The 122917-nt window shown below is 45.6% G+C and overlaps 3 protein-coding genes and 1 long non-coding RNA gene across 16 annotated transcripts; 3 read left to right on the top strand and 1 right to left on the bottom strand.

The window, feature by feature from the left end:
• Positions 1–5061: 5061 nt before the first annotated feature.
• LOC121058244 (somatostatin-2-like) lies at positions 5062–8442 on the top strand. Its single transcript, XM_040533547.1, has 2 exons — positions 5062–5427; positions 8119–8442. Exons 1-2 carry the CDS (start codon positions 5326–5328, stop codon positions 8320–8322), a joined length of 306 nt encoding a protein of 101 aa, XP_040389481.1. The 5' UTR covers positions 5062–5325; the 3' UTR covers positions 8323–8442.
• A 123-nt stretch (positions 8443–8565) lies between these two features.
• MASP2 (MBL associated serine protease 2) lies at positions 8566–40800 on the top strand. Of its 10 annotated transcripts, none has more exons than XR_005814123.1 (14): positions 8566–8650; positions 10420–10583; positions 18689–18785; positions 23312–25656; positions 25926–26145; positions 28018–28195; positions 28445–28576; positions 34515–34711; positions 35274–35421; positions 35978–36096; positions 37210–37260; positions 37941–38078; positions 38553–38627; positions 39887–39927. XR_005814123.1 is itself a non-coding variant. In XM_040533505.1 (14 exons), the coding sequence occupies exons 4-14, from the start codon at positions 25580–25582 to the stop codon at positions 40660–40662; spliced, it is 2139 nt and encodes a 712-aa protein (XP_040389439.1). In that variant the 5' UTR covers positions 8566–8650; positions 10420–10583; positions 18689–18785; positions 23803–25579; the 3' UTR covers positions 40663–40800. The 10 variants fall into 10 exon arrangements, 7 of the variants coding, with proteins under 7 accessions (XP_040389439.1, XP_040389438.1, XP_040389442.1 ...); XM_040533505.1 differs by having other exon boundaries at positions 23803–25656; positions 37182–37260; positions 39887–40800; XM_040533504.1 differs by having other exon boundaries at positions 37182–37260; positions 39887–40800.
• Positions 40801–42995: 2195 nt separating this feature from the next.
• Positions 42996–53126, bottom strand: LOC121058229 (TAR DNA binding protein). Of its 4 annotated transcripts, none has more exons than XR_005814126.1 (7): positions 48933–49053; positions 48355–48607; positions 47446–47609; positions 46142–46282; positions 45289–45459; positions 44333–44920; positions 42996–43838 (listed from the first exon to the last, which is right to left on the bottom strand). XR_005814126.1 is itself a non-coding variant. In XM_040533513.1 (7 exons), exons 3-7 carry the CDS (start codon positions 48590–48592, stop codon positions 44390–44392), a joined length of 1245 nt encoding a protein of 414 aa, XP_040389447.1. In that variant the 5' UTR covers positions 48593–48607; positions 50483–50569; positions 53036–53126; the 3' UTR covers positions 42996–44389. The 4 variants fall into 4 exon arrangements, 3 of the variants coding, with proteins under 3 accessions (XP_040389447.1, XP_040389448.1, XP_040389446.1); XM_040533513.1 differs by lacking the exon at positions 48933–49053 and adding exons at positions 50483–50569; positions 53036–53126 and having other exon boundaries at positions 42996–44920; XM_040533514.1 differs by lacking the exon at positions 48933–49053 and adding exons at positions 50508–50569; positions 53036–53126 and having other exon boundaries at positions 42996–44920.
• LOC121058230 lies at positions 49289–122630 on the top strand. Its single transcript, XR_005814127.1, has 4 exons — positions 49289–49558; positions 54382–54521; positions 88978–89055; positions 122481–122630. It is a non-coding gene; the product is annotated as an uncharacterized LOC121058230 (long non-coding RNA).
• Positions 122631–122917: the final 287 nt, after the last annotated feature.

Genomic DNA, 122917 nt, shown 5'->3' with positions numbered 1-122917 from the left:
GAGAAATCTCTTGCCTATATCTCTTGAGCCCTTTCAGCTAGTTAATTGGCATGAGCATCTTATTCATCTAGAGCTAATGTTATTGAGGCATGGCTGAATTATTGATGGAGCTTGGCTGGAGCAAGAGAGACTGCTGAGGTAGGAATGACAATTCATCTTTCATCAGAGAGCAGCAGCTTCAATAAGCAAACAGTCAAAAGAAGTAATAACAACTGCCACCAAGTTCAGGGAGAGGCCAGTTCCTCTGATAAAATGGTGGGGGAATAAGAGGCAAAAGCGTGGACAAAAGCATGAAACAGCAGCTCAGTCTAGACAAAGTCAGATGAAATGTCACTAAAAAGTAAGATGAGAATTTTAACTAAGTTAAATGCTGAGAAGTCTCGGTGAAGCTCTTTCGTGGCCGTGTATAGGATGGAATTAAATGCTTTTAGAACATGCAGAAGGTGGGGAATTAGAGCCAGGGGAATCTCAATTATAGCACAGCAAAGTGTGAAGCAGATGAAGGCAGGGGGTTCATTAGGAATGTTAGGCATCTTGGTGGCAGCCTCTCAAGGACACCAGCTCAGTGGTGGGGTGGGACCTGTGGGAGAGGGCTGCCCTCTCCTTGGTACTGAACGGCTGCTGCAGCCCACGGCCGGGCATGGCCAAGAGGGAATTTGCTTCAGAAGGCTAATTCTGCAAGCCAGGAACAAGGGCAAGATGATGTATACGATGACCTTGCATGCGCTTCAGCTGCAGGAGAGGAATAACCAGAACCTCACCCTAGAGCGTGCGTGAATTCTCGTGTAAAGCTCTCCCTGCCAAGCAGTCCCTTCTGGGTGCTGGCAGCCTCCCAGTCCCGCGTGTTAACGTCAGTGGCCTGCTCTTTGTGATCGAATTCCCATGAGGTACAGAGCATGTGCAATCCTCCAGGAATCCCTTGCCACCGATGGGATGAGTCTGGTGTAACAGAGGTCAGTTCGTGTGTCATTAGGCAGTAACCCTGAGCATCCTCAGCCTGCTTAGCAGCCTGAAATGCCTCCTACTTGGAGCCACGCAAAACGTTCTCAGTGGAAAACAGAGGTATTTTGAAATAGGTGTCTCATAGCAAGTAGTTGCTTTTTTGAGGAGGATTTTTTTTAGTGGAAAAACTGAAATGTTTAACTTTGCATTGCGTATTGAAATAAAAGGTTCTGAGCCTACCACTGAAGCATTGTGCTCGCCCTCCCTTCTTCATCCTGCAGTCCCCTTGAGGCTGACGGACAGAGAAGGCAGCACAACTTCCCCAGCTCTGTTTCCCCAGAGAGCCATAACATACTTGTAGTCGTGTGTTCTCTGACAGCAGCATCCCTGCGGTATTCCCCTCCTCCTCCCTGCACCTGCTCTGCAGCTCTTATCAGAGATGAGTGGGAGCTGTGGGCTCCAGCCCACGCTCAGGCAGTCTCTTCCTTGGGTTTGTTAGATTAGAGCCGATGAAAGCCATGGCTGGAACAGCCACCTGAATGCTTCTCCGAGTCCTCTGGGGAGTGCGATGCAAGGGAATACTGCAGGCCCGGCCTGATAAATGAGCTGTGATTTCAGGCCCATGAACAAATTGGTTTCCCCTTCTAGGATGGCTTGCCACTGTCAGCTGCCTATTGCTTTATTTATTGCATTGCCCTTTGCAACTAGGGACTCTTGAGGGCAGACAGGAAGGCTTCCAGTGACAGAAAAGCAGAAGTATTTCAGCCCTTCTTGAGCTGCAATTGAGTGCCTCACCTTTGGGAACCAGACATTGTTCTGGGAGCCTGATGCAATTCTACTACGTGCTTCACAAAGACCTGATGGTCTGAATTCAGACCAGGCAACAAACGGGCAGAAGACAGCAAATATCTGAGCCACAGAGGAAAGCAATTGAGAAATTATCTCATTCCTTAATGTGGCATTTGGTGCCATACCTGGTGTTTGCTTTTGTGTTCCAGCAATGCCCAGTCTTCACTGCTGTACAGACACACTGATGAGAGGGCAAGGACCTCCTTCCTCAAAGACAAAACCTCTTCTATTGCATATCACTTGTTCACCCTTTATCACAAGAAGATGGTTGTTGTCTTACATGATGGCGTAAGCTTACTCTGCTATGCTCCTGAACCCACTCTGCATTACTGCTGAAGCCACCCTTACTGTGAGCCAAGGTCCTTGGTGTCCACCCAGGCCTTTTCAAGTTAGTCTGTGCTGAGCTTCCATCTGGAGCATCCCCACCTACCAGCCTCCCTTGGACATGTTCACAGGCATGCTGACTTCAGATAGATCTGCCCTCGTTGTAAAGTGGTAGAAACACACTGAAACCATATGCAACTCCAAACAGAAGAGAGCATCGAGGAAGACGACTTCTGAAGGGGTGAGTCAGATAACTGAGATAGATAAAGTGTTAAGAGGAAATTAAGGGAGGACCTTAAATTTCCCTGTACAGTTATAAGCATTTATGGGTTGGAAAAGACAAATTTGGGCCACCTGAAAGGTCCGCCAGCCAGTGTGGTAGGGAATAGGAAACAGAATAAAGAGAAATCCTGGTGCTATGTGTTGATGTGTTTCCAGTTACTAAAAATCAAGTTGTATCGCTAGGGAGTTATTCTGCTTCCTTTGGAAAGGAGGTGGTGCTATAGGCTGCGACCGGGATATGGGCAGCAGTGAAAGTAATGGAACCAGCAGGGTCTCCGCAAAGGGGCCAGAGGACCAGAGCTTGAGGAGGACTGACTGAGGGGAAGCAGCAGAGGAGATGTGAGGAAAGGGAAGGACACTAGGGAAAATGGAGGAATCTGTAAAAAAGGAAAAGAAGTATCTTTCCTGAAAGACGCTATAGCAGAGCAGCTGAGAAAACTTTTCTGGATTTAGAGATCCAGTCCCACTTGTGGACACTGAGGTCTGAGTACTCTGATGTGCCTATCCCCCTGCTCCCAGCTGGGACGAGACCCCAGCCTTGCCTAGGCTAGAAGTGCAGGCTTTGGTTGCACTGTGCGGGTCAGCAGAGCCACAGGTTTGGTGCTGGTGTGTCTGGGCAGAAACTCACTCCAAGCCACCCCCATCAAGAGACAGCAATTATTTTATTATTGCCCTTTAATCGCAGGGCAGACTTGCTGCAGGCTGGTCGCTGTTTACATCTCTGCGGACCTTCCCAGAAGCGGATCTGCTCTGGCCCAGCACATCATCCCTTTTTTAGAAGAACATTGTCATACTTGTGACCCCATTCGCTCAATGAAGCATTGCAGAAAACAGCCCATTCTGAAGGCAAAGCTGCACACAAAACCATATTTATTAGAACAAGCAGTTTGGTTAGACCAGATGGCCCCCAGCATGGAGACCTGGTTGCGCTGTTTCTGCTGTCTGTCCAGCTTTTGGGCTAATCAGCCCGTGAGGTTTAGTCCTACCTTGTAAGCAACGGTACAGAATTCACCTTCTGCCTGCCTGTCAGCCCAGGCACATCTCACACAGGTACATGCCCTTTGTTCCTCTTGAGCAACCAAGTGTGCTTTCTCCATTTGCTATTCTCCTGCTTTTACCTCTCCTGGAGCAAATCGGCTGTGGGTCATTTAGCAAGTCCCTGTGATTTGCTTACTTGCTGGAGCCTGCTATTTCGCTGCTCCCTGTCTCGAGCCCCAGACAGGCTGGGAAGCGTTTGACAGAATCCATTATGAAGGGGTAATACAGCAATTCTGATAAACTAGCAAGATCAGTTTAAAAAGAAATGGGTAATGTTCCATCTGAAACTGACGCATGGAAGTTTGCTCTCACAAGGAGGGATGAGAAGCAATGGGGTTACAAAGTTCTCAGAAAAATTCATTTCTGGATTCAGTTCAATTGCTGGATTGTCACTTTTCCCCACAAGTCTGCATTACTTTGAATTTTTTTTCTTCATAACTTTCAGTGAGGGAATCCAGGATTCCTTTGCAGAAATGTATGGAAGAGATGGCATCTTTTCTCTCAAGAGCATCCAGAGTGGTGTAACTGGCATTAGGAGCTGGATTTGCAGGCAGAGATTTATCATGCTGCTTCCAGGATCTGTGGCACTGGTAAGAAGTGGAAGTGGGGACCAGGTTGTTCATGCCTTCTGTTCTTAGTTCTACCACGGCATCCCTTTGGCCGAGTCACCTCGCTGTATTTTTTTATGTGCTAAATTAGTAAAACCATTTACCTTTAGACTGTTGGGGTTAGTTGTTAAGGTCAGAAAGGGGACTTGCCACAAGGTGAGTGCTTCTGGAGAAAGGGTTAGCTGGGAGTTGAGATCCTTAGCTCTGTCTGCATATCACAGAAAGGAGACAGCAGATGCCATCTCCACATGACAGGGGCAATGGAAAGCAGGCAGCAGTGCTTAAAAGTACCTTCTGTGGGCTCACAAACCAGTCTCACAGGTGCGATAGCATTTTGTGCTAAGGGAGAGACATTCTTAAGTCCTGCTAACCAGAGACCAGAAGTGGCTGGAACACATACCAAGCAGCCTGCAGTCAGTGTCAGCACATCACAAGCTTTTTTCTAAAATCTCATTGAACAGAGCAGCTTCAGCTTTGACCAGCCTTTCAGTACTTTCTTTTCCCTATAATACATTTAAATCCAGCATCTCCAACTTGGGATTCGCTGTGTTGACCTATACTTTTGGGATTGGTTCAAGACACATTGAAACAATACTAGAAACAAAAAAACAATAACCACAAACTGGCTTCCAGGTAGCCTGAAATACATTTGCAAGATATTAATATAACTGCATAGCTGCAACCTGTGTCCCCATGTCACCAATAAAGGGGAAGCCAGGCATACCGGTGTTCCACTGTGAGATGTGTCGCTGGATGCAGAGATCTAGGTCCAAAAACCCCTCGAGTCCAGAGCTGTTTGGACATCAAGGGCTGAGGGTCCAAGTCTGTATCTATACTGGTGGCCAGAAGTTTTGCCTCTTCCCTCTGAATCATCCAGTGTTGGCCAGAGGTTTGTGCAAGCTGGTGGCCTATTCTAGCCAACATTATGTTCCCAAGCAGAATCCAGCTAACTAGGGGAGGCATAGATAGTGCCTACAATTTGTGGGGGTGAAGAAACAGCATGTTACTGGAGAGTCCCAAACCTTTGCTTCCTCAGTGTCTACAGGTCTGGCACATGGAAAGCCCAGAGGCACTGAAGTATCCCACTCAAGCAGCCAAGTGTTAACAACCTCTCCAAAGTCTAATTTGCCTTTGATATAGACTTAATTGTTTGCGTCACCCACTGGGCTAGGGGGAGGGCTATAAAAGGGGCTGCAGCCATTGTCTGAGGCAGAAGAGAGCCCAGAAACAGCTCCCTCTCCCAGTCTTCCTAATTCAGCACGGTAGTCACAGCCTGTACATCATGCAGCTGGTGGCCAGCCTGGTGTCCGTTCTGCTGCTGGTGTGGAGCGTGAGAGCCACTGCACTGCCCGGAGAAGAGAGACTCGCATTACAGAACAGTAGGGTGAGTATAATGCACCCTGTGCAGGAGGATGGGTGGGATGGGAGCATGCTGAAGCCAGGGGAGGGGTAAAAAGGGCAGTTGGGCTTTACCTGATGTAAACACTTCTACCTTTCTGTGTTTCAAGGCACTACAGCTTCATGCACTGCTGAAGCAGGGGTTATTACTACAGCTTGCTAGCCAGTTTATTTAGTAAAGGTACCAGGGCGGACTCCAGAGATCTGTAAAAGTGAAGTCTGAACTAAGGAAAAACTGGCAAAGAGAACAGAGCAGAAAAGAGATGGAGAAGGAGAAAATAAGATTGCTGAAAGATCATGAGAGAATGAAGCAGAGTACTAGGGAGGGAGAGAAAAGATACATAATTGGTAAAATGATCAAGGGAGATGATATTTTAAATAGGACTCATGGGAAGGACAAATGTTTAAAAGATGGGTTCAGTAGGAAAGTAACAGAGGAATAATAAATGAAGTAATTATATCAGAATAAAATTGCTTTTTCCAGAGTAGTATTCACAAGGGGAGTTATACCGACATAGTTCTGCTAGAATAATTACACTCTGAACCAGCACAGCTCTATGCAGTGGCAGAACTTATTATAGCAATATAATTATCCTACCAACTGGCAAAACTCTAATGTTATAATAGCTACAGCACTATAATAACTTTGTTTTGCTGGACTATTTCCCTAAGAGGCCAAAGGGGTAGGAGACAATAGCATAACGTTATCACAAGCAAGTGCTCAGCGCTGCTTGCCCTTGCCCCGCAGTTTTCTCACCTGCTTGTTCCTTGCCATCCCTGAGGTTCCTCTGAGCTGTGTTCAGTAACACTCTGCCACTTCAGTTCACAGCTGTATCTGTAATACTGCTGTTATTTTTGTCCTCGATAGGAGCTACCCTGACAAGTGAAGGATCCCAACGTTGGTTTCAAAGGCACTAACTTCTCCTTTGTGCATAACCATATCATTCTTTCTGTCTTAGTGCTGGCTCCAGCTCATGCATCAGTGTCTTGCTGCTTTAGGAGTGGTTTCACATCCCATTAACAACAAAACTGGCTGTAAGAAAGAAACATAGAGTGTGAGGTGCTAGGGATAGCTTTCTGTTAGAGATCAGGGCTTCTGCAGCTGGCTGGGATTAACCCTTCTGGGGATAACTGTAAACTTTCAGCCATACATTCTTAAAGTAATGAATCCAGTGCTTAAAAAGTGAACTCTATCTGGAGGAAATGCTAGCTGCCAGGAAAAAAAGAAACAAGTTATACAGAACAAATCAGTAAGCAAGGCTCTGCTAAAAATGTATTCAAGTGTAATGACTCTCAGTCTTCTACAAGGTTTCTTACAAAATAATGACTTCAGTATCTATCAAAATAGACATAATGATTCACTTTAGAGCATTCTACAAACTGAAAAAAAATGTTAAACACCGTTGAACCAATGTCTACAGTCACCACTGTAGACTGTAACTCAGACAAATGGTTTAAGTATGAAGAATAACAGGATTCTATGTATAAACTACCATGAAATGCATAACAATGCAAAAGGAAGATCTGTACATTCTGATGTGCTGGTGGAAGCAGTACAGGGAACTGAGCACCTACCCAAAGGTGTGCCATAACCCATCAGTGCTAAGGTCTCTAGCTGCTTCCAAAGAGTCTTCGTCTCACACAACTCAGGAACAGCAAAAAACAGAAAGGATGTTAGCAATGGATTGGTGCAGGGAAGAGCTGTCTCATTTCACTAACAGCCACAGCTGATCATGCATAAGGAATATCCTCTAACAGCTGTCAGATCTCTGCCACCCCTGAGTCTGAAGCAGCTAGTTCATCTCCTGAGAGTTTTAGTATAGCTACTTCATTTCTCTTCACTAAGGAGCTGAATCTTTAGCAGATGGCTTTTAACGTCACAGGGCTCGTCTGTGGCTCTACTTGGAGCAGGTTATTTCAAAATATAGCACTTACAGCTAGGAAAGCAGCTTATGAGGAAGACATGACCCAGGAGACACATTTAGCTGAGTTCCCAAGTCCCAGCCCATCCTCCCCAGCCCATCCAGTGTTCAAGACACTTCTGTACTTTCAGCGCAGGACTAGGAATCCAGGATGGGCACAGACTGGCTTTTATCTTTTCTTCTGCTACAAACATGGCATCTAATTTCTCTTTGTGTGGAAACAAGTTTTGTAATTAGTGCTAAGAAAATGCTTCAAAAATATCTGTAAACATTCTGTGAAGGAAACTCAATACAATTGCCACTGCCTGTGTTTGTCCACCTTTTGAGCTCACCAAATGGTCCTTAGCAAATGCTGGTGCCAACAGAGACAGTGGATGGATACAATCCAACCGTCTCCTGTGTTACACTGAATTCTCAGCATTTTGTGGTGGGTTGTGGCCCCCAGTGTGCTCAATTTAACATTGTTCAGTATTCTCTGCCTCTTCCCTGACCTTCCCAAAATGGATGCTGGACAGTCAGGACAGTGAAGGGAGCCTGGGCTTACTAGGAGAGAAGGCAGCTTGGCATTCACTGAAATTTAATTAGCACAAGCAGCGAGGGACTTTACAGCTAATTTGTACCTATTTGTTAGCAGCTCCTTTCCAGTTACAACAATGTACATACGCCTTCCCTGGCTGAGCTCTGCAAATTATCTGGGGGGGGTGTCTGCACGAGGGCTGGGACCTCTGTCACCTTCCCCTGCTCTCCACCCACAGGAGCAGACCAAACTCCGGAAAGATGCCATACTGAAGATGCTGGCGGGGCTGCTGGAGAGCGTGGACGTGGCCTCCCCGGACCTTGAAGAAGAGGGCAAGCTGGAGGAGGAGCGGGCGACGCTGGGGCGACTGGCCCAGCTCTCGCAGCGGGACCGCAAGGCCCCCTGTAAAAACTTCTTCTGGAAAACCTTCACCTCCTGCTAGTGACACCCTGCCTGGCCCCACTGGGCTCCTTGCCTGCCCGCCTGTGAACGCCCGTCCCGTCCCCCGAGCTCCCTTCCTTTACTCCTGCACCCTTAAGAATAAAGCATGGCGCCTCGGGGACTCGTGTCTGCCTCTCTGCACCCTGCTGGGCCGGGTCACCAGGGGCTGGGGGGCGCCATTGGAGGTAGCCGCCATCTTGGGAAGTGGCCATTTTGAAAGAGGGCTTCGCAGCCATGAGGGGGCTCAGGGTGGGTGGTGGGGCTGAGGCTCTTTCTCTCCCCAGTCCTTAAGGCCCCCACAGCTGCTTCCTCATCCTCTGAGGGACCAGGTGCCTGTGTGCAGCCCTGCTGTGGTGGGGTAAGGCCCAGGAACTGGCTTTGCCCTGGCTGTGCTTGGGCAGCAACAGTTTGGGACATGATAGAGCCCTTTGGGGGAGTCCCCAGTCAGGAAAAGGTGTCACAAGCACTTAGAGGGGATGTTTTGAGCCTGGGTATGTAGGAGAGCAGCCCCCTTTGCCCTTTTTCTTTACTGGCTGTGGTTCGGGGGGGGATGCTCCTGTCTCCATCCCAGCCTCAGGGTGCAGGGATGTGGCGGAGGGGTGGCTGGGGCTGTGGGAGGAGGGCCTGGCCCTGGTCTGCCTTTGGTGTGACACCAGGTTGTCTTGAGAGCAGCTCTGTGGTGCCATTTGGCTGTAAGTATGCCTGAAATGTTGGGCTCTGCATCGGAACTGGGCTGGAGTAATCCCATGATCCAGGCTCGACTCTGGTTCTCTCACGGTTTCTTGGAGTCCTGTCACCTTGTTTTACTCACAGAACTACACATTTCTGCTGCTCCTCTTCTTGGGTGCCCTTTGCTGTCTCCACAGCAGTAAGGACTGTGGCTATATTTCTTTTGGCTCACTGAGGAACTTGTTGAAGCTCCATTTTGGAATTGTATAGATTTTATAGGTAGACATGTTTGAGGTATTTGTAGGAGGCAGCTGGGGTCCTGTTCTTGCATATTTAGGTCTGATTTGCAGGAATACCTTGGGGGGGGGAGACATATTATATTCAGTTGCTCCATTTTGCTTAAATTCTTAGTAGCAACAGTTTGTGTTGGGGTGCTGTGTTGTATTTCTGGAAACAGTCACACAAAGAAGACAAGTTACTGAGCCTGCCTGCATAGCCTGACTGGCCACTGGTGAGAACTAGAAGGAAATTATTTGTAGTGGCTTGGTTTTGAGCCTTTACATTCTGTTTTTGGAGGCTGGTGACCATGAGGTATCTCATCTCCAAGCAGCCTTTTGGATTAATCAGCAGCCAGCCTGTTTTCTTACAGTTGAAGTAACGCTTCAGACTCCCCCGCTCTCCCTGAATAATGAGTGATACAACCACTCCGGCACCCAGACGGCTGGCTTGCCTCTGCCACTTTGCTCTGTGTCAGGCTGCATTTTCACTGCCTCGTTTGCCATAGAAATTTCTGGCTGTGTCTCTCTGGCTTGCAGGAGGAGTTAGAGCCCTGTGGCTTGTTTTATTTTTCACTCCATAATGAAAAATAAGATCCTTGCTGGGGGAACTCAATGACTCAGTATATGGGTAATGGGATATGGAGCTTTCCAGCTGTGTTGCCTGGAGCACCCAGCTGGGATGCAGGAGACCTGGTTTTATGCCTTGCTTTGCTGCTGGCATCCACATTTTATCATTACTCCCCTTTTAATACCTCAGTTTCCCTGTCTTTATAATGGGGCGGTGATTCTTGTCTCTCTGTATTATTTTTCTAAAGGTAGATGGATGACAAGTTCCACCTAAGAGCCGTTATTGTTAAGACCTGTGTTGCAGCATGAGACCAACCAAGATACTAGTATCTTGGAAGTATTCTAGTAGGAGTTGCCTTATTGTCTACTGCTAAATCTCGCCTGAGATAATAATGCTGAAGACTATGTGTGATGAAAAGGAGACACCCCACAACCCATGGAGATAGGGATTACCCCTACCAGAAACTGCTAGTTCAGCAAACTGCACATTGTATTATTTAGTGGTTCCTGGAGGAGAGAGTAGTGAGGCTATTCTCGAGGTTGGAAGTCAAGCTGGAAGTTGAACTCTTCTTTCATCCCTGCAGATGGTTCCTGCTAATGCAGGCAGAGGAGCACTGGCTGAGCACCAAACAGGAAGTCTGCACCACCAGTGCACGTGCTGTGGATAGGGGCCAACACAGTTGAGCCAGCTTTTTTCATCAGTGCTGAAATCAGTGCTTGAGTTGGATATGATTCTGCAGTTTCCTTGGTAAGTCGGTGTGCTGAGGCTGAAGTGATGCTAGAGCCTGCCTAATGACAGCATTTAAAAGTAGTGACTATAGCATGGTAAATCATATTCAATGGGGGGGGCATAACTGAAGAGTTATAAATGGTGTCATATATGGGTGTTTTATTATTTAAATGTTTCACTAAATAATTGTGGGTCTTATAATAGTATATGTCAAGTAGAAGGGACAGGGTGTTTTGTTTTGATGCAATAGCCAACGCATTTTAAAATCACAGCTCAGAATACTTGTGCGTGTGCACATGTATGAATGAGCAAATGAATAACGTCTATGCGTTGTCTCCAGATTAAGAAAACAGGGAGCAAGTGAAAAAGACATGCATTATTTTACTAGGAGACAAGCTTTAAAAGTCAGTTGTATGCGTTGATCACCTAATTCAGTGTATGGTACGGTGGTAATCACTATATGCGTACATATACACACACTCCCCTCAAGCTATCTCTTGCTTATGCATAAAGCTTCAGGCAAGTGAAGAAATTATTGCAGGGACAAGCTGAGCTGTGAAACTACAGTATATTCAGCAGCTAGACGTAACTCTGCATATTCTACCCTGTGATAAATATGAAGGAGCCCAAGGTAGCTTATTCCATGTTGAAAACAGAGTAAATCTCATGTACTCTGAGATCAAAACATGTGTATGTGGATGGATACCATGGAGGAACTAGTCAGGTATTAATTTGATATTTAGTAGCTTCCCTGGTGACTTGTTTGTATGTGCTTTTAATAGTGAAAATCACATTTTAATGTATACTGTCAGGTAAGCTAGTGGGGAATCAATACTTCACTGTGTTAATTTTCAGCCTGGGAAAAGGGAGGAAGTTTCAATCTGACCAGACTTCACTAAAGTTCTGGCTGTCATCAGATAGCTTGCAAGCGGAGTTAAATTTAGTGGGAACAGAAGTGTACTGCATAGTCCGGTGGTTTTGTATCTGTCGTTTTCAAACAATGCGTGGCCTGTGAGGAGCCTTTAGTATTGATAATAGTTACTGAAAGCTGAAGTTAAACCCAAGACTGCAGCAAGAATGAAGTATATGGCTGGCCAAGGTGTCTTACGTTATCTTCTTTGGCTCTGCTTAGAGACATTAAACATGGATTTGAAAGGTAGTGAGTCCATATATTTTAAAAAAATAAAAAATAAATATCTGTTTTGTAGCTGATGGAATATAAAGAGTCAGATACAAGCACTGGGCAAACTGGGAAAAGATCAGTTGGGTTTGTACTAAAGGGGTGTCCTTTCACCACTAAGGTGAGTGAATTCTGATGCTGCTCTTGGCCATAGAGAGTAATACAGTGGCTAACAGACTGTGTTCTGACAAGATACTTGTTTTTGACAATCTCCATCCGATAAGTTGATTTTTTAGATAGCAACAAACTTGACAATATTTCTGTGACACAGAAGCACTGCTGTTCTTGTCTTTCTTGGCACTCTGGGCTAGATTTGCCTCATGCCTTGGGTTTGGTGGTGGGAAATAATGATCCAAGAGATGCTCCACCATGCTCTCTGCCGTGTTCCAGCCATGATGCCACATGTAGCTCTGCTTGTGGCTCTGCTGACTGTCCTGCCACAACTCAACTTGTGTTGAGTGGAAGTGTAACACAGGTCAAATAAGGCATTTGTTCACCGTCTATTTGTTAGTGCCTGTAAATAGTTTGTTCAGTGACCTTGTTCTCTAAGCTCTGAAAGCCTCTCTTACTTGTGAAGTGGGCTTTGAAGATTTAGCTTCTGTTACTTCTCTGAGCTCCTGTATTCACACAAACCCTCAGCAGCAGCAGGCTGTAAATGCATTTTATATTCCACAAAGACTGTTCAGAGATAGAAGCTATTACCTTGACCGTTCAGAGTGCATGGAAGCTTTATGTAAGACATGCAACATAGGAAATCCTGAGTACAAATTACCTCTCCTACCTTGGGAGAATGTCTTACACAATGGATTTTTCCTGTCTAGGCAGAGTTTGAGAGGGGGGGGTGTCAGGGAGCGGGTGGGAGTTGCCAGAGCGCTGTAGTATTTGTAGAATAGGTCAGAATAACAGGCAGTGTTAATGTATTGTGTGTTTTGGTGAAGCTGTAGTGTGAAGGTCTGAATGTTGCAAACACCAGAGATTGGGGATTGGAAGGTGCTCTCTGCTGTTCCAACAGAGGTTGAAGAGAGACAGTTTTTCTTCAGAGATTCATAAGGAGTTACAGTCAAAGTAAGCACTAAGACAGTGGTTGTTTTATAGGGTGTTCTGCATATGGAGATGAAGAAGTACAGGCACGTAAAAATCAGTCACCCAGAGACACACGCCAAACTGGGACTTGTCAGCACGGGGGGGATGCTTCAGAATGAAGATTCTGACAGATCATTACTGCAGAATAGCTGTTCCGGTTAAAGATGTGTTCTTTATCTCATAATAATTACTAAATTCTTAAAGCAGGAAATATTTAGGAGTCAAAGGGCCTGTGTCATGTAAGTGAGACAGGAACTGATGGAGAACACCTTGAGTACTTGGGTGCAGTTTGGGGCACCAAAATATAAGAAAGACATAAAACTGTTAGATTTCCAAAGGAGGGCTACACAGATCGTATGGGTTTAGAGGGCAACACATATGAGGAGGGTCTGAGTCCCTTGGTTTGCTCAGCCCAGAGCAGGGCAGGCTGAGGGGAGGCTCATGGCGGCCTGCAGCTCCCTCACGAGGGGAGCGGAGGGGCAGGCGCTGAGCTCTGCTCCCTGGGGACAGCGACAGGACCCGAGGGAACGGCATGGAGCTGGGACAGGGGAGGCTCAGGCTGGGGGCTAGGGAAAGGTTCTGCACCGAGAGGTGGTCGGGCAATGGGACAGGCTGCCCAGGAACGTGGTCACAGCCCCAAGCCTGCCAGAGTTCAAGAAACGTTTGGACAAAGCTCTCAGACATCGGGTCTGATTTTTGGGTGGTCCTGCGTGGAGCCAGGAGTTGGATTCAGTGATCCTTGTGGCTCCCTTCCAACTCAGGATATTCTGTGAACAGCACGCTGCTGTTAATCAGCTTGGGTGAATAAGCCTTTACATTAGGCTGGGAACACAACCAAAGACTCTAGAAGCTATCAGCCTGTAACCCAGCCTGCTGAGGAGCATTTGTGTGTCACACGAAGGGAGATCAGTTTAACTACCTGTCCTGAGCCTGTGAGCCCTCTTGTAGCAGGCATGTCTGATCTGCGTATTTCTCTTTGCTGACTCCAGCACCTTTGGAGCTGACTGAGCTCTCATCCTTAGATTTGTATCTCATTTTGCAGCCTTGAGAGGCTAATGAAAATAAGCCAATATTTCAGTCTCTTAAGATAGGAGCTTTGGAGAGAGTTGTTTGAATATAGATTCAAACCTTCCAGCATGTCTGCTTCTCACTTGTTAAAATTATGTAGGGCTTGTATAAAGTCTCAGAGGAAGTATTTTGGAGGTGAAGGAAGCCCTTCAATTCAAAACAGTTTGAATCCATGTCTTCTGCCTCCCCAGAGAATGTCTCAGTCTTATGTGATATGCTGGGCCAGGTAAGGGATTTTGTCTAGCAGGACTGCAGTGCACAAGGAAATCAGTAACTGTGCCAGGAAAGAGCATAATGTCTCTGTGGGCTCAGGGCATTCAGCTGGGAATGAGGAATTATCTGTTCTAGCAGTACCTCGGGGGCCTGGAGGACTCTTGTTTTAAACTAATTAACATGTAATGTAAAAAATTATAAGTGATCTTATAGCTGGGACCTTGCTGAATCTGGCTTGAGGTTAAGCCTCCTTCTATCATGAGATTGTTTCCTGGCTAGGTAAGTCTGCTGCTAAAAATGCCCTCTGTCTCACCAGATTGTGCTTGGCAGGTCTGCGTTAGTTTCCTCTTGACAGAGGGGAAGAAGCCAAGGATTCATGGCAGTGGAAAGCTGCCTGTTCTGGCTTGTGCATTGCAGAAATTGTCCAGGAGGCCCTTGGTCCCCTAGATGATGGTTTTAGAGCCCATCATTGTAGACACATCTGTAGCTTTGGTCACTGTTGCGTGGAAGGAAAAGAGTCTGCAAATCTAGCTGATTTAGTTGTGCCTTTTTTATGTATTTGAAAACGAGCTGGTCATCTAGATGGCAGTGGGTGTATTGGTCTGCATGAATTGGTGAGCTTAGCACAGGCAGCAGCTTAATTAATAGAGAAAGGGGAGGGAGAGTATTTCTAAGGTGATATTTTAAACAGTGCTTTTAACTCTTCTAGCTGGGACAAGACCGCATGGTGAGTCCCCTGCTGCAGAGCAAAGCCCTGAGGTCAGGGCACATCCCCACGCAAGCCTTTGCCGTGAGAGCTCTGCCTCTCCTCTTGGCCTTGTGCTGCTAATCTAGTCAGATGTAAATCAGTCCCGTGGTGAGAGGTCCCCTGCCAGAAGCTTAGGTGCAGGTGTACAGACAGGGAGCTGCAGCTGCTTAAAAAGCCATGGATGTTCCCTTTTGGAGCCCAAAACCATGGGGAGCAAACAGCAGTCTTTTTGCTCTTAAATACTGGCTTGCAAGCAATGCTCATCTTCGTCTGTGAACTGATGAATTTACCCACTGCTGGGAGCCAGCAGGCTGGAAAGTGCCTTGTGATTGCTCTTCCGAAAAGGCTAACTGAACCAGTTCGGTGCCTGGAGGCAGCTCGTCGTGCCGTGGAATAGAGTGGGCTAGAAGCAGAGTAACTGAGAAGAAATGCCACTGGTGACCTTTCACTGCATTCCGGAGTAAAAATGGGCATGTCTCCATATTGCAGAGAGGTCTCGATAGTGTGTGACTCACACTGCTGTGAGAGGGTTCATAAACCCAGGAGAGTGAGGTAAGGGAATGTCCTCTCTCACTTCACCATGTTGCATTTTGACAATATTCTTGTTATTACTGTGGCGTCCTATTAAAATATGAAACTACTGAGTGTGTACAGAAAAAATGCCATTTCATATGTGTATTTGTATTCTTCTTTTTGGATAAGTTGTAGCTTCCATTTTTAGCAGCTTTCAAGAAGGAGTCTTCGCGAGATGATCCACCTTTGCCAGGATTCTTGTGCATCAAACAAGACTGATCGTTCCTGTTTAACAGGAGGCAAAGTTCCAGCTGGTGTATCAGAGATCCTGGAGGAAGCAAGCAGGAGTGTGGGGATCACAGTGTAGGAAGTCTCTTTCTTGGGGTGCGAGATACGGCTACATCCATATCACTGCACCTGGGGAGTCTTCACGCGGTTCAGGGTATGTCCACCTCTGAACAGTCCCAGCCCCAAGGAATGCTCTGCGTGGAAGTCATGTGCCAAGAACACCCGTCTTTGTCAGCTCCTATATCAGTTGTGGGATCTAGGCAGGCAGAGAGACAGGTTATTGTGTCTCCTGTTCCTTTAAGTCCTGGTCTGACAGCTGGGCAGTTCTGGCTGCAGGCCTTCATGGCCTCTGAATGGCAGGCCATAAATCAGAGCTGGCACTTAAAAGAAGAACTGTAATGAAGGCCGAAAGATTCAGGGAGAATTGTTTTCCTGCGTCCCATCCCATTTTCGCACGTGCACTCACAGACACTCGCCCTGTCTCTCAGAACGTGTAAGCAGGCTTCACCTCTCTGGGAAGATAGACTGCCTGGTAAATGAGATGTCATGGGCCAACTGCCCTAGCATTAAGGAGATTATTTCCAAATTATTTGAAAAGACTTAGCACGAGGGCAGAAACCATAAATAACAGGGAGCACTTTGGAAAGTCAGAGACAGCCTCACGAGCTCCTGGGAACTTCTCAGTGCGAGTTACAAGCCCAGAATGCGAGGGAACTCTGTCTCCTTGAGGGTGCACCACAGAACACGTGGGTAAGAGCAGCCAGCAAAGGTGAATTCGTTCCACATGGCCCCCCAGGTGAGTGTGACAACACAGGCTGTGACCGAGTCCTGTCCACTCCTCGTGCAATTCAGTATCTGATGCCCCAGGCTGGCCACCAAGAGCAAGTTAGCCTTAGAGGCGTGTGAAATGCTGTTTGCAAAACACCTCTTGGCTACAGGTTTTCAGTGGCACCTTACAGCACAGGACATTTGGCCCAAGACACTGATTGTGCCCGCCTTGCAGCGGATGTTTGCCTATTGCATGCCTTAACTATGCACGTCTGTTGTTGAGTGAATGGTACCACACTGGTATCCTTTAAAAGACAAGCCTTGTTATCCCACAAATCACGTGGAGGTGTTTTGACTCCTCTCTGGCATTTGGACTGTGCTTGGGCCCTTTTGTTCTTGGAATTCAAGCACTATTAGCAGCAAGAATAACTTGAGGAACGAGGAGTCCTGCTGGGAGATGACCCTTGACTGGCATACCCACTGTGCAGCCCCCTCAGTGATGTGTTCCCATGTGTGGCTCCGCAGTCTCCTTTTGCTGTGGCTGCACGAGGCGTTCATCGTGGCAAACCAGTTGTTTAACTGACCGCTGTCCGTACTGCAGGGCAGTCCTTCAGCTGAGGCTGGTTCAGCTGTGTGCCAGGCCTTCCGTCAGCAGGTCTGCCCCCAAAATGCTGCTCCTCACGCTAAAGAGCTTTCAATGTGTGTAGAAGAGGTGAGATAAAAGAAGGGGAAAGCGAGAGAGCACGCAAGTGACTGTCCAAGCCCTTAGCAGAACAGCAGTGCCAGAACAGGTCTGCAGATATCCACATGCAGTTAAAGTGTGCAGCGTTGAATTCCTGACCTGCCTGAAAAACATGGGGGGGGGAGGGGGCTTACAGTGGTACATGAATAAAAACCTCACCATCTTTTGAGACTTTCTTAAACGAAAATATGTTTCCAAGTGGAAAACTGTTTGGTCCATCTGTGTCCCATTACTCAGCTGGGCTTGTCATCCATTTTCATTAGGCAGGGCCCGAGCGTGTGGGTGGGGACGGAGGCCCAGGCAGCTGCCCTGGATGCCAGGCTAAAAAGCAGCATATGGAAAAGCCTAATGTATGTTAACAGGCATCAGAGACCAAAATTGAAAGAGTAATGGCCCATCCACACGCGGTAACCTCAATGAGACAAACTCTCAGCACCAATCTGTCAGCTGCAATTTGGGGTCATTACAGCGCTGCTAAGCAGAGGCTAACAGACAAGTCAGAGAGATCTGACTTCAGCAAGAACAATTCTTCTAGCCGTGCAGGCGCTCTGGCTCAGTTTTCTCCTCGCTAACATGCATCAAACAAAATATCTTCCTTTCCTCCCCCCCCAGGGATTCTTCCTACCAGGCCTCCGGGAATCCCAGCCAAACATTTCAATTACATGCAATGATCTTTTAATTTGCCGGCTCCTTGGTGACTCTGCATCGCTCTTGCCCCTTCAGATAAACTCCTGTAGAGCAAGAGCAAGTTCACTAAATACAGCAAACCGTTTCCCTTTTGCCATCCCCACAGAGGTGCACCTGAAGTGTTTTCATGGTGACCCCTCTGAGTTTCTAGCCTGCTGTTGTTAGCCAGGGAGGCTCAGTTCTCTGTGCTGGGAGTGCCTTGGCATTCAGGGTAGTACCAGGTTAGATCCAATATCCTGGAACCAAGTTAATTCTGCGTTTGGCCAAATGCTTTTGTTTACCTCAGGGCTCAGCTTTGCCATAGCACAATAATCTCCTGAAACTGTCTGGTGGCTAGCGGAAGCCACTGGCAGGTAATATAACCGGGGGAATTGAGGATATAATTTCACAGAATCCGTGCTTAATTTTAAATCAGAAGGCTCTAGCATCTACCAAGCCTCTCTTTGCTTGCCAGCAGGCCCAATGTCTCTAGGGTATGTCAATTTCTGTTTTTTTTTTTTCTGTATAGAGCTTTGAGACCCAGCAAGTTGTGGGCCTGCTGTTAGTAGGTAAGAACAGGTGTCATTATGTCCAGCAGGTCTGACAAATTCACGTGTAATCACTTATGTTCAGCAGTCCAGTAACTTTTTAATCCAGGGAGTATTTAAGTAGCAACGCCTGAAAACATGTTTTTGTGCGGTCAGGTTATAGCCTCGCCTATCTCCAAAATGCAGATTTTTCTGAGACAGGACACGTTGCTGTGCTGGCATGAGCTCACTCCCCCTTTGTAATGCTTCTGTTTAAGTTGTGCTTTGGGAAAACTGTATGCTGATGCTTTTATTTTCTATTTGCAGACTCCCTCTGTTGTTCAAGTTTTACTCATGATTCCTGCGAAACTTCAGTGTTGAGAATTTCACTGATCCTGCTGAAAAGCGACGAGAAGGAAGCCAGGTAACTGTCCCACTCATTTGACAGAAAAAGTTACATTTCTCTGTTAGACAATAGCAATTTCACCTCAAATCCAAGCATTTGTCACTACCCAAAACAAAAGCACACAAGAGCAAAGGATGTTTTGCTGGCTATTGCTTTATGGAGATTTCTGTGAGAAAAGTAAAAATGAGCAAAGAAGCTGAGGAATAAAGTGTCCATGCAGGACAAAACTCTTGCCCTGCATTTGTTGTTGTTGTTGGTTTATTTCTCCTTATAGCAAGAATAAAGAGCTTTAGGGTGAAATTTAGGCAATTTCATTCCAGATCTGGCATGAAAGATGCTGTCCAGTTTCAATGCTTACAGTTCTTTGGGGCAGAAACAAATTTGTCATTCCTGCCTGAAAAGTAAGACACATAAGGCCAGTATTATGTAGATAGTATACATCTAGAAGGGAGCACACTTATCCCTGATTTTTTCTCCAAAGAGAGGAGAATAACCAGGAATCCCAGACTTTCTCCAAAGAGGGGCTGATTTGAAGTAATTGGGAAAAGTACATTGCTCCACGGAGGTGGCAAGCAGAAGTTTATCGCAGCTGGTTGCTTAGTAGGTAGTTTTGTTGTTGGTGGTTGTTTTTTTCCTGGAGTGCTACAGGCATTTTAATATAAGGGTTCTGATTGATGCGACTGTTGGCTCTGACATGGCCTTCAATCTATTTTCTTCAGGGCAGGAATGAGGCGGTGTGCATTCAGTGAGGGATTTAGCTGGAGGGAAGATCTGTCCATTTCAATGTATCATACTAGCTCTTCAGTGTCTGAGCAATAGCTCTTATTTTGGGAGTGCTTTGGACTGGCTTTACCGTTTATCTAGATCAGTGGGTAATAGCCTCTGTGTTAGAAAAAATTGAGGTTATGGGCAATTGCAGAGGAAGAGAAATCGTGAAAAATATTTCTGAGTTGACCAGGGGTAAGTAGAAAATGCATTTGGATGTATAGATTGACAAGAAGCCTGTGGGTTTAATGAATTTGTGAGTCCTAATGCCATCGACACCTTTTTCTGCCATGCGTTTCTAAGCTTCTCCTCGTGCTTGTAGGGGGAGGGAAACTCAGGAATTCACTGTCTCCTGCAGTCTCAGCTGGTTTAGGAGGAGAATACAGTTCTCTGCAGTGTTAATTACTGCATGTAGTGGAATAGCAGTCATGAAAGAAGAAGGAAGGAATCGAAGATTGAAATGGAGAAAAGCAGCCAAATTTTGACTTCCAAAGGCAGACCTTGTGCTTGCAGCTGAGAGTGATGTTGCTGTGTTTTTGGTGTGGAAGATGAATGAAGTCTGGGTGCCCCTGCTTTGAAAATAGGGATTTCCACCAAGGATTTCCTCCCAGATGTAGAGCCAAAGTGGTGGTAGCTGGAATCACCAGTCTGGGTCTGCAGGCTGGCAAGGGTTTACGTTTCTTTCAAGAAAAGATAAGATGGTGTGACTTACATGGAAACTCTAGAAGGAGATGGATGTGGTTGTTCTGCTAAGCTTGCATTTCTCTGCTCCCTTGACAAAGGGTTCTTTGGAAAAGGCTGTTGCTCAAGCGGATCTTCTTGGAGGCTGTGCGCTGGAGGACAGGGCTCATACTGATAACCTGGTTCAAGCTGACAAGTGACTTTCCAGGCCTTCCAGTCGTGGTGTGTAACCTTGTGGCAGGTGTGTAACCCCCAACTGCACCTTCTAAATGAAATTCAGTAATTCCTGGGTGCTGTTTTGGGAGCCAGAAGGTCTCCTAATTGCTTTGCAGGACCAGGCTGCTTGCTGAATCGGACTATGATAGGTTCAGAGAAGGCTTTTGATTAACTTCACTCAGTTCACAGCAGGGAGTTCCTGAGGAGATCAGTTTTGGTTGGTCTTTGTGTCATCTAGTGCAGAGATTTGTTGTATTCTTTGTGGTTTTCTGTGCAGTAGCCCTCAGTCTACCTTCCCTGCTTTGAGACTCCGTGTTAGACAAGAGGTTCATGTTAGACGTGTGTTACTCACTCGTCCCCTTTGTTCCTCTCAGCTGTTTGGAGGCAGGCTTACCCCAGTAAAATGTGTTGCTCGCGCCTGTAACATGCATAGCATCTTTGCTTGGATGGAAGACAGCAGTGTATTTTACAGCTTTGGCTCTAGCTGCATCTGAATTGTAACCAAATTCTCTTCCCAGCACAAACAGCTGCTCCAGTGAAGTCACAGGCTTGGAGCTGGCCCAGCAGACATATTGCAGCTACCAAGGGTGTGGGCGGGAGTCAGACGGTAGCTTTGGGAGCTAGTTCAGTGTTTGAGAACCAAGACTGGGGAGACAGGGAAATGGGCAGTGGGAGAAGATTTTGACCTATGCAATTCTTGCGTCGTTGTCTTCGCGGCAGAATGGGAGCTTTTCCAGGAGAAGGCAGAAGGATGTGACCAGCATTTCTTACCTGTGTGCTGTCATTTTGTTCCCCCAAGGGAGTAAGCGTGTGCAGCGTAGGGCTCTGCTCTGGAATGTGTATAGTTGTGTGTGTAAATACGTACACATACACCAAGGCAGTGGCTGAAATGGGCTGGCATACATGAAAACCACGTGCTGTTGGATTCTGCAGCTGGGTAATATTGCACAGAGGTTTTACAGGTATGCACACTGTCATTTTGATTGTGTGCACATACGTAATGTGTAAAGTGTGCACACATTCACTTCCTTACACGTGCATGGGCACATGTACACACACACACAGACATGCACATGTTCAGAGGCATTTGCTTTGCCCCTCTGAGCTTTGTGGTGCTCCCGGAGAGCGGAGAAGTTGTGCTTCGTAGCCTGACACCAGCCCCATGCTGATGACAATTATCCAATTCTTTTATGTAGCTCTATTGATGGCAGAGGAGAAAAGCTTTAAACCAGTATTTCTAACCTGTTGTCTTCATAGACACTTTCAGCTCAGGTCCCAGAGTGCTTTCAAATGAGGCCCTAGAATTGCCTTGGCTGTCCCTTGGAAATCAGTGCGTACAGGGCAGAGGAGGCAAGCCCAGTGATTTTTCAGCGCTGGAGAAATGTGCCTTGGCACTCTGCAGCAGCTGGAGTCTGTCTTTGCAAAAAGAAGATAAAACAACCAGGTAGCAGTGGAGAGTGTGGGCAGGAGGTGGGAAGGAGGAAAACCATACCCTAATTGAAGGGAGAAAGTATCTTGCTTCATTGCTTGAGCTTTCTCTGCCTGCTGTTTCTACCTTGACAAGATGTTTTTTTTTCCTATTTCACAGCAGTTAGTCTCTTCCCCCTACCCCACTCCATCTTCTGCTTGCTCCGTCTGTGTGCTTGTCTTTTGATGTCAGTCACGCTGTTTGATTTGCGACAAGGAAACAACGCCTTTCCTCTGCTGCATCCTCCCCCCCAGTCCTCTGAACCCCTCAATGCAGAAGGATCAGATTTAGGCACGGAACAGCAAGCATCAAAGCAATCTCTTAGGGCTCTGCAGAGACAGCTGGCACTTGAGAACTAAGGGGCAATGGGGAGCAACGTCTGTGGGGACCACAACAAGCAGCATTACGCTCATTTGTTCTCCAGGTTTGTGGCACGAGGATAGTCACTGCACCGTCTCATCGTAGAAGATGGAAAGACCCTTGCAGGCTTTTCCTCCATCGATTAACCAGCCTCCCTCTTTGGCACTGTCCCTGTGTCTCGGATGTGGAGGCGTGTTAGATGGTCACCGTCCTGTTTGGTGCGCCTGAAGCATCTGGTCCTGTCTGTGGTCAGTCATCACAGGGCTTTTGGTGGAGGTGCTGTCAGAACGCAGGAGCTGCCTTTCAGAAGCCCAGAGGTGGTTTTCTCCATGGGCAGTTAATGGCCAAGTCAGGGTTTCCTGAGACACTGTGAGGTTTTGCATGGTCCATTTGAGAATGGAGCTGTCTGGGACTTTTCTGATGAAGTGGGTTTGGGGCTGTATTGACTTCACTGCTAGACGATCTCAGAATTTGTCCCAGCTGAAACTGTTCCCATAGGAACATGGCTTTGGCAGAATTTATATGAAGCAGCATTTTTCCACTTTGAAAACTTCTTGTCTGATGAAATAGCTACCCCAGGACTTAACCTGGACCCCCCAGTTTTGATGGAGACCCTGGCTGTGCAGATGGTTTCCAGCTTTTTCCTCTTCTCGGTTGCTTCCTGCTGCTGTCTGGTTTTGCAGGGAAAACAGAGATCAGGACCACAGCGGTGCCACCCTGAAGGGCACAGCGTTGGCTGAGCAGCTCTCCTCTTGCTGATTTATTCATGTGCCTGGCTCAGCTGTCTGCACTTGCTGTTGCCACAGGAGGGATTTGAAACCTCTCCTGGATAGACCTGAGTGGTAACAGTAGTAAAAGCGTATTCTGAGTCACAGTACAGGGGCTGAAGGAGAATATGGGTGCACACAGGGTCACTTGAGTATCTTTCTTATTCTGCATTCCTCCGTTCCACAGAAGAGTTTTTCTTCAAGGAAAAGACCTCTCTCTGATCCTTGGCTTTCACAAGTGCTGGTGGTTCTCCTGAAAATGATGCCTTGTGTTTGCACTACCCCAGTCCCTAGGCACGGAAGGAGACGGGCATAAGAAGACAGCTGGGCAGACTTCACGAGAGGCATCTGTCATTTCAGATAACACCCAAGCTTCCTAAAGTGGGTCAGCAACTTGGCAAGTCACAGACATCTGGAAACTGCAGTGACATGGATAAAGTCCACTCATCCTTCAGGCTAGCTTAAGCCTGTGCAGACAAAAGGGAAATTGTTGGCAAGAGGAGCATCTGTGGGGCCTGAGGTTGGCCATCTCAGTGCTCAAGGTACTGCTCTACCTGGCTAGCAGATGCCCAGCAGGCTTTTGGAGCTGGAAGAGTTCTGGGCACAGAAACAGGACAATGTTTTGGGCATTGTTTATGTCAGGTGTTGAGGACTAAAATCACTGCAGCCTCATCTTTCCAAAGACCACACCAGAGGAAAGCCAATATGTGCACTGCACCAAGCATTCCCAGTTTCTCAGACTCCAGGATTATGATTTAAGTCAGATTTCTTGTGTCAGTGCTAGGCAACCACCAGCTTCAGAGGCCTCGTCAAATTCTGGGGCTGTGGGAAACTTCCCAGACCTGAGATCAGAACTGATCCACGCCTCTGCTGCTAACCTGTGCAGGAAGCCTGACGTGAGACACTTCTGGAAGTATTTCGCTGTAGGAATCGGGTACCAGCTCAGTTAGGCAGGTATTGATTTTTTGCAAATTTTCCTTTCTCTTTCCCAGACAGTATAAAGTCCACATTTGCATGTGTTGATAGAATCACTTTAGCAACCAGTGGGCCTCGGGAAAACCTCGTCCCCTCTGGGTTCTTGTCCATTAACCATGCTTGTGGCAACTGCTATTACTCAATTGATTACTGCTACTGGTTGCTCCTTCACTTTTATTAAATGGCATTTTCTGATTGCAGTCTGCTAGATGGTTTGTTGGCTTTAGTTTTTTTCATGTAATAACTCCTGCTTTCCTGCCAGCACCAAATTCACTGCCCGGGGTAATGCTTTTCGGCTGTTTGAAAGTGGATATGAAAAGGTGTCCATTTAATTACGTGATACCTCAGTATAAATTGCCTGTATGCATAGCGTGGGAGTCTGTTCCCTGCTGCAAATCAGCTTTCCTGTTCTCTCTCTGCTTTTGTTGGGGAGAGGTGGGACCTAGGTTCTGCACTAAAGCCAGATACGGGCTTTTCACCCTCATTTATTATGCCTATCCATAGAAGTTCTTTAGGAAACCTAAATTCTGATTTTGGAAGAAGCAGTCTGTGAGCAGTGGCATTAATAAAGCTTGATGTCCTACAGCATTGGCTCTACCAGTTGAATTCCGTGGGGTCTGTCAGGGTTCTTTGTTTGGATATTTGTAACGGTGTGAAATCCCTGGGTGGACTCCCAAATACTTGAAAGGAATTTGAGTTCATTTTGCAGTCTTCTCCTCAGAGGTTCCCTAGTAATAGGAACTCATTTTTCTTTTTATCCATCTGCCTGTTTCCAATACATTAACATCCTTGAATCTGCCAGATTGGGTAGAAACCGACCATGGAGCTTTTAGAGTTACTATGCTAGGGTGCACAGGCAGATGTGAGCACAGAACGTTTGCTCATTTCTCTAGCAAGCCAGGTTCAAAAGACTTAATTTTTCACGTCTACCTTTTTACCTTATTGGTGTTCCAGGGTGGATAGGCTAAAAAGGCGTCCACACATAGAAACAAGGCACGGAGCAGGCTGCAGTCAACACAGACTCGCACTGGGTTCAGATGAGCAGCATCTCTTAAACTTGTGTCTGCTTGCTGCAGTGTAACACCTGTCCCGCTAAGCAGAGCTGCCTAACTGGGCCTGCTCACTACTCTGAAATCCTGTAATGTGCCCCGCTGCACCGTTTTCAACACCTTCCTGCCCGGTCAGTGGAAGGAATTGTGCTTCCAGGAACATGCTCTTTGCATTGGCAGTGATCATAGAGCTGTTGGTGAGAGGGAAAGAGCATCACCCAGCTCCCCTCACTCCTCCGTGCACACATACTCTGGAGCCACCCAGTGTACCTCCTCCCATCACATTCCTGCAGAGCTCTGATACTGCTGCTCCCTCCAGGAGCCTGCAGCACTCCTAATCCTGCCGTTCCTCTGCTGGCTGCCTCTGCCTGTCATTGACGGCGGCCTCATGCACTGAAATAAGCCTGGTTTTCAGCAATTGCTGTTCTCAGAACTCAGCAGGCTGGAGGGGGGTGGAAGGGAGATAAACATCAGAGTTCAACATCCAGACAAACACAGCAGAGCACACACAATAAATACATCCTCCCCCAAATGCAAATACATCAGAAGAGGTTCCTGCCCCAGGGCTCGGAGCAGAGCAGGCTCGGGCAGGAGAGCAACAGGATGAGGTGAGTGCAGTCGCAGGGACCTTCCCAGCTCCTCTGGCCACCTGGCTCTGTGCAGGCCTTGCAAGGCAAGAGCGTGATTGTGATCTGCAGGGTGACCTCCTGATTCCTTCCACTGTCAAGTGAGAGGGGTGTCTGCCATGAACGTTTCAGCTAGCGCTGGGATATCTATGATCTGGTACCAAGATCAGCAGCTTGGATGTGTGGCAGTCGGGGTGTGAGCTGAGCTGACACTCACTCTTTCTCCATTTATTTCTGTTCCTTTGAGGCAGGCTGCTTCTCTTGCTAGCTGTGCTTTATGGTGGAGTAACCAGCAGCATCGTGCTGCAGAAAATGTACGGGAGGATCACATCTCCTGACTTTCCAAATACCTACCCCAATCACAAGGAGAGAATCTGGAATATTACTGTCCCCAAGGGATATTCCATCCGCATCTACTTCACCCACTTCAACCTGGAGCTGTCCTACCTGTGTGAATACGATTATGTGAAGGTATGTGTAGGCCACATACATTCTTTTAAACTGTCTGTGTGTGATCCTGGGCATATGCAGAACCAATATAACTGTTGTAAGCAGTTGGTTCTAGTATGCTAGTGAAGTTCAGGCTCAGCTGATTTGTAAATGATGTATTTACTGAGGCCCATGGGACCAGGAAGTAGGACTGATTGTCATATTAGAACATGTGAAACTTAATTTTTTTGTGCTCAGAAAACTCTGATGTTTCCCTTTTTTGAAGCAAAAAGTTTGAGATGTTGCCCAGAACAACATTTTAGCTTCATTTTCCAAAGCTACAGTGTATGTTTTACGTTAACATGTAGTACTCTACACAGCGTATAATGGGAGACGTAGAAGTGTAAGTGATAGTCTAAACAAGATACTGTCAGCTTGTCCAAACATGCACTTGCAACACTCACTATTGTGCTTTAGCTAGCTAATGTGAGAAACAATCTCGGGTAGAGAAACAGAGATACTGGCTTCGGGAAGTGTTTGGGTGATGAGCAGTGTCCCTGAAAGGTTTGTACTCCATGTGCTAGCATGTGCTGCAGTTAGGCAACCCAGCTGCTCATTTAAGGCCATCCTACTGCTGCCCCATTTTGTTGTTTGGATAGACCTGATATGCATCAGAGAGGGAGCTATATGCACAGGGAGCGTGCAAAACCTGTGCACTGACAGCGCTTCAGAATCTGATGGAACCAGATCAGGCAGCCTTCTTACTGTTTAAGAGGATCTCATTTCTATGGTTTTATATTCCTCATGTCCAAAGAAGGGCAACAAAGCTGGTGAGAGGTCTAGAGAACAAGTCTTAGGAGGAGCGGCTGAGGGAGCTGAGGTTGTTTAGCCTGGAGAAGAGGAGGCTCACGGGAGACCTTACTGTACTTCACAGTTACCTTAACGAAGGTTGTGGCAAGGTGGGGATCGGTCTCTTTTCTCAAGCACCAAGTGATAAGATGAGGGGAAATGGCCTCAAGTTGTACCAGGGGAAGTTTAGGTTGGATATCAGGAGAAATATCCTTACTGAAAGGGCCGTGTGGCATTGGAACAGGCTGCCCAGGGAAGTGGTTGAGTCACCATCCCTGAAGGTCTTCAAGAAACATGTTGATGGAGAGCTTAGTAGCATGGTTTAGTGGTGGACTTGTCAGTACTAGGTTAAAGGTTGGACTAGATGATCTTAGAGATCTTTTCCAACCTGAATGATTCTGAGATTCTATATGGCAGGTTGCTCCCATTCCCCAAATCTGTGTTGTTCTTCTTGTAGTTTTTTTTGGGCAGGACCGAGTACTCGTTTCTGGTAGTCTGTAGTGTATGCAATTTTATCACTGCCATGGACCACATGACCCCCACATATCAGAACATTTATCTTGTATTAAAAACACAAGACAAATGAGGAGCTGGAACTGTAATAAGTGAATCACAGAACACATGAGTCACTGGCTTAAAGAGACCTTTTGTTATACATTTGAATTTGTCAGTGTATGAAACTTTTTACCCCTGTTATCTCTAGCTTTGGCCTCAGTCAGGTCTCCTACACACAAAGATTTGACTGTCATTGAGAGCGCAAAGTTAACAAGAGCATTATGTACAATAAGCAAAGCGTGGTGCTGATAGCCCAGGATGGCCTCAGTTTTGTGTGGGCCTCTGAAAAGAAAAAGGGAGATAAAAGTATAGGCTTAAGTCACAGAGAATAGGGGAAATCCTCTTATGTGTCACTGGATCTGGATTAACCTCCAGAAGCACCTTTTGAGAGCATCCAAGTCTAGAAATGTCCCGAAGCACTTCTCACATACCATTAAACACACGCTGTCCAAGCAGGTTGGGAAGAGCAAAGCTCTGTGATCGCCTGGTAGATTTGTCTGTGTTTTGCAGCTGAGCTCTGGTGGGAAGACCTTGGCTACACTATGTGGAAAGGACAGCACAGACACCGAGGAGGCTCCGGGCAACAAGACATACCTCTCCACTGACAACACCCTCACGGTGATGTTTCGGTCCGACTACTCCAATGAGAAGCCATTCACAGGCTTTGAGGCCTTCTATGCTGCTGAAGGTAAGAGCCCAGCCCCTCTTGTAGCTGGAAGAGACACAGCTGTGGTGGGGTTGGTGCTTCCCTGGGCTCTCACAGACTGTGGCTCCCGGTGTTAGGTGAGAGAAGGCAGTCTCATTGCATGGAGACAGAAGCAGAAGGGCACAGATGCCAAAGACAAGCAAACCACCCTCATAAAAGCAGCGGTTAGAGCAAGACCGAGTGCTGTTAAAAGGTGTTGGTTGTCTAATTGTTTTGTCTTTCACCCATTAGATGTCGATGAGTGCAAAGAGCTGTTTGATGGTGAACCCCTCTGCAATCATCACTGTCACAACTATGTGGGGGGCTACTATTGCAGCTGTCGGATCGGCTACACGCTGCATGAAAACAAGAGGACGTGCACAGGTGAGCCCTTGCAGATCAAGAGAGACTTTCCTAGCTACAACATCCACCTAAATTTAGTTACAGCACTGGCATCAAGATCAAGGCTGCTTTTTTTGGTTTTGTTTTTAACATCTCCTATGGGATGCTCCTCCTGGAGCAGCTGAAAGGAGGTGTAGGGTCTTAGTCAGGTCTGTGAGTACAGACCGTGCTTTGCAGAGTGGCTGTGGGCTCGTTGCAGCCATTAGGGCCAGCAATATTGTGTTGCAGTAAAATGGTGCACTGGCAGTTGGGAGGTCCAGAAGAGAAGACAACGGCTGACGTGGTGTGAAGGTAACTTGCTTTGGCTACTCCTTAGTCAGCATCCACCCCTGTTCAGCTTTAGATAGGTTGAAAGGAGAAGCAAGAAATTCATCTTCTGCTGCCCACTACAGACACTTCCAGGCTTCATGGCTGCCAGTGCAGCCAGCCCTGCAACACCCGAGTTTATCGTGCTGTCTGGGTACTGAGATACCGAGTGTTCTGGACCTGAGTTAGTGGATGTGTTGGAAAAGCTAACGATTGAGTTGCCAAGTCTAATGGAGGAGTTTGCTTACTGTCCTTGGAGGGACCCAGGCTGAGAAGCAGCACAGTGCACCTATCACTGACAACAGATACAATCATCCACTCAGTAAATGAGAGGCAAGGCCAGGCACAAAGCTCTTCTTCAGAAGGGCATACAGCATGAGGTTTACCTAGCTGACTCCTGCCTGGCTGTGCTGTTCAGTGCTCAACTGGGGAAAGCTTATCTGTTGGCAGGCGGCGAAGTGTCTGAATCAGCACAGCGATCAGCTCCTCTGGATTCACTTTGTCTGCAGTGGAACGTGTGCCTACACACGGTATCACATTCAGCCTTGGTGCGTGCAGCTTTGCCCACCTGGAGCTGAATCCTGTCTGGAGAGAACCAGCATGCATAACTGCTCACAACATACTGTCATAGGTGGGAAGATAGTTTCTTTGTGCTTCCTAGGGCTGAAATGCAGAGCTGGGTGTAACTTAGAGTGCTTACAGCAACTTAGACATTTCACTTCCCAACTCTAGCCCATTGCAAACCCTCTCCAGCCATGGCTGCCTGGGTCTGATTCAAGATTCAAACTCTTCGTATCTCCAGTGTATTAAAACAGACCTATCGGTTGTTCAGTCTCTCCTTCCTAAAGTGATGGCTTTTAGCAGAAGTCTATCAACAATACGGAAGGGCTGGGCTACCGTGCATTGCTGATGGGTGGAGGCATGCGCATAGGGACTTACCGTGGTGCAGCCGATGTGCTGGAACTTGTTCGCATTTCAGAGGCCTTTACATGCAAGTGCTGTAGCCATTCCAGCCTCTGGGCTGGGCTGGAAAGCAAAGGTCTCTACTGATTGCCTTCAAGACATGAGGGCAAAAGCTGCCCCTTTGATTTTTGGTTCCCGTCTGGGCGGGCTGATATTGACAGGCTCTTTTTTTTCTCCTTTATTTTCCAGCGTGAGATAATTAAGCTTCTCCTCGCTTAGGCAGAGATGGAGACAGATGTGCTGGGAAGAGCTGGTGTGCCCTCCCCCATGCCCTGCCTGTTGCAGTCTGACCAAGGGCCGCAGGCTTCTCTTGCTTGGTGACTTGTATGTCTCATTTCCTTGCCTTTCAGACCTGCTTCCTGCAGCCAATAAAGAGGCCATTCCATGTTGAAACCTCATGGCATCCTCTGGGACATTCATTTTCTTGCATTTCCCACGTGTCAGTAGGGAAAGAATGAAGTAGATAATGCAGGGGCTCATAAGAGAGAAGCTGTTGTGAAAGGCCTCTGAGCATCACAGCTGCCTGAAGCCTCTTGAATTTCTTGTCCAGCTCTTGTTGCTTGACCTTCCAGAGTTCTCAAACTGCAACAAGACTAGAACTGCACATGTGTTCCCTACTGTTACTTTTAGGTAAGCTCTTGTCTGCACCCAGACTTGTAGATTGAAACTATTTATATTCAGAGCCCGCTCTTGGGAAAGGTTTGAATTTTTTTTTCCTGGATCCAAATTTTGTGACTCTGACCATATCTCCTGATGGGAACCCAGTCTTATTGCTGAAATTTGGTCTGGTGAACAAAGCCTCAGAGTTCCAGGAGTTTGGTAAAGTGATGAAAATGTCACCAGGGCAGCTTAGGAGAGGACTCGTGTCTTGCATTCGTACAAGGGAAAGCAACAGTGCCCCCCGCAAAACAGATGCAGTACAAGGAGTGCTCTTCTTCCGTGCAATTTGCAGCACTGGTTGATAACTGTCTCAGTCCCTCACAGTGCCCCTTACTGCTCCATATCCATATTAATTTGTTGTCCCTTCACACTGTACCCTTTTGGGGCAGGGACCATCTTGCAGCATGTTGGAGGAGTGTTGTGTTTGGCTCTTCATCGGTGAGTACAGCTCCCCTTCTCTGTGGAGGAACCAGGATGATAATTGCAAGGAAGAGGTTAACAAGGCAGAGCTGAGCAGCTGAAGGTGAACTGCTGGAAGATAAAACAGGGCTTTGTTGAAAAAGCTCAAGGGATTAAGGATCATTAGTCAATCAGCATTTCTTTATTTCTGCAATTTAGCAGGAGTGCTTTTAATCCTCATTTATGAGGCTTAGTGTTTCCAACCCCCGGCTCTGCTCTTCAGTGCCTGGAGTAAATGGGGAGGAACCCTTTCCCAGGTGAGCATGGGAGGGACTGAGAGTCTTGGAGATGAGACACTTGATTCATTTCGGGTCACTGCATTTTCAGGCTTCTGTGTGATCTTGAGCAAGTCACTCAATTTGACCATCCACCTGCGAAATGAGAGGCAACATCGCTGCCCCGACTTACCTGAAGATGTGTAGTAAGTGTCACAGAGGGTAGATGCTGCAGGGGACTGCTTGGTGGTGGACTGGTTGTGCAAGTGATTGCCAAGAGGCTGCTTCATGGTCACAGCGAATTTGTGATCAAAGCAGCTTGAGTTTTTGTCATGGCTCAGTGACACAATTTATGATCCACTTTTCATTAGAGACCTAATGAGCCAATGACAATGGACTTGAAAGTTTTGAGGAGGTCATTTTTCAGAGTTTGAGCCTCTGGCAAACAGCTCACTGCGGTTCTAATAAAAATACGACCTGAGCATAATTGAGTACTCTCTGGACAGCTTTAAAGGTTGGACTGAGAAGTCAAGGGACAGCATTTCTTCTGGGAGATGTTCAAAAATTATTTGATCCTTTTTGTGCTGGCTAGTTTATGACTTTGTTGCTTGCAGACTTACAAAAAAAAAAAATACTGCCCTGACAAAGGGAACTCCCAGCAGCCACATCCAGGAAATAAGAAGAAGAAGAAAAAGGTACAGTCCAAGCCTCTCCATCTTCAAGCTGTGAATTTCTTTGGGCTAGCACAGGGTATCTTCTGTTGGGTCAGTTAGTTTGGGCTGCTCATGTGAACTCAAGTCAAGAGAGCTTATTGGTGATGACTAAAAATTTTCCAAACAATATTGTGAAAATCCCCCATCAAAATCAGTAAACTGAATTTAAGGGAGAAAGATGAAACAAAGAGTGGAGAATTATTAGTCTGTATCTTTCCCCTTCTTTAGTCCTCAAAAACAAGGTGAAGAGACCCATTTTCTGACTTACTGGGGTATTAACGGTGCACTGGTCTTATTACTTGTACCTTTGTATTCCTTCTTTATGCAACAGATCCCATGCCCCGGCAAAAATGGTTTTGTAGGTAATAGGAAGGGATTCTGATGCAGAACTAGAAGCAGATTTCAGATTTTACCTTCTTAATGATTTCAGTGGGGAGTTAGGGGTGTAAAGATAGTACTCATTATGTTGTGGTTTGTATGTTTAGGATGAGACTTCACACTGAGTCTTTTTACGCACTCAAGGATTTATATTTTATCTCTTCCCATAATTGCCTCCAGACTACTCCTTTCGGGGCTGTAGAACAGCAATAGATATTATCAACGTGAGGAAATTTCAGTTCTTAAAAGAGAGGTGGATTTTTTTTTCCACTGGCATAGCTGTGAACTGTAGGCTGCTAGAGCTGAATATCAAGTAGGTTTTGGGTTTTGGGGTGTTTCTTAGTCTGGGTTTGCAGCAGGTGGAAAGAACTATTATAGCAGGACCTTAAACCTGGGAAGAGGCAGTGAACTCTCTGTGTCCCTGGCAGTTATCGTAAGTAGCACCTGCAGCAGCACGGCAGAGGATGCTGGAAAACATTCTTTATTCTCATATAGCCATGAAATGCCTCTGTAGTTTGAGGCAGAATCAGTGGAATTACAGAAACGTGCATTTAGCTGAGAAGAATGAGGTAATAACAATTAAGAAAAAAACCCACTTGCTGATAATTCTCTACAAGTACAGCATGAAAGGAAAAGATTTAATTCCTATTGTAGCTCAACTGATTTCTTCTGGTGCAGAACAGTGTGCTGTTAGGCTAGATGCAGAGGCAGCCAGAACCTCCATGTGAATTAGTTAAGCTTTCTCTGCTTCTTTGGATTAAGAGGGGCATTTCAAACAGGATTTAAAAATTAGGAGACTGCTCAGTTTCCACAGGATAGGCCTTTATATGTATTCATTGACCATTTTTCTCTGTGTCTTTGTGAATTGTGTTTGAAAACCTAAGACAATAAGTTCGGAGTACAGCACACACAGATGCTCAGTCACTGTGATGATGGAAAGGTTTATGTCAAATAAAAGCAGTTGCTCATAACTTTCTGGGAAGATGGACAGAGAAAGATTGTTCTAAAATTGCAGCTTGTGCTAAAAGAAACACACAAGGTACCCAAGTGCATCATTACTTGTGGTATTGTTGTGTTAAGAGTCACACAAACATAGAGATAATCCTTCTACCTGTTCCTGCTTTCTTTTCCAAGTAAACACATACCAAATACTTCCTATAGCAGCAAGCAGTGCTGTTGCATAGATTATAGGGTTGAAGCAGGTTTCATTCTCTGAAGTAAAAAGAGCTTAGAATCCCGCCTAATGAAATCCGCAATTAGTTAAGGGACAGTAACATTCATTTTCTCATTCAAAATTCAATCCTTTTCCATTAAAATTACTACCTTAAACTGCATGGTCTATTTTAGATGATAATCTGTAAATAAGGACTGGCTAATGGCATTTTTGTTGATGGAAGTTAGCGCAGTGTATTTGAGGATACAATTCAAAGTCAAACAATTTCCCTCTTACAATTAATTCAGCATCACAGTGGTGCAAAAATATGCCGGTGTTATCAGCCGGTCCAGCATTGCTCATCAATTAAAGGATTGCTCATACAGCTCTTGCAGCACATCATAAAGCCTTTGTTCCCAGCTGATCAAAGCAGCACTTCACAGTGATCAGATGCTGTCAACAAGCAGTGATCCTCAGGGCACTTGTGGCTGTTCCTTCTTGCTTCTCTTCAGCAGGGAGCATTTGTGGCTCCAATTGTGTCAGCAAGAGGCACAGCTGGTTTTGCTCAGAGAATACAATTACATTCTAAATGTCTGGCAACAAAGGCATTAAAAAGAAAGAGCTGCATTCAGAGGCTTCTGGAATCGAGGAGCTGATAGCTGTCCTAGCACTCTGCGCACTCTGCACACTCTAGTGTAGCAGACGAGCTACAAATTTAACACCTTGGAAGGTTTCTGATGAGCTTCCAGCTAGCACACTTCAGACCACCAGCCCTGTGGCTGTTTAAGTGGTGCTCCCGCTGACGTCCTTCCCCACACTGCTTCGAAGGTAGGAGTGCAGGATAATGCTCGTGCTGTAGGCCTACCCCAACAGAGAGGGGGCAGCTTTCTCAGTGGTGACAAATGCCTGCTGGTGGAATGCGTGACTCTTGTTTCACTTCATAGGTAGTTAAATCCATGGTTCTGAAGCTTTCTCTGAGGGACAAGTGTAGGAAAAGATTCACAAGTGTTCCTCAGTATGGCTCGACTGAGTTAATGCAACTGTGTGATCACTTTCTGTTAATTTTTTTCTAGCCCCGTGTCAGAACCACTTTTTTACTGAAAGAACCGGAGAGATCTCCAGCCCTGACTATCCGGCACCTTATCCCCCACTCAGCACCTGCAGCTACAACATCCAGGTAGAAGATGGCTTCCTGATCACACTGGAATTTGTGGAGACCTTTGATGTGGAGACACACCCAGAGGTGTTGTGCCCCTATGATGTCCTTAAGGTAAGGTGAGGCTGTCTCACAGCCTTTGTGAGACAGGCTCAGCTCTTTTACTCCATCTTCCTCAGTCTGTGTCTTGCTCTGTCCATTTCAAGTTTTGTCTCTCTGTGTCTCTCCTCATTCATTTTTCTTCTCATCCCTTCAGTTTTGTTGTTCTGTTCTTTCAGAATCTTTCTTCTTTGGGAAATTCACCCAAAACACAAATGCAAGTTCACACGTCTGTGATGACTTCAAAGATTTTGGATCATCACAACTTCTGCCCTCATCACAGACGAGTGATGGCAGGGAACTCAGTTAAATCTTTTCCATCCAGTTTGCTTATTTATAAAATGGATCCAATAATCACTTCCCAGGAATTCTGTAGCATTTAGGATGCTTGGAGAAAAGGCACTCTGTGAGTTACTGGAGTGGCGAGTCATCACTCTAACCACCTGCCTTTCTTTTGTATGCTTTGCAAGAAAGGGCTATTAAAGTTCAGGGAGTCATTGTATTAAAATCATTTTGTTCTTCAATAAGCCTCACAGGGGAAGGAGTAAAGACAGTTTGTTTACCTTCTCCTTTTTAGATTAAAACACCCAAAAAGCAATTTGGCCCATTCTGTGGGAAGACTTTGCCTGCAAAAATTGAGACACAAACTAGTGCTGTGAATGTTACTTTCATAACTGATGTCTCGGGAGCACACACTGGATGGAAGATGAAGTACATGGCAGCAGGTGGGTAAGAGACCTCTGTGCAGTTCTCAAGTCCAAACTACTTTGGGATCTTCATTCTGGAAAGGTGTGAATAGTGCCTAAATAATCATGCTTTGAAGCAGTAGTTTCATACTTAGTTTTTGGTAGTGTATCTATTGAACAACGTATCTACTAAGTAGTTTACTTCTGAAGTAAAGTTTTAAGAGAATCCCAGAATTCCTGCTGGTCTTACAGTTAACCTCTAGTTTAAGCATATGATTTTATTTTAAGAAATAGGTTTCCCAACTGATGAAGAGTTAAGAGGTGTGTGTGTAGGCAACACGTACTGGGATAAGCCTGTCAGCATAGCCTGCCTCTGGAAGGTTGCTGCACACCTTTGATGTGAGAGCATCACAGTCAGTTCACAGTTTTTTCCCTCTGTTCTCAGTAATTGTAAGTCTGTGTCTGTGTGAGTGAAACGGTGCAGAGAAAGGGCAGAGAGTGCGTTGGCATCGTCCCACCGCCCTCCCCATGAGCCTTGAGCGGTAAATAGCAAAACCACTTTAAGGGGAATCCTGTGTTCTCTGGTTCGCTGCAGGTTTGCCATGCCCCAGTCCTGAAGCACCACCTCATGGTCACATAGCACCAGTGCAAGCGCAGTACACTCAGGGCGACCGCTACGCTCTCTCTTGTGACATCGGATATGTGCTGCTTGAAGTAGGTGAACCACGGCAGTCAGCCCTATTGGACTTAATTTCTTCGGGGTTAAACGTGTAGATGCCTTTTCTCATTAACAATTTCTGTTGCTCACATACTACAGTTACGAGGCATATTCAGTACACTGAATTTGCTAGCAATTGTCCTTTCTTTGATATGCTCCCCAAAGACCCGTGTTTCTGTGTTTGCCTGTGTGCATGTTTGCTGACGTTGTTTGAACACTGCTGCTTAGAGATTTGCATCTAATTATGTTGGAAGAATAGAATGATTTTACAAAAGATTTCATGGGAGCAACGCAGTGAGAATTTCTTGTTGTCTTCCATTTGTTATTTCATCTCTCCAGGGAAGTTAAAACTAGGATACTTCGTCATTCCTGCTGAATGCAGCATTTCACACTTGGTTCTTAATAGCATTGTGCTTCCCAGCAGGCAGTTTTGGAAGATGCTCTAGGCCATGTATGCGTACAGCAAAATTTTACAATCACTGTTAAGTGGCTGTGTTTTAGGGAAGCACACAGACTTACTTCAACAATTATTTTACAATCTGTCTGGTTTGGTAGTTCCACAAATTTACTGTTTATGTAGAAACAGAACACAGCTAAACTGATACGCCAGTTAGTGCTCATCAGGAAATGGATAAGAAATATGGATGTGTGTGGAAATAGATAAACATAGGCTATGTTCCGTATTGTCCTTGAAATGCGCTGACTGGTTCTGTGTGTTGTCATTACTGGAGACAAGGCAGCTATAAGTGGTAGAACTGCTACCTACAGCAAATGCCAATTAGCCTCAAATTTCTAGATAGGGTAACTGTCCCTCTCATTAACAGCCATCTACTCTGGGCTTTATTAGCACATTGAAGAGATTAACGAGGTTGGTGTAGGAATGACTTACTTTTCTCATTCAGAAAGTAGTGCAGCAAAGCAGTAGTAAAGACATTTTAAGCAAATAAAAATCTAGTTGCTGTGTTTTTGCCTTATGAGTGAGCAAAGAAATGTGTAACTGGTGCTGTGTTTTCTCTAATTAACACTGTTAATTTGATGTGAAAGTAATATGACCTTTTATTTCCATTCACGCTTCTTGGAGAATGAAAATGTTGTGATGTCTTTTATAGCGGAATGCCAAAAGAATGCTTCTTGGAACAAACCAATGGCAAAGTGCATTAGTAAGTCAGTGCTAATATTTGTGAATTGGAAAATTTCTGTGTAAATATTTGTTTTAAGAATAACAGAAGAAATACATTTCTTCTGCTTGGTAACCATCCCCTTTCTTGTCAAAGTGCATTTTGTATTTGTAAGTTAGATGATGTTTCTATTTCTACCATTCTTTAAAATCTCTGAAAAATAATGGTGGTTATTTCAAAATAAATAAATAAATAAGATAGTCCTTGAAATACCTGCACTGTCTTCTAACAATTTTATATAACAACATCAATTTTAAGCATTATTATTGGAGAAAAACAACTGAAGTACTTGTACTCATAGAGATGTATCTTTATTTTAGTGAGTATGTATTCCTTAGTAGATGCATTAGTTTTTTTCTGCATATGTTGTACATTGTGAGAGCTGCACAGTCACAGCTAGTCTCATACACGGGGGTGCAGATTTTCTGTGAGAAAACCACAGCCTCCCAGTACTCAACCATGGTGTTACTAATGTCTGTCTTCCTGCCTAATTTGAGCACAGAACCTTCACTAGGATTTCTGTTCCTGGATATCTTGAGGAAAGAGGCCTTGTACCATTTCCTGAAGATCACAGCTGAAATCTTGCTTGGTTAGGTTGACGTTGAGCCTACTGGCTTTTGTTTTGTTTTTGGTTTAATATATATGTTTTTGAATTGCTTTAGTTGTTGACTGTGGTCAGCCTGAGGAGATGGACAACGGTGCCTTTACATACCTTACGGGCCCTGAGAAGACCACCTACAATGCTGAAATTCAGTACCACTGTGAAACCCCCTTCTACATCATGAAGGCTAACAGTAACGGTAGGTCATGAATGTCAGCTTCAGAATGGTTCCTGGTTCTCTTGGCATGAAGAACGCATGCACCTGACTTACATAGACGTACCTGTAAAAGTCAGCAGGACCTTTCCAAAACATGGTGTAAAGGCTGAAAACTTTGGGAAATGTTTTTTGCCTCTTTAAGGACTTGTACGTAGGCGTACTGCAATGTCCCCAGGTGGGCTCAACTCAGTAACAGCTGGGAGCTTAACACATTTTTATCATTCCCCAGTTAGTGGCATTACACGCCTGCCTGGTAGTGAAGGCTTCAGGAGTATTAGATCCTGAGAACAGCCAGAGGGGAAGTACATGATACAGTCACTTTCTGATGAGTGCAGTAAACTTGAAGGAGCCCTAAAACATGACGACACTCTACAGACATTGTCAGACACTTCTGTATTGCTTGAGAACTATGCCCAGCTATTTTATTCACTTGGTTTTGTTTTCTCTGAGATGCAGGTAAATATATATGCAGTGACGACGGATTCTGGAAGAACTCCAAAGGAGAAATAACACTGCCTGTCTGTGAACCAGGTACTGTACTGATGTATTAACATTGTTGGAATTAGCAGTTACAGAAGAATCATAAAGCTGTCATCTAGCACTTAACTGCTGTTACACAGTCAGGCTTTGTTACAGAGACGCGACTGTACATAGGTCCACGCTGAAGGAAGCAGCTTGTTTTTGAGGTAACAATTCTAAGTGCATCACATTGGAACTCAAAAATTCTCGTGAAGAGGCGCAACTCTATCCTAAACTCCAGCCTAGTGACCTATAGATGCTGGGCTCTAACGACGTTACTCAGCTAAGCTTTTCCATTGTTTATGTACCCAGCTAAGTGATAGATGTCATAACACACATCTTACAGTTTAAGTACCTTTAAGTTGATGAGGCACTTCATTTTAGAATGTTCGTTTCAAAAATCAGACTACCATCTTTATGTTGCTCTGATTTTCCAAAACGGCAAGTGCAATAATAGCTGTTCAACAGGGAGGAACAATAAACTAAAAATGTTCCAATAACGACAGTGTGACTGGCACGCCTAATAGTTATCCATACTGACCTTATATTTTTCTGTTAAATTGTTCACTGTTTTTAACAAGTCTTGGTCTTACCTGAGGTTCTCTATTGCTGCTGGCATTGGAGATTAACGCCAGAAACTCTGTAGTTCAGTTCCCCTTGAAGAGAGTAAAAAGCTGAACCATTTACTCCAGTTCCATTCTCAAGAATGCAGTTTCATAACTAAATAAATTCTTGTTTTTCAATTGCTTGGAATTGTTTTTGACAGGAAAATTGAACCAGTCTCCAGAATTATTTGAGAGGGGGAGAAAGCCACTGAATACCCTTAATGCAGAATATGTTTTGTTTGTTTTTAGATGCTCAAACTGCTAAATTAGTTACGCCGTAAAATTACTCAAGATATGAGAATGAGTTTTGGGAGAAACATTTTACAATATAAAAGCCTAATTGTTCTTATCTTTTAGATTAGAATGTCCATATATTCCAATTACCTTAATTTACATTTAGAACAAATGCATTGAGATCTCTACACCCAAATTCTTAAGCAAAACTCTCTCTCTTGATTATAGAACTTTTCCAAAGGCTGTATGTTCTACTGACTAATGAAAATTGTACACTAAATCAAATATTCATTTGGAAGCAATTTTACCGTTCAGAACAATCTAGGAATTACATTTAGAATCATTAACTTAATTTTACCCATACCAGCATAATGAATCAATGTCCGCATCTTTAAATGTTAATATTTATTGCTGCATTCTTTGTTTTTGCAGTTTGTGGAATGCGGAGAAGTGGAACTCTGGAACGCATATATGGAGGAAGGAGAGCCAAGCCTGGAGAATTTCCCTGGCAAGTGATGTTAATTACTGAGCATGGAGGTTTAGGAGGTGGTTCGCTTCTGTACGACAGCTGGGTTTTAACAGCTGCTCATGTTGTAGTTGGGCAGAGAAACCCCTCAGCTTTGAGGATTAAACTGGGGATTTTGAACAAACGTTCAGATCACTATGAAGAAACCTGGGCAGAAAAAATTTTTATTCACGAAGGTTACAAAAATGATCCTGTTGATTTTGACAATGATATTGCATTGATTAAACTGAAACATAAAGTCCCAATCAGTACCAATATTACACCCATTTGTTTACCAGGAAAAGAAGAGAGATTTCAAATGAAAGCAAATTACATGGTAGCTGTATCAGGCTGGGGAAGGACTGAGACTAGGAGTTCTTCCGTTGCACTGCTGTACACCGAGTTGATAGTTATCAGTCAGAAAGAGTGTACAGATGCATATGCAAATAAGTCATTTAATGGAAAACCTCTTGTGGTAACAGAAAACATGCTGTGTGCTGGAGCTGAGGGAGGGGGCAGAGATGCATGTAGTGGGGACAGCGGAGGACCACTGGTGTTCTTAGATGCTCAGACCAAAAAATGGTTTGTTGTTGGCATTGTGTCCTGGGCTTTAGACTGTGCTGTTTCAGGGCAGTATGGGGTCTATACAAGAGTAACCAATTACATCCCTTGGATTGAAAGCACTATTTCAAATAATTCTTAGTAGACTGTTATGTGAAGTCATACCAGCTCTTCACTGTTACTTTGATTACAGTACTAGCTAGAATATTTAAATACTTGAAACACCACTAAACCTTTAAATGTTTAACTTTGTCATTGAGCTTAACTTTTGTTTATATATTATATAAAAACAAGCACTCGAGTATCCAAACAATTTTCATCTCTGTATTTTCTTAAGGGCTGTTAAAAGATCTTTAGGTCTATGACAGTTTTGAAATTTCAAGAAACTTGAGACTTGTGTTGCTATTTAAAAATACAGTTAACAAAATTTTGTTTTCTTTCAAATAGCATTGTGGATTCTTGTAGGACTGCAGCATTACCAACTAGCATTTGAATGAACACACAGCCACTGAAAGCATGCGGAGCATCAAGGTACTTTAAACCACCCCCCAGTGTACAGGGGTAGCTGAAGGATCCCGGTTGTACCAGCAGCCCCCAAGTTGGAGAACACTTGTACAGTGCTCTCCTCTTCAGAGAAACCTCACAGGCTCTGTAAGTAACTGCCCTATTAAGCATAGGTACAGCTGTACAATTCTTGCCTTAAAGGGCTTCCTGCTGTCAGCTGCAAAACCTGTTTCTCTGAACATAGCTCTATATAAAATAAGCTTTCACCTTTGAACATATAATTTCAGTACAGCATCAGCTGACAAGATTGTCAGAACTAAAGTGGGAGCAGTTCCACATTTTCTACAGTAACTGTTTTTACTAAGTGTGTAAAAATGGCATATCCCCTTACACTTATCTAAAATTCCTGTTTCTTTTATACCACATTCTTTTGTTAGTTATATTATCGTAGAAAATGAAATCTCTTTAAAAAAAGACTCCAAACACTTCAATATAATAGCAATAGCATTTTATTTACTTATAAATACTAGAGTATGCAAAGCAGTTAGAAAATATTACTAAAACTTGAAAATTCTTCTAAAACTTTCAGAGATTTTGTCTGAGGGACAGGGAAGGCTAAAATTATTAGCAAAGACTCAATGCTGCCAACCCATCTGCTAAAACCTAGGACTGGACTTAAACAAGTTAAACAAAATTAAAGCCATGCTAATTACAAAAACTTACCATACAGTTCCTTGCAGGGCTGTCACAGTTAGTCTTTGGAGGTCCAAGAATACCATTTTTAAGTGTTACTCAGCAGAAGTAGCTGGTAATAGTGCAAGTGCTAAAATGCAAAATTCACAATGGTACAGAGTTTGGAGATTATTCTGACTTGGTGCAGGAAAAAAAAAGATCTAAGCAACTTTTTGCAGTGGGATATGAACAACAAGCGCAGGACTAATTTTCAGCCTGAGTGTTTGCCAACCCCCCCCCTTTAAAATGTATATTGAGACCTAGATGATTTAGTACTGCAATTCAAGTGGAAAACTAACAGTAGTGCAGTTTGATCAACTGTTTAGATGGTCTTTTATTCACAAACCTCAGTATAATATTCAGTAATTGAGATATAACTTGAAAAGTTAAAGAGGTTAAAAACCTGAGTAAATCCATACTCAGAACTTGCATAGCCACAGCGCAGTAGTACAGTGTATAAGAACATGGATCAAGCTTCAGTGGGCTTCAAGTGCAAGTAGGTTAAACAATTCCTCAAGCTCCTGCTGCCCGTGGAAATAATTTTCTAACAACTTCCCCTGAAACATCCTGCTCTTTGTTAAGAAGCTGCTTCTTGTTTGCGCTTTTGCACTTGGAGTAAACATTGTTTTCCAGATAAGACTTCTGACAAAATCCACATACATTCAACTAATGCTTTATTCAGCTGGAAAGTCTTTTCTGTGACTAGTTTTAAAAATGAATTTAGAGCTTTCTTTTGAGCTAGAAGTGTTGCAGAACCCTACTTCCCATCAAGTGGACTGGTTTAAAAATACAGGTTAAAAGCCTACATCCCCAAAGGAGATGCCACGGACAGAAATACAGCTGACAGTGTTTGTTCCCCCACCCCCCCCCTTAACACTTCTGATGAACCCCCCCCCAACTCCAACTCCTGAAAAAATAAGTAACTTTCCTTGGTATAGATGCAATCTGGAGGGAACTGCTTACCATTCTAGGTGCAGACACCCAAACTTGTGGGAACTGGATTTTAGATATATACGCATCACTGAACAATGCAAAAATACAATGGCTTAAGGTTGGGTGTCAGGTATCGATACATGATGAGTGGTGGCTCCGTTTGACTTGTCAACTTTTAGAGCATGCTTATCTGAAACAAACCGAATTACTGCAAAAAAAAACTTTACAGAAGTTCATCTCAAAAGGGTAAAATTAATTAACCGCTATGAATTCTTTGCATTCAGGGCTGCAAAACAAAGACACATATTACTTAAATCAGTTTTATTTAAGAATTTCCTACAGTGACAAATCTTATAAAAAGCATCCAAACACGAAACTGCAGCAAACAGCATTCTTATGGATATCTTACACAGTGGAGCTTCCACCCTGAAGAGGCACACTGAGCTCGCTAGTGATCTCTGCTGCATGAGCTACTGCAAAGCACACCACAAGCTCAATGTTCTCATCGCAAACCCCATCATCTTCAATTCACATTACCACACTTACAAATCATTAACAGAAAAAAAACACACACCATACAGCATTCACAGCAGTTGACATAAGGGAAAAAAAATACAAATATTCGTTTCACATAAACACATTCAACTAATTGATTAACTAGGTATAAAACCCACTTAAAGTCTTCCACATATGGATGTCCTTTGAATGCAATAAACACTCGTACTTTATTTGCTATCATTGCTCTCTGCACACTCTCTCACCAAAGCCACAGGATTGAGAGACATCTCGCCAAGTAAAATAAAATCCCATAATGCACCACCAGGTCTCTGCATGCGCTCTCTCCTTTATCTCGCACATACCAGCCCTCTCATGCCTCGGCACCACCATCAATCCCACACAAGGTTTCAAAAGTTCAAACAGCCTTCTGGTTCCATCTCACAGCCTTGCGTTCATAGCGTTGATACGACTCCATGAAATAAAGAGTAGCGGATAAAAATGGAACACCCACCGTCTAAGACGCAGCATGTGCAGTGTGATGAAGTATTCTTGGATGAGAAAGCATGTAGACAGAAGTATTCCTAAGGCAGAATATTTACAGCACTGCTTTCAATGAAGTGCTTCTTCCATACACATTTGAAATGAGATGAACTGCGGAGATTAAATGAAGCCTTCATATCGTACTTTAGTATGGAGGGGAGACAGTGTTAAAAAAAAACAAAACAACAAAACAACCAACAAACAAAACAGAAAAACGACACTGTGTTCTCCAGTTGGGGCACTTGGAGATTCTTATGGTGGGAGCAAATTAAAAACAAGAGGGAGAGAATGCTGTTTCTGACCAATGGTTTCCATTTTGAACATGCAAAGAATTCAGGTAGCCAGGAAACAAGGGATAAAGTACTACAGGAGAAGCCTTTCCTATCGATTGTAGTGTTAGTTTACCTATCAGGCAAACAGCAGTCCACTTCCAAACATTCAATATTCCAACAAGTTAAGTAACAAAACTTATAAAATTCCTTTTACCTTTCTTCTTTTTTTTTTTTTTACAAAAGAAAAATGTCAAAAATACTGCTGAATATACTGCACATTGAACAAACTGATTTGGAAAACTTTAGTATATATGTAATTTACAGTATACTTACCATGAGTTAGAAAAATTTGACTTCCCACCATAGAGTCAGTATCAGAGCCCACTGCGTCTACATTCCCCAGCCTGACGATTTGGAATCCATGCTTGAACCAAAGCCTCCGTTAAACCCACTGCTGGAGCCCGCGTTCGAGGCTGAGCCCCAGCCTATTGCTGCTCCCGAGTTGGAACCACCGTAAGAGTTATTTCCTGAACTAAACCCCTGGTTCTGCTCCCGCTGCATGTTGCCTTGAGGCTGGTTGTTTCCCGACGGCCCTGACTGGTTCTGCTGGCTGGCCAGCATGCCCATCATTCCCCAGCTGCTCTGCAGGGCTGCCTGCGCTGCTGCCATCATGGCAGGGTTGATGCTAAAGGCTCCGAAGTTCATTCCCCCACCCATGTTACTGCCCTGGTTGTTACCCAGTCCTCCCCCGCCTCCCCTGCTGTTGCCAAACCCCCCCTGATTCCCAAAGCCTCCCGGATTACCACCAAATCTTCCACCTCTCTCTAACTGTCTATTGCTATTGTGCTTAGGTTCAGCATTGGATATATGTACGCTGATTCCTTTAATGATCAAGTCCTCTCCACAAAGAGACTGGGCAACCTATAAGAAATAAGGGATTAATTAAATATAGGTTATTCCTTTTTATTTTAAAAATTGTTAGCAGTATAAGACAAAAAGAAGCCCACAAGATTCTGAGCAGATATTTAACCTGCAAAAGAAGTGTATGGATACTTAATCCAATTTGAGGTGTTTTATCTTCACACTTGCTACTGCACTAAGTGCAGAGTAAAATCAGTCTGTACAAAAGCATCTGAGTAACCCTACATATTTCAGTAGATCAAGTCAAGCTAATTCCACTGGAATTTGCAAGACAGCGGACAAAGGCTTCATGACATTCCAGAAATAACAGACTATCAACCTGAAACACAGGTCGCCTAAATTCAAGGTTAAAATATTTTAAGACATACCTGATCATCTGCAAATGTAACAAAAGCAAAAGCTCGGAAGGGTTTAGGAATGAAGACATCTACCACTTCTCCGTACTGAGCAAAGAACTGCTGGAGTTCATCTGCTGTCATGTCCTCAGTGCAACGCCCAACGAACACTTTTCTGCTGCGCAAAGGTTCGTCGGGACTTTGCTGGAGAGAATTGAAAAGAGCAATTAACAAAAGTCACGATTACTGAAGAATTTAGCAACTTTCTCATAAAGGCCCCTTTTAACCTAGGCTATCCTACAGACTGACAATTAAGGATTTGAAAGTTTAAGACTTAAGAAGTTCTGTTCAGAGAGAGCACCTGGTACACTCCGCACCCTGGTACAGATCAACTGTTGCTACCTTTGTTTCCAGTTAAGGACAGTGGCAAAGCCAGTGCAGGACACGTCATTCTGCTGTACGTAACTGCATATATACATATGGGAAATACACAAACAGAAGCTTTGGATTTGTTCTCAATTCAACAAAAGACTCATTCTGATCTCTCCTAGGTTGTAAATTCTGCCTCCTTTATTATCCATTTATTCACACAGCAGACAAGTTAAGCAGGTACTGCTTGATGGTAAAATATGTTATTTTCAGGTTTTTATCTGTACTCAATTCCCCGATGTAACTAGCTATTTCCCCAACACTGCTTTTCGCTCCCTGTCCACCCACCTCCTCGTTATTTTCTTTCCCTGCTCTCACCTGTCCTGTCTATTCACAGACTCAAAAGCCACATCCAAGAACGGATAGTTACTCTGTTCATCTGCTCACTTAACACAGTTGCTAAAAAAAAGTGTACTTGTGAATGTTTGGTAAAATAAAATTGGCAACATGAAAGTACCTTCGAATTGGGAAGCTTACAGTCACACCATCTTCCATCTATCATGTGTCGCTGAGACATTACTTTCACCTGGGTTTCATAATCCGTAAACCGAACAAAACCAAAACCTTTTGAGTGACCAGTTTTAATATCCTTCTTAACCTACAATAAAGAAGACGACTTTTAAAAAGAACACAGTAGCATTGTGTGCTCGTATTTGTGACATAATAATCAAACTATTTACCAGTCACCTCCTCTATCACCCTTGATATTAAGATCACCAGGAAAGAGTACACACAGAGTTTTGATTACCCCGTTGCATACGCAGAATCACAGGATGTTAGGGATTGGAAGGGACCTTGAAAGATCATCTAGTCCAATCCCCCTACCTTTTCCTAGGAAACTAACTCTAAAGCTCTGTAGTCACAGCAAAGGCCTGCGATGCCTACAAGTTTAAATTAATTCTAGTTGCTTTGAGCCCAAATATTAGCATACTAAACCAGCGTAACCCAGAACAGGATAGAAATATTTTGTAACATTGCGAGGGCATAGCCATACATTCTGTTTAAGCGATGCAACCACCAAAGGGGCAAACAGGCACGGCTGCACACAGGAGGCATCCATGTAACAAAAGGTAAAGAAGAAGCTGAGTGTCTCAGGGTCAGGTGAGATCCCCCTTTTATGAGGATAAAAATATCCTGCATGAAAAGAGAAGACAAGAAAACTGCAGCAAGCTTGTCTTGTGACTTCTCTTGTCAAAGAGCCCTCGTGCCTGACCAGGTCAATCTCAGCCACCAAGGCCATTGAGGTCCCAGGCACCTGCACAGGCCAAGCAGCGCCAGGCGTGCAGCACAGCGTGCTCAGAGCTGAGCTAGGAGATGCCATACAGGCTACATGCAGGTAGCGCTAACACGGGAGTAGCCACCAGCATGGAACATGCTGATCCTGAATGAATTTATTAAAGTTCTGTTTGAAAGTTTATCAGTCTTGTAAATGTTCCCATCACAACCTCCAGTTCCTTAACAGATCTATATAAACACACACATATTCAGCTGCAACAGCTAATATAAATTAAAGAGCTCTTAAAAAAACACTGTACCCATTAAGTCCACCTGCATGAATTACCACTTCCAAAGACTCCTGTCTCTGTACCTACGCAAGCCTGCAGCTACAAAGCTCATGGAACAAAACACCACCTAGGAACAGACACACGGTGCTTCAGATCTGCTCTGAAATTACATGGTTCCATTTCTTTCCACTGGCTTCATCTGACGACTGCTTTCTGAGTAACATCCCTCCTTACTTGAACTGCAAAAGGATTTTACCTGCACCATGAGAACTTCTCCAAACGTACTGAAGTACTCCTTTAAGTCTTGCTCAGTGGTTTTCCAGGGTAAACCTAGGACTATCAAATCTGAAGTCTTCTGTACTGCTCGTTTTACTTTCACAGCCGACGATGCATCTGTTTCATCCATTTTTCTCTTATTATCTGAATATAAAGATGTACATTAGAAATCATCCTCGTAAGTCTGGAAACTGCTTCCACTAATTATGAACAGCATGGTATAAAACCATAGAATACAATGAGAAAAAGCAGGCTAGATGAACATGTGCTTGCTGCTGGTGCTTATTATGATGATCCATAGCCAACTGTCTGCAAGTATAAGGAGAGAAAAAGAGAACAGTCTACATTTAATTCTTCCTCAAAAATGCAACCTGACTGAGCTTGTGTTATTTTACTGAAGTACTATCCAGTAACACTCAGAGTCCTATGTGGACGTGGACAAGACAAGTGTTTTAAACAAGAACTTTAAAAAAATATTTTGGAAGAAACGTGCATGTGTGTGTATCAGGCTGCTCTTCTGAGCATTTGTTTCAAAAAGTACCTCTGACCAAATCATGGCTTGAAGAGAGGCATCTGTGAGTACACCGAGATGCCAGTACACGGCAGCCTTCAGAAGGTCTGTATTAGACTGCAAACTCTTTCAAAGATAATGCAAAACTTTGTCACTATACTGCCTCTCCAGCTAGAGAATTAAAAAAATTAATGCACATCTGAAAACTCAGTGGAATCAACTTTACTCTGCAGGACAGACACATGATTAAAGTCACGGAACTTTTGTAAATCAGAGGTTTCAAAGCAGTTGCTGCCATGTTAAATTAGCAGCAGTGCACACGGACCTCTTCACTATAAAGGTACGCTTGTCCAGAAGTCTGAAGGAACACTGACAAACCTTTGGGATAATTAACAACATAGACCAGGTTTCCCCAGCCCGCCTCCGGGGCGTGCAGAATCCCCTCGACCAGCCGGACGCCCCTCATGCACTGCGACACCGGGTTCCTGTAGCGCAGCCCGCACGCCCCGGGGAACTGGGCCGTCACCGTGGACAGCAGGACGGTGCCGTCGTCCTCCGAGGGGATCTCGATGGGCTCGTCGTTCTCATCCTCCGTGACCCGGATATACTCCGACATCTTCGCTGGGAGTCACTAAAGCGTGCAAGGGGGAAGAGGCATAAGCGATCACCCTCTGCGTCCCGTGGTTTTCACCTTTCCACCCTTACGGTGCAAGCCCCCCGCGTTTACCACACGACGGGGCACACAGAACCCCCTCAGTCACCGCTCTCAGCCTCGGCCCTGCCGTACCAAGGCCCCACGGCGGCGGCTACCGGGGCCCGGCGAACTTCCTCAGGGCCCGGGGCCGGGCCCAGCCGCCGGGGAAGGGCTGTGGGGAGCCCCGACCCCTTCAGCCCCCCGCCTGCCGGCAGCCTGGAACCGAGGGGACCCCGAGCGCTCGCTGCCGCCCCCCGCTCACCGGGCACGAAGGGAGCGGCGTCTCCGGGAGCCCTCAGCCGCGCACCGTCCCGCCGCCCTCCGCTGGCGCCGCACAAAATGGCGGCCGCGGCCCCCCTCAGAGGCCGGGCCGGGCCGCGGGGCGAACCACCCGCGGCGCGGGGGGGGGGGTGAATAGGGCGGCGGGGACGCGCCCGGCCGCGGGGAGCGCTACGGGACCGGGGCCGCGGCTCCGCTCGGCTCCATACGGAGCCTCTGCCCACGGAACCGGGACGGCGGCGGCGGCAGCAAGCGGGGAAGGGGCGGCTGCCCGTACTGTTGCTCCCCCCCCCCCCCAAGGCACCGGTGGTATGGCCCGAGCCGCGCCTGCGCCGCGCGTGGGGCTGCCGGGAAGGGGCGGCGGCTCCCTCAGAGCCCCTTCAGAGCCCCCCCAAGGGGACGATGGCGGCCCAGGCGTGTAGCCCTCCAACGGCACCTTCCTGCCCGTGGCTGCCCCGCCTGCCCCCGCCGCAGGTTCCCCCTGCCCGTCCTGTGAGGAGCTGGATTAGCCAGGGCGGCCAGCGGCACCTCAGTTCTAGGGTCGTGTTTGGGGGCTGACAGCCCCTCCTGCAGCTGTGGTTCTTGCTCAGAATTCATTAATTCCTTCAGGTAATTTGTTCTTGCCTTTCTCCCCTGAACGGGGGGAAGCAGTGGGGTCAGAGCAGCGTCCTGCTCTGGCCTTACGTAAAACAGTTTTTAGGATTGGTAGAAGTTTTTTTAAAAAAGGTGTAGTAGTTCTAACACTGTCCTTTAATACTTAAGGTTTGCCATAACATGACTTAATACTAGACAGAGTCTATCCGCACTTAATGGAAAGGCTCAACAGTTAAACCTCAATATACAGTATCAAACTTAGGAACTCCAAAGCCACAATGGCCAAGGCACACTCACGCCACTTTTCTGACACTTAAAAAAAGCTCTGCAGAAGAGCCATCTGCATGTTTTCCCAAACTGCAGTCACAGCTGCTAGCTAGGGAACAGCGGTGACCCTTCTCTTCTCTTTTAGCTTATACAAGTTGTGCAAAACAGCCACCTGGAGAGAAAAAACAGTGGTGCCAGGAACATGGTGATTCCCACCTGGCCTGGTTCCTTTTCTAAGGCTAATTATCTACCTTTTGTACCATAATCCTCAAGATAAACTCCACAGTTTTGTACTTCACAGTGATAACACTGTAAAGCTATAAATCAGTAGCTATTCTACAGTTTTAAATATTTTGTGTCTGGATAATTGCCATTTCACATCTCCAAGTTATTTTATTCTGATACTTCACTAAATAAGCATATCTGGTCCATTAATCAGTTACATTAGTTGCAAATTACATCAGAGACATCTGTAACACAACCCGTTTCTGTTTAAAGAAAAACATGAACAGGAAGCCACACAGGGTGGTTGGTGGTAGGATTGCAAAGTCCTGCCTGCCATCACCATCGGATGAGAGAAAAGCATACTGCAGAGCTTACTCCAACCTGCTCAGTTCTGGGACTTGACCAGTGGGCTGCACCATGCCACCTTAACGAAAATAATTCTACTACCTTCTTATACCTCCTGGCTTCCCACCTGCTCCCTTGCGCCACTCATCCAATCCACATGTGGGGTATGTGACCGTCCTTGCATTGCTCCTAAAAAATAAAAATAAGAAAACTTATTAGTAAAGATAGAGACCCTACTGCTAAGAAAGGCTAACCCAGTCCCTTGCATCAATTTATACAGAACTCCTGAGTATTTAAGATTCCCACTGAAGATTTCTTTAGTTGGAAAAGTAGGCTGCAGCACCACTGAAACCTAGCTCATCTACGCCCTTTTTTACCTTAGTCTCGGTCTTATTTAATTACCCTTTCCCATTAGAGTTCTAAGAGGACCTGACAATACACAGACTAACAAGATAAGCTAGTGCTCCACCTAAGCAGGAGAAATTCCTACATTTTCTAGCTATCCACAGTACACATCCCAAACCCAGTTATGGCGTTGCCAAGTCAGCACGGAGGCATCCAGCGTTGTTTGAACATGCTGTGAGGACTGAGTGTAATTGCAGCATGTCAACATTACCTACTGCACTATTTCAAGTCAAAGCTATAGTTTAGCAATCATGCTATTTGAAGAGGTTGTCATGGCATTCAGCCAAAGTGACCTCTATCTAGCAAATCATCTGGTGGTAATTTCATTAATGAGCAGAATAAGCATCAACTCTGAACTAGATTCTGTGCAGGCAAGAGCCTGGAGAGAGCAATGAGCTCAATGCAGCTTGCTGCCTGTAAAACAGGCAGGGGAAGGAGGGTAATTACAACAGGGACTGTTGCCTCTGGAGCTTGTTCCTCAGTTTTTGCTACAAACAAGCCTAGAATTAAACAAATGTGACTATCCATTTACTGTAAAAACTGGGATTCTTACAGTGCTTTCCTTCTGTTGCTTTGCTTTATGATTAGATTTAAGTTAAGCAATTAGCAGTGGTATTGCTCTTGAAGTAACTACACCAGTGGGCACGCAGCTAGTTAATTCACCAGTTCTCTCACACTGGCAATTCACAGTGCCCATGGGTGCAGACAAATGCAATACTGTGGTACTCGCCATCATGTATATTGAGTTAAGTGTGCCCACAGGCACAAAACAAAATGCAATACAATAACTATTTGCTGCTCTAGGTTAAGCGTGCTCATGGGTACAAGCAAACTGAGTGTAATGATCAGCTGTTCACTCTCCCCAAAGCACTTGGGGTGAAACATCAATGGGCATCTAAATATAACCTCATGATAAAAGGAAAAAGACAAACCAACAAAACGGGTACTGATAAACGGGGAGTGCTTGGGCCCATTTCTAATTTTAGTTAGATCAGTAAAAAAAAAAAAAAAAAAGCTTTAAATAATGATGGCTTATCAGTGCAGTCAGAATCTAGCCTGGTTTTGTCAATAGTTAATAAGCTGCATCGCTCACCCTTACTCAGTGGGAGTCTCTTTTTCACATAAAGTGTCTCCTGCTTTACTCTGAGTGGAAGGATGATGATCACATTTACCCCTCTCCAAGCATAAAACAAGCATTCTCTGCAGAAAAGTCTGAGCAACTTAGAAACATTGCATTCTCTGTGATGGTTCTCATTCTACATATATTTAGTGAGAAAAAAGAAAGAGAGCTACATTATCACTACCCCAAGGACGTGCCCTAAAGCAGCCTGCATCCTTTCCATCAGCCTTCCCCTGCTCCTTCATAAGCAGGGTCCTCTCTGCCACATGCACCAAGTAAAGCCCACCCTGAATGTAGTAACTGAAAGGAGCAGGTCACCCTTCGGTTACGTATTTCTTGTTGTCATTTAAAGCCATTTGAGCCTCCAGTTAAACAGGCTGTATATCACAGATGCCATTCCCCTGAAGGAACAAGATCAGTAGTATTTCATTTTCCTAGCTACAGTTGAAAATCCATTCACACGCATGCAAAAAAGAGAGCAGCGTTTTACAATACTTATCTTTCTCTCTTCCTCTTGGAAAAAGCTTTCACCACATGGACATTTGCAATAATTACTTCCTCTCCTCCCCAGAAATGCCTACCATAAGTAAAACTTTCCACACACAAGCAAAGGAGAAAAAAATACGCATATGTAAAAAAAGCAATCAAGAACCTTAACTGTGAGCTCCCCAGTACAAGTTATCCATCTCACCAGACCTTTTTTATTTTGTCTCTCCAAGCAGAGAATACACAGAGCCATACCTTACAGAGTCATAAGCACACCAGTCCCAGCCCCAGCTACCTGGCTGGTGACGTTCTGCCTCCTCTCCAGCTCCAAGCAGGCAGTAACAATCCCACCATCACAAACCCACTGTGGTGGTGTTAAATCACTCCCTGTCCCTGAGGGGTTGTTAAAACATGGAAGTGTTCGTTAATCTTCACTTTTTTTTTTTTTGTAAAGCCTTAAATGCTGAAGCCAATCTCACATCAGCTTTGCAGTAGTCTTACAAAGGAGATCACAAACATTATTCAACTTAGTTCATTTACAAGTTATCAATGTAAAAATTTACTAATGCCTAGCTGCCTAAAACAACTACTTACAGCAAGGCTTCTGTTAAACAAAACAAGCAGCTTCCACCCATGTAAAGTACCTGGAAAGATCACTTAGTCCATTGTTCTCACAGCAACGCTCCTCCTAATCCCCTTAGTTAAAGCAGCTTCTAAGACTTCATTACAGTGCCTGACACATTTCAGGCAATTTTTCCCATGATCCTAAAAAGCCATGATTTCAATTACCTCAAATTTAATGGTTTAGTCCTGTTCCTTAAAGGGGCAGAGTTTCCTCCTTCCTTATTTTATGTCCTTATTTACTTAACTCTTCCAAAACTGATTAAAACTGCTGATGTGGTTTTTTAAGCTCCCAGCAAACGCAGCTGAAGTCAGATTTTTTTTACATGCTCAACTCTTATAGAGACCCAGAAGGATTCAGTGCCCATCAGCCTTGGTCCTTTCAGCACTAGCAGCAGTTTTGAAAAACAAAACAAAACAAAAACAAAAACAAAAACAAAACACCATACTTTGGCCATATTTCCCTAACTGACACACTAGATAGAGTCACTGCTGCATCTTGTTTTACCACCAGACCTTGAGTGTTAGTGGAGGAAGAAACAATCCAAATAGGCAGTGAAGGTATCTGAGAGAGGGGCTGACTAGATTGAGATGAGATTGTGTCTTGGAAGCAGCTGGGGTCAGCCATCCAGGTGTGGTGGTGCCCCAGCTGCCTCTTGACAAGCCCAGCCCCATCGCATACAGAGGGATGCACCCGGCTGGGAGCTCTGTTAGGGAGGAAAATCACTGTGCACTAGTTGGGACCCCAGCAGTGGTGACAAAAGGCCCCTTTGAGCTCCACAGGTACTGGTGGCAGGTGGGTGCTGACGGCTGCCTTTGTTCTGGAGCTGCAAATAGCTTCAGAAAGCAGGTGGAAGCCATGGAAGCAGGAGTGGTGCTTCTGTTGGCTGTGCACAAATGGCCTTCTTGTTGCAGTGAGCAAGCAGCAGTGCTGTAGCTTTCTCTCTTACAGCTCCTGCTGGCGCAGTTACTAGTTCTTGCCTATTAAGGCAAAAGTAACCCACGGTAATGCCAGAGCAGTGCTCTCAGGAAATGCTTTCCCTGATTTTGTGCTCTAGCTTCCCAGAAAAATGCCAGCCAATACACAGGCAGAGCAAGGCTAGCATAAAATATCACCCACTTGTTTTAGCTTGCAGAATTAGGAGCAGACACGGCATACTTGGAGGATTTAAGTTAGCGGAGTTTGTCATTGTGATTATATACAGGAGTCTTGCCTTTAGAAGCTGAAAATCAAGGTTCAAAGCACAACACCGTGTAGTATCTGACATCTTCACCATCTTGTTTGATTGGTACCTGTGGGAACTGCCAAATGTTTGCATCTTGTACACAGAGAATGCAAAAATTAACTTCATTCTGTTTTGTTTGGCAGAGTCACATCACACCATCTGCAAGTCACCTCCCTAGTCTTTCTGGACCATCCACAGCAGAGCCTGGGAAGATTTTCTGCCCGTGATTCTCAGAGGTATCTAGTCAGTTCCCAGAGCTAAGTTCCTGGTGAAGATGTGGCAGGTATCTTCCAACGGAATTTGTTTTCTTTTACGGTGTACTGGAGCTGGGATTCAGAGACTTTTTTTTTTTTTTTTCTCTAGATTGTCTAGTAACTCCCAGCACAGGAGTGTGAACTTCCATCAAAACATATTGTCATAAACCAAAGCACTAAATCCACAGATGGGGAGCTGTGCTAGAAAGCTAGCTTCAGGTCCTTAAAATTGCAGTTGTTGGTGTATGACAGAAACCCTAAATACTGAATACAAACATGAGCATTTACACTGGAAGTTAGAAATAGAATCTTTCAAAAGCAAAGCCATAAGTGGCTTGGGGAAGCTGTAGCAACTATTCCTGTAAGATCTGGAATAGTGTGAAGGACAACTTTGGCAGAGTTCATTTAAAAGCTGTTTTGTTGGGTTTTCTTTTTTTTCTTTTTTTCTTTTTTTTTTTTTCTTAAGGAGTGGGCAGAAAGGCAGGGGTATTTTTTCTTGCTGTTTCTGAGCCATGCACACTGAAGCAAGAGCTCAAGTGTAAGACAAAGACTGTTTTTAAAATGGTTTGGTTGTACTGTCTGCTTAGTGATATTTTTTGAAGTACATTTGCTGAAGATTTATGTAAAATCTATCTTTTGTCTACTTAAAATACGTCAAATGGATGTACAGGGCAAAATTTAATGCATATGGGTTTTCATTATTTTAAATCATTTGCAATATAAGTGATTTACTGTGACATCAAACATTTGTTCTTTGGCTGTCCACCATAAATTGAGGTCCACCCAAATTTCCACTCCTAGCTATATTTCTGCATTCCCTCCCCCAGTATCTATAACCTCAGTTCTGTGATTCTTCATGTAAATGACTTTCAACAAGGAAAGGAGGAGAACACATAATTTGCCTTAATACAGGTAATTTTGAACGAAGAGTGAGACCTTTACATGAGAAATAGTTGACAGCTGCGGAAAGGGGAGAACTAATGCATGTAGAAGAGAAAGTCATTCCTGATGAGAGTGGTGAGAGCTACTGATCAACCAGATGTGACCAAATAGACTTTTTGTGCAGTTGAAACTGCCAGAGGTGATAGACTTCTATCTTTCGCTTTCTGAGTTTTTTCATGTCTTTTTAGTGTCATTACATTTATAATGCAATTAATCCAACCCCGACCAGTTAACGTTACAGGCAACCATTTGGAAATCTGAGGTAAGCCAGTTTGCCCAAGGTCATTCTGAAAGTCCACAGTGAAAAACTGGTGACACCTGACACCCAGAATTGTGCTTTCATGACAAACCTTCTCCTAACAGCTGTAAAAGCCTTGAGACACTCAGACTTTTTGAAAGACCTTGGGGGAAACCACATTCGTTATGACTTTTACTGGTTGTGTCATGTCAGTTAATAGGACACAGACCTTTGGACCCATCTGTAGCCTGTATTTGAAGCCTTCCCAGCTCAGGAGTTATTGAAAAATGGTGCTGCGTGGTAGCTCTTCAGCAGCCTACACTACAAGGATTAAACACCTGAACTCAGCCGAGTTTTTCATCCACGGATGTCTTCTCAAAACCTACTAAGTTAGCAGACTGTGTTGAGATCCTAATTTCTATTCATTCTATTGAAAGACAGCTCAGTTTGAATCAAACGTATTCTTGCAAGCTTCCCCTACCTATACCACATATCTAAGCTTTGTGATGACTCCCTTCCGCTGCCAAAGGATTTCACTATGATTGCCTACTCGTGTCTTTTTAATAAGGCATCCCAAATGTAACTACCTAAAGATTTGTAGCAATTCTGAATGATATTATAAACTTCAGCAGCATTCTGAAGGGAATCTCACTTCTGACATCCAGACTATCTGCCCAATCCTACAGCTACAACTGTCTGACAATCACCATTTACATATTTGATGTCTTTCCCGCAATGCTAGTCCTAAACAGCACTGCCAACAATCTTAATCCTGAAGTCAGAGCAGGTTTAGATGCTGTGGTGGGCCTGCATGCACTCATCCTCATCCTAGCCTCCACTGGCTCTACTACTGCAAGATCCAATTCAGAAAAATGTTAGCACAGTTCTGATTTATGTGCAGAAGAGCAAAGGAGAGCAGAAGCTTTTAGTATCTTGGGAAGTGGTTAGGAATTAAGGCCAAAGAAAGGACAGTCATGTCCATTATATCCTTAAAAAAAAAAAAATTAGACCGAAAGTCCTGGCTGCTGAACCGTGCCTGGGCTGGCAGATGTTCACAGCTCTCTTGGCAGATACTGTAGAAAGCTAATGGGCCCATTTAGATCCCCTCCCTTACACAATGGCATTGAGATGGTTTTGCAGTTGCGAGGCAGGCCTGGCAGGGCTGTAATAACAATTTCAGCATTTTTCCTGAAATGAAGTTAGGGAATACATTTAATATTTTAACAGCTCCGATGATCTCAACAGGAATCTCCACTGAACCTAGCACTTCATTCCAGATGTGGCTGAGGGAAGGAAATCTCATGTGAAGTGCAAGGCTGACACCTGGAGGGGACTGCTGAGCTGCAGCTAAGCGAACCTGGAGGAGTCAGACAGGGATTCTGCAACGCACAGCTAGAGTTAGGAAAGCTCAGAGGAGATGGCAATATCCCAGGTTTTGGAATTGCTCTTTTGTAGTGAAGGTGTACTTTAGATATTCTTCCCTCTCCCCTTCTTGAACAAAACAAAATCCAGATTTCTATTTCAGATTTTCCATGTATATTTTTTAGGAGTGGAGAAGAGCAAAGAAGCAGACTCCGGATCACCTAGTTCTTCACTTCTTCCATGTTCAGGAATACTTAGATCAAAATTTATCTGTCCCAGTAAGCTGCTACAAACAATGCAGGGTTAGTTTTTCAGTCATTTATCGTGAAATATTTGAATCACTACATGTCAGACTTTCTGTTGCTTCTTCACCATTTGTGTAACTGTGCTGTGAGTTTCTGGAGTACAGCCTTGCAGAGCAATTCCTGCTGTCACAGCTGCAGCTGGCAGGATTGGTGTTAGGTGCAGTATGGTCTTTTCATGTCTGTCTCTGTCAGCATGCACAGTGAGGCTTTTCTTGAAGCTGACCTAATCAAGGAAACACAAGACAGCTTCTGGGACGAAGTCTTCATGCCTTTGGAGGTTTGCTTCCCAGCCTGGCAGTCACCCATTCACAGCACTTACTCAAACCTTCTCAGTAATCTTTCTTCTCTGCCAGGAATCATCTCAGTATTTGTGAAAGCTGTTTTTTCTCGATCTAATTTTAGAATATGTTAATAACTGAGTTATTTACTGAGCTGGCATTACCATACACTTAGTATCTCAGGAACCCAAAGATTATATGTCCATTACATCTTCTTAATTCTCTTTGTCATTACCAGTGTGGTTCCAATCACCATTAAATTTGCTTAGCAATAAATAGTTGTTTATAGAAATGGACAAAAAGTTAGTTATTTTCAGAATTCTGCTAATTCACCTGCAGCATACTTTCCTCAGCCTCCATATGTCTTCACTGGTACACCTCAATCCTAACTGACTACATCTTTCTCTCCTAGCCATCAGACCCATAAAATACCACCAATATTAAGTTCACCCTGATGAGCATACTAAACTACTCCACGTACATTCCCCACACAGACCAGCTTCATCAGTGAGCCATCAGAATACTTGCTTGCTCCAGGCAATGGGGAGTAGAAGAGAGGCAAACTGCCAACTTCAGCGGTAAGACAAGACATTCAGTGTGCTGGGGGTGTTTCTTTTCAGCCCAGAAACCTGAAAAGTATAACACCATCCCTGTGGCTCCTGTTTCTCCAGCATTTATTAACAGTGACATGACTCTAAAGAGGCAATAACATCTTTCCTCCTCCCCCACCCCAACAACATTGCCGATGCTGGATTGTCAGTTATGCTGAATTACACTGGATCACTTGTGGTTATTCAGCAATGTAGACAAATACCAATTCAAGATCAAGGGTGAACTGTGGCCACTAGACTTGTTTCACTTGTGACTCATTCCAGACTTAAAACCTGGCTCTCGCTGACATTTTATTAACCCAATTTGTCATCCTCCTAACCCCCATTATCCAACCCAGGCAGATTATTTACTTTGAAAAGATGTGTAGATAGAATGCACGCAAATCATAAATAGATCCAGGTGCCTCAGCTAAATTCCAGAGGGAGCTATGGTCATAAGATATATGTGCTAGTCGAGAAACTTATATCCTAGATACTTTCAAACTCAGTGACATTCTCCCTGTTTAGATATTGTCTGGACTGTCACTCTTACAAAGCAGCAAGCAGCCTGGCACATTCTTCAGGCCTGTGCATAGTCCTAAAGTGATCAGCGAAGGTAAATTTAAGCATATATCTAAAGTTAAGCACACGCTAAAATATACTCTTGTTTTGAGTCTGAATCAGTGACTAGCCCCTCCTAAGCCACTCCCTTTGAATCTTTGCATTTGTCCCAAAATAAAGCATTCAAGTCAAGAAACAGCTTGCTACCATCTAGAGAATTCATCATTTCCAGTTTGCAAGCTTGAGGAGAGAAATCCAGGAAGCGTCAATAAATCCACTCTGACAGCAGAGTAAAGCACTGCAAAAGGAGTAACATGTCAGTGATGTGACTTAATTTCCCAGAGAAAGATCCTCTTCTTTATAGGTGAAATAAAAATGCCAGCAAAGTCAAATAGCAGGAATTGTCACACTTGATTGACTCTCAGGACAAAAAATAAAAAGTCAAGGTAAATTATGTGTTTTTACATATAGCAGGTAATATCAGACACTGAGAATCTGTGCACAGCAGTATGATAAAGGCGTGTGTTCCCACATCAGCATTCATTTAATCAGCATGTTTTAAACAAAATGAAGGTTACATGCCAAGGAGCTTTACGATTTGGTGGGATTCACAGATTGGACATGAGGGGGCAGTCTTATCTGCAGTTTATTGATGGCAAAACTCTGCTGTGCAATATCGAGGCAGGGTGATTATGGGCAGTTTGCTTTGGAGTCCCAGGTTGCAATGTCAAGATCTGGAGCTTTGCCTCTTTCCAAAAAAGGGTCTCATCCAAGCTTTTCAGACCTCTTTATTCAAAGGTGAACACGGTCCCTTTAAATAAGCAGAGATCTCAGTCCGAATGGGGAATGAAGCCCAGGCTACCAACAGTTATGAAACCTCTCTTTTTGAGCTTACAGGCTTAGGGGCCGCTGCTACACTCTGAGGTTAATAATCAGTTTTAATATTCACTTAGGGGGCTGTAAAAAAAGAATGAAAATTTCCTAATTTGAAAATGGACTTGATTGGCAGCTTTATTATCTCTGTAAGGTGCGTGGCATTCCACACAATCAAGTCGTTTTTTAAAATAATCTCACTGCTTAAGTCGTACACGCTGCTAATTGCATTTTAATAAGTCTCTTTAAAATCTTTCCATATTTTTTAATATCCTAATATTAGATAAGTGATTGCTGGGGACACTGGAGGGCACTGAAGTTTATAGAAAGAGGAACACCATAATGAAGCTTTATTGGGATGGCATCACCAAACAATTGCTGTGATAGCAACACTCCCAAGCCTGGAAAAGTGCCAAACATTCCCCCTGGAACTGACTCAGACACTAGCCTCTCTGGCTCAGGACTGACGCAGAAAATGGATGCTTTCTGGTTCATAAAATGGCCTCTTTCCGGCTTGGAAATGACTGAGGAACTGTCCACTTTTGATTTGGAAAGAACTTGGGAGCTGATGTTTCTCCACAGAACAACCAACTTTGAAACTCACCTCTTCTGCTTTGAGTTATGGCTTGAAACTAACTATAAGATTTTTTATTTTTTATTTTTTAATTTGACTAGGATGAGACAGAAAAGTTTTTTTTTTCTTCCTTTAAAAAAAAAAAAAACAACAACAACACAACTCCATCCAATAGCAGAGGTTGTGAAAGGTTTCAATGGGAATTAGAAAACCACTGTTTTCAAGTGGAAAGATAACCTTCCATCTCAAAGATCAAACCCAGTTAAGATGGAGAGTATTTGGAAAAAACATACTACAGCGTGGGGTCATTGGGTATCTATACCTTATGCAGGGAAGATGGAACAGCATTCAAGAATACCAGTAGCAGTACAGACTTGATCCCTCTAAAATTAAAGAAAAAACTCTAAAGACAGTTGGACTGAACTGACAAATTCTAGATTCAGATGCTCCAAACTACAGAGAATTTCAAATTCCAATACAAGCTGGACCCTGCACGTGCATCCACAGGGCCAGCTATTGCATCAGTTACAAGCCAGTGGTGCAAGAAGGTGCCCCACAACATCTCACATGCAGTGTCCAACCATTTTCCGTCTGAATTCTGCCTTTAGATTCAGTGACGTGTTCCCTATGTATGCCAATTGTGTTTCTCCCAATTACGACTGTGTTGGACAATTGATGTCATTTTCAGTGTAATTTAGTAGCATCATCCATGTAGAAAAAGAGGAAAAAAAGTAATCCCAAATTAACATAGCCAGAAGCCAAATTAACATAGTGTAGAAGACAGCATAACTGGCTTCTATGAAACTTCACCAAGATAAAGGGACATTTTTTGCCAAAACAAAATGGAAATGCCAAGTTTTACATTATATTGTATTTTGTCCTCTGCAATTCCAGTTTATTGGGACCTTGGATTAGAAAATTCTTTTGAGAACAAGTGACTAATATATTGCCTGTTCTTATATATTTTTTCCTTAATCTCATCCTCTGAAATCATACTATAATAAATCACAATGTCAAGGTTATTTTAAGAAATATAGAGCTTCCAGTAGTTTCCTAGCGGCAAAGAAAATGTTCTATCTTCTTAAAGATTCAAAACCTAGGAAACATAAGCAGAGTGCTTAATTGACTTTTTTCTTTTATGTCTCAATATTCAGGTTGTTTTGCAGAACCCAGCTATATGAGTTTTAATACTTGAAATGGGCAATACTGATATAAATATCTTGCATTAGTTTGTTTGAAAGTGAGCCATTTTCTTACTAACTGAAGATCTGTTTGTCTATCCACATATTTCTTCTGTACATCATCAGACGCTCCCTGGATTCAGTCCATACTATCTTTAGGTCTGATCTTATTCCCACTGAAATCCAAAGGAGTTCTGCCACTAACTCCCAGTTAAAAGTGGGATCAAGACCTGGCCACTGTAAAGGATGAGTAGGAACAGGTTGTATATTAATACTAAATTTCGTATTACTAGTTGTGTTATTTTCTGGTTTAAAGGTGAATGAGATACCACTGTAAAGAAAACAATATTCCCGAAATTAGCTGTTAAATAGAAAAGAGTTGTCAGTTTGCAAAATTTCCTGTCTTCCTTCTCTTCTCCCTTTTTTCTTTCCCTTCTGAAGACGAGAGCAGAAGGTCTCATCCCGCACTGACAGGCTGGGAGGCACATGTTCAGCGAACTTCTGCACAGGAAGTGAATGTCCAGGTCATATTTATCCCTTTTCATGTGGTTCTTTTAATCCCCCAGATTGAGTTTCAGAAGAGTTTTACAGTTTCAGTTTTACAAAGCAAACCTTCCTTTAATGTTGGCATTTTAAAGAAAAAGCTTCAGTCAAAACATATGTGTTTTACATCAGCCAGATGTGATGTTTGGGGGAGCAGGCCACAATGTGGCAGCCAGCTCTGCTCCAGCAGCCAGCTGGGTTGGTGCTGGACCTTGAGTGGGAGCTACTGGTTGCAGCCTGGGGATCGGCCTCCTGGCTCTCTCCACTAGGAGAAACAATAATAATAAAAAGTTCCTAAGCAAAGTTGAAGTGTAGAGTATGGTCAGTGTTGCTAATGACTTGCATACCAATAATCTAGATGGACACAACTGAATACAGCCGCACTGCACACAAACTCACGACTTCAAAAGTCTATTTATTCTTGTCTTAAGTTAAAGAGGAGGGGGCAAAAACAAAACAAAACAAAAAAACTTAAGTTAAAGAAAAATGAGGTGCTGAAGGTAGCAGAGGTATGCTGACATGCTACTCAGCACCGCACTGGTACTCAATGACTGCTCTAGAAATAATTTTTCTACATTTTCTTTTCCCTGAATATCACCATCTCTGTAACCTGCTGCTTCCAGAAGCTAATTTTTGTCAGTTTAATTGAAAACTAAACAATAAAATGCACTATAGAGGCCTATAACCTCACCAGACTGCAACTTACCAGTTGTAAGTTACACCAGTCTATAACTTACCAGACACACAACCTCAGCTGGGCAGGGCAGGTCCTTTTTTTTTCTTTTTTCTTTTTTTTCTTTTTTTGAGCTTTCCTCGCTAAATCTCAGCCATCTGTGACAGGGTGGGGGCTTTGCTTCTACCTTCAAAAGCTTTTCCTGGAAGCCCTGCCTTGGTAAGGTTGAAATTTGCACTGGAGAAATAGATCCTAGTAGCTAGGGCTGTGTCTAATGGGTCAATGCTGCCTCAGGGCTGCTGCCCGTGTGAGGCAGGGTACACCCTAGTAGCCTGCTGTTTCTCTCTTTTTTTGCCAGCCCCACAGGGTTGTTAACTCTTGGTGCTGGAGCACAGGGGAGTACTGGTGTCTGGCCTTGTTACCTGTGCAGGAGCCTGAGTTTCTTCATCTGCACAGCTCCCTGTTGGTGCCTCAATGAGTGAGGAGCAGGGCACTCCCTGGCCCTGGCCGCCATTTTGTGGCTCTGAGAGCTCTCCGGGGGGGTGCCTCAGGGCTTGCTGCTGCTCTGTGCTGGAGCAGTTATGGAGGAGCTGGGGTAGAACTGAGAAATCCCAGGGCTGTAAGTCCACTTTATTGCCTCTGAGGACAACAGGTTTCTTACCTGTTTTCTTCTGTCTGCTTGTCAGTTTTCTTCAGGCAGGGTAGGCCCCCAAGGGAGCACCCTCTGAAGGTAGCCTGTGCAGAGCTCCCTGCACCCTTGCTTTGGGACAGCCTGAGGAGAGACTCCTGCAAATGTCACTCCTGGTGTCCCACCAAGCTTGGTAACAGCTGGGACAGACTGAGGGGCGTTGGTTAGTGTGAGGGTCCTGCCTGCGTGGTGTGCGTGCGGCCATTGAGGTTCCCTGCAGAAGCAGCTCTGCACCTTGGCTCCTGCATCAGCAACAGGTGAGTATTTTATTTACCCAATTTCCAAAAATCTATCCCTAGCTAAGCATTTTCTTAATCAGTAAGTTGTAGGGCTCTCTTTTGAACTCTCTGGAAATAACAGCTGTGGTCTCTTGAGCTGACACCATTATTTTTTTCCTTTAAGTTTTGTGTCAATTCAAGGTCACTGGCCTCCAGGCCTGGGCTCTCCATTGATCTCCTTGAGTGATATAAATAGGTTTTCAACAGAGTTGCCTGCTTTCCTGACTGCAGCTAGGTATAGATTTTGTCTTTACTATGGCTAAATGGTATGGTCAGATGGCTTGTAGTAAATTTGGCAGGGGGTTAATTTAATGTCCTGGAGTCTGAGAGACTGGAGGGAGTTGGGCTGGAGTATGTTGTTTCTCTGGGGTAAATCTCAAGTTGCTAGACACTACAAAGTATTTTGTACAATATATCTTTTTATAATATGCTTGAAAGGAGCATATCGGACCATTTTATCCCTTTGAGGGGGGGGGCTGGGTTGAAGAGGATGGTGTTGTGGCACTTTGGATTATCTGAGCTGGACCAACTGACTGCCTTTTTTCCTGGGAGCAGGTGAAAAACCATAAAGATGAGGAGAGCTGGGTAAATTATATGCATTGACTGGATTCGTTTAAGCTTTTTGGCACCATGCCAGGGCTGCATTGAGTCATGGTGGACTGAAGTGTTTTTTAAAGGGTTTAGCAGGTACTCTATTTAAAAACAGATTTTGCTCAGAGTTGGTTGAATTTTTGTAAGCCTGCTGCAGTTTCTTACACAACCCATGTGTCTGCATCTTTCTTTGGCTGATAAATGTCTTGGTAGATAACACAAAGAAATAAATATAAACATGTGTGGTTGTGTTTCTCCTTTTTTCTTTTGAAGTGCATGAGTATCGAGAACCTGATTGTTATTTATCCTTCTTGGCTATTCCTCTTATCCCCACTCTAGGTTTTCTCATCTTAATAACTGACACTGTTGCTCTCAGGTTCTGCCTAGCATTTTTTTAATGTTCTCCAACAGAAGTCAAGCTTGAGCTCATGAGTGGCAGGACTTTGTGATGCTATCTTTTGGAAGTACTGATTACTAGCAATTCCTTCTGATGTCATTTGTATGTAGAACTCTTTACTATCTTTGTAAACTTATTCTGAAACAAGGAAGAGTGAGCAAGCTAAACTCTTCCTCAGGTGTTATGCCATTGAAGCTAGAGTATTCGCTGTGGATAACTGGATTAATGTCTGACTAAACTCTTGGGTAAAAATTGCTATATCAGATGTAAGAATAACAAACGTTGTGATAGGAAATTAATGTGCAAAAAAGTTAACTCCCTTTTCAGACTACTTCTTCCTCATACATTAGGAAGAGAGTCTTGGTGTGACTGACTAACGTGGGAAGGAGGCTTTCCTTCATGCATCCGGATTGCAAAACACCTTCAACTATGAAAAAGGTCTAATGGATGGGGCCTATATTTAGGATATGGAGGATTAGTCCCTGTCTTTGCCACAGATTCTCTGTGACTGTCCATTTCATTCAATCTGCCTTATTTTTGCATGCAACAATCCTACAATGCAGAGAGGTAATAGAATAAAATCCATCAGTAGTTGTGAGGCACTCAGCTGCTGTGGTCAGATAAGTACCACAGTGAAGGAAATTCCTCTAAGCATCTATTAAGGACAGCACTTCACAGGGCTATTGCCCCTTCTATCCAAGGTGCATGAAGCATTCCATCAATGCTACTTGTACTCCTTCAATACCCACGAGAAGCAACGCATTATAAATCCCATTTTACAGATGGGCGAACTGACTTTTCCCCAAGTCCCAGAGTGGTTCAGTGACAGAACTGGGAATTGAACCATTAGACATTTTCCTCTTCATGACAGCTCTGCACAATCCCAGGACTCATTTATTTTCCCTATTAAAAAAGAAGTAAACAAGTGTTTTCTTTCTGAGACCCGCTGAGAATGGGGGATTGGGGAAAAAATGGAAGTAAAATTAAAAATAAAATGACATAAGTCCCCCTTGGCCCTGAGTTGTCCAGTCTCCTTTACATTCACACTTCTCTTTGTTATGTTTCCTTGAAGTTGAACCTCCCTAGAGAAGGGAACCTCAGAGTTTCTGGTGCTGGGGAAGAAATGCTTCAAGAAAAAGAAAAATAATCGCAGCTGCAATGTTAAAAATAAGAAGCTAATCAAAGGCAGCCCATGTGGGCGCCACTTTCATCTCTCATCTTCAAAGAGGTGCAAACAAACATTGTCGGCGTGCCAAGCAGCAGCCTCGGCGGCTGACGATCCCATTACTCCTCCAGCGTCCACCCTCCCTTTCCATGCTGCTGAGCCTGTAGGCATGGGACTCCAGGATCACTGCCAAGGTGGGAACCTCTAGTCACCAGAGGGGAAGCCACATATGGAATTCCTCTGTGGATCCAAATTATTTCATAACAAACATGCTTGCACCCTATAGATCATTCCTTGTGCTATTGCCTTTGGATCCTTTCTAGTAACAATAACAGCACCTTTCATTACCCAAGGTGCAGAAGAGCCTCTAGATCAGAGGTTTTGTCCTGGATTTTTTTCCAAAGATTCGGTTATTAAAAATAGTAGCCAGGCTCCGATGAAATCCAGATGCACTTAGTGCGGTAGAAGAGTGTGGATTAGTAGTTAAAGCAGTGACACTTAAGCAATCTGCAGTACTGGTTTTACTTCCAACACTCTTGAGAACTTGCGCTGAAGTCAGTGCAGCTAACATCTTCGTGTCTGTTTACCCTGCATTTACATACCTTGATGTAAGCCTTGGCTGTGCCTGCACACCCTAATACAGTCCCATGTAATAATAATCTAGCTAGCTCTAAATACGCCAGTTAAGGTACCAAAACCAACTAATAATGGGATGCTCTGCGCAGGCTAACATAGGGTCATGGTATTTGTGTTCAGTGTGTTAATGCTATGATGTTGCTGCTTTTTCTGTAGTTAGAGAATTCAAAGAAAACTTGGGTTTCTGTATGTGTTGTATGGTGCAACACAGTTTACCCCATCTCAGATAAGAGGCCAAAGGACAGAGAAGGCAAGGGGACTGAACTCTTTTCCCCACTCTTGAGATTTTCAGTGGATGAGGGTGAAAAAGAAGTTCTGTTCATGCTGTCCTACCTCATTCAGGACAGAGATTAAACTTTGTACGTGGTCACAGGTCTCCTACAGAGAGAAAATATCACTTTATGGCTAACTTTATGCATTGGATGAAGATGTAAGATCTATTCAACTCCTGCGCTCTGCCACTGGTCTTCGGAGAACTCTTGGGCTACTTCACCAGCTGCAAAACCCTGATGTTTTAGCTAAATGACTTTGAAAACCGTACACTAAAAGAACTATGCATTATTTCTTAGAACTAAGCTGCATCTTGGTGCTAGCCAGAATCTTGGCAGAGAAGTTGCCTTCACCACCTTGTACCTGTCTGGGGCTTTCCTGCTCTGCTAACCTCATGAGCAACATTACAGTAGCTGCAAGAACAGTTCATTGGTGCGGTCATCTACTCACAGAAGCTCCGCGTTGTGTTCACAAGGAAAGACTGGGAGATGGAGGGAGGGAGTAGAATTGGATCCAGCTCATCGTAATGAGGAAAGCCTGTCCCAGCCAGGGAAGGATTCAATTAGGAGGCCGGAGAAATATGGATGATACAGGGAGGGCACCAGGACATCTGGGGCTGCCACTGCTAGCAAGAATAAAGGTGCTTTGCATAAGAACAGGATGCAATCATAAGGGAAGAGAAATCTGCTCCCAAGTAGCACTGATTCCCCCTCCCCTCTACAGTGCACAACAAGGTACAGATTAGACCATTACACCCAGGGGAAGCCACAGAGTCGCACTCTTTTTCATGGACAGTAGCAGGAAATCAGTGGATTGGAACCAAATGGGAGGCCTGACTCAAAACAGATGTGACCCCAGGGAGATCAGAAATGCAGAGATGTTTTTTCTCTGACATATCCGCCAGTGTTGAGGATGGGGGAAGGCAGAGGGTGGCAGCAGCCGATTAGATGCTGCTGGATTATATCATGCTGGTAACAGGCTGGCTGGGTGTCAGAGCTGGGTTTCAACAACAAGGAAAGGGTAGGGGACCGTTCTACTGCTTCATAGTCAAAGCCGTGAACGCATCCCAAATTTTAGCTGGCTCGTCACCTGCTTCAGCAGCAAGGCTTTGTGCTGGGACCTTTCCTGTCACAGCCATGCTCCTTGGGTTAACCACATGTGACTCTCATGTCATGAAGCATTGCTGGCTAAAGGTACCCTCTATTTCCATTCAGCCTGCCTTATAGAATAATCTCAGTCTTAGTTTAGGTGGAATTTATGAAAATTAAAACATAGAACTATGATAACGTGCTGTGGAGTCCTTTTTAGGTACCAACAGCTAAAACACAACTTGGTGTGGCTGGAGTTAAGATTAGCTCTTCTGTGCCTAGTTCTGACCCCTTACTTAACAGACCTCGTGAGATGGTGTAGAATTGAACTGGGTGGACAGTTTACTTAAAGTCCCAACTGTGGAGTCCTGTGATTAGGTGAAGGTTTTTTTGTTTTTTTTTTTTTTAACCTTTCATGAATCAAAAGCAAATTCTGGCATCAATAGTCTCCAGAAGAAGTCTGAAATTGTATCGCTGTAAAGGCACTGAAGTCAAATCAGTACAAAGTAATCCAATGTATTCATTCATTTTCAGATCTCATGATTATAAAAGCCTGATGCGTGAGTTTTTTGCTTATTTGATTCTGGCAATAATGAAATGAAATGACGGGAAATCAGTTTCTCCCCTGGCGCTCTCACTCTCTCTTCCTTCATGCTCTCTAAGCAAGGAGTCCGGAATTAACTTCAGTTAGCATTAGACTCTTTGAGGCTTTGAAGACAATGATCAGCGTGTCCTTTATTTTGTGCCAGGCTGCAGGACACTGGCAAAATCCCTTTCCCACCTGTTTGCTTCCCTGTCAGTGCCTTAGATAGAACAGTTGGTTGGCGAATGATCCTGGCTGAGGGAGAGCATGCCGAGTTCGGTGAGTTTCACGAGGAAGTCGTGCAGCTTTCTCGTGGTCCGATACCAGCACAGACTTACTTGTTAATGGACTGCTTATCCTTATTGTGCAAACACTATAGTCAGATTTGATCTGTTAATTACGAATGGTTCTGTGGGTGAAACTGCTGCTCTTCTGCTGTTCTTAAAGAGCCTGCACCTAGTCAATAGCCACTGAAATCCATCACTCCCTTTCTGCCCACTTTTGTAGGCTTGGGGACAGTTGGGAGGTCTCTGCTTAGCCTAGAAAATAATTCTGTCCTTTTATATCTGTTCCACCAGCTGGAGAGGCTGGCAAATCAATAAGGGCTTATCAGAAAGAGCAGAAAGAAGTCAAATCCTTTCTTCCTTTGTGCCATTTAAACATGGAGCATGTGAAGGACAAATGCTCCACTTGTTTGACTGGACGGTTTTGTGCTCTCTTAGCATGGGTGCAAATGTGAAGTTAGGGGGAGGAATCGGGCAGACTGGACCTGGGAGGAAGCCTGTGTCTGCCTGCAGAGTGTCTGTGGCATCGGAATGCACCCAGATATCATCCAGGAGGAGCCCGAGATGCAGTGAATATGGACCTAATGATACAACAGGAGTATGTTGCTGGAGACCCTGTCAGCACTCTCGTGCTTTACAACTATATCTGACCCCTCCCGGGGATGGAGGGTGAGTTTCTGGTTTCCATTAAGCCAGATGAGACGCAGTGTTGACAGGACTCAGCAAGGTTTGCAGGGGAGTTTTGTTAGCTGGCCACCCCGAGCAGTAACAGAGCCATGCATGGGAGGCTGTTGTCAACCGGGTACCTTCCAAAGCAGGCTGAGCGTGCAGCCTCTCGTGTGATGGAGCAGAGCCTCCTCCTCCCCCTTTCCCAGCCTCTTCACTGAGCGTAGCCCGCAAACCAAAATAGCTGTGAAGGAACAAGCTGGATTTCATTTTGCTGCTGGTGGTGTCTGCGTGGTGTTTAGCATTGAACGTTCTTTCCGCAGTGTGAAGGAAAGGTTAGGAAGTTCCTGCTTTGGTGTCTCAGCCCTAAGAGGAATCAGTTTATAGGCATGGGCATCACAGAAATCCCTGTTTGCAACAGGGACAACTGTCCGGTGCATCAGTGATGAAACAGTACCGAGTGCTGCCGACTTGTGAAGGTTTTCCTTGCAGGAAGATGCGGTGGGACAGCAGAGGGTCTTCTCTGGGAACCTGTATTCCACATCCTTAGCTTACCCTGCAGAATCCTTGATAAGGATTACTCCTGAAAGTGAGCAAGTTTCTCCAGGCTGGGGCTGACTACTTGCTAAGTAACAAATGAAAATAATCTGAGCTCTGGGGTGTGGTCTCGCCCTTTGTTCCTAATACCTTGGCAGAGTCGAGCTACTCTGAGAATAGGGGAATTTTGTGAAAGCAGAGTTTTCCAGGCCTGTGGAGGGGCAGGGTCTGAAGCTGAGACTAAATCTGTGAAGCAGTGCATTAAATAAATTTCTGTGCTGTGAGGGCGGTGAGGCCCTGGCCCAGGCTGCCCAGAGAAGCTGTGGATGCTCCATCCCTGGCAGTGCCCAAGGGCAGGTTGGATGGGGCTTTGGGCAGCCTGACTTAGTGGGAGGTGTCCCTGCCCATGGCAGGGGGGTGGAACTGGGTGATCTTGAAAGTCCTTTCCAACCCAAACCATTCTATGAAATAAAGAAAATGTTTTACTTTCCTGAAGAAAATGAAAATTGGCTCGTCAGTGAAGCACTTTCCAACCAGCTTGCATAACTCTTGCTTGGAAACTAAACTGAATTGACCAATTTGTGATTTATGACAATTTCCTTTGGCATGTGCTTCAGTGTGTTTGCTCCATTGCCATGGCAGTGAAGGAACTACGTATTTGTCCAGCTACCTCGGCACATCCTGGCCTTCCATTGGAGACAAAGGTGGATCTGACTCAAAATGGCAAGGAAAGCTACTTAACAATGAGGAACTTGGGGGTCAAATGTCATCTTTTTTCCCATTTTTCTGCCGCTTGCACATTATCATTTCAGACTGAGAAAGAAAAGTCTTGCAGAATCGCTCTTTACATTTATAAAGCTGCTTTTATCCAAGGGTCTTAAGGGCTTCATAAACAATTAAGGGCTTCATTGGGGGTTGTGCTTTCTGGATCCGTAATGCTATCCTATTCGTTTCTTGCCTAGACCTCCATAGATCCATAGATCTTTTTTTTTTGTCATATCTTGACAAAACTGTGGTGAAAGTTTCTGGGTTTCTTTGACCTGTATGGTCAGAGTGTGAAGGATTTTCTGCTTATGCACAGCCAGTGTTAAATGAGCAGCACAAACTCAAGAGGGTGAAAAAGGGTATGAGAAGTCGGAACTGATTTTAAGGCTGTAGGTGGAGTGAGCTGCAAAGCCAAGGGATATTCATTCTCCGAAACAAGGGATCTCATCCTTTTCTGTAACGTGGGATTGAGGAAAGACAGAGGGGTGTGAAATACTAAACACTAGTAAGACTGAAATTCAAGGCTGGCTGTTGGATTCTTGCATACAAACACGTGATATCTTATGTGTGATAAAAGTGGGGTCCAGGAGCTTTGATTTTGAGATTTCATCTGTTTTTGAAAACCTTGTTCCTCTCAAACAGTAACTCTTCAGTTCATGGCTCTCACCTCATCCTTTGGAGTCAAATTCTTGCCTGGGTGCACTGAATTTACCTACGTGATCACGCCTCTTATTATGGTTCTTGACTGTTGTCATAGCATCTTTGGGATCAAAACGAAGTAAGCTTCCCTTACCAGCTGCAGTCCAAGTTCTCACATGAGCCAGAAACTGCTGCTCCTACAGTGATGGTTAGATACTTGGGTTTTCCCTTCCATGATGTATTAACACCATGAAGAGATTACCAGGAGCAGCAATTTCAGAGTAAGTGGCTCTGTGGTTCTCAGAAGTTATTGCAGGCATAGCTTTTAGCGTGGAATGAGTTACTTGAGGGTTTCTCAGCTGTCTTTGACAGGCAGCCAGTGTGCTGGGATAATGGTGTCAAAAAGGGAGCTGAGCTGGGATGTTCCTTTAAATAGGCAGACCAGGCGTCCTTGGGGAAAGCTGATGATGGGGGCAGATAATTCACTCTTCATGTTAATTCTTCTCTGTGGAGCCAAGGAACAAGTCTGTTAAAGTGTTTGCCCAATACTTTGGGGCCAGCAGTTATAATTACACTTATTCTAATACATATCCATACACTTGATGACTCACTGATGCAAATCTGACTCCTTCCAGAGGGGTTTTGCAGCAGAGGGTGGCAGAGGAGGAGACAGGATCTGATCGCTGGGTTTGAACCCAAGGGTGAGATTTCTGCTCCTTTGCTTCTCCTTGCAACTGTGATGGACTTCAGTGGGGAGCCTGGATTTTACTTCTGGTTTAGCTGTGGCTCTTCAGTGAGACCTGACCGAAGTTCTTTGCTGAGACAATGTAATTGGGACATAAGTGAATTCCAGTCAGTTCGGGAAACACATCCTTTCAGTTCCTGAAAACATGCTATTATTAATTAAAGAGCACAAATACTAAGGGGGCCGCACGCCTTTCGTTCGTTGGTCTCAGACTTATGTCTCTCCATTCGTCTCTTCTTGCTAAATTTTTCAGTGTTTTTAACATCAGACTGATGTTACGTATAATTACCAACTTTGCACCAAAATTATATTTGACATGGCTTGTGTGGGAAATTAGAGCATTTCAGAGACTACAAATTCACCTGGGAAGATGAGCCAGGCAAGACAAGGCAGCGCAGAGTGGAAGTAATTTGAATATTACATGTGCCCTCCTGAAAATGCCAAAATCATTTAAATTGCTAGAAAGGATATTTTCCCTAATTAACTGTGTGTGCTGGAGGGTTCATAATAACGCACTGGATGTGGAAGAATGGACCGGCAGCACGGAGGCTGCCTGCGCACCACAGGGGGCAGTGAAGAACTGGCGGTAGGAAGGAAGAGTCCCCCCTTCTCTCTGAAAGCTTCAAGGTATTTACCCCTGCAGCTGTTTACCTTTAGCAAGGGAGGTGTGCTCGTGCGGGGAGTGTGCCCAGCTCCCTGGTCACCCCTGGTGCTAGCTACCGAGGGGAAGGGAGCGCTGGCGACGAGGCTGTGCTCCCAGCTGAGATCCTTCGCTGTTTGCTGCTTCAGGAGGATCTAACTGCCTCAGCTCTGCTCCACCCTCAGGCATCGCTGTGCTGCTCTCTGACACTTCTTCAGCTTCACAGGGTCCCACAAATACAGTCTCCATTCCCCTCGCTTTGCTCTTTACTCCCTGGGGCCCTGCTGATATGTTTTCGCTTCCTTCCACAATTACAGTGATAGCCCCAGTTAGACCAAGCCAAGTCTTTTTTTTTCCCCTCTCTAAATTACCCTGATGACTGTAGACGTTCTGGGGAGATGTATGCAGGGAGAGCAAGAGGCGGACACTCTCTCACGGATCTTCTGTCTTCCTGACATCGATTGTTTAAGCACTAAACCATTCACTGACTCCTGTGACTCTAAATGATGTGGGGCTTTTTCGAGGTTTTCCTCCCCACAGCTACAGAAACCGCACTGGAGCGCTCGTCCCTCTAATGCGAGGGCTTCCACCTGTGACTGCGGAGTGAGACTGCTGCCGGTTCCATCTCCTTTACTGCCATCACCGTTCCTGTGGTTTCTGCTTAGTTACATATTCATTTTTATAATGCAATTATCATCTTGTGGGATAAAGGAGGGGAAGACACCCTAATTAGCTGCTTAAAGCACTTTAAAACTGCATGTGTCCGTGTCCTTAAAGGAGACAGGGCTGCAGAATGGATGCTGTCGCACTGTGCCGCGTGCTGCCAGTGGTGAGCAGGGAACAGGATTGTGCCCACGCTGGCTGAGCCGCCGCCATGGCAGTGGTTTCCCATCGAACTGTCACGGGGCCTCGATCCCTGTTGCTTCCTTGCCCCACGAGGTATCATTTGCACCCCAGCAAAGTGAATGTAAATCATTATCTTGTTGTGCAAGTGGGGAGTTTTGGCTCGGGAGCTTTTCAGAACTGCTTTATACAGAATGAATGATAACGTGGATTTCAGGACAGGGTGGAAATGGGCTTTAAACTCTCCCACACCCACCTACCTGCCTGGGATCCTGAAGCACTGTAGTCCAGGTTCACAGATGCAGAGACATCTTATTCCCAGTGAAACTGGAATTAGGCGCCTGCGTTCCCTGGGGATCTAGCCCTTAGCTTCATGGAAAGGCTGCTTTGTAGCAGTGAGGAGGAAAGTAAATATTGGCCAAGGAAGCCAAAGCTAACACCTGCGTTTTGGGAAACTGCCCTGGCATCTTTAGTGTCCACAGAGTGGCTGGGCCTTGTGGTTAAGATTTCAGCATGGTCCTTGGCTTGCTTCCCTCAGAAAGATGAAGAGCTGAGTTGATTTGAGAACATTACTCCTGGATAGCTCATTGATCCCTGCACTTGCTTTCTGAGGACTGCAGGCAGGAGCGATGCTTGAAGTCTCCCAAAACGCACACGCCCTGATCTGTCAGCATCACGAGCCCGTAGCCCCTTCCTGGTGATGGCTGGCTGGGAAGTTCAGTGCGAGGGCTCAGTGCCGCTGCGGTTCCATGGCCTGGTGGTGATGGCTCCATTTGGGAACAATGAAAGATGATGTGCCTGAACAGGAAGTGGAGTGGCTCCAGGAAAGCTTGAAAAACAAGAAGCCTTGTTTAGTTTTAAATGCTGATTGTTTTGTGTAACTTCGGCAACTGTTTACTCTTCTTGCTGGGCAGGAGAGGAGGGAAGTGGATGAGTAATGCACCCTGATGAGCGACTTTCCTTTGCTCATAAAGTGGTAAGTTACACCCTCTGTCAGATCCATTTTCATGTAGGCTGTGGCCTTGATATTAACTTGTGTCATCTTTCCTATTCCTTTACTGCTTAGTGAGGCAGGAAGAGGTCTCCAGAAAGAGCAATCCATTTTTCAGCCCAGCCAATGGCACTCCTCCTGCTGGAGTCCAGATTTAGTTTCTTTACCCTCGTGGCAGCCACTGATACCAGAGAGAAGGGATGGATGGATGGATGAATGAGCTGAACCTCTACTAAAAACACCTTACCTGGGCTTCTTCACATCATGTTGCATCTTCTTATTTGTTGCAGTATCTGAAAATGCTTCCATTGTGTACAGTGAAGGTCTGGTCTCCACCATTCCTAAAATCCCCATCTCAGCCACCGGTGCTTGTGCCCTGTAGTGGTTTGCCACACTCCAGGCTTGGGATCCTCTGCCTTTTTTGCTGCTTGTATCTGAGTCAAGGCACTTCACGAGCTGTCTCCTGCACTTCTCAAGCCCTTCTTTCAGGCAGCACAACCCCGCACGTTTCTCACTCTGATTTAATCCAAACGCCCATCTCTTGTGGGCTTCCTGACAGACATGATGCTGTTGTCCTGTTTTACGGGCTACCCATGCCTGAGAGAACCTCTGTCACCTTCTGGGTGATGCAACTTCATGTGCAGCTCAGGGGTTCAGGATTCCTCAGAGGGTTCCAGAGTTTGGCATGTGCTCAGAAAGCCATCCCTAGGCACCCCCTGCTGTGGGCAGGCTGGTGGGGAGGCCAAGCACCTTGGCACGTACAGCCCCACCTGTGTGAGCAGCCCTGCCGCTAAGACCAGCAGGTAATGCCCTCAGGGCAGACACCGTAATGCCTTCCCTATTGTGGCATCTCATCTAGGTGGTGTGCTACAAGGAAGAATCCACCATACTCAGAGCACCTGGAGGTGGCAAGCGCTCACTCTGGCCTCCTTGTGCTAGCAGAGCTGCCCCCGCTACCCAAGCAGATTCTCCTGGTTTCCTGCAAGTCTCTCTCCTCTCCTGCGTGATTTCCGTCGTCTCTTTTCTTGGCACTAGATGGTGCCAAGAACCCTCGTGCAGTTGCAGTGAGTACGAGGCCTCTGCTTGCTTTGTACCTCAATGAGACGATGCCTCTGGCTTGGTATGCAGGCTTTTCAGGAACTGTTTTTCGCCTAGTCCCCCAGGGGCTGTTTCCCAGATCTGCCTCTCAGTGACTGTGCTTGCAGGCCCTTGTGTTTCCAGCAATCAAGGAAGAGATTTATGAAGTGGAAAGATGTCACAGAGATGAGCTGGCGTGAGGGGAGGGAGGGAAAGATGATCTTCTGGGCTGTGGGCAGAATTTTCAGACTGTACAGTTTATAATGTCTTCTCTGGAATTGCCTTTTTGCTTCTTTTTTCTTTTAAGACCATAATCTTTAGTGAGAGGAAGGAGACTGCACGGGCTGTCCAGATGCAGGTGCGCAATGAGCTCTTCCCTGTGCAGCTCTCTGCCCTTCAGGCCTGACCTGAAGCAGCTGCTCAGAAAGGACGTCTGTCCGGCAAGGTGGCTGCGCACCTAGTTCCACCAGTGCACCTTGGCTCCGATTTACTGCCCGCAGCTCGCTCCCAAGCAGAGGATTCTAGCATGCCTGCAATTATTTTCATTTTAGGAACCAGCGTCCTTTAAGACGACCTGAAAGCAGCAAATTCAGTATAGCCGTGTTCTTAGAAGAGCTAAACACAATGCAGAGTCCCATTAATGCTGATTATCTCCGGAGTCCTCAATCTGAGCGAGAGAGATCCTTGTTTATTTTTGGTAAGCCATTTTAAGCATCACAGCTAATTTCAGGTGCTGAGAAGTGAGCAAGTAGCGTATCTGGGGGTGACACCCAGCTTTGTGTGTTAACCCCTCTCCAGTTCCCAAGAGCAACTCCTCCAGAGCTGTGCAAGTCTTTAATTCATCAGTTTCTGATGCATGTTTCCTCCATATGGGGCTTCCAAACCAGTTGTCAATAATTGCTGGCTGCTGGAGCAGACCCTTTTTTCCAGACCATTTGAAGTCAGCAAATACAGCAAGTTTGATTTTTGCTCCTGTTTTTGCTCTGCAATAGAGGTAATTTACCCCACTTTTGTAGAGTAAATGGGCACAGCACAAGCAGATGTGTATACGTCATGGTTTGCTGTGGCAGGCAGTTAAAAAGTAAGATCATTGCATTCCTACTTCAGGTAAGTATTCTCCTTAGTCTCTCTCAGTTGCTGTACTTACTTTTTTTTCCCCCTAATTTATTTATTTTCTGCTTATCTCACTTCTTCCCACCTCCTCCCAGCCCTCTGGCCAGCCTGCCTCCCCTACGCTCTCTCCCTGTCCTCCAACTGACTGCCCATTCAGGCCACCAGCAGTCACATCCTCTTGACATCATCCCATCAGCAAGCTGAGGCTGTGCCATGTTAGCGTGCATGATATGTTGTGACAAAAGCAGTACAACCAGAGAGGGAACCAGGGGGATCAAGTACCCCCTGAGGCCTTCGGAGAATCGCAGGGAATGAGAGGGAGAAGCTGTTTGTTACCGAGGATGTGCCCGGATCCAGCTGTTCTGGGGATGTTAGATCCGGCTGTCAGCTGAAATATTTAAAGGGGATGTTTTCTGTACTTGGAATAAATACCGCTTCTTCATCGCATCTCACCTCCGCTTTCCACTGTTACTCACCTGGTGTTCTTTGCATTTCTAACTTCAGCAACTGCTCTCCAAGCAGGTGTGATCTCGAGACCTCCGAGGAGGAGCAAGCCCCTTCTCTCTGGTGAACGCTCAGTTTTGGAACTAGGAAGCTGAACGAGGCAGCTGGGGCCGGCTGTGCAGTTTGCAGAGTGCTGGAGACCAAGCAGTGGCAGGACTGAGCCCAGACAGCTAAGCTGTGGGGTTGGAAAGCAGGGCAGCAGTGGAGTTTAGCAAAGATGGGGTAGGAAAGGGACCAGCGGGGAACGTGGGACGGTCTCTGCCGGCAGCTGACTCCAAGATGTAAGCCCTGACAGTAGACGGACACCTGAAGGAAACAGCGGGACTGATTCAAACCCCCCAACACGCAGGAAAAGGAGTTTGGCAAGTGGAGGCTGCAGGGGAGGGTCCTTGCTTCTGTGGGACCTGGCCTTCCCCACAACAGCTCTGTCAAGCGAGACAGATGACACGTGCTTTGCTCCTGTGCCAGGCAATTGTCATAAAACTGCTGTGTTTGTATTATGGCAGTAACAAAAGATGCTGGGGCTGGGCTCTGAGGTGTTAGGTGTGCTGGGCAGAAACTGAGGGGGGGAGCTAGCACTAAAAAAGCACAAGTTAACACAGATAAGGCGAGCCGGACAGAAATTAATGGTTGAAAGGGGCTGGCTCAAAAGCAGGAGGGACTCTGTGTTTCTGCATCTGTCTTCTCCCTTTCCCTGCCCTTTCTCTCCTGCTAGAATGTGGACCAGCGTTCTCCTGAAAGTCCAAACCCCATTTCCTTTACTAGTCATTCAAAAGAGTACGGAGTTTATTTCCTTAAATATCTCATCTTTGGCTCTGGAATAAATACCGACCCAACCTAAAAATTGACCCCCATGGTTCTTTGAATGAGCTTCCAGAGCCACCTTGTAATGAGAGCAGTGGTAAACTGCTGAGGAGCCTTTTGTGGTACCCTGTTCCATCAGCGGCTCTAATACCTTTTTGATTATCTCAGTGGACACAGATATAAATGTTGTGCCTTGGATCCCTCACTTGCAAGCTATCTCCATATTTTTTTTGCATTTTCTTTTTAAAATAAAAATGACTGCTGATGTTTATGCCCCTGTAATACATTATGTATTATTTTGTTTTAAGCGCTGCCTTTTGCATCCTGACAGTAACAATAAAATGTGAGTATGGGATTCCTAATACAGACAGACTAATGTTTCCACTGCTAGCCTTCCCTATCTCTTCTTTTTTTCTTTCTGCTCTCTAAGCACTTTTCTAAAGGCTCCTTTTATATTCCTAATAAAATTAGAGCAAAATACATCGATTTACTGGAAAAGAGGGTATTTTTTTTTTCTCCGTGGTGATAGCACTTTCTTCAACCCCACCTTAAAAACGCTGGTGAGTGTTCCACATCAAAGACCTCCCATTTCTTGGGGTTTTCTTATCAGTTCCCTGAATGATTTTTCCCTGGCTCTGCTTGAGAACACTCTGCTTGTTGCCCCCATTACAGACCACTCTGGCTATGCTGGTATTCTGAGCTAATCACCTCTCATTAATGCATTTTAGTTCTATCTCCAAACACCAGCAAGTGGCTGGTCTGCACATACTGGGAAATAACCTGGATGGCAGCTTTTTACTCTGTTTCCACCCATAGATCCTACAATCCATATCCTAATGTCTGACTTCTCTTTTAGAGCTAGGGATCCCCTGTTGCCCCCCTCCTTTGCTTGTCTCTTACACCAGGTTGAGCCAGCTGTAAATTACCAGATCAAACTTGGTGGTGGTATTACACTGGTAATGATCATACCTGAGAAATCAGTCCTGTCGTGGTCATACAGCTGAATCTCATGGCTGCTGTGCGTTGGGTTCTTTATCTCCTATTGAGATTTAGGCTAATTCCATTTTTTGGAGCTCTCTGATGGCAGCCTGCGTGTAGTTACAATAAGGGGAGGGGACGATCGAAGCCCATCGAGTTCGTTCATACTCTGCACAACTAGAAAGCTTTCAGAACCCGTCACTGTGCTTTGGGGATTTTAAATTTCCGAGATATTCTCTTGGTTATGGAATAGGCTAAAATCTGTCATGCTGATTTAATGAGAGAGTAGGGGAGGGAGGAGACAGACACACAAAAAAAGCAATTTTCCTTGTAACAGTTGTGTTAAAATATTGATACAGATGCGTAGTGGAAAAACTTAACGAGTTGTTAGTGTTAGAAATAATGCCAGCATTAGACATCTCTTGTGTGTGAGTTTCCAAGATGGTTTTCAGCATTTCTGGGAAAGAAATCTCATGGGAAAAGTGGAATTGCTGTACCTGGGTCAGTAACACCTCAGCCTGGTGTCCTCTCCCACGGCCTGCCCTGTCCTTCACCGCAGGAGGTAGCACTGAGGGAAGCCGTAGTGCGGTTAAGACCCGACTATTTTTACCAAAAGCTCAGAGTAAGGTTAGGTGATAAATGTTCCTCAGTGCCCTTTGTACTGCATCTCTTACCGAGGGTGCATTTTGAGTTCAGAATCAAGGTTTTGTGGTTAAGGCAGTGCGCTGGCACGTGCACTTAGCCAGTCTTGATTCCAAACTCTGCTGCAAGCATTATACCTTGGGCACATCGCTTCTTCCATGCATTACGTTTATAAAATGCATTTTGGGGGTCTTTTTCTCCATGTACAACCCCTAGGTTCTGCAAGGCTACAAACACGATAGGAAGGGAAATGTCTGTCTCATATGGTTGTACTGTTTTCAGTACTGTGATTTCTCGGTCTTGATGAAGGCTTTCGTTTCTGGCATCCAGCTGCCACTGCTGCTTGGGTCCCTTGTTGAACTGGGAGGTCTCGGACCTCTCTTTCAGATGGTGGCCTCCTCCCAGGGATTGGGTTTGCCTCCCTCCGCTTTGGGTTTACCAAAGGGATTCTGTAATATGGACACATGCAGTAAGTGGGACTTCACTGGGTGGTCCACGAAGTCTTCCAATGGTTTGTTCTTAGCATTGGGCTCCTCCACTGGTGCTAACTCCTGGAAAAGTCACCAAATTAATCCATTCTGCAGAGCATAAACCAAGTGAAACTGGGTGTGCCGGGCTCTGTTAATGCAGATCTCTATCCATTGGAGACTCAGCTGAGACCACTAAATCTGAGCATTCCTTTTAAGATGAAAATGAGAAAGGAATTAATTTTAATGAGTGATGTTTTTGCTGCCGCTCGCCCTGTCGTGTGCGGCCCCTGTGTGTGCAGTGTGATCTGCCATCATGTCAGTGCTCCACGATCAAACCCCTTCCAAGAGGGGATACTTTACATGGGTTTCTGTGTCAATTCCAGTCCCTGATGAACGTTGCCAATCCATTAAGAGCCTGGCAGCCTGTACTGGGAAATGCTAGCATGAGCAGAGAAGAGAGAGGCAAGCCTGAGAATAAGGAGGCAGGAAAGAGGAAGAAAAGATTAATCTGAGCAGAAATTCTGCATCAGAAAAGGACTTCCAGGGATTGCACTCTGCTGAGCACTGTTCACCTTGCTGAAGGGCTTAGCAAGAAGACTTGCTAGTTGAAGGGACTTTCCTTAGGACTCTAGCACCATTCCTGTAGTGCCCTGACTCTTGCATGCCAACAACTGGTATTTTAGAGACCGGAGCTATGTATATGCTGGGGCTGTGCTCATCTGACAGCCTGCTTCAAACGAAATGCTTGAGCACCCTCCAGTACTAGCCCTTTGAGTATCTGGCCCTTAGTATTACTGAAGGCAGCGTGGCTTTGCATTGCATTCAGTAAGTGTTGGTTCCTGTTCTTGGTCAGAAATTAAAGACAAAAAGAAATGATGGATCTCCTCAGTCAGTCCATTTTCTTTCTGCATATCTGTCTCTGTAGAAAGCAAAGACTAGGACAAGCCTGCGGCCATGGTATCTGTTGCTGCTCCTTCTGGCCACAAACTGGACTGAGAGCTACCAAAATTTTTGTCTTAAGTAGTCTGACACTGGGAGGGGTACGGCTCCCAAGCAGAAAGGATAGCGCTTTCCATTGGGAGTGATGCTGGGGTAGGAGCATGTGCTAGGCTGGAGAAGGAAAGCAGGGTGGGTGTCTCCTCCTGGGGCTGTGTTGTGTTTTGTACCAAGGCTGCAATCAGAGGTGGATTGCACAGCACAGCACGTGGAGGGCTCGGTCCAGATTCCTGTCAATAGCAAGTAAACTTGCATTTGATATGAATTGGTGGGGGAGGAAGGACAGTAGCTTTTAATATGAATCACTTATCGGGAGGTAGATCTGCACAAAACCCTCCCGTGTCCCCTTATGTCAGGGCTTTGGTCTGAATTTTTCTTCTTCCCCTTCCCAGTACCAAAAACGCTGCCGTCTTCCCCATCTGAAATACCTGATCGTTTGAGCAGAAGGCAGAGAGAGCTCCATCAAAAACCCACCAAGTCCCCACAGGTGACCACAGTGGTAGAGCAGCAGTGTCCGAACCGAGAGGACAAGGAGTCAGTGGAGCACGGGCTTGCTGCAGCTCTGCCATTAAATGACCTTGGGTAAGTGAATGGCACCGAGTGCCCAGCTGCAAAAGCTGTCTCGTGAGGGAGTTCCAGCTTGACTATCGACTGTCCTGCTTGAGATAACAACACCTTAATAAGGAAGTAGGCAAATTATAGAGCAGGCAAAATCTGGGAGGCTCTTTTTTTCTTTGAGAGGACGAAGGGGGATGGTTCCCAGTTTCCCCATCTTTGCACCATTTTGAGTGAAAACTGCTCAAGGTGCCTGCTGTGCTGCACGTTGCCTATGAATGGGAACCCCCAGCTTGTTTCCTTTCTCTTTGCTGGGCTTACCTTTATGCAAGCAGCTGGGGCATCCTGTTCTGCCAGAACCCCAGCCAGCGTGAGCAAATTACCACCAGCCTCTTAACGAGAATACCTCTGACTGTTGTTGCCTCCTGGGCTCACAGCGTGACTGACCCCGCAGTGCTGACAGGGAAAAGAGTTGTGGGTTCCTGGTGAAGGCTGATATATTTGGTTCCTTTCTGGCTGGGCCCCTGCCCGTACCCTCGCTTGTGGGCTGTTCTCCCTCTGCCAGCTTCCCCTCAGAGCACCAAAGTGCCCCACAAACCGCACGCCCGGAGTGCTCCATTCAGGTTCGCCTGTCTTCAGCTCCCCGTTTGCCTGGTCCCTGAAGCGGGCTCTGAGAGCAATCAAAGCCACTGCAGTGCAATTTCCGACGGAGAATTTCCTTCCTATTTCTGAGTGTGTGTGTGTGTGTGTGTGTATTTACGTGTTTCAAAAAAAAAAAATCAAAACATTTTGGTTTTGTGCACTAAGCACTTTTGAGGGCGATATGGGGCCCTGTAATACGGAGGTTTATAACCTCCTCAGCTAATGCTCCCTGACACTCTGTTTTGATATCATTACTACATTATACTCACAATTTTTGAGTGAAAAAATACAGTACTTAGAAAGTCGAAATTCATAAATAAATTCATGTCAAACCGCACTTAATATTGATTTTGTTAGTGTTCAGATTCAATAATAAGGTACTGCGTGCATGAATATTTAAATATAATCATCATTTCTGCATCTCCTAATGGCCTCTGCTCTTCTACACTCAATTTAAACACAATTTAAAAACTATAATGTATTGAAAAATACTAGGATTTAGCAATAAATCACCATTGGGATACTCCAAGCCTTTTATAGGATGGCTCAATATCTGCTTCTCAAGGGACAGCACAATTAGATTCATGTTTTTAAACTTCTCAATTATCCATATACCATAATTTTATGTGAAAGTTTGTTTCTCTTCCTCCCCCCTCCACCCCTGCTCCCACTCCTCACCCCCCACCAGATACTCTCCCAGTAGGAAGCGGAGAAATCGCTAAGTGTTCTCTTAGCTGGGTTAGTATAGTAAAAAGGAGTCAAAGGTCACAGTCCTCAAACTGAATTAAATCCAGAGGCTGTCAGGGAAAGCAGAACGCTGACTCACTTAATCACATTATTTGGGGAAAAATCTAGGGGGAGGAAAGAGATAAAATGACTCAAAATGAACTCGCCAAGGAGGAAGCGGAGTTTTTATATTTATTTAAAAAGCAATATTCGTCTTTATCAAATAGACGCAGGGTGGTTCGATGAGGATGGAGCTGGCTGGACATTTGCGCAGTCGCAGGCAGGAGAGCTCTGGCAAGCATTTTTCTCCTTAGCAGGATCAGTGAGTGAGAGGAGGGGAGGATGCGGTGCCCTCGGTTCCTCCAGTGCCAGGCTGGGTGGTTTATTGGTGGGGGGTGTTTCTGTAGTGCTGGTCGCTAACCCACCTGAATGGCACGCCCTCTGAGGTAGGTCGTTATCATTACCCTCATTTTACAGATGGGGAAACTGAGGCACTGGCGGGTGAAGTAATGACGGCAGAGCTGGGAGCTGGTCCTGGGGTTTGTAATGCTGGGGCCTCTGCCCAAGCTATATGGCCATTTTCTCTCTCCCGCCAGCATCCCTAGAGCCCGTGATGGACAAGGGGGTAAAAACGATCAGGCGTCAGAACCTCAATAGCGCTAACATGTTAGGAGAGCAGTAGGTCTGATGGCGTTGGTGCGGTATTGACGCTGCGATGGCTCGCCAGTTTTGTTGAGCGCGTTTCTGTCTGATGCAAGGAGACGGTCAGGAGGCCAGGAGAGGACCGGGAGCCTGGTGTCTGACGAGGAGGCCGTAGCCGTGCCACGAGGTGCCGCTGGCAGTGTCGCACTTGGAGCACCCTTGCAGCACTATATAAAGCGAGCCACCGCGCGGGGACGGGAGTTGCAGCTGGCCACGGATCAAAGCGTTGCATGAGTAACGGCACACGCCCTGGTGGCGGAGGGCGGGCGGAGGTTGGCTGGGATGGGCAGGGACTGCCTACCTTCGCTTCCTATACAAGCCTCCTTCGGGCCGTACCAATCTGACCGGTTTGCTTATATTGCATATTTCACCTAAATTCATTAGAACTGTTTTCTACAGAAGTTTACAACGTGTCACTGGAACTCATTTTTTATCTGTTCATCTGGGGAAGTGTCAGCTCCGACTGCGTCAGGGTCGTGAGCAAATCTGGGAAGTCCTATGGGTGGGTAAGATGGAAGTAATCAGTGGTAGAAAAGGCCAGCCGAGATGTCATGTAACCATTCCGCGTGCTGGGCCACTGTGATTTGAAGGTCTGCTCATGCAGTTGTGGGAGGGAAGACACCTTCCTTCCTTTACGAGGCAGGAGCCACTTTCACCTTTCTCTAATAGTCCTAGAGCTCCCTTTGCTCTCTCTTCCATTGGTCTGCAAAGTATGTTTGTAATCCTGATGCTGAATGTTGTCCATCTTGTGTTTGACAGTGAAGAAAGGAAGGGATAGCAGGCTTCTCTCTAAGAAACAGGGAGGCAAGGAAAAAACTATTGCAAAAATTATGTGTATATTTGTGAAAACTTAAGGTGCTTTTTTTTTCTATAAATAATGACTGTGAGCTTCTTCAAAGTGTCAGAGTAGATACAAAATCTTATCCGAAGGGAACTGGTGTGTACCCTTCACAGCAAATGCAGTTCATCCCATGGATTTCACCAGTTTTTCTGTGAATCTTCTCTTCAGATACAGAAGCAGTGTTAGAAGTACCTGGACCTGGGAGTGGCAGTGTTGGGGCACCACTGGCACGTGGCGCTTTATCTTAGTGGAAGCTGTTGGTGAAACCTTGACAAAAGGCAGAGGTGTACCTGCAGGTGGAGGTGCAAGTTCCAGAAGAGTCCTCATAGGTCTGAGAGGTGTGAGCAGAGGCAGGGGAGCCAGGGAAAAAAATGGCAGCAAGAAAGCATTGAAGCTTTTGCACGTCCTGCCTGCTTGTAGATCCTGCTCAGCCACATGTGACACAGCAGTAGGAATTTCCTGCCCTGCCTAATGTGGTTGTGTCTTTCCTTTTTATTTTTCTGTGTCAGCGAAATACTTGAAGCTGCTCATGTTTTAAAGCCATGGTTCTATTTTCAGGACCATCTTCTTATTGCAGTAGATGGAGGGGGGTGAACGTAGCACTCACATCTTTGTTCTTCCAAACCACCAGCCCGTCGGGCCGGCATCCCCCTGTGGCATGCTTCCCTGAAGGACGGTCACTCTGGGAGCTGGAGGCTGGGCTTCTTAAAAGCTTGGCTTTTGGGGGAGTGTACTGAGAAGCCCTGACATGTGAGTGGTGTGGGGCACGGCAGGCGGAGTGGCTGTGACTTGCAGGTGGGCTCAGGGAGGTCTTGGCCTCGGCCACAGCCCCTGAGTGGTGGCCCAGCTAGGGCAGAAGGGGTGGAGGAGCTGCCCGGTGTCCCCGCTGGGGGACACGAGATGCGTGCGGTCGCAGGGCGCAAGGGTCATCCTAGTGCTCGTGGGTACCAGCTGAGCATTGCTCAAAACAAGTGCGCACAGTGAAAAGCCACTGGTATCTGTGGACTGTCCCAACAGATGTCACCAACAAGTCTGTATTGATTGCTGGGGTTGGTGTTTTGGCAGAGCTGGAGGCAGATGGCACATTGCTAATGAGCAGCGAGCACGGCTGGCACGGGGTACAGAGGAGTGTTGGGTGGGATAGCGGAATGGCACAATGCCATGGGCAAGTGAGGGGCATGTTTGACCATCTTTGTCCTCTCCGCATTCGTTCCTTTTTTCTTGCTGCGTGAAGTCTAAATTTCTTAATCTCTCCTCTGAACATTTGGTCTCTTTCCAGCTTCCTGTGCTAGCCCACCCTCTTCCATCCCATTTATATCTGCTGCTCCTTTTTTTCTTTCTTGATGCTCAGGCCTTTGCCTGGGATGTTTTTGGGTCCGGTTGCCAGTTACCAATAGCGTCGCCTTCGTGCCTACACCTCACTGGATCATGTTGTACAGGAGAGGGAGCAAGGACTAAGGCCGCTCCTACTGGCTGGTAGGGAAGGGGGTGGGGGTCACACTAAGCCCTGAGAGAAGGGCTGTGGATCACTTTGGATCCCAGCTTGGTGATACAGACTCAGCAGATTGGATTTTTGAGTATTATGAGACTGTTGCTTCAATTAGCAGGAGACGAGCATGCAGCACTGCCATATGGAGTATTGCATGGGCTGATGCATGGACTGTCGTGGTGGTGAGCACGTGCACCGAGCACATAGACACTTCAGCTGGAGGGAGTGCTGGGTGCATCACTAAGTGCTTTTATGCACTTGCAATTCTATTTATACATCATAAACGTTCAAGGGTGGCTTCCACTGGATATCTTTGAATGAAAACAGTTCTTTCCACCTCTCTGGTCTCTGAAAAATATTAATTAACTGACATGAAGAACCCAACCCACAAAATTCCCAATCCAAACCTGAAGTAACCAGGAGCAAGGTAGTTCAGATCTGGTTCGGACACAGGATAGAAATTAGGTCCAATTGCAAAGCTTGGATCTGTATTCCCACCACTCATCTCCTAGCTTTCCACAGTCGGGTACATGTGGCTGAATCAAATGTATATTAATGTATATATGTATAAGTTTTTGAGACTGTTTTGTGGCAACTTAGATACCACAGCAGGCTGCAAAATACCCGTTTCTGTTGATGGCAAGCAGCAGGAAAGTATGGCTAACCCAAGGAGACATTCTGCTATGGTTGCTTTGCTGGTATTCCTTTGTTACTGGCTGCACTCCCAGGTGCCAGATTCCCCTTATCCAGCTGCCTAAATTCCTCTTAGCAAGGGAGAACCTTTTCCTGTAAAAAGTGACCCAAGCTCAGCACCTCCAGCTTCATTTACTGACGTCGCATGCGACAAGCCCCCGTCCCCAGCGGTGCAGAACCTGGAGGTACGTTCCTTAACCACGTGCCCTGCAGCTGGAGACCACTGGGGCAGCCTCCAGCGCTACTTGCTGCCCTTTGTCTTGCTAGATCTGTCTGAACTAAAGCTGATGATCAGAAGAAACATGGCCAAAGAAATGCACTGAAATGTGAAGGGTAAATCCCTTGGTCTTCAGTTGTGATCCAGTAATTTTTTAGTATTTAGAGGTAAGTAACTATGAGTTCCCTTTCCTGTAATTTGAGCTTTTAACTTCTTTCTAAGTTGCAGTTCTCCTTGTTGTAGTTTCTGGAGGAGGGAAATAGCTTGATTCTCTTTCAGAGCCTGACAGTAATGGCCAAAAATCTAGAGTGAGTTGCAGCTACAGGGAGTCTGTTTGAGAACCCCCTCAGTCTCTGCAAAAGCCAGCTCTGGGTTTGCCCTGAAAGCTTCAATTTCCCAAAAAAGGAAAGGGCGAAAAAGCCTTGAACACTGACTCTTTGAAAGCTGTGAAACTTAGAACAGGTGTGAGCATAGGCAGCTGCCCGGGCTCTGTGTGCAGATATTCCTGCTAATGCCTCCTTAGAACTTAATCTCTGAAACCATCTGCTTATGGTGAGCACATGTCCCCGAGGAGGGGAGGGAGCAAGAACAAATCCTGCAGCCCCTCCGCTTCTTCCACTGTAGCCTGGGTAAGAATTTCGAACAGCAGAATGAGCTCAAGCTGTGTGCCAAGAGGCCTTACTCCCAGCTTTTGTGAGGCAGGGAAACTCTAGTGTCAGTTCTTGGGCTTCAGGGTGGTTACTGTCGAGTCGAAGATCAGGATCTGGCTCATGACTACCTGAACAAAAACAACACTAGACAGGCTTTGGTTCTGCCATCAGCAGAACCTTTAATCCCCTACAAATACGTGGGACCAATTTTTCTTATTTGGGGTCCGTGTCTAAGATCAGCCCAAACCTCCAGCAGAAACCTGACTTGCATCACTTTGATTTCCAGTCTTCAGTCCCTGGGAAGCTAAGTCCTGTAGGATGTCATCTTCAGTGCAGCTATCCTAATAAACTCCAGTGGAGCCTCCAACAGCTACCTCTGAGTAACTCTTGTCTCTTCCTTACGCCTTTTTTCTCCTCAAGTTTCTTTGCTTTTTGACTTGGGACGGACAGCCAATATATCCAAGGATCATGGAAGTGACCGTGCCAGTAGGTGACTCAAAGCCACCCACCGCCCCTTGCCATGCTGCTTGCTCTTTAGCTGTGGAAGCTTGCAGAGGCCAAAGTGCTCTCAGCCGCTGACCTGTTAATGAAAAGCTAGTTCATCAACTTGGGCAAAAAAAACAAATGTACAACAGGCCACTGTTGCCCCGTGACTGCCAGAAGCAGTGTGGTGACAGGAATGGGTCATGCTTCAGCCCATGACTGAAGGGTCCCCAGCTTCAGAGAGACATTCAGGGACTTCCTCTGCATTTGGGGCTGGCCATAAAAAATTGATTATCCTTTGTTACAGCTTCACTTCTGTCACTTTCCATCCCAGAGTCTGTTTTTTACAGAAAACAAGCTACATTCATCAAAAATGACAGAACACAGACTTAATGTAATCATGTATGGGAACATGAATTGCAAATGCAGAACACAAGCACTAAAATGTATTTTCCATTACCGCCACAAAATGAAATAATCATGAACATTTTCCCCCAGAATGAGAACACATGTAGCGTACACTGACACCTTAAAATCCGCTGCCATGCCCTGGCCTCAGGTGCAGGTAGGCTTGGTGACCGCTGGCAGGGCAGAGATCTGCTGGTATCAGGAGCGGTGGCTATCTTATAATCCTCACCATGGAAACTTGTGTTGGTTATTAGTTACAGCAGCTTCTGCAGTCGTATTTGGGTGACGTTCTGGTCATTGCTGGTTGTTAAAGATCTCGTGGTACTCTTAAGCGTAACTCAGCAGAGGTGCTGAAAAAAATAGGCAATGCTGTGTATCTCCTTATTTCTAGATTCTGCTTCTAGCCACTGTTGGATGACTTGCTGCTAAGCTTGAACAAGTCCTCTCACCCCTACTCTGCTTTCAGACATTAGTTGCAAAAATGCAGATATGGCTATTTAAACTAATCTGTTGCTAACCAGTTCAGTTGGTACAGGACGTGTTAATCAAAGTCTTCCTTTCCTTTGCAGATTCACTGGACCACAGTTTTGCCATGCTCTGAACATCTGCTGTGTTGCACTCCAGATGCGGCTGCATTTCACAGGCAGGTAAAGTTATGCCTGTATTTATATGTGAGCCTTTTGGTTGTTTATAACTTGATTTAGTATAAGAAATAATGTAAGGGGCTGGATTGCTTCTGTTGTTCAGGGTCTCAGTAGAGAGAGGAGAAAAGGGTGATAGAATTGGGAATAACCTCTCTGTAAACTAAATTAAATCCAGTACTTGTTCAGTTATTTAGATTATTTTAAACACATGCAAGTTATCCAGCCTGTACTTGCCACAATTCTGCAAATACAAAGCCACTAATAAGAGGGGTTGGAGCCTGCCCTGCTGAAGGATAGTTGGATATGGATCATGATGATGTCTGGAAGGGAAACTAGTAGTTTGATCAAAGCCGTGTGCTCAGCACTGAGTGCTGATGGAATGATATAGAGAGAATAAGGCAGGAAGACAGTGGCTGGTTTACATCTCATCTACCAGAAGCTGCTATGAGGGACTTATTGATCTCTGATTCAGCCACAGGCCATGGGTTAAGTGATGGGATGTATCTGAGAAAGACCAGTCTAACAGCACCCAACAGGAGGTGCTGAAGAGAGCAGCATGCTGTGCTGGGCCAAACTTCTTTCCACCCACAGAGAAGGTGGGACCCTGTCATAAAGAGAAGAGGAAGAGATTTTATTCTAAATGAGTTAAAATGATGTCTTTGCATGAGAGCACTTCAGATAATAAAATATACATAAAACAAATAGACTCAGCAGCTGTAGAATCCAAGAGAAAATCTGGATTTGAAAGAGATTCTTAACTTTTTTGTACTACAACAGTAAGTAAAAACATTTGGTCTTATGCATTTTTCCAGCTGTTTACACATAGTCTGCATCCTCTCCAACAAGTTTGCTTAAAGACCTTTATAGGCGTGTTCTTATGGTCATATAAATGCAATCTCCTGATGTATATGCACATATATCCGCATCCTTGTACATTTGACACACTTTGTGTATGTGCATCATCTCATAGAAATTAACTTCCTCTTTGAATTAATGTGCTTTTATGCATATACATCAATATGTCCCAGGGTGCATATATGTATCTTTGTTCATATTCCCATATGCACCTCATATGCATGAGGTGATCAACATAGTCAAATTGAAAAAATAAGTTATTCCAAATCTGTGTTATTTCTCATTTCATTCCCAAGGGGTAAATGGAACCATTCCAAATGAAAGGTAATCCTGGGACCTGAAGTTTTACATTTCAGCATTCAGCGTGGTTTTAATGCTCTGTACCTTAGACTGTAAGCTCTTCAGGACAGTAAGCAGATTCCCTTCTTTATTTATGCAACAAAAGCAATGACAGATTATTTAAGACTTCAGGTGCTAGGACAGTGCAAATAATTAACAACAATGGTCAGATTTTGTGGAAGGAAATATAAGATGAGTTGGACAGGAAGGTGCCCCCGAAGAATCCGCAAAGCCATCCATCCATCCATGTAAACTTCTGCAGCAGGTTTGTCACTGATTTTTTTTTTTTTTTTTCCACTGGGTTGAAATACTTTATCTACAACTTTGAACACATACCCATTTCTGTGTTCTCTTTGCATGGCTTATAAAATCTAGCACACATGAGCAGTGCATGCTTGTATCTAGAGCTAATATATATACACCTATGTGGTAGAAAACCCAAGCTTTCTGAAATAACTCGTAAACATTCATGGAAATCAAACGTGTCATCCTCTCAGGTAACCAAGTATGTGCAGCATATATGTGGCATTGGAAAAACGTGTGTAGTGTACATAAATCTGTGTAAACAAATATAGAATTTATGCTTCTGTATATTTAGTGTGGGTATATGTACGTGTATTCATGCGAACACTGGATCGGGAAGTCAGTACAGACAATGTGTACGCACCTTCCAGAAGAGGGCATCTGTCTCCCAGTGCAGGCAGCCTTGCTTAACCAATGGCCCCCAGCCTCTCACACCTGGGCACTCACATCTTGCTTGCCAATTTGAGGTTAACAGTGCCAGCACAGAGTGAAATATTAAGGCAGCCGCTTGAAATTCAAAGTGTTTCTTTTAATTAATGGGTGGATGCCACAAGCTGATCCAATCCAGCTCTTAAATTAATCTTAATTACACGGATTTTGTAACTTTGGCATTAGCCAGCCACACAAAATATGTATTTCATAATCCTAGAAACGGGTGAAAAAGACTGCTGCTGAGCTGAGAAGTCAGCTGATGATTTTATCAGCCTCTGTGGCTGTGGGTGTAAGTGTCATTGGGGTGTGTCTGAGATCGTATCGGGAAGACCAAATTAATTCACTCCTGCAAATATCAAAACAAGCTTTTTTTTTTGCCGGCAAGTAGGGAATAGGCAAGGGATTTCTGAGCTGCTATATTTGGAGTTTCTGTGCCATCCAGTGCATACAATAAAGAAAAGAAACATCAGGGAAGTTGGCGATCCATCGTGTTTGGTAACGAGTTGGGAGTGCGTACTCAAAGATTATAGTTTGAGCCTTTAGTTGTTCCCATTGTACTCGCTGATTTGGAGGAAGGGTCAGGAGCTTTTGTAGCTCTGCCAAGGGCTTGCTGTGTGAGACTGGTCAAGAGAAGGGAAGCTTTTTCTCCCTGTGCTTCCATTTTCCTCCTCTGCAGGTCTGTCCATTCAAATTTTTTATTTTATTTTTTTTCTGGATAGAAGCTGCCTCTTAGTATGTGTCCATTCAGCGTAATATGGCATCTAGGTGCTACTCTATTACAAATAATGATAATGGATAAATTGAATTATCTCAGGAGGATTTATACTGGTACTCTGTTAGGGATGAGCATACAGGATCTCTCCAAGCATCCATCATGCCAACTTTAAATAGAAAACAGAGCTGGGAATAGATCGTCAGGGATATTCATAGGAAATGCAGACACACAATTTGCCTAACCAGTCACTGCGTATTCTTCAAATGGGAAGCAAGGCCTCGTCTGTCCGCAGGGATTTGTGCTGCCTTGGGATTAGCACTGCGCGCTGGATTACACTCCTGCTCCTGCGGATGAGACTTGAAAAATGATGGATAAACCTGGGAGTAAGCGCAATTGTAAGCTGTTCTTTAGTCTTGCTCTAAGTCAGAGGGTCAGCACAAGAGCAGTCTGTATATAGCCCAGAGTGACTACTTGTGAAGTGGTAAAGTGCATTTGCGAGCTGTTCCCTGCCATTACTGCCAACCCGGGCGGGGGGAGAGTGGTGAAAGAGCAGAAGATCTGTATGTGTGTAATTCACCCACGGAGAAACATTCTGCTGTACACAGCTCTACGTACATGCACACTCGTGCACGGAGGTACACATGTACCTTTCATTCATGCCTCACAAGCATCCCTTTTTTCATTTGCTCTACACTACAGGCATCAGAAATGCTCGTAGAAAGATTTTTTTCCCTTGAATGGGCTTGTAAATGCTATTCTTATGTCTGACCTGTGATTTCTCTCAGTGCCTGTCTGTGTGAAATACATTGTTTGAAGGCAGTCTGCCTATATTCTTACAACCATTTTGTATTTGGCTAATCCGATATACTTGCGTCTTTCTGGTTAACATTCTTACCTTCTAAAGCATTTCCTGAAGTTGCTTTACAGGGCAGGGTTAGTTTGGATATCAATTTGGGGGTTTGTTTTCATAGTACTTTTGGAAGCATAAGTGGGAAAATGTTAAACCTCATGTCAATTTGCCTAATTGATGTGAAACTTGATTGTGGCCGGGGAGGAGTGGATTTCCCTACTTCAGTCTTATGAATAATTTGCTCATCTGAAAAGAGAGAGAAAATCCAGTAAATCCTGGCAGCCAATGCAACTATTCTCACAGCCTGAGATTCTCCCAAAATACAGAGAAAAAAATAGGGAAATTACGTGCCTGACACCCATGGGACACTTTGTAATGCAGAATCTTTGCATTTTGTTTGTTTTGGTTGGAGCTGATGGAATCTTCCTAGGAGTCAAATTATTTTTACTTCAATTTTGTGGGATTTCTTGTGCTTTTCTCTAAAGCACTTATTTCTCAAGTAACGGTAATGGAATCAGGATTAGATAGACTGCTCATGAAATACTGTATCATTTCGGTGTTCCTGAGATGCTAGAACATGCTCAGTTCTGAATTTTTTTAATCTCCAAGGCTTGCTGGAGTTGGTGTGGCTCGAGTAGGAATGACACAGAACTTCCTGGGTTTTCAAATTCGAAAACCTCTAGATATCTGAACTCATCCAGCAATGGGGAGGAAGCCAGCAGGCAAATGGAGAAACCTTTCCAGCTTTCAGTGTAGGTAGGAAGCAGAATGAGTTAATGTTGGCCCAAAGGGCCACAATAAATAATGAGAGCTCTTCCAAGTATATCGGGGGAAAGAAATATGAGAGAGAAGGTAAGCCCATTAATAAATTAGGAGAGAGCTGGAATCAATGGTGATTCTAAAATGGCTGAGCTACTTAACTTTTTTTTTTAATTGGTCTTTAAGAAGAAAAATATAGAAATGGAATATGGACCATTAGGAAGTAATGAGCATCTTGGCACCCTAGCTGTTGATGTAAAGCAGATAAGGGAACACTTGAAAGAATGGATAGCAACAAATCAGCAAGTCCAGCTGATGAGCATCCTGGGATGTTTAGGGAATTGGCTGCTGAATTCACTGAACTGCTGGCAGGTATTTTTGAAAAGTTGTGGATTAAACAGGCAGGTCCTTCATGATAAGTCCATATTAGTAGTTCTGGAACAAAGACCAGCCTTGCAAAGCTATCGGGAGCGATCCCAGCAATTACCACGTTACACAGCCCATTGCCTTTTCAGTTTGAACAAATGCTAAGAGAGGAGTATGTGAGTTTCAGGAAGTGTAAGTTCATAAACCGGCCAGGCTGCCAATCAAACCAGATAGTTCTTTTGCTTCACATAATCAACATTACCACTTTTGTCTTCTCAGTGAACATGCACAATTCGACCAGAGCTGATTCAGCTGTGCCAGTGAAAACCCACCTAATAAACTTACCTAATGGTTTGTGGATTTCAGTTTAGCTTAATGTTTGAAAATGCGGCTCCTTCAAGCAGTTCACTAGATAGATCTCTATTGGTGTAAGCTTTCTGCTGTAAGACTTCAGGCTGCTCTGATTCTTCCTCCAAATGAATTTCTTGATTTTCAGCAGCCTTGTTGCTGCTGCTGTATGAGAGGCTGAAATTTGTCTTTTGTACCTGTTGCTAAAGTTGCTCCTTCCAGGTGAAGTACAGTAGGCTAGGAGGTCATGGGATGTTCTAGACTGTCAAGATGACAGCCTCAGCCTGCTGATCCAGCAGAGCAAAATCCATTCCTTGAGTGTGGGGGCAATACGGTGCCACCTCTCTATAAGTATATTTCAGTAAATGGGGGTGGTAGCTTTCCTTGAAAAACCTGTGGGATTTCCAAGTCTGCAGATAGGATTGTGGCTTTTTCTCCTGATTCTTTGTCTGGACTTACAGAGAAGATTGGTAAGCAGAATATAGTGAGTGATATCACTGGATAGTATTCCTATTACAAAAGGATTTTGCCTGTAAAAGATGCCTGTGAAAGGGCAATGCTTGCCAGCATGGAAGAATCAGCACTCTGAATATAATGTGGCTAGTGGAAGGCAGTGTATGAGCACTTCTCAGGATGGAAGGGCTTGGTGAGCTGCCATGTAAGATGCTGTCGCTTACTGTAGGCAGGTGCTCTCCTCAGCCGAGGACTAGCTAGGTGGTGTGTTTTGATTTTTTGTTTTTTAACAGAAAGACCTATAAAATAGAATGTGAATCATTTACCCAGATCCACGATTTACTTAAGGTCTTATTAATGCCCTTCTCTGAAATTTAATGAATAAAGCACCCAGCAATGCAGAGCTTCCACAGATGATGGTATTTCAGGGCAACAAAGTTTTGCTTCCCACATTTTCTTAGGAATTGAGGTAATTAACAGACTTTTGCATAATGTTATCATTGCAGGTTAAAAGACTAGAACTGTCCCTGTCCAGTAACAATACCTGTTCCCTTTCTAACTTTCTTCCCAGGGTATTCATTCTGATTTGATAGGTGGTTTTGCAGAGTCCTGAGTTAACCCCAAAAGCCTGCGCTTAGGCAACGCCTATCTACCAGTGCAGCTGCGGCTTGGAGCTTGTCAGGAGGCTCCTGGTCACTGACTTTGGGGATCAGTGCCAGGATCAAGCTTGGGGAGGATCAAAATTTGGGGGATCAAGGCAGGATGGCTTGCTAACCTCATCCATGCGTCTCCAGCTCTGACACGGACAGGAACACCGTGCTGTGCCTGGTCCTTCAGAGTGCGTAGCTGAGAGATGCAGTGGAGGAGAACTCTCCCCAGGTGTTTGATACCTTTATTGGAGATTTTTTTCCATTTGCAAATAATATACGGAATATATTAGCACAGAAGCTGAGATTCCCCAGCAGTTACATTGCAATTGTCTGTCTGTCTTTCAGATTTCTCCTCCTACGTGCCTTCTTTATACCGCCCAGTGATAGAGAAAGCTTAGACTTAAATGATTTCAGTGGGTGAAAGGCAGGAGGTGGGGAGGGAACTAATATGAAAATTACTTTAATTTAACTGTCTGTCACTCACACTGGCCCAAAGGAGCTCTAAGACCATTATCAGTGACCCTACTAGCCACCCTTTCCTCAAGCATAAACTTGAACTATTATGCACGCTTATGGGTGAGAGCATACTTTCTTCCCTACCTGCCTGTTAAGAGGTGAAACAGGGAAATGTTTGTTGATGGAGGTTGAGGACGCTATGAATACGAAGCCAGAAGTTACCTTGCACAGCGAGTGCTCAGAGGTCTGCAGAGCATCGGGGAAGTCTAGGTTTAGATTACTGTTAAAACAGGGGTCCCAGAAGACATCCCCGTGTGTGGTCACCGAGGAAGCAGTTCTGGGCTATCATTACTTATTAAATATCTCTGGTGATATCGCCCAGGGACCCAAATGCTGGTGTGTTCGACAGGGCTCTAGTGGAGGTTGAACAGGGACACTCGGCTGTCTGATCTCTTCAGTAATGGAGCCCTGGTTCATGGCTAAGGCTCCTAGGTCCACAGTAATGAATGTAATTAGTTCTAATAATGGGTGAGGTGATGCTGTCAAATGAGAGGTGGGAGGGTTCGGCTGGGTTCTTAGGGCCTCATTCTTGTTTATGCAAAGGTTGTTTTACACCCATCTGGCAGCGCAGAGGCCTGCGAAGTTAGGAGGCTGCCCTGCGGGTCTCCGGCTGTAACCTCCACCTCTGCTCGTCCGACAGCACTGGAGGGCATCAAATACCGAGCCAATACGGTGGACTAAAATCTCCCTGGTGTAAATCAGCATAACTCCTTTGACTGCACTGAAGCTATGCTGATTGAGGCCGGCTAAGGACTAGATCCAGGGAATAAATGGTTTTTGCCTTTAGTCTGTCTGTTAGTCCAAAGTCAAGTCCTTCAGATGTCGTGTCCCATGCAGTGTTAGAGAAGGTCACGTTTCGCCTCCTCTCCACCTGGGCTGTCCCCTCTCCTCTGGATAAACAGTATTTCCCCATTGCATTCCCAGTCCCTCACGCTTCACCAGAATTAAATTCATCATTCATTTTTTATGGTTTATACATAGCAGTAATTTATGTTTTCAAATATATTGAGGTCACACTTTAGCAGAAAAAGAGTGTTTCACATTTAAATTGAAGGCATGTTCATTCCATTAAACAGAGATGTTTTGGATAATTTTAAAAGGCTAAAAGTAGTAGAAAGTAACATTAAAATAAAATTTGAGAGATGTAATTACACCTAATCGTACCATAAAATAATCAATACTGCATTACATTATTTCTGACTTCCCCAGTTATAGCCTTTTTTTGTTAAGCTTTTGAATATTGATGAGGTTAGTGGGGTCGCAGTCGACTCTCTGAGGTCTAATGGAGGTGGAATTAAGGTGATGTCCTCTCCTATTACATCTGCATGGGGAGGTGAGCTCTATACTTTCTCAAACTGGGGAGATAACATGGCATCAGAAGCCAATACCTCGGCAACATTTCTTGAGCTGAGATTAGGCTGTCAGTAAGTGCTGACTGGGAAGCTGGCAGTGCTGTCTCCCCATCACAGACCCACTCAATTATACACGCCGGGACGCAGAGGAAATGATGTTCGCGTCAACAGAGATCATTAACAGCTGGAGACCAGTGTGTGTGAGGCGACAAGAACCAGTTCCTTCCAGTTCAGCCAGGGCTTTCTGGGTTTTCTCCGTGTGAGACCGAGAAGGGGTTTTGTTGTGGCTGTTTGCTCCCCTTCTCCCCTGCCCCTTCAGTCCTTTACCCCCCCACCTGACACATACCTCTCTGTTAAAACAGCAGCCCCCTCTGTCTGGACTGCACAGCATTCGTCCGTACCAGCCTGTACCCGTGGGCATGCAGGCACCAGGGAGCTGGGCAGTGGTTCAGCACAGATGTTGGGGCTGGGACCTCGCTTCCACCCGTGTTTGTCCCCGAAGGTACGGTCTGACCGCATCTGCGGGGATGCCTCTGCCACCACAGAGCTCTCGGTTTGAAGGGTTTGCTTTTGTCCTGGTCAGTGCTGCCCTTCGTCCGGGATCGTGAAGCCTTCCGGGGGTTTATCTTTGGGAATTTTTGCCCGCATAAAGAAAAAAGTCCCCTGCTGGGAGACAGCGTTCTGTATTTTCCCTTGGTTCAGTGTGTACCCTCCTAATGCTTTCATGGCTTGCATTAGGGCAGTTTTTAGCATCTAAAGCAAGGGACAGAAGACTGGATAGCCCAAATTTCTGCACCCAAATTTCTGGTATTGTACTGTTTTGTGCCTTCCTGCAAACGTTTAACCCTAGTTTAACCTGGGGAAAAGAGAGGAGATCTGAAGAGACATTGAGCAATAATCTTAGGATTTGTATTTTGCCTTCTGTGCCCATGTTTCTCCCTCCATACGACGAGTATAATGTTCTTTTTACTGAAGTCTGTTTTGCACAATATAGGCAGGAAAAAAAAGGTTTCTTAGCTTTTGATAAACCCTCTGGAAAAGGCAACAAAATGTCATTATTTTCCAGGGTTCTGATAATAACTATGGATGGAATTTTAAAACAGAACCAAATCTAGCAGTGCCCCTGCATTATCCATTTCACATTGCCACAGCATCCTCAGATTACAGCGCTCATAGCAAAAGGAAAGATAACGAGCAGGTCCATATCATTACCATTAATAATAAAAACGATATAATGTATTTTTAAAACTTTCCTTAATGCAACACCAGCCCAGTCATCCCAACACTTGAATTATCACAACTGCCCAAAAATACGTATACAAATACATAGGCAAAACTTTCAGGAGGGGAATACACAAAGTGCAGTTCAGGTGCTGGGTGTCCCCCTACCCACCCTCTTTCTGCAGAGGCTCACTCTCCTCCCCGAGTCTGCCCCACCGCTTCCCGCAGACCAGCCGTGCCCCAGCCTTGCAGGCTGCCCGTTAAATTATTCCTCCCCTTAGACCCAGTGCAGTCTCAGGGGTCTGGCTATATGCAGCCCCCCAGCACCCATCAGTCCTGCCGTGCCAGTTGCTGAGGTGTTTTGCTGGTGCCTGTTCCCATGTACACCAAACTCTGCTTTCCCCATCCTCTTTTGCTCCATGCACCCCGTTTTGTTCCTGCTCTGAAATCCAGTTGTTAAAAATCGTGGTGGAAGGTGGTTATTTGCCCAAGAGCAAACAGTGGCCATCCCTCTGCTGCAGACACGAGACACCCCCCTCTTCTGATTAGACTGAATTGCTTTCAATTGACTAACATAACAAGCTGCCGCTGCTGCTTTTTCTTTTTTTTTTTTTTTAAATTTGAAAATGGAAGGGACACTATTAGGAAATTTACATTTGCGAATATGATATTTAATTAGCAATATTAATAAATTAATAGAAGTAAAGAACCTTGTCGAGACTCCAGATTAATAAAACATGCTCTAGTTGAGTAAATGAGGTGAGCCAGGGATGTGATGCCCGTGGAGGATACAGGGGAAATCTCACTCCCTAAATACCCCTTAAAAAAAGGATGAGGGGCAATAACGAGTTGGGGCAAAGCTTTTTCTGTCTTCTAGCACCCCTCACGGTTACGTGCTAACCCTTTCCCCATCGTGCCGCAATACTTATATATGAAATTAAGTGCAGTTTTTCTGCCTGCATTCAGCCTTGCCCTGCCAGGAAGCTGAATGAGTCAGTGGCAGGGAGTGGAGGAGAACCAGAGCTTGCGGGTGGAAGGTAACAGAATGGACGGTGACAGGGTAAATGCTTGGAAATGTTTGGTCAGATCCATTAGAAAGCAATAAAAGAGACTTCTAATATTTTCTGATCTGATCCCCTGCCTAACGTGCTGCACGGGCTCTCACTTAGCTATGACTGTATCCAGCTCGGTCTCTGCAGACCAAGACGTGGGGAGGTTTGCCCTAGAGGGATGCTCAGTGCAGATGGAGCAGAGCCACGCAGGAGGCGACATCTCAGCGCAGACTCGAGCAGGGGAAGCGGCACAGCGTGGGCTCGGTTGAGAAGAATGACCGCATTGAGCAGAGGTCTGACACAGCGTGAGATAAACGGCCGCGAGGTTCACAGGGGTCGGGCTCAGCTAGGTGTCCCAGTCTCAGTGTGCATCTGTCACTGCTTCGAATCTCGGGTGCTCACCCAAACTGGAGCCCAGTCCTCTGCTGCTCGCTGAGCCACCAGTCTGCAAGGCTCCCCAGCATACGCTTCAATTTAGGCATACCCTAACTATTGATCTGATCTGTGGCCGGTGCTTCTGTAACCTCATCTGTCCTGGAAAAACCTCCTCTTTGCTGCATCCAGCAGGGCAGCGAACGCAAACGAACGTGGTGCAGGCCTTCCTTCCCCAGGCTGCTGTTAGTGCAGGCAGTGCTGCAGAGGAGGCAGCGGCATCAGGACCCCGGAGATGGGTCAGGCAGGAGGCTGCAGTGCCAGGTGACTTCAGTGCCTCTCTGTCACGTTAAGTCTGGGACAGAAAGGGGAGAACGCGGCTCTCCATAACCTCTAGATATGTGTCAGGAAGCCTTTGCAGTGCGATGGCAGTGAATCATAAAGTGCATGGGGATACCGTAGCTGGTGAAATATTCCTGTGTCTGTGTGCAACTGGTGCAGCCTCTTTCCTTGATCCCTGGCTCAGCCGGGAGAGCAAAGGAGAAGCTGGCCCCTCGGGAACGCAGCTAGCAGTCAAAGCATAGCTCTCCCAGGGCCCGTGTGACATTCACACACATCACTGTGAAGTCACGCTCTCCTGCAGAGCATGGGAGAGGTGATTATTTATTAATGTACCGAGCACTGTCCCCATGCATCACTCTGCCTGCGCTGCAGCCTCAGCAGTGAGGCGCGGGGACACCACAGACCCGGGGCCCTTTGCACACCAAGGGAAGGTATCTCAGGGACCCCACGGAAGAGCAGTTGTGCTGGAGGGGGGAAGGCAAACACATGAATTGTCTGGCATGGTGCTGGGTTTTGTTTTGTTTTCTGCACGCTCAGCTCTCGTGGATCAGCATCAGACCCCAGAGCAGCCAGCTTGGTGCTCCACGTGCCTGCCCTAGGAGCCCACGGTTCTTTTCTGCTCTGTCGTTAATATTAATATGGAAATTGTTCTGTTCCCCTCTAACTGTTGGGGATATTGGCATGTCTGGGCCATTCATGGTTCATCCTGCACTGTCATTCCTCCCTTTTGTGCCAAGTGTGTGGAAAACTCTCCCAGTTTGCCCTAACTCCAGGAGAAGGAGCCCTAACTCTAGGGGAAGCACTTTTCTTTGGGAAGGAGGACAGGCAGGACACAACCAGTCTTCTAAAAGTTGTACCAAGGAGGATAATGAGAAGGCCAGGGGTACCTTCCCGATCCCCCGGTGGCCCAGCCGCTCTGCTCCCTTCTCCAGGGACGGCTTGTCCCCACTACGTGGTTTGTCTTACGCTCCTGCTGCCGACACCTCCGCTCATTGTGGGAAAGTTACCTGGTGGAATGGCATGTACACAGGCCTCCTGGGAGAGGTGGAGCTCCAGGAGCAATTAGGAAATGGCAGAGGCACTTGTGGACTCTGGCTCGCAGTGCCACTCTTGGTGTAGCGAGTATAGGGTAGGTGTGGCAGAAGAAAAAGGAGAAAAGTTGGCTTGGGTGGGGTGCAGGGAGTAGGGCCGGGTGAGGAAGGCATGAGCTCATAGGCGCAGGCAGGAATGGAGCTCGGCGGCATGTGCATGTGAAATATGCATTGGGATCACTTTGGGATAAAGGAGAAGCCCCAGTGTAGGCAGTCATTAATCTCGGAGATGTGGGCCACGATGAGGCGTTGCGAAGCTTAGCCTGGAGGTGGGGCTGCCTTTGATGGCAGCGAGCGCATCCACGGGCTCTGGGGCCGTGCCTGGAGCGAGGGCGGGCGGTGGGTGGCGAGCCACCTGCTGCCTCCCCTGGGTGCTCCCTGGCACCACGGCTGTCTTGCCAAGGGTCTGCAAGGGTCTGTGAGCAGGAGGGCAGCGCTGCCGAAAGCTTAGACCGACGTTTTTTTGTTGGTAGAGGCCGCTGGGGGCTCCAGGTTGCAGGGTGGCAGCCCTTGGGTCTTGAGCTACCGAGGCCCAAGGCTTTTGTTCTCAGTCCCAGGGGTCTTTCTCCCCTCCCTCCCAGCTGCGTTACGAGGCACTAGGAAAACCCCACAGCAAATTCGGTGTACCTGGGCTGCGTCTTCGTGCTCAGAGCCCGTTTCTGGGCCTGGCGAGCATCCTGAGAAAGAAATCCCAAGCCGTGCGCTCTGCCCCAGGCGTCGGTGCTTATCACCCCCTGTGTGGGCCTGACGCATCCCAGGAGCTGGCAGCGGCGTGCGAGCTCCCACAGACATGCAGCTCTGCCGCGGCATCGCCTCCTGACCTGCTCTTCCTGTCCTGGCTCTTTCTTTAGCTCAGGCTGCCAGACAGGTGCTGGCTTTCTGGAGAGCACAGGCTACTCCGAAACCATTTTCCTCCGTGACCTGGGCCTGAGGTCGCTCACGCGAAAGCCTGGGATCGTAACCTTTCCGCCGCTCTCCGGTTTAATCCCCTGCCTCCAGCGACAGACACCCGGGGGAAGCCCGGAGGAGTGTCTGCGCTCACTCATCAGCTGGAGCTCCCTCCTGCCCCCGGTACCTGGAGCTGACGCCCGCGTAAATGACAAGGGAGGCAATTGCAGGCCGAGGAGAGGTGGGGAGGGGGGCATTTACTTGGGCAGCAGCTGAAGGACTGGGGGAACAGTCGGCACATCCCGGAGCCTGACCCTTGAGGACACGGTGCTCGGAGGGGTGCCTCGGTGCCCTGTGGGTGCTGTACAGCCTGCCTCCAAGCCCCGTGCACCCGCTGCTGCTGTGCCACTGCTGCAGGCTCACAGCGTGGGGACCAAAAACCTCTCCGTCTGTCCTTCTGGGGGTGCAGCCCCCAGGTGGCTTCCCGGCAGCCTTGTGCATCGTGCTGGGGTGTTGGGGGGCAGCAGGGGAAGCGTTAATTTAACCCTGGCCCTTTCTGCACTGCAGCTGCCTGCCCCGGGCACAGGGATTTGCGGGGTGGCGGGGGCAGCCAGCTGCAGGGAATTAATGTCTCCCGCTCAGGACACGATCCAAAACCCCAAATTCGCCAGTAAAAGTCAGTCTGGGGACGATGCATTTTGGGGAAAAGAGATGAGCCTGGGCACTCCATCGACGTGGAGGTTTCTCTGTGCTGCGTGTGTTTGGTGGCCAGTTCTGCACCGAAACCTGCAACTTTCCATGGACATTGACGGGGCTGAGCCGCTCCGGCAGGCATCTCCCGCACCCCGTGCTCCGAGAAAGGCCTTCCCATGAAATCCCCCTTAGCAGCTGCTCTTTGGGGCAGCCCCTTCCTTCCTTCCTTCCCCCTCTCCCCCTCGACCTCCGGGCGCTCGGGGGCCGCTGGGCAGCAGGGGGCGCCCGGGGCACGCCGGAGCGGCTCGGCTCGGCTCGGCTCGGCTCGGCTCGGCTCGGCTCGGCTCGGCTCGGCTCGGCTCGGCTCGGCTGGGAGCCGCAGCCCGGCAGGCACAAGCCGGCCCAAATTTTGGCAGCTCGGCCGGCCCGAGAGCGGCCCGGCGAGGCGTTTGTGGCTGCAGGTACCGCCGGCTGCTCCTGCCCACGAGGTCTGTGCGCAGCCCGGTTATATAAAGTTTAATTATAATACTTGGCTCTCGCGAAACGCTTTCTATCTGGAGATCTCAAAGTGCTTTCTAAGCATTAAACAAGCCTCGCAATGCCCTCTCCTGTCTTCATGTGGGAGGGTTTGCTACACCCTTTTTTTTTTATTATTTATTTTAAATGCTGTCAGGAGAAACTGAGGTGCAGAGATGGGAAGCGACTTGCCTAGGATCAGCCAGCAGGTCAGTGGCAGAGCTGGATGCAGAACTGAAGTCTCCTTGATTTGTTCCTGGCTTTAATTCCTCGGGAGTGCTGCCTTCCTCTGGGAGCAGCTGTGCCTTGAACCCACCGGGTTTGGGATCCGAGTGGCCCTGTGCTGATCCCCTGGGAAATGCCTCGGCTGCCCACTCTGCTCCCAGCAGGGTCGTTCTTCTGGGGGCTATCCCCCCATCCCTGCCCAGAAAGTTGTGGCCCAAGCCTGCCCACTGCCCATGGTGGCTTTTCTCAATTTAATTTCATGAACTGCTGGCAGGAAGGAGCAGGGCCTCGGCTCAAGGTCTCGCTATCAGAGGCTGGGGAGCCAATTTGGCTGCAGTGCCTTTGTACCTCAGAAGGGACCATTCCCTGGCATCTCCTTCTTCCCCATCCCCCTGCGTGAAAGGTCAAGGAAATGGATGGGACAGCGCGATGTGCAAGCCTGTAAATATTTAGCAAGCCACTCGCTTTTACATTGCAGATTTTGCTCCATGGGCATGGCTGTTAATATCAGTGAGACATTAGCTCCGAAAAGCGCCCGTCACACTGTTAACACTAAAAGTGCTCCGTCAAAGCGCCTTGCCATGAATTACGGGACTCGAGCTTTCTTTATTAGCCCGGAGTTTGTACAGCAGAAACATCAACCTCAGACCCGCGGCGGCGGGAGAAAAGCCCTGGTAGGAAATTAAAAGGAAAGAGCTTTACCTGCAGAAGTGGTAATGCCCTGCCAAGAGCTGGGACAGGGAGCAAGCTCTGCTTCCACGGGGAGAGCTCGCCTCGAGAGACTACTAAAAGTAGCCCTGATCTGTTCCACCTTTATCAGAAGCCACGTTATGAGCAGGATGATTTGGGGGGGCGGGGACGGCCGTTCCCTTGGCTCTGTCGCTGTGGCTGCAGAGATTTTTTTTGTCTCGGGGTAGGGGTGGTGAGGTTTTGGTGCTGGGGGAACCTTTCGTCCCCAGCCCCCCGATTGCAGCCGGTCTGCGTTTACGTGTTGGGCTCAGGGTCACAATTTGACTCAGATTTCGTTTCATTTGCACAAAGACTCATTGACGCCCGGGCCTAATGAACATCAATATTCTTAATGACAAGGAAAAGATCTGTTTTATGGGACTCCAGACAGGCAGCGTCTCCGTGCTCCTTCTGCAGAATCGCAGGAAAACAGCCCCAATCTGCACACATTTGGGTTTCCACCGTTACAAAGTTCGAGCCCCCAACCCCAGAGGAAGCTCCTCAGATAAGAGCATCTTTCTTGGAAATCTCTGTCAAAGTTTTGCAGAATTAACTGCTGTGCTGTCTTCTCAGCCTGTCTTCTGTGTTTCCAATAAGCAATCCAATTACACACATTCTTTCTTTAGAGTTGTGATGATACTGTTGGTTTTCCTGCCAAAAGATTCATAAAAACACGATGGGAGTTTTTGTTGTTTTCTGATTTTTTTTTCTTTTATTTTCCCAAAACTAAAAATTCAAAGGGAAGTATGAAAAAAATAATAATTGTTGCAACTGAAACACAAGACTGAATGGGTTGCATTTGTCAGCTTCACTTGCACTTCTGTTTTGTTTTGGGGGGTTAGGTTATGTTTTTTTTTTTTCCATATAATTTTGCATTTCTACCCTCAGCCTTTTGCATCTTTGGCTACCAGATGTGTCCCACATTGAAGAATTATTTCTCCTCCCTAGAGTGAAATAAATGCAATCAATATGAGTATTGCTCTCAGGGCCTTGAAATATTACATTAATGTTCCATGTGGTGACATTTTAGCTGGAATTTTCAAATACATTATGATGGTTCAAATTAATATTTATCAGATCAGCTTTTATATTTTGCAAAAGAGAGAGAGGGAGAGAGAGAGAGTAAGCATTATTAAAATACAAAATGCAGATGAATTCCAAAATCGATGGTCCATTTTACCAGCACTTTCAAGGGGCTGTGTTTTGCTTTCTGGTTTTGTTTTTAAATTTATTAGTTTTACAGGCAAATCTATTTATCTTCCTTCATTTATTTTTTTTTCACCCGTTCAGGGTTTTTCAGTTGTTTCTTTCTTTCACTCTTCTTTATTATCCCAAAATGTAAATTATGACGTTAGCTAGGTTTTTTCTTTTTTTTTTCTTTTCAGTGATTAAATCTGCTACATGACATCTTTGTCCTTTCTATAAATTAAATCATCTTTGCTTTCCACCTTTAGCCACTGCCAGCAGCAATACTCTGATTGCCAGCAATAAAAGTCCTCACTTTACGGTCTTTATTTCCTACACAAAGCAAACCCCCCTCCTTCTTTCCTCTGTGCTTGTGGTGCTTTTTTTTTCCCCTTTTTTTCGCCAAGGGGGTGGTGGGACTAACTCCTGTTTTCAATGTTTCTCCATAAACAAGGAATTTGCAGAGAGAGATTGTAGAGGAAAAAAAAAATCTAAACCACATTCCACTTTATTTCAGTCATTCCTAAACAGATTGTTCTATGAGGTGGAAAATCCAGGCAGATTAATGGTGTCATTTGTTTTGCTTTTTTATATTTCTGTCTCCCCCCGCCCCCCCACCCCCCTTCCCACCACTTTGGTTTGGTGAAAATGTTTGAAAAGTACCTTTTCTAGACTAAATACAGCTTTAAAGATTTGTGGATTATCAGCTGAATTTATTTGGTTGAAACAATGCTGCTTGCAGAATAACCCTCTTTTCCCCCCACATGGAAAATTGTAGGAACTGTCTAGGATCTTACAACATTTCCTTAAAAGCTTTTGCAATTCCTAGAGGAGAATTTTTGGAAGGGTTAATATTCCGGTTTAGAACTGAAAAGTACTTCCAAACTTTTCTCACTTCCCAGCTTTTTTTCCCCGTCTCTGAAATACTTTTACTGTAAGAACATCTCATTGTTTTGTGGCATACAGACAGCCACAGGACAGAAACACACAGGTACGAGTGTGCACATGTGTGTACATATTTATATGGATATATAAAAACCTCTTTATGTATGCTTACATACACACTCGCGTGCTCTCTCTTTCTGTCTCTGGGTGTATAGATGTACATACTCCAGGCTGCCCTTCCTATTTTCCTTCAATGCTGATCTGGGCAAAAGAACGACAGGAAACTTAAAAAAGAAAAGGAGGAGGAATCGATTGTTCGACCCGCACTTGAACTCTCCTGAAAGAGATAAAGCAGAATTTTCAATAGGTCCCCTGCCCTTTTCACCAGGAGGGAAAGAGGAGAAGAAAAACAAGAGATATTTATATGACAGCAGCTGCTGAAAATAGCATTTCAGAGCAATAAAAAAAAAGGCAAAAGAGATTCAATGGTAAAAAAAAAGCAAAAACCACACAACAACAGAGAAACTCTTTTTCTTGTGCTCCCCAACAGGCGCATGAGCGGCTTGTCCTGGAAATGCATGCATGCCTCCTATAGATCTGTTTGAAATTATAGTTGTCATTGAGAGTGAATTTATGCTTCTATTGATCTGCAAAAGGAAAATATTAAATGGTTTGGTTTTGATCTTTAGCTGACCTCGGGGTCAAGGGTAGCCTAAGATTAGTATTCATAGAATTCATCAACAAATTGTAGTCTGCATCTACTTTATGCAAACATAGGGAAAACACTGAAAGATAAATACAAAGCAAAATGACAAACAATTTCACCACCACCCACCCCATCAAAAAATCAACCCTCTGACAATAAAAACAAGGAGATACATACATGCAAAAACCCAGGTAATTGCATACAACACAGACGGGGGAAACAGCAAGAAAATACAGAGAGAAGCACACAGACAGAGGCAGTGAATTACACACACGGGAAAAGACGCACGACTCAGAACAAATATCAATGCACAACTATACTGAAACATGCCCGCGTGAACGCTCCAGCGTGAGTGCAAGGGAACATATGAAGAGCAAGATGAATATCAAAAGGACACTTTTGTATAGACGTACCTACCCGGAAAAAAGATGCACTTCGGTAGTGGAAAAGAAAGGAAAAGGGTATGTTCACAGAATCTCACGCAAAGCCAAAAAAAAAAAAAAAAGAGCAAGCACAAATACAGTTAAACAGGTGCACATACTGATATATGCTGACAAACAGTGATACACAGTTGTAAAAATGTGATGACACACACACAAATGCAGACACTTCTGGTGCTAGGCATTGTGGACCTCCCTTGTCCTTAGTAAGCGTGACACAAAGTTAGGGAAACAAAGCAGAGAGAAGCATGCTCAGGTGGGAGCAAAACATGCTTGTGAAAGTCCCCCACCAAGTCAGCCCAGTTGTTCAGAAATTCAGGGCCGAATGCTCAGAAGAACAGCAAGGCAATTTTACTTCCTGACGGACGTTCCCCATTCCTGTTTACGTAGTCATCCCAGAGATAGTCATCCCAAAGCATCTGTGACTGTGTAGACAAAGCCAAAACTGCCCAGGAACTCAGTTGGGCACCCTGAGAAACTCAAGTACAAGAAACCCAGTGCTTTCCAGCAGGACCCGGCAAATACCCGAACAGGTGAGCAGGGTAGGAGATGGATTCTTAGCTGTGTTTCCACAACTACACCCCCTGTTCTCTGGCAGCCGTGCTTTGCACCAAGTCTCTGCTTCTGTGTTCTCATTGTCACTGAATACGTGCCAGAAAGCATGGAGCACTTGTAAATGGGCAAAAATGTGTGGCAGGGAACAAAAACGTTGATGCTTATTTTTATAGTCAGCTTTCCACCAAATTCAGCTTTTTTGACTAAAGTGTTGTTGAAAATTTTAATTATTTTTTTATTTCCTTTTGTGTGCAAAATGACAACTCGAGCATTTGCTGAGAATATAACCATCTTTCGTTTTGTTTTGTTTATTTTCCCTGCTATAATTGATGCATATTTTCATATAAAAGCCTCAACCGACTCTGAGGCCCGCCATGCTTTGTACCATATACTCGCATTGCTAGAAACAGTCCTCGTCCTGAAGAGCTTGCAGTGCAGGTAGGGAAGCAGAAGAAGGAAGCAGGAGCATCTCTGACTTAGCAGCGAGGCCCCGAGGAAGTGGCTTGTCCAGGCTAGCCATGGAGGCTTGGCAGAGCTAGGACTTGGAGCTCCATCCCCTGATCCACAGCCCGTTGCTTTGGGAATGAGATCATCCCCGTCACTTGATTTTAATACACCTCGGCATGGACTACTAGTCATTTAGTATTTGGGTGATCCAGTTACGAGACCTAATGGGAACAGTACTGAATTTGAACAGTTTTTGAGCTCAGCTTGTGGATAGCCAGGACTAATTGGAGTATATTAGCGTAGCCATGCCATGAGAGCCCAGCTCTGACCTCGCTCATCTGGCTTAGAAGCACATTTGCTGCTGCAGCTTATAGCCCATCCTCGAAGGAAATACACTCTGTCACTGGATTTCTGACACTGAGCAGTGTGCGTTGCTGGAGATGGGTTCTGTAAGTCACTCATCTTCCATTGCCTGGGTCCCTGAAGTGAGGAGTGTGTGCGCTGTACAGCCTGGCCCTTACTTAAGGACAGATCTCCTTACACCGAAGAACCAGCACTCACTTACCATGCCAGTAGGATATTCTTCGTTACAGCTGCAGGACAGAGCTGGCCCCTTGCACGATCTGTTCATCGCGTTCGATCTTCTCAAGGTGATCAGGAAACTATACGTTGTAATGGAAGCATGTCCAAAAATCCTCCTCATGGTGGGAAAAGACTTGTGTACAGGTTAGGCATTCAAAAATACTGCACCCCTTCCTGGCATTACCCCACTGGCATTAAACTTGAACAAGGTACTGGCTGCTTTGGGGCTGTGGATAGAGGAAATGCAGCTAGGAGAGCAGAAAAGAAGATGAACGCATTTTCCCGTTTGCTCAGTGCCCAGCAGTTTTAGGTTGTATTCTAATAGTAGTTTTTATTCATCTACTCAACTGAAATACATTTATATACAGGGCAGCCGCTTCTTCCCAGGCTGTGTCAGAGTATGGATTCAATCATGTTTTCATCCTTTTGGCAGAGGTAGGGGAAAGGGTGTGAAAGAGTCAGGGAAGAAGCAAGGTACAGAGGTGGAGGCAGCAGGAGAAACTGCTGTCGTCGTTTCTGTTTCATTGTTTACTGTCTATGACTTTGTACAGCTTTTAACTCCACCGTTTGGCAAGAAAGCAGCTGGCACCACTTGCCTTCTTTGGAGTGCGTGTGCTGCCCAAAGAGCCCGGGTTAGCTAATGGGAGAGATGGGATCTCCTCTCAGCGAGAATGTGGGCTGGAGCCTCAGACAGTGGTGAAAACCTCCCAGATCTGACCTCCCTTGGATCTCTCATCCATTTCCAATCTGCTCCTTTTCTCTTCGTGCTGGTTTACTTCAAACAAGCTCCTGTATCTTTGTTCCTCTTTAAAATGCCATACAGCCATCTCCCTCCCTGTCTTCCCTTCTGCCACCCATGGAGAGGCTGGTAGCTCCCTCTGCTCCCTGCATTAATGCTGAACCAGTTTCCCCAGCTCGTGCTGCTGGCGGTGCTCCTTCTCGAATGGCGTTGAAAACCAGGTCCCTCCCATTTGTCATTGTTAGCTTTCCGTAGCACTTTCTCCCCGTGTAACAACTCAAACCTGGGTATATTGACTTGAGTCCTAAATGGCTTATGGCCAAAAATTCTAGGCAATTTCAGTGGGACCTGATACTCTTCATTTCTGGTCATAACTTGATCATATAATTTGGCTGTGTACTCTTAAAGAGCTGCTGTGGCTGGTGAAGTCATTCTTATATCCATAACAGTTTGTAAAGCACTTAAGGGTACCTTTGGATGAAAAGCACTAAATAAATGTTGAGCGAGATGATGTTATTTATCCGTGTAATCACCTGTCACTTCCACCCAATTTTTGTTCCTCCCTGTCCCATCCAATCGGCCATATTATATGCTCATGCATATGGTCGTGTGCTCATCAATCCACCTTTATCCATATGCACAGACACTCAAGTGTTATGAGAGCTACATGGAAAGACAGATGCATGCATCTAATCCTTCCCTGCTCATCTGTCCTCATCCAGCTCATACAGACACAGAACAACATTTTTTAAGCACTTAAGTGACTTAGGATCCTGAGTTTCATTTTTGAGAGGCTTAGGAGTTTAAATGCGCCTGAAAGTCGGCGAGATGTGTTCTCTAGATTACAATTCCTCAAGTCCATAAGTGTCAGATTTTCAAAGTGCTCTCTTTATCTAAAGATTCTGATAGGCACCTCGTAGATTATCAAAACTGTTTAAGATAGGCACGTAAATCCATCTGATTTTAATGTAGCCTGCCTTGAAAATTTTAAGACCCCTCTGGGCACTTATCTTTCAAAGGCATCTAAATCCTTCTGAAAAATTGGTACCAAGAGCCTCTGAGATCCTTTCAAAATCAGTTCTTAAGTTACTTGCCCATAGTGAAACATCAGAAGAGTGACTGCTACCTTCGGTAAATCCATACTTTAAAGATGGGAGTTACAAAACAAGGCTGTCTTTACCTTGGTATCTGAATTAGTGAATGAAATACGGTGTTTGGTGAGCCCATGGCAGTGTAAAGACATGTCAGGAGAACCCCTTGTCAGCTCGGGCAGCAGCACCGGACCTGTGCCGATCCCACCCATGCCCGTGCTCCCTCATTGAGGGACTTCATAGCCAACAGGCAGGGGGGCATCTGTGGATTTGACCATCCAAACCCCCTGGTTGGCGACATTTCTAGGTGGGGTGCTGGTTGGTGGTGGCCAGGGAGAAGGTTTGTGGGGAGGGGCTGCTGGCTCTGGTGTTGGGACAACCTCACCGTGTTCAGCGGACAGTCACTCGTGCTGGTTCTAGCATCCTGTCGCTTTAGACAGGGTTCTGCAGAAAAATCCCATCAACCAAACAAACTTTCCAGGAAAGAAAGTGAAGCAGAAAATCCTGCCCCTCTTATAAATTATGCCCAAGTAGGCTGAGCTGGCAAGCACGCCTTCAAGTGTGAAGTTCTTTCCATTTTATAGCTACGAGTTCCCAAGAGCCCATCTTCTTTCTTAGAGTGTTTTTTTTTTTTCTCCTCTTGAAGCTTTTTTTCACCAGGGTTGGAGGGCAGATACTGTGTACATGATTTGGCTGGTAGGGGCAGGAATCTGTCAGCAGAAAAAGGGCCGTCAGCAAGAGAAAGTGAGCTGCAAATTGTCCATTTCTAAACTGCTCGTTCATCTGACACTTGCAAACTCAGAAGCCACCTGTTCAGCCATCAGTCACCAAGTGAAAATGAAGCTTTCCTTAAACCAAGATTCTGACATATACAGAAAACTAAAAAGAGAAAAAAGAAGAGAAAAGGAAATTCTTTTAAATTTGCTCTGCTGTGAAATGGGAATAGAAACTAAACCTAAAACCCAAGCGAAGGTTTTTATTTCCCCTTCTCTCCAAACTGTAATGTAAGTGCTTTTTCAAACAGGAACACAAACAAACAAACAGAAAAATCCAGCACCTTTCACGCAACATTTCTGCAGAAATCCAGAAGTGTTTCTGAAGACAGAAGTCGCCACCTCCCCGCCGCCCCCCAAATAGTGGCAGATTTTTGGGGTGTGACTGCCTCCTTGCTAAAAGAACCCTCCGCGTGCTAACAAGTGGTGCAGCTCTTTGAAGTTGCGAAACTAAAGAGTGGATTAGCTGTGATACCAAGTGCCGAGTAGGCTTTCCCCTTTCCATGCAAGGTCAAATTAAGACTGGACCAGCCAGGGACCCAAAAGTAGACTGTACTAAGCAGCTGATTATTTTTTTGCCCTCTTCGGGTGCAATGCATTCGCCTCTCTGAAGGAGAATTTCAGGGTAGCAGCCAGCAGGGTAGGCTCTTACGTGCGAGGTTTTTCTGGCTGACCACAGAGCACATAGCCGATGCGCCTGATCAAATAGCTTGTTAATTTCATCATTTCAGACTTTTATGGTTTTTCCAGTTGCTGCTGCTTTTATAAACAAGCATTTCGGTGACCTTCCCCTCCGGACATCAGCGCATTCAGCTCTGCAAGAATCCCAAGCTCTGAAAGTTTATAAATAAGCCTTCTATCAAGTTCCACAACAGGTGTGACCTCCCCCCCCTGTCCTAAAACTGAACAGTTTCAACAAGCAAATAAAGGCTGCACAGTCCTGTCTTAAAGGGGAAGCACTCTGGAAAGTAGTATATAGGCCCTGGTACACCCAACAGAGCCTGGCCCATCTGCGAGGAGGGATCGTGTAGCCGTAGCCTGGGGACTCCTGTCTCTTTTAGGTGGCCTGTGTAAGCCAGGGTAAGAGGCACAGAGTGGAACGGTTCTCCCCATGACCTCCATCAGCATGACATTCCTGGGCTGTCCCACGCACTGACCCCGGAACTGATTCTGGTAGGTGCTGAGCGCTGTGTCTGCCTGCCTGGCAGGAGGCTTTAGGAGACTTCTGCCACCAGCGGGAGATGCCCAGCCGAAATCTCTTCACTCCTGGTGGGGGTCTTGTCACTATGTCCAGGGCTGGTTGGCAGCACTGAGCAAAGAAGGAAGGGTCAGGTCTTGTTGTGAACTGCAAAGTGGACAGTCTCAGACTGGTGTGAATTTGCTTAAAATGAGACTGTTCTCCTCATTTCTGGTGTATTGCATGCATTAGATCTACTGCTTTTCTGCTTTCTTCAAAATATTAGAGGAAGACCGGGCTCTGGAAGAGAGGAAAGTCATCTGAGAGATCGATTTCTTTCTGTGGGTGAGCACCTCCAAAGCTGAGGTCAAGACAAAGATGGGGCTTCCATCTGTGTCAGAGGGTCTTATCAGCGTCGTCCCCTCCATTTAGCTGTGATACGATCTGAGCAGAAATTGTGAACTAGGGTCAAGAGGCATTCACTTACGGGAAATAATATTTCTCTCTGTTCATTGCAACTGTATGGTGTTGTCTGTTTATTAATTATGAAAGTTTGAAAAGAAACCAGATGACTCGAAGTGCCTAAGAGGGCTTTTGGTATGACTGGCATATAGAATCCCAGCATGGCGTTCAGTGGAAAGATGCTGTGAAGTCATTGAGGCTGCAGGACATAGGGGGCACTTTGGCTCCAGTATAATCCGCGATAACTGGATCTCAGTATCATTGTAAAAGAGATTGGCTATAACCATTGAGACAGGAAAATACCGATATAATTGGTGCAGCTGAGGAAGCCAATACAGCAATAAGACAGGAAGGCCCAGTACACTCAGTGCAGCGAAAGGGGTCAGTACGGCCGCTGTGACGGGGAATACCTGATGCAATCGATATGTGCTGTGGTGGTCTGAAGCTAGTGGGGTGGTGTACTATGGGACAGAGTAACTCCACAACCAGGTTTGATAAAATAGATCAATAGATGTAAGGAACCCAATGTGATCAATTGGAAAATGGACTGAATACTATCAGTGGGTGCAGAGGCAATGATAATGATATAATCAATGGACAGAAAGTATTCTGGCTTTCAAGCCTCATGCTGCCCATCCTTGACACTGAAAATTGCTTTAAGGAGTAGCTGTTGTTACATACATAACAGACAGTTTGCAGCAGGGTGAGCACGTTGCCGTGAAGCAGAAACAGTGCCAGGTTGCTCCACTGTGGCGAATTGCACTTGTCCATGCGGTCAGGCAAATGGGTGCGTGGAGCGCGTGTAAGTGCTGAAATGCGTGAGTTTATCCGATGTACAGAGTCAGTACTGCTGCAGGTCTCATGCTGCAGTCCTTTTTCTGCAGCATTATGGAAGGATTTGGTTCTAAGAACATCCTAAGTACCCTGCGGAGAACAATAAGAGCAGCCATTTGGCTCATGGTGAGCCCCCGTCCCTTCTAATGCACTTGCCGTCCCCCAGGGCCACGTCTAATTACTGCTCAAACACAATAGTTGCAACGATGCATCATGCCAAAACCATCCAGAATAAGCCTCACACAGTGGGATTTGTTGTCAGTCTTGCCTTTTTTTTCTTTGTTTTTTATTTTTGCGCAGTGCTGGTAAGAAAACTTTTAAACCCCCATCCCTGTTCAGGGATCTGCAGCATCTGCATCTGGCAGGCATCCCCAGGAGATCCCAAAGAAAAGGTTAATTCTGAGCTCCATGAGGATCCCTGGATATTTTCCACCTTGGTGAAGAGAAAATCCCTTCCTGGGAAGTCCCTGCACACAGAGGCTGTGGTGTGGGCAGGTTTTGCTCTCCACTAGAAATCAGAGTCCAGTCCTTGCCTTCAACTAAATGCAGCCTCTGGTCGGGTCTTCTCTCTCAGGGCATTGAACACCCTTTAACGGGACGAGACAATCTTTCTCCGGTGGTGGTGTCATTGAGAGGGATGTGTGTAAGCCATACATGTAATGAGCTGCCATTTAAAATAAACCTAATGTTTCTGTTTGCCAAAAGGGCCAAACTTCATCTCCACTTGATCCCTTCCTCTGACACTGTAAGCCCTGGTAGTCGTCCCCCCCGAGAAGTTCTACCTTCAGAAATTGCCATAATTTCTCAGGGATTAGGGTGTGGCCATTTACAGCAAACAAAGATAACGTGGAGCTCGCATGCAGGCATATGGTGTAAGTACACAGGAGGATGCCTGCCTGTGTACGCAGGTCTCTGCAGAAATGCCTGGCTGTGCGTTATCTGCACGCACAGAAGGTAGATGGATACACACAGCCTCAGCCCGTGGCAGTTGTTGCATGCGTAGCGCCTACCTGGCAGGAGGAGTCTCCGCGGTAGAGATGCTCTCTCGCTGGTGAGGTTCTCCCAGCGCAGTGAGCTCGAGCACTGCCCCACGGGCAGTCCGTGGCGCTTCAGGATTTCACCAGCAGTGCCTCCATATGGACAGGAACCTTTCAGAGGAGCTAGTGGAAGCTCACATCCGTTTGCCAGCACGGATGGCAACTCAAAACCAGAGCCTGAATGCAAGAACTCCCTAATATAAGGAGACTTAAAATGTGGATCCCCATGTCATGGCTTAAACCTTATACGATTGTACCTGACACCAAAGTCAATTCGTAGTCACTAATCCAAGCAAATTTGCTGACTCCCGTACAGTCAGGCATTGACCAGTGCCCTGCTATAGCCTGAAGAAAGAGCAATGACTTCCATTTATGTGAACTCTCAGGGCTGGTGGGAGCAAGGGACTGCTCACACCTGGGTCTCAAGTCCTACCTGGGGGCTGTGGGAGTGTCGCGTTGTATTACAAATTAAGGGATGTGCAGGTGAATGAGTGGAAAACCAGGAAACTTAGGGTGTCTGTTCTTTGTTCAGTATACTTTGCATGGTCCTCACTAGTATGAATGGCAGATAGAAGAGTGCAATGGGAAGGAAATACACCCGTAAAACAGCTCTGCAACAGCCCTGTAACATGGCCAGAAAGCCGTGCGTGTCCAGGAGGTAAGCCTAGATTCAGAATCCAGTGCTCCGAAATCTCTGGTTACTAGCAAAAGCATTTGAAAGCAAATATAGACACAAATTAAAATGATACCATTTTTGACAAAGTAGTCAGTAGTTGAAATATAATGAGGCACTGTAGAAAAATGCCCCTCCACCAAGTGAGCACTTGCCGGGTGGATTAGCCAGCATTCCTTCTCCTCCATTGAGTGGTGTCACAAGCTAATAAATATTTCAGAATTGGCTGTATTCAATCCAGCCCTTGTCCCGGTTGACGTCTGTTCTCTCAGTTTTCAGAAGGAGACAGGTGCAGAAGGATGAAAAGGGATTTAATTACTAAACATCCCCTACTCCCAGAATCCAAACACATGCTGTACTGTACATATGCACCACACCTACTGTACTCACAAGCACATATAATACTCCTGCACACACAGTTACACCTACTACACTGCGACACACACTTACCGAGTCCACAGACGCTCACAGATTGGGCTTTGGAAGTAGAGGATTCACATTACATTGCACCGATGTGTTTTGGCCACTGGTCACTGAAGGGCACATGCGTGCCCCGCAGCTACAGCACGTATTCCTGCCCTAGACCCACACACCCACTTGCACAAACGCAGGAAAGACAGAAATGGGTTGTTTGTCCCCTCCTTGTGGCCAGTCCCTAAAAGAATAAGAATTGGTTACAGCTGCCAAACAGCAAATGTAGAGTGCTTTCGGGGGTTTGTTCTTGTTTGCTTTTTGTGCCAAACGTCCTGTGCTTGGTCCCTGCCTCTCCGTGGCCGGGGCAGCCGCGCAGAGCCATGCTGTGGGACACCCGCACCCTGCTCCCCACGCATTCCCTCGCTTGCCCAGGGTACATTACGTGCCTGCATACACATGACTTATTTACTGTATTAATGGCTGCTGCGTACACTGTTTGCTCTGATACAAGGAGCATACAAAGGCCCAAGCCGTAACCTGAAATACTTTTGTCCTACGAGGCTAGATTCTCAGGTGGGCACAGCTGGGGGCAGGTTTTCAAGAGCATCCATTTAGATGCCACGAGTTGCTGGGGAAATAGTGCTGCTTATTCTGTTGGTATCAGGGTCACTGCCATGGGGATGCCATCTCTTCCAAAGACGTTCCTGCTGTTTGACACTGAAGATCTGGTAGCACTTTTCACAGTAACAGGCAGGGAGCGGTGAGCAAATTTCAGCGTGAGAAGCCGCGTTCAACTTCTTTGCACTTTCCTGGCACGTTCAGCCACAAACAGGCTACTCCTTCGTTTCCTATTCCCAGCCTGGCTGTCCCTGTGGGTTGTCAGCAGCAGTTGTGCCCCACCGCAGGGACAGCTGCGTGGCAGAAAGGGCAGTGGTGGGCAGCGTGGCCGAGCTGGTGGAGCCTCGAGGGGCCTGGGAGGGAACGCGGCTCCTCTGTGCTGCCCCTCGCCCATTGGCACAGGTCAGGTCGTTTTATGCCAGTTGCCTCAGTTTCGTCAGCTGTAAAATGAGGCTAGTAACATGAACTTCTTTTGGAAAGTGATTTGAGATTGAGTGAGCTAGCAAATACTTGTCTGGGTAGTGGACTGGAGTGCTTTGAGATCTTTGGGAATGAGGGACTCCTGAGTGTATCGGCACAATATGTTGCTGCTACCAGCTGCTTTAGCAGAGACACAAAAAGCAGTGGAGAGGAAGCAAAGGAAAGCTGGGTGCTCCCCGAGTCCCTCTCCCCCTGGAATTGTGCTGTTGACTCCAGTCTAAGCAGGATCGGGGCCTGGGAGCTTAAGGGATAGATGGTGATAAACACCATGAAAAGCAAAAGTGATGGATGATGAAAGCAAATGGTTCCGTGTCTGGGCTAGAAGGGGTTTCCAGATAATGTATCACTTAGGTCAGATACAGAACACCATCAGTTTTAAAGCTGGGTAATTAGTGTATCAGAAAATTGGGGGAAATTATGTATCTTTTTAAGATGGGCTATTAAAGAAAGCCATGAATTATTGAGAAGGGAAACTACTTTCTTTGTTTTATTTAAGTTAACCTTGGAGAGCAGAGAAAGAACACCAGCATGGTTTTTTTTGGGACACATGTTCTATATAAGAGCACATATGGTCGCAATGATATTAGGCCCCCCACTGCATCTCATACACCACAAACACACGCTTATGTGCACATATGTGCATTCACGCATACGCACACAGTAGAGTCTGCAAATACTCTTGCAACATGTGCACAGTACACATATGCATATGCATGCTTGTTATCTTTTAAATACAGAGCTCTGTGCCCACTAAGAATAAAAGCAGTTAGACCTGGTATGTATCACCCAAATAGTTGAAATAGTACACTTAAATGTTGCACATAGAATAACACATGATAAATATAGCCTGTTCCCACCGTGCTTACACGACTCCAAATACTTCTGCAGACTCATTTATAGATGCACTAATATTTTATTAAAGTATTGTTAGGTTGCATATGCATCCCTAAATTGTAATCATAAATTCATATTATCTTTACACAAATACTTGTGCAAATTATAATGCTGAGCAGAAGTGCTGTGCAAGTTCCTGGATGGCTCCATGTTGAGATCTTTGTTAACCTGCAGATTCTTAGCTTACAAACTTTGCCTGTTTGCCTACAAATATTTGTATACACCGTATACATTTGTGTATGACCTGATGTTGGACTATGTGCAGTCAGTACAGAACCCTGTCTTTCCTATAGCAATCTGCAGAATGATTCAGAAGCCAAATTGGACCACATTTTCCATCTGACTGGAGGATTTTAGGAAAATTTCTGTGGAACTCCATTTCCATTAAAGTCTACAGGGTTTTTCTGGAAGAGATGGACTGCTCGCTTAAAAACAGGAGCGCTAATTAAGTTGATTCCACTGTAACTCTCATGGTTGGTTGGCTCCACTGTCTGCGTGACCATAAGAGTGTTAATTTGATTTCATGTATAAAGTGTGTTTGTTTCCCTAAAGTATGCTCTGGGTCCCTAGTTCTTCAAATACACGTACACAGGCTCAAGTTCTGGTGCAGGAGGCCCCTTTGGCCTCACCACGACTCGATGAGTTTGCACAGCACTGCGTATTGCTACGTGTCCACCTCAGATTTTGCAGAATCAGAGCTTAAAGCTCTCCAAAACTGTCCAAAAGAGCACCCAGCACAAGCACCCGAAGGATCAGTTCATTTAAATGGGATTCTCACCATTTCATAATCCGATTTTCCTGTAGTCTGGAAAACCTAAGTGGGACCGCAGGAGCCCAGATGGGAAGCTCTTGTTGTTGGCACGGGGGCTTCCATCGGCGTGCTGCTTCTTGGGGCAGTGGACATGATGCAGTCCCTCGTCTTGTCTCGTGTTTGCTGTTGTAAAGCTCCACTATGGCCCAAACCAAGCGTTTGTATCTCTGCATCCCGGAGCATTGAGCAAATCAGATCCGATTCCAGTTTTGCTGTTGGTGCCCATCTGTCCTGGTTGTGGCCCAAGTTCTACTCTGCAGCTGGGAATCTGGGTAAAACCTGTGACTTCGTGCATGGAGCAAAGCCCAGCAGGATCGTTCCTTTGATTTCAGGGGAGAGGACTGCCCAAAGTAACGATGCTGAAATCAGGACTCTTCAGCAAATATTGGTGCTTTTTTTTTTTTTTTTTAAGTTTACCGACCATTCCAAAACAACAGATTGTGCGATCCAGTGAGCTACAGTCTTCCAGTAGGGATAATGTGGAAAGAACAAACCTTGCCTTTAATTTATTTGTAAAAACATAAATTAAAAACACTGCAGTTTCTTTCTTACATGGGATTCTGCTGTGGCACAGAAGTTTTCTGTCTGTGGAATGACCTGTTTGGTTTCCTTTGTACCTCAGAACGGTTGGGATGTCTCTCCTGTTTCTGTGTGCCATAGATTGACCTTTATCAGGATGAAATTTGGAAATGTTAAATTATGAAAACTTTGACACTTTTGCAGAAATGTTCATATATAAGGGATGAGGCCCAGGAAGTAGGAATTCAATTGCAAGAAATAAGGGGCTTAAATTGCCGCAAGAAAGATTTAGGTTAGCCATTAGGAAAAACTTTCTTACGATAAGGACGGTTAAACATTGGAATAGATTGTCTAGGTAGGTTGTACAATCTCCATCAAAGGAAGATTTTAGGAACAGGCTAGGCAAACAAGAATGATGTAGATATGGTTGGTCCTGCATAGAAGTGAGTGGCCAGACTATTTGACCTCTAGAGCTCCCTTCTAATCCTATATTCCTAAGATATTAAGATTTAGCCTTGCTTGGGTTATAGCTAATACGGCATTGTGTGCAATGGGATGGATGGATAGTTGGATGTTGAGGACAGATAAATCCTTTCTGACATTAACACTAGTCGTAGTTATGGTCCATCTAAATTCCAGTGCATTGCTTAGAAAAATGTGCCCTTTAATTTCCTAATAAAACAGCTGGGTAAATTCTTCTACTTGAAGCTAAAGAAAAAAAAAAAAGAACACTTGAAATGAATTTTTAATACAGATTTGAGTGGGATTGCAGCAGGCGCTTCTGATCTGATAATTGCGCTAGATCAGCCAGAGTCGTCGACATTTTTTGCCATCAGAAATTTTGCGTGAGAGTTTGGTGCGGGTGCAGGCTGCCAGGCTGGGGGTGTGCGAGGTCTGCAGGTCGCCGAGAGCAGGGAGCTGGGCAGCAGCAGGCACCGCGGGCACGGCCCCGGCAGCCACCAGCAGCCGGTTCTCATCCGTTTGTGTCCGGTCAGGAGGAACCGGAGAGATCCGCGCCGTTTGTTTAGTCCGTGGCCTCTGCTGAAGTGGCCAAAAGAGCACGCAGCCGGCACCGTGTGCGGCATGGGCTGCGAATAGGAGCTAAGACCCCTCTCGCTGTGTCCAAAGGACTCCAAAGGACCAAGAAAAAGATGTTTGGAGCTTGTTTTGAACAAGATCACTTTTTTCCTTCTTGCCTCACTTTTATAAACATGTTAGGAGCTGCCGTTTGGGGAGTCACTGACTTTACGACCAGTGAGGCTTTGGAAGAATCCTCTCTGCAGGTGGAGCCTTTATGGGATCTGCTCAGAAGGCTATCTTTAGCCTATTGAGGTTAATCTCTGTGTTTCCTGTGCAGACGCAGGGAGAGGCACGCTCGCCTAGGTGGTGGTTCAGAGAAGCAGCAGACCTAGGCACCGCCGTTCGTGCTCCGGGGCAACCCCTTTTCTTCCCTGACTTTGAGAGGTTAAGGCTTGCTGGGCAAAAGGCAGCCCGTTCGAATACCTTCCCAAGTTTGTTTTTTCTCCCCCTTTCTCTCTTTAAGACTATCCCAGACTCATTACACCATCTTACTGACTTCCCTAATTGACAGTAGAACGTGTTGGCTGGTTTTGCTGTCAGTACATCCTACTAGTGAGACAGAGCTTGGATCCGCCAAAGAGTGCTTTTGTTGGCTTGGCATGACTTAAATTAGTTTCTTGAGGGAAATGAGCTATCTTGGTAAAAGCACTTTGGTTCCTGTATCACTGCAGCTACACTACAGCTTTTGGTAGCGTAGAAATGCAGTTAAAAAATCACGGCCCTAATTGACATTACCATAAATAATTCGTAGCACAGACCTGGCTCCGAGTGAATGGGGAAGTACAGCAAGAAAAGCCTCCGTGCCCTGTTACCAGCTGCCCTAAGCCAAGTCTTGCCTTCCGATCCTCCCAGCTTTGCTTCTGCGGCCTCACAAACCAGCCCTTGCGAGACTGGTACAGTCCCCGGCAGTTAGGAGCGTGGTGGTGAACAGGAGGGGAATTCAGGCTGAAAACCCTGGTGAACTTGGGTTGCCTTCCCCTTCCCCAGGCTTTCCTGAGCACTTGTTTTTTTTCCCTCAGCCTGCCAACACTTCCAACAAGACAGTTGTGCTACGAGATGAAAGGGCAAAGATTCTCCGTGCCTTGCTCCCTGTTTTTTTCTTTTTCCTTTCTTTCTTTCCTTTTTTTTTTTTTTTTTTTTTGTGCCATTCTGGAGAGCCATTGGCTGCTGCCTGAGATATCCTGAGAGATGCGGCAATTAATTTTCTTTTAATCAAGGTCGGATGAAGTAAATTGGTGCGGCTCTGCAGCCCCTCATTTTCTGTTTTTGCAGTGATGCAAAACAAATATGATCAAATTATGCTCCTTCTCACCTTATTGAATTAGGAAGCGTGACTGATCCGGGAGAGCTGAGATGTTATATACTGTACCAATCCTCACCATCCCCCCTCCCTGACAAAGCCATCGGGAATCTTTTTGCAGGTTTTTTATTTCGAGTTCGGAGGCAAGTGTGGGAGTGGGTGTGGGTGGTGGGGGGAGAGTCCTCTTTATTTTCTTAGTCAGTGGGGTGAAGCTGTGTATTTCACCTTACAGTGATGTGTGAGTAATCACGGTAATCAGGTCCATCTGGCCTTGGGAATAAAATCTGACGGGAGGACAAAGAAGTTAAAGAGCAGGCCTGCAAAAAGAGAAGGGCCCTTGGTCTGAGCCAACAGCAGGACTTACCTGTGTGTCTGTTTGTCTTTCTGCCTGTCTGCAGCATGCTTGGCTGGGTATCTGGTGGGCTCTGGGGCTCTGACCTGGGCGTGGAGGGTGCTGGGGGGCTCCTGCCCGCTCCGCCACTCACTTCTGCAGCTTCAGCCCCACTGTTGTGCCCCTCCGTGCCCCAGCCACCCTGCCTCTGCACCACGGGTAATGAAGTTCACCGTGAGATTCACAAATGAAAAGCACTACATAAGAGCTAAGCATTATTTGCACTTTGTTAGCTCTTAAGGACTATTTTGTGTTAATTTCATTGCAGCGTGCCAGAGGAAAGAGCAAGGAAGAGAGAGCCATGCTAACATACAGAGCTGTCTCACGGAGATTTTGCTTATGGTTAGTTCATTCGTGTAATCTAAAATGAATGTTATGCTGACTGACAGCATCCGTTTGGTCTTAGTACATGGAGGAACATTACAAAAGCTGTGATCAATACCACTATGGACGTACAAATTGCACAGTTTATATAGTCTTGTAACCCATAGCTGAGACGTCTCAGCATCCCGCAGACCCAGGCTGCTATGCTGCCATTTATTCCAGAGGGTCTCTAATGTGTGGGTAAGGGCTGCAGGAGGAGGCTCCTATGGTCAAAACTTACAATACCCTTAAGGGAATGAAACATAGAGATGCATCAGGGAAAATGCATAATGCTTGGGCTAATACGTTCGCTATTCTTCTCTGAAGGAAGCTCAAGGTGGA

Source organism: Cygnus olor, chromosome 21 (assembly GCF_009769625.2).
Source record: "Cygnus olor isolate bCygOlo1 chromosome 21, bCygOlo1.pri.v2, whole genome shotgun sequence".
In the NCBI taxonomy this organism is placed as follows: domain Eukaryota; kingdom Metazoa; phylum Chordata; class Aves; order Anseriformes; family Anatidae; genus Cygnus; species Cygnus olor.
Note: the sequence above shows the minus strand (reverse complement) of the source record. Positions and strands in the feature narration are given on the sequence as shown.

Excerpts from the sequence above, each read along its gene's own strand:
- MASP2 (XM_040533505.1), top strand. The coding sequence starts at position 25,580 with ATGCAAATACATCAGAAGAGGTTCCTGCCCCAGGGCTCGGAGCAGAGC. Across the intron at positions 28,577-34,514 it reads AAACAAGAGGACGTGCACAG|CCCCGTGTCAGAACCACTTT; the intron begins GTGAGCCCTTGC and ends ATTTTTTTCTAG. Across the intron at positions 38,079-38,552 it reads CATGAAGGCTAACAGTAACG|GTAAATATATATGCAGTGAC; the intron begins GTAGGTCATGAA and ends TCTGAGATGCAG.
- LOC121058244 (XM_040533547.1), top strand. The coding sequence starts at position 5,326 with ATGCAGCTGGTGGCCAGCCTGGTGTCCGTTCTGCTGCTGGTGTGGAGC. Across the intron at positions 5,428-8,118 it reads TCGCATTACAGAACAGTAGG|GAGCAGACCAAACTCCGGAA; the intron begins GTGAGTATAATG and ends CTCCACCCACAG.
- LOC121058229 (XM_040533513.1), bottom strand. The coding sequence starts at position 48,592 with ATGTCGGAGTATATCCGGGTCACGGAGGATGAGAACGACGAGCCCATC. Across the intron at positions 47,610-48,354 it reads TGTTGTTAATTATCCCAAAG|ATAATAAGAGAAAAATGGAT; the intron begins GTTTGTCAGTGT and ends CTTTATATTCAG. Across the intron at positions 46,283-47,445 it reads GAGAAGTTCTCATGGTGCAG|GTTAAGAAGGATATTAAAAC; the intron begins GTAAAATCCTTT and ends TCTTTATTGTAG.